Consider the following 108,823-nt stretch of genomic DNA (forward strand, 5'->3'; position numbering starts at 1 on the left):
ACTGATGGTAAAGTGAAAACTTATTAATAATTTTCTGTTATTTTATAATGACATTTGTTTTTATTTGATATTCTTAAAATATTAATATCATTATTATTAATATAACATTTATATTAATAATGATGGTAATAATAATGATGACTACATTTTAAATAAATATGTATTTAAGAAAATTAAAATAATTAATGAAAATTAAAAATTAAAAATAAGATTTGTAAGATATTTTTACTTTTTTATATCAGAGGAATAAAATACAAGAATAAGCATAAAGGATGGTGATTTTTTTTTTTTTTTATGATAAAATGAAAATATGTCAGCTATGTCAGTTTCTTTGTTATTTTATCTATGTAAATGTGTTTTATTTTAATTTAATATGAGTACATTAAAATGTATATTATATATATATATATATATATATATATATATATATATATATATATATATATATATATATATATATATATATATATAAACTTTTAATATCAAACATAAAATATATCTTATTCCCCCCCATTGGCCTCTTCCTCACTCTCTGAAACTCTTGTTTTGTCTCATGGGTGTCATTGTACTTCCTCTTTGAAGCCTAATCCATTTTGTGCCATGTGTGAGAGTCAATAATGCCAATATTCTTAACTGTGTTAATGTTTCTGGTCTTTGTATTCATGGAAAATTGTGTCCACTTAAAGACAGCTCTCTGTAAGCTTTCTTGCAGCAGTTGGAGATGATGTTACATTGTAATTGACCACAAACATAATGGACCCACTTTAGCGATGAAGAAATGTGATCATGCATACACAATTTGCAAATGACTCCAGAAGTTTCCTAGCAAACCACTGAATTGTGTGCATATCAGTAAAGTTTTTGAAGGCGAAATGAAAATTTGAAATTACGGTGCAGATTAAAATCTGGAGTGAGACAAAACCAGACACATGTGAATGGGTTAATATGTGTAAATTAAACCCACTTTTTTCCACTGAAGGAGAGCATGTGTTCCTCTGCATGCCCAAAGAGCTTTCGTTCATTAATATTAACACAATTAACAGGCATATCAACAGTTTACATGGTCTTTAACCAGGAATATATTAAACTTTGTTTTTGTAAATGTATTTTTGACCTATGACCTTTGTAAAACTACTTTTTTTGTTCATGTTGTTTAAAATAATCAGTCATGTGATGGTAGTTTGGATAAAGTTCTGGTCTACCCCCTTTAAAACTAGGTATGTGTCCAAAAACACCAAAAAAATGTAAAACAATATGCATGATTTTTTAATGAACTGAAGGGATAGTTCACCCAAAAATGGAAATGAACAAAAAGGAGATATTAGACAGAATGTTTGCCTCAGTCACCATTCTCTTTCAAAAAGATGCAATGAAAACAATCTCTTTAAGAACATTCATTAATCAACATTTATAGTGTGTAAACAATCAACAGATAATTTGTTTCTATATATGAGAGGGTTTGTTTGTATTAAGTGCATTTCCATATGAAGCTGAAAAGAGATGAGCAGGCTATTAAAGAAATGGAGAGTCGGGGCCCCTGGGAGCCAGATAGAGGGAGAGGCATGCAAATAAAAAGGGGCGGAAAACTAGGGCCATATTTATTTGCTTTTCAGTGCACTATGATAAGAAAAAGACGAGAGCCAACATCCAGCAGATGCAAAATCATCTGGGACACATTGGATTTTCCTGCCTCCTTGACGTTTTTTTGGCCCAAGTAGGATTTTCTTCATCTTGCACTTAGCAGCCAAACAACACACACATCTACAATGGCTCCCAGAATGTTGCTGTATGTCACAGATTTCTTTGGCTATGAAACAACGAAATCAGTGGTGGTGAAGAGCTGGTCTGTTGGGATCATCAACCGCTTCATCCAGCTGCTAATTATCTTGTACTTCATCTGGTAAGAACTCTAAACAGATATATTTGTACTTTAATGTCTAATTTAGGGTAATTGCCTCAATGTTTGGGTTTTAAGATTGTAAGAGATTGTTAAAATAAAATGACAATTAGGTCTAAATGCACTGAAGGGCTTTCACCATCAAAACACCTAAATAAATTAATTAAAAGAAAATAGAGGAGCAAAAATAATAAAAAAATATTATTTTAAAAATTAGCTTAAAAATATTAACACATTTCATTTGTATTGTATTGTTAAATTAATTTGTAGTGTTGGGAATATAAATGTATGAAAATTTATTGAAAATATAAATGTTTTAAACTTAAATATGTATCTATTTATTTAATTAGATTGGGTGTAAGATATTACAGTACATCAATTAATCAATGACACTGATTGAAGAAAGCATGAATTAATAATTAAAAAAATAAATGAATACATTCATTTAAAATGTTCATTAAAATAATTTTTTAAAAAATCAACATTTTATTTGTATTTTGTTCGGTTTTAGAAATATAAATGTATGCAAATTGTGTGGAAATATAAATGTTTTAAACACATTTATTCATTTCTATATTTATTTCTTCCAATTGCGTGAAAGATTGTCCATTGATTAATCAATGACACTGATTGAAGCATGAATTAATGATTAAAATAAATTACTAAATTAATTTAAAATGTTCTTTAAAAATAATTCAAAAAAAATTTCAACATTTAATTTTGTATTTTGTTAAGTTCTAGAAATATAAATGTATGGAAATTGCTTGGAAATATCAATGTTTAAAACATATTTATTTATTTATTTAAATTGGGTGTAAGATTGTACATCAATTAGTCAATAATCCTGACTTAAAGAAAACGTATATATTTAATTTCAGTTTTTTTAAGTTTTGGAAATATAAATGTATGGAACTAGCTTATAAATGTTTTGAAAATAGTAAATGTATTTATTTACTTATTTATAAAATTAGGTTTCAGATGGTACATCAATTAGTCAATAATACTGATTGATAGAAAACATGAATTGATCATTTGAAAATAAATGTATTTAAATGATTTCAAATTGTGAATATTTAAATTAACAATGTGTCTGTATATAATTGATAATAATACTATGAATACTAATATGATTCATTAAACTTTAATGACCTATTATCATTCTAGCCAATCAGTTAAAATGCTTCATGATTCATTAAAAATGAAATATCCTTAAAGCTGAAGGTCTTTGTTCACTAATTTGTGAAGTTTATATGTTCATATGTGCATTTTCAGTTGGGTGTTTCTGCATGAAAAGGCTTATCAGGTTCGAGACACAGGAATTGAGTCTGCAGTCATGACCAAAGTGAAGGGCTTGGGCAGCTATCCCCATGGTGTGATGGATGTGGCAGACTATGTAGCGCCACCACAGGTCAGCAAATTTATATTAAAAAGCTGAAATCTGCACTGAAATCTGAAATTAGATATTTAGCTTTAAGATTTCTCTCTGTAAAGTTTTGGGTGTCTTGTAAATGTGTCCGCGCATTTTCAGGGCTCTTCAGCGTTCTCCATCATCACCAAATTGATTGTCACAGCCAATCAGACGCAAGGACGATGCCCTGAGGTGAGACTCAAACCTAAACCGACTTTCTATACTTTAAATTAAAAATCTTGTTCTATTTATTTTAACACACTCAATCTCTGATCTCGTTCCCTCTGTTAGACTGATGATAAATTCACATGCACAACTGATGTTAACTGCACAAACAAAATTGGCTCCAATTTTGGGAATGGTGGGTGGCTTTCTCTTTCTGGTGTGATGTTACTTTTCTTTCTTTCTCCATCTACTTCTTAAAGGTTGCTTCAGATACTGTATGTCTCTCCTTTTCTCTCCACAGGTATTGTAACAGGCAAATGTTTAATTAATAATTCCTCAAATGAAAATAAGACTAAAGGACATTGTGAAATTCAAGGCTGGTGCCCTGCAGAGGACGATCAAGTTCCTGTGTAAGAAACATACACATGAATGAATGAATGAATGAATGAATGAATGAATGTGCTCCCTTTTATGGAATGTGCCTCTCTTTATTAAAGGAATAGTTCACCCAATACTAAAAAAATCTGTCATTTACTCACTCTCATGTTGCTCTAATCCTGTATAACTTCGTCAGGCAGAATGTTTGCCTCAGTCACGCTTTCATTGCATGGAAGAAAAAAAAGATGCAATGAAAGTGAATGGTGACCGAGGTCTCCTTTTGTGTTCTGCAGAAGAAAGAAAGTCATACATTTTTGCAACAATGTGAAGTGAGTGTATGATGACAGAATTAAAATTTTGGGGTGAACTATGCCTTTTATTGACAATCAACTTCTCACTGTCAGGTCTGTAATGGAGGGTGTGGAGGACTTTACAATCTTCATAAAGAACAGTGTCCGCTTCCCTCTATTTAATGTTACTAAGTGAGTTTCTGACCTCTGCACAAGAATTGTTGTGACTATTTTTATATGATTTTAATTAATAAACAATATATTTACAGAGAAATGTGAAATGGCGGAAGAGTAACTAAAATGATTATTGTCCTGTACTCTTTCTCTTGTCCTGACAGGGGCAATTTCCATTCCTCCATAAACGAGACATACATGAAAAACTGTAGGTATGATCCAAGACACCATCTGTCCTGTCCCATCTTTAAAGTGGGAGATATCCTGAAACACGTTAATCAAAATCTCAGCAAAATTGCCTGGGATGTGAGTCCAACACTCAGCTTTGTCTCTCATCCAACATCCCTGTTTTCATTTGATCAGAGAGATGATTTATATTAATTTGGTGCTCTGTGTCCCCAATATATCCATTGTATCTCTCAAATGACTGGTTCAGGATGGTTAAAGCAAACCAGGGCTAAAAACAAAATGTTTTTCATTTTGGTTCGTTCTGAGCAAAAACTGTATTTTTTCGTTCCGGTTCAAAAGTTCCGCAGCCTCTTTTCCAAATAGTTACCGGTTACAACAAAATAAAACAACGGTTAATAACCGTCTTTAAAAATGACAGTATTCTGCTCTCAGGGGTGGGTGAAATACCAATAGCAGCGTTGCCAGATCTCACAAGAGAAGCAAACAATCTGGTCTGTAAATAAAAACTCAAACTAAGCCAAATATTAGTGATTTATCACAATAGAAATCGTAACAAGCATATAGTTAATCAACAGTTAAGTAACATTTTAATTAAAGATCTGCTTCTGAGTCAAAACCCAGCAGCATCAAATCTGTATCAATGCATCAGTGAAGTCTTGGAAACAACAGAGTATTATCCTTTTTACCTCTAATAATGTTTTCCTTGTACCTGGATTAGCCGTGCACGCGTGTAATTATAAATAGTTGTTAAAAAGGTCTTCATTCACAGGAAACGACAACCACAATGGACAATTAGGCAAAGAAATGTGTGATGCAACAGTTTCCTTCAGGTTCATTTTTTTGGCCAACATGAAGTGATGTAGTTCAAATAACATACCGTGATAAACCCTTTGGACTTTTAACCGGTTATAACCTGTTTCCAGCATACAAGAATAACATTTTCTTTCCTTGAACTGTTTTTAGTCCCTGGAGCAAATGTTAAAATGTAGCGATTGGTATGTTATACTACCAATAGTCTTGTCTGTTGACATAATTTACTCATTGTGTGGGTTTACCAAGATATACTTTGGGGACAAAATTGTCCCCAGAAGTGAGGAAAATCTGATAAAATCTTATTTTGTATAAAATAATGTTTTGGGTGTTTTTTTTATTATTATTTTTAAGGGGCAGGTTGAGTCTGTCTTAATTATTATTCATAAAGAAACAATAGAAGTATATATCAGGGTTGCCAAGTCCACAGTCTTCTTACTGAATCAGGCTACTTTTAAACTTATACCTTGTGTTGTTTTTTTGCACAGCATTTTGGGAGTTTCACGTATTACACAAATTAGATTTGTATGTAAGAATTTTGGACTAAAACAGTTTAACAAAATTGCATTACATAGTACATACTACAAATAAATGGAAATCTGAAAATGCATAACAAATACTCAAACACTTCAAATATTTTGAGTTTTGGTATTGGGTTGGTTTTATTGGTCATTGGTCTGTTTTTCTGCTAGTTTTGATTGTGCTGTCTTTGTCATAAACCTATGTTTATGTGTTTGTCAGGGAGGAGAGATTGGAATTAACATAGTCTGGAAGTGTGATTTTGACTATTCTGTGGAAATGTGCAATCCCAAATACACCTTCACACGCTTGGATACTGTGTTTGAGAAGAGCAAGGCATCCAAAGGATATAACTTCAGGTAGCATACATACATTCTTAAAGGGATAGTTCACCCAAACAAGCAAACAAACAAACAACTTTGATTCTCATCAAATACTCACCCTTATGACATCCCAGATGTTTATGACTTTCTTTCTTCTGTTGAACACAAACAAGGATTTTTATAATAATATTTCAGCTCTGTTGGTCCATACAATACAAGTGAATGGGTACCAACATTTTGAAGCTCCAAATGGACATAAAGGCAGCATAAAAGTAATCATATGACTCCAGTAGTTAAATCCATATCTTCAGAAGTAGGTGAGAAACAGATACATTTTTAAGTCATATTTTACTATAAATCTCCACTTTTACATTCACATTCTTCATGAATAGCACCACCTACTGAGCAGGGAGGAAAATTTATAGTAAAAAAAGGTCTTAAATATTTATCTGTTTCTCACCCACACCTATCATATCGCTTCTGAAGATGTATTTTTTGGTGAACCATTCCTTTATTTCCATTAATTCTGCATTCTGTCTGTTACTGTGTTTTTTATTTGGACTTTTTCAGGTTTGCTAAATACTACCAGTCACCAGATGGGACTGAGTATAGAACGCTTCACAAAGCCTATGCCATCCGCTTTGAAATAATCGTGTCTGGGAATGTGAGTAGAGTGTGTGAGAGAAAGATTGGTGTATGTGTTGCAAAGCAGCTTACACATGCTAACCTCTCTTATCTATTTCTAGGCAGGAAAGTTTAGTGCTGTGCCATTTATGATTAATCTTGTGGCAGCATTCACTTCAGTGGGACTGGTAAGATCATTTCCCACCTACCCACCTATCTATCTACCTACCTACCCGCCAATCTATCATCCACAGTATCTATCTATCTGTAATTTTAATGGTAAAAAACTGGAAAAGTGTTACAGAAATAAATCTATCTATCTATCTATCTATCTATCTATCTATCTATCTATCTATCTATCTATCTATCTATCTATCTATCTATCTATCTATCTATCTATCTATCTATCTATCTATCTATCTACCTACCTACCCACCTATCTATCTATCTATCTATCTATCTATCTATCTATCTATCTATCTATCTATCTATCTATCTATCTATCTATCTATCTATCTATCTACTTACCCACCTATCTATCTATCTATCTATCTATCTATCTATCTATCTATCTATCTATCTATCTATCTATCTATCTATCTATCTACCTACCCACCTATCTATCTATCTATCTATCTATCTATCTATCTATCTATCTATCTATCTATCTATCTATCTATCTATCTATCTATCTATCTACCTACCTACCTACCCACCTATCTATCTATCTATCTATCTATCTATCTATCTATCTATCTATCTATCTATCTATCTATCTATCTATCTATCTATCTATCTATCTATCTACCTACCTACCCACCTATCTATCTATCTATCTATCTATCTATCTATCTATCTATCTATCTATCTATCTATCTATCTATCTATCTATCTACCTACCTACCTACCCACCTATCTATCTATCTATCTATCTATCTATCTATCTATCTATCTATCTATCTATCTATCTATCTATCTACCCACCTATCCATCTATCTATCTATCTATCTATCTATCTATCTATCTATCTATCTATCTATCTATCTATCTATCTATCTATTGTCTATCTATCTATCTATCTATCTATCTATCTATTTATCTATCTATCTATCTATCTATCTATCTATCTATCTATCTATCTATCTATCTATCTATCTATCTATCTACCTACCCACCTATCTATCTATCTACCTGCCCACCTATCTATCTATCTATCTATCTATCTATCTATCTACCTACCCACCTATCTATCTATCTACCTACCCACCTATCTATCTATCTACCTACCCACCTATCTATCTATCTACAGTGAGGAAAATAAGTATTTGATCACCCTGCTATTTTGCAAGTTCTCCCACTTAGAAAACATGGAGGGGTCTAAAATTGTCATCGTAGGTGCATGTCCACTGTGAGAGACATAATCTAAAAAAAAAATCCAGAAATCACAATGTATGATTTTTTAACTATTTATTTGTATGATACAGCTGCAAATAAGTATTTGAACACTTGTCTATCAGCTAGAATTCTGACCCTCAAAGACCTGTTAGTCTGCCTTTAAAATGTCCACCTCCACTCCATTTATTATCCTAAATTAGATGCACCTGTTTGAGGTCATTAGGTGCATAAAGACACCTGTCCACCCCATACAATCAGTAAGAATCCAACTACTAACATGACCAAGACCAAAGAGCTGTCCAAAGACACTAGAGACAAAATTGTACACCTCCACAAGGCTGGAAAGGGCTACGGGGAAATTGCCAAGCAGCTTGGTGAAAAAAGGTCCACTGTTGGAGCAATCATTAGAAAATGGAAGAAGCTAAACATGACTGTCAATCTCCCTCGGACTGGGGCTCCATGCAAGATCTCACCTCGTGGGGTCTCAAATGATCCTAAGAAAGGTGAGAAATCAGCCCAGAACTACACGGGAGGAGCTGGTCAATGACCTGAAAAGAGCTGGGACCACCGTTTCCAAGGTTACTGTTGGTAATACACTAAGACGTCATGGTTTGAAATCATGCATGGCACGGAAGGTTCCCTGCTTAAACCAGCACATGTCAAGGCCCGTCTTAAGTTTGCCAATAACCATTTGGATGATCCAGAGGAGTCATGGGAGAAAGTCATGTGGTCAGATGAGACCAAAATAGAACTTTTTGGTCATAATTCCACTAACCGTGTTTGGAGGAAGAAGAATGATGAGTACCATCCCAAGAACACCATCCCTACTGTGAAGCATGGGGGTGGTAGCATCATGCTTTGGGGGTGTTTTTCTGCACATGGGACAGGGCTGACTGCACTGTATTAAGGAGAGGATGACCGGGGCCATGTATTGCGAGATTTTGGGGAACAACCTCCTTCCCTCAATTAGAGCATTGAAGATGGGTCGAGGCTGGGTCCTCCAACATGACAATGACCGAAGCACACAGCCAGGATAACCAAGGAGTGGCTCTGTAAGAAGCATATCAAGGTTCTGGCGTGGCCTAGCCAGTCTCCAGACCTAAACCCAATAGAGAATCTTTGGAGGGAGCTCAAACTCCGTGTTTCTCAGCGACAGCCCAGAAACCTGACTGATCTAGAGAAGATCTGTGTGGAGGAGTGGGCCAAAATCCCTCCTGCAGTGTGTGCAAACCTGGTGAAAAACTACAGGAAACGTTTGACCTCTGTAAATGCAAACAAAGGCTACTGTACCAAATATTAACATTGATTTTCTCAGGTGTTCAAATACTTATTTGCAGCTGTATCATACAAATAAATAGTTAAAAAATCATACATTGTGATTTCTGGATTTTTTTTTTTAGATTATGTCTCTCACAGTGGACATGCACCTACGATGACAATTTCAGACCCCTCCATGATTTCCAAGTGGGAGAACTTGCAAAATAGCAGGGTGTTCAAATACTTATTTTCCTCACTGTATCTATCTATCTATCTATCTATCTGCACTGTAGTCACGCAAAATCTGTACACAGTAAACATTTTCTGTAATTTTAATGGTAAAAAAACTGGAAATGTGTTACAGAAATTGAAAACTTTAATTGATTAATGAATATTAACTGTAAAATATACAGTAATTTTTTTTAATAAATTTTAAAAGACAATACAGAAGTTTTTACAATAAATTGTTGTAAAAAAGTATGATTTTTCTGTATAATTAATGGTACAAATTTGTATTATGTTTAACAAGAGAGTGCATGCACCTTTTACAGTAAATTAGTGTTAGAATTATAGTAAAATACAATAATTGGGAGTTCCCACAATTCCCTGCATGACCCATTATATTTCATTATATTTTATGGGAATAGTTACGTTTCTTCTTATTTTTAATAGCAGTTACATACATTGGGGTGTTCTGTGTTATACTTTATATAGTTTAGTTAATGTTTATTGTATTATATAAATTTCACATGTTACCCTGATGGTGTTTAGTGTTTTGTTTATTGTAAATTCACAGTGCCATCTTGGTCATTTAAATTAAAACATTTTTAATCTGTTTAATGTACAGGTTATTCTGTAAATTCAAGTTGTTTACAATTTTACTGTATTTTTCTTTTTACATAATTATTCTGGCAACCACAGCTGCCAGTTTGTTTGTTTTTACAATATCTGACTAGCATGTATTTTTACAGGCTACAGTGTTCTGTGACATCATCCTTCTCAACTTCCTTAAAGGGGCGGAACAGTACAAAGCAAAAAAATTTGAAGAGGTGCCGCATGTTTTCTAGTTCTCAAAGTTGATTTGACTCTAGTTTACTCATTTGAGTACATGCAGAGGTAAAGTGTCTGGAATAAAAATTCCTTATCTTTCTCTCTACTACATTGACAGGTATCAGGCGTTGAGACTCAGTCATTCCACAAAAGACTCTACCAGAGCAGCCACAAGTCAATAAAAGTGACGGCAAATAACTCTGATGACTCAGGGACCTTTTGTATTAGACACCAGGAGTGAGGGCCACGAGACATCAACAATTGAAACATCCAAATAATATTTTGTCATATTAATTTCTGAAGGTTTATTTATTTGCAGTTTAGTTGTATAAAATATCTGATTGTTCAGCCATAATCTTTGTGTTTAAAATCTGTCGACACTTAGGGCTGGATTTGTTCATTTAAATAAAGGCACTGTTCAGTCATCTCCAAATCCTGAGAACACACATATATAAACAATATTTCATTAAGAGTTATCTATGTAAATAATAACAAAATTTCAAAATTAACTAAATTATTAATGAACAATAATAAGTAAGTAACTGCCAATGTCATTGTCAATGTAATCATTCTCCAAAATAATTCTTCTTTTAATGTCAAATAAAGAAATACAAGATGGTGACATTTGAGTAGGTCTACTTACTTTCCAAAAGCTAAATGTACACTTTAGTTTACATTTAATGTACTGTGTTTAGTGTCTTTAAAACATGTAAAATGCATTTTTATGGCAAAACGTTTTGTTATTTTTAAAAAATGTTATATGATCACAACCTCACAAACCCCTGAGTTAATTGCCCCCATCCTTTCTTGTATTTCCTTTACTTGTGCTGTCACATGTACGGTTTTGTACCACAAACCTGTTTGCTGATATTGCCATAGGGCCTCCCATTTCAATCAGAGAAATAAATACTGTCATATTTTAAATATGCTGTAATGTGTAATAAGTGAAGTACAAGATGCTCAGAGCAGAGTCACAATGTATGCAGAAAAAAAAGATTTTGCCTTTTAATTATCATACCTTAAAATGTAAAGTTAGAATAACTACCCTGGATTAATCTTGTTGAGATCTTCATCTTTTCAGTCAATGACGTGTTTGAAGATGGTCACCATCATTGTGAATTGCGTGTAACGTGTTAAGGTCCATGCGTGTCTCCTTGACAAACTTAAGTCTAAATATGATAGAGGTATCAGACATTTAACAAGTTGTTATGATTTAAATAAATGTTATGTTATGTTTAAACAAATTTCCCTTTTAAGTTGGCACAACTTAAAATTTGAAGGTTGCACAAATACTTAAATTTTTAAGTCAAAACAACAAGTTTTTTTTTTACAGTGAGACTTTATATGTCAATATCTGTATTTCCATGAGAATATATAGCAGATTATTAGCCAGACAGCGAAGGACACTTCACTGACCACTGCCTGCATCATTCCGGTAACCTTAGGATGGACTTTAAAAGTTACAAATTAATTACTCTTTTTAGAATCATTATCTTTACAATTTAATCACTGTCTTACTAACCTATTAAATAAGACCATTGCTGCACATATTATGTAAATAAACAGTACTGGAATACAATATTTACATTTATGTAATGTATTACTTGCTAGAGGAGGATGGGCTCCCCCATCTGAGACTGGTTCCTCCACCTTCTTCCTAAACACCAGTGTTTTTGCTTGCAACAGTCGCCTATGGTATACTTACTAAGGACATTAGGTCTCTATTTGCAAAAAAGCTACTTTAAAAACTATATGTATTGTGGAAAGTGCTATGTAAATAAAACTGATGAATAAAAATGTTAAAAATGCCATTTTACACAGCTGACAAACTTTCACACACCCACTCAATGGCAATTTTCTTATTAGGCGTAGGAGCTCTGTAGGACAGATACATTTTCAGAATTAAAAGAATAGTTCACCCAAAAACAACAATTTCTCAGCTCTGTTGGTCCATGCAATGCAAGTGAACGGTGGCCAGAACTTTGCAGCTCAAAAAAGCACATAAAGGCAACATAAATGTAATCCATACAACTCCAGTGGTTAAATCCATGTCTTCTGAAGAGATATAATAGGAGTGGGTGAGAATCAGATCAATATTTAAGTCCTATTATTACTATTAAATCACCTCCCTGCCCAGTAGGTGGCGATATGCATGAAGAATGCAAATTGCCAAAACAAATGAAGAGGAATGTGAAAGTAAAAGTGGAAATTTATAATAAAAAAGGACTTAAATATTGATCTGTTTCTCTCCCACACCTAACATCTTGGGGGATGCAGCCACACACAGAAAGGAGTTAAAATGTATATTTTCTTGTCTGTTTGACTTTTAAAGACCCAATCCACTTAGGAAAAGAGGGGCGGGCAGAAGGATCCTCTGGACAATCATCTTCTAAACAATCATCTTCATCCTCAGATATGAAGCTGGGTGGTAAGATGACCACCTCCTCAGCGAATCGAACATGACAAGATTCATCCATTCTCCTCTGAAAGAAAAAAACCCCAATGCCGTTATCGATCTATTTTAATTGTGAACACAACTGAACAGTTGATTCATACTGTATACATAAAATGTGTTAACAATAGATAAGTGAGCTGAAAACAATTGTACATATTAACATATTAAATCACAAACATTATATACATGATTATACACACCATCAAAACAACAGTGTCAATTAATGGTGGACCGATTAGGGTTTTACAATGCCCGATGCTGGTAGCAGGGTGGCTGATATATACAGTATTACTAATAGATATAGCAAATTAATAATGCTAAAAGAGACACAAAAAAATTGTGGGAGTTTATTTATCTTATTTTACAATACACTATACTGTATAATCAAAATACCCAACAACTTCTGTTCCAAGAGGCACGGTTATCAGCCAATATTTATGATCTCAAATATTGATGAATTACAAGCAGTACAGGCCTATATTACAAATACTGTCCTTATACCTATAGTGTCAAAACTTGATGGGATCAATGCTATTTCTGCTAATTCTTCATCTGTAGGAAGCAGTTTAATGAAAATTACAGAATGTTGTATCGGTCAGCGTAAGGAATTTTTATAGTGATACGCAGAAAAGCCGGTAATTGTTTTTAAGTATCTGTTTCTGTGGCCTTGATCACATGACAAGTGCTAAAAATTTGGCACCGCCCAGTGTAAATTTTAATCATAGCACTAAAACAACAACTATCTCCAAACGATAACACTCACTTGTTCTTCTTTATTAACAAACCCACATTATGTTCAGACCCAAAGATTTGTTCTCAGTATCAAAAAAGCCAAATCCCAGAGTTCAGTTGGGAGTATTTTAACCAGATTGTGCATCCAAGTCAAAGTTATGATTCTGCCCAAACATCTTCTTTAAAATCATAAATATCAGCTGATAAAAATTTGATATAAATAATGTATGAGTTACACACAACACATCATACCTTTTTAACCACTGTCTCCGTAGTTTTGTAAGAATCTGAATCTTCAGAGACAGAGTTCTGGAGAGAGGTAAGAGAAGTCGTGGGTGAGATGCTGGAGGTGGAGCGGCAGTGATACTCATCCTCCATGTCTTGGCTTGCTTCTTCAAATGGATTTCTCCTTTTAGCCCAGTGCTCTCTTTTACGACTCAGAGATCCATTTGATTTTATGGAGGAACGGTCCATTGGCTGAGGGATGGAAAGAATGCAATATTGCAAAGGAAAGATGAAGAAATAAGAAACAATGAACAAATGTATTACCATTCAAATAAGAAATCTAATGTTATATTTATCTTGTTATACTTTCACGCAAGTTAAAAAAGCACACATGGTTCCTTGCCAGGAAAAACATATTAATACCAAACTAGAATAAACCGAACTAAAATATAAACCCAATTTGGAATGCCAAATTCCCAATGCGCTCTAAGTCCTCGTGGTGGCCTAGTGACTCGCCTCAATCCAGTGGCGGAGAACGAATCTCAGTTGCCTCCGCATCTGAGACCGTCAATCCACGCATCTTATTACGTGGCATGTTGCGAGTAAACGTGGACACATAGCGCGTGTGGAGGCTTCATGCTATTCCCCATGGCATCCACGCACAACTCACCCCGTGCCCCACGGAGAGCGAGTACCACATTATAGCGACCATGAGAACGTTACCCCATGTGACTCTACCCTCCCTAGCAACAGGGCCAATTTAGTTGCTTAGGAGACCTGGCTGGAGTCATTCAGCACACCATAGATTCGAACTCACGACTCCAGGGGTGGTAGTCATCGTCTTTACTCGCTGAGCTACCCAGTCCCCGAATATACCTATTTTTAAGAAAATGTGAATGATGCTTGACCATGTATTCTGGGTCACTTCACCATTAAAATATATATTTTTATATTTTTATAATTTTTTAATTACCAAAACATACTCAGGAGTAATACCGAGTAATTCATGCAACATTAAATAATTTAAATTACACTTTACAAAACCTTTATGGATAGGTTAAATGATCCATCTACCTGTATGTTACATCTTTATGGGTTACAGCTTTGTCATACTGCAGGTGCTGATTACTAATAACACTATAAATCACTATTGTTTCTTACTGCTTTAATTCTCACCTTAATATATGAGTCCAAACTAGGGATGAAAACTTCTTTCCCACCTTGAGGCTGGTTATGGGTGGTGTCAGATACTTGTGGATGGGAATGACTTTGTTGAATATATATCAACTGCGGAACGCGATGCTCATTTGCCGTTGATTCGTATGAGAGTTCATGAGAAAACTGTGATTGTTCACTTATTTGCTTACTTTTTTGAGACTCATTGAAGCTCAGATTGGTGGTTTGTAACTGGTTTGTAAATAAATCAGAAGTTTGTGATTGATTTGCATTCAGATCGTTAAAATTTGACGAAAGAACACTGATCTTGGACATCTCAGTTTCATTGTTAACATGCATATTGAAGGCCATGTCTTGTGTAAAGCTCTCAGGTAATGACTTTTCTGCTTGAGTCATACTTAAATGGGAATCTATTTTCTTTGTATGAATCCATTTGCCATTCAATTCTTCTTTACATGATTGGTTAATACTTGGTGACTCCTGTGATTGATCCTCATCCTTTGTGGTGCAGTTAACTGTGAGAAACTGAGCCCATTTCGTTCCATTGAAGATCTCTTCCATCAAATTAGAAGTGCCAAAAGATAACAGATTTTCACTGACAGAGAGTATAAAAGAATGGGAAAGGAGGATGGGAAAATAGGAGATTTTTTTCACTTTTAATGTACAGTATAAGGCCAAAGGTATGTGGACACCCAAACACCACACCCATATTAGCATGTTGAGCATTTCATTTCAAAACCATTGTGGTGTCCAAAATATTTTGACCATGTATTGTAAGTACAAATCCAAACATTAGCCAAAGAAAAAAGTCAATGCTAACTTAACCAGCATGTGGCATTAATAGTTACACTCTTTCTTTGAATAACTATCATATTTTCTCATTTTATTTTATTGTTTTAGCACTTACATAATCACTCTGTCTAACATTCTTTGTCACTGAAATAGTTGCAGTTTCACTTTGGAGAGAAAGTGATTACTGTGTTCTCATGGATCACAACTGTGGTATGATGAATATGTCTGATGCATAATTTCTACACAAATTTCTATCGTGCTAATGTCATTGGCTGATGCATTACCTCATGTCGTTGAGTGAACAGAGAGTGGATTCATCCAGTTCTGTGTTTATTGGTTTGTTATGGATATTTGGATTCTCAGAGACTGCTGCAGTTGTGTTGTTCACATCAATAGGCATCGATATTGGAGAGAGATTACTCTGAATAAAAGACATTAAGGACATTTGATTTTATGACAACATGACGGAAACAGATTTTTTTAAGCAAATACTAGATAGAAAGCGAGTGGTGCATTGAAATCCAGCTTGCAAGGTGGTTGCTAGGTGGCAAATCACGCTAGAAAAGATCACTTGGTGTGTCTCAGCTCCCTATGTACAGAATCAGTATATTGTGAACACCAATTCGGCACTGGCAAGGGTGTTGATCCACTGAACATTGGGACACTTATGACTCAATCACCTGTGACATGATAATGAGTTTGTGGATGCTTTAGCGTCCTTGGTGCATCCAAGCTAGATGGCAAAACTCAATGCCACAATGCTAGGATTGTTACCAAAGCGTTACTATGCAGTTACTATGGTGTTCTGATTTTTACACATTGCTACTGTATGTGGTTGCTAGGTCATTTCTAGGTGTTCTGAGCTAGGTGGCAGGTTGAGCTTGCAGAGCTCACTATCACAATGCTAGAGTGGTTGCCAAAGTGTTGCTATGCAGTTGCTATGGTGTTGAGTGTTTTTAGTGCATTGCTATGTAGTTGCTAGGTCATCGAAAGAGCCCACTCCCCAAGTGTCTATGATATGTCAGGTCCCACCTTCAATAAAAACCTCTCTGATTTTTCACCCATTTTATCATTCATCAGTCAAAAAACTCAAGCTTGATCACTTCAAAAAGTAATGGCACACTTCTTTTTAAAAAGCAGCATGGTTTAAGCTCATGTCTGTGGCAAAAACTGTGCAGATGAGTTTCATGCTGAAGTTGAATACTAAGGATTAGAGGGTTTGTTTAACCAAAGTATGAGCAATAGTAATAGTCACATTTGCCTTAGCAACCAAGCAACACTAATTAACAGCACAAAACTGGCTTTAACAGTTGTTATAGTGTATATTGTAAATAACTGCATTAACCAGATATGCACAAAAACTCACTTGTTCTACTTCACTCTGTACTTGTCTTTCTCCATCATCTCTTTGTCTGGTCTCTGTTCTTCCATGTCTCTCTCTCCATCTCTCCTTCACCCTCTGGGCCCATCTTTTAGCATTCCTCCACTTTTTCTTACTTGTCTTTTTTCCTGATTCCTCATGAACTCTGGAGCCTTCACATTTCTCCTTCTCAGTATCCCAACTCCATGTGCCACTTTGACCCTTGACCACTGGTTTATCCAACACTGAAGTAGATGTTGCTAAAGTTGGGGCTAAAAGGTCAGGGGGATTTCGGTAGGGTTCTGTTTTGTATAAAGGTAGCTCACTTGAGTTGAAGACACCCTTGGTCTCCCCTTTCAGAGAAAAGCGTCTGTCTTGCTCTTTGTTGCTGGAGGAAAATTCAAACTGATAATCTGTTGCTTTGGACGAATCCTCCATTGTTTCAGCATAATGCATAACAGGCAAACTACATGTTTGCATATCAGTGTGTGAGCTATTATTAGTTTGAGTGTTTAGCCGTAATTTTTGAAGCATAGACTCCAGCAAGGATTGAGTATCTGAGACAGGGTTCTCCGCCATTGACACTCAAATGTAGAAAGACTATGTTACATTACCTACACACATGCAAACACTTACATATACACTGGCAACACTGACAAAGACTGAATTACATACCAGAGATGCATGCACACATTTAAGCACACTCTTGACATTCAGGTTTCACACGTTCTAGTTATAGGTAGAGTTGCAATCAAAACTGAAACAGATCCATTTTTTGTTTAAGCCTTCACTCAAATCATCATGTCAGTCTATATGAGTATTTATTTCCATCAGAAATCTGAGATCATGTCCTCATAGTACTCCAGTTATCCCTCATTTCCGTAACATTATCATTAATCCTGTATTCCATCTCTCTTGTGAGCTCTCAGTATTGTTTGATCTTTTGTTGATTTCTGAAAACTTGTGGAATGAGTTTTATGAAGAATGGCCCAGAGAAAATGCAGAAAGAGGTGTGTCAAACAGCCAGATGAACAGGTAAGACAAGTGTGTCTGGATGACATCTCTTGCATCTGTCACTCCCTCTCTCCAGCTGCTGCATAGATGAGAACATGTGTCTTAAAATTAACGAGAACTTTATGTCTCAATATTAGTTATTGATTTTCGCTTTTAAAAAGTGCAGTCATTTTTTGTCACCCACACATTTAAAGCAAATAACAAACAGCAGTTCCCTCATGAAAATTCAGCATGGAAAAATTAATTGTAGTAATTGTAGTGTAACTATGGTATTTTGGTAGATGTGTTGTCTTATTAAATAATAAATTAGGGGAGTTGATCTGTCTATGAGGGGATCTACTTTTTCAGTTTCTAAACGCGTTTCAGCAGCTGGTTTTTCTAACAAATACCATAGTAACCATGGTAATGAGGCCCCATCAAAGGTTTTAACTGTGGTTATTGTGTGGTCTGACTACAAATACCATGAATCAGGCTAAGAGTGAGATTATGGCTGTACACCAACTTGAAGACTCAAATATATCTGGAATACAGGTTAAACCTGTATATAAAATTATATATTATAATTAGTCAGATACTTGGGTATTGTAATTAGTAAATCAGATTCTGAGAGACTAACACAAAACTTCTTGAAAAGATTACAAAAAACAAGAAATATTTTTAACTGCTGGCTCCAAAGAAATGTATCTATTCAAGGTCGTGTGTTGATTTCAAAGGCTGAAGGCATCTCCAGAGTTGTATATCCAGCATTATCTCTTTATGTAGATTCTAAAATGTGTGCTGCAGTTGATAAAATCTTATTTAAATTTATTTGGAGAGGTAAGACAGAATATATTAAAAGGAAAACCATAATTAGAAGTGTATCAGAAGGAGGACTAAATGCTTTAGACTTTGACACTATCAATAATATATTTAAAATTAATTGGATCAAACATTGTCTTTGTGATAATAGCCTTCCATGGTTTTTCATTCCCAATTTAATCTTCAAAAATGTGGTGGTCTTAATTTTCTACTTGCTTGTGATTTTAAATGTACTAAACTCCCAATTGAGTTGTCCAACTTTCATAAACAAGCTTTGAATGCATGGAAATTAATTTACAAACACAATTTCTCTCCCCATTCATGTGTTATTTGGAATAATCAATATGTACTATTCAAAAACAAAACCATTTTTTGGAACGATTGGTTTAACAAAGGTTTAATTTTTGTTAAAGATTTGATAAATCAATCAGGTGACCTACTTAATTATAATGAATTTATTAATTATATTGGGACAAATGTATCTTCTAAAGAATACTTTAAACTTATTAGTTGTATCTCCCCGAAAGTACTTTATCTTATAAAAAAGAAAAGATGTATAATCCTGTAACTCCAAGTTTTCTTCCTAGTCTGACTGTTGGGGGCCTTTCTATTAGAGATAAGAAATGTAATAATATATATATCAGAAGAATTTTAACCAAAGAAAAAGTTCTTCACCTAAGGCAATGGTGAAGTGGAAACAGGATTACCACTTTCTGGTTTTAAAAATTTGTGGTCTGATATAAATAAATATGTACTCCCTAATAAAGTTAAAGAAACTCACTTTAAAATAATAAACAGATACTATCCTTGTAATGACTTTATTAGTAAATTTAAAGAAGGGTTTTCACCACTATGCAGTTTCTGTAATGAAGAAAATGAAACAATAATACACTTATTTTTTAGTTGTAATTATACTAATTTATTTTGGTCCCAAGTTTCTTGGTTTCTTTTTGAGTTATTTTATAAATTTGTCACAATAACTGAGGTAATGGTCTTGTTTATGGATTGTAACTCTGATTTATTGGAAATGAATAATATAACTGAAACTTCTCATTTTATTTGGAAAATATCATATACATAAAGCAAAATGTATATCCACTGTACCAAATGTTAGACTATTTTCCACTGATTTGAAGATGTTTTATAACTCTCTAACTTCAATACAAAACAACCGCAAAGCTCTAAAGACATCAAAACTGTTGAAAAGGACACTTAATGTATTAGAAAGATGATTGATATGTGAAATAAGATGCAGAATTGTGATTTTTTTTTTCTTTTTTTTTCTTTTTTTTTTTTTGTTGTTTGTTTCACGGATTCAAATGGCTCTGTATTTCCCTTTAACGTTTTCTCAATAAAGGAAAAAAAAAAAAAAAAGACTACGAATACCACAATAAAACTGATTACAATGCAAGAATAATTGTACATTTGCATGTTTTTTTTTTTTTTTAGTTTTATGATCATTATTTTATTTATTTATTTTACAAATTGTTCTATTAACAATTAATTTCGCATCATGTTCTCTTTAAATTGACACTAGAGAAGCTGTTTTTGGTATTTAAACAGTTTCCATACGCTGCTCATTTGACTACGCGCAACAGCATAGCGCTTCTTCTTCTTTTGACGTTTTATGGAAGTTGGCAAAAAAAAAACCGATATGTGCATTCCCGCCACCTACTGGGCTGGAGTGTGGACCATTGATGAACATGGAGCGCTTTATTATGACGCAAACACTGCCTTCTGATACTTCACATTAGAGCAAAAAAAAAAGACGCGCCATATGTCGGATTCGAAGTAAACAGATGCACACCAACTACATTTTTGAATTATCTGCGTTTAATATGTTCATCGCATTCTAAATATGTGCTTTATTGTATGCAGTTACAGATAACAACTCTTAAAGTCACTGAAAGTTGCTAAAAATCTCTTTACGATCGGTTTGTTGAGTTATAACAGCCAGAAACATGTGGCCGGTGCCTTGATTCGTGATTAAATTAATCAGCAAGAGGCGGGGAATAATTTACGTGCACTTAATCAACAGGAATACTGTGGTAATATAGAATGGATTGTGTTGCGACCGGAGGAAACGTAAAAGGTAAGAACTGACCAAACGTCTCATACCAGAGTTGTTCTTCCGTTCCAACCCGTTAGACACAACAGAATGGAATTGAACGCAGGGTTCTCGAGACGCGTTTTAAACGCAACGCTGATGTCGCGAAAAGCTGTCTGATCTATGTGACCAACCAGTGACAGTTAGTTTAGTCTCTTGAAAGGGACGTTGGACCAACAACTAATCAATAACGTGAAATGCATGAACGCGTCCTGTGTGAATGTCGCCTAATGCGTGCAATGTGTAACGTCTATTGCGCATGACTAAATTAATAGTAACTAATATTTATTACAGTTTTAGCAAGAGCCATACATTCCCTGTCAAGAATCGGAGAGGAGCTGTATTTGGAGCCAATGGAGGATGGGGTATGTATTGTCTATTTTCCATGTGTTTATGCATGACAATGTGTATTGTTGAAACAATGTCACTTACAAGTTTTTGTTTGTTTTTCAGCTGGCTTTGCGTTCAGTCAACTCTTCCCGCTCAGCCTTTGCCTGTTTCCTGTTGTCTCCTCTCTTCTTCCAAAGATATCAGGCTCCATCAGACCAGAGATTTCGCTGCAAAATGCCTATCAAGGTAACATTCCTATTCCCTGTTTCTTTCTTTCTGCCTGCCTGCCTGCCTATTGTATCTACTCGGTCTGTCCATCTGTCTATCTTTCTACTTGTCTGTCTATATCTATTTACTAGTGTTCCTGTCTGTCTGTCTGTCTATATATCTATTTAGTGTATCTGTCTGTCTATATATCTATTTAGTGTATCTGTCTGTCTATATATCTATTTAGTGTATCTGTCTGTCTGTCTGTATCTACCTGTCTATCTATCTGCTTGTCTGTCTGTCTGTCTGTCCAACTGTCTATCCATCTGTCTGTCTACTTGTCCTTCTGCTTTATCTGTCCATCTGTCAATTTTTTTTTCAGTTTATATCCTAAATGCATATGCATATATCATATGCTTCGCAATTTAACGATGAACTATGCTTAAAATAATTTCCTCTTATTGAATTTGCATTGTACAAATCTTTCATTCAGGGCAACAAATTGAACATTGTCGTCACAGAAAACTTTCACACCATAACAATATTCTGTTCAAACTAATACTTCTCACTGTTTTTTTTTTTCTCTCCTTCAGAGTGTTCAGGCAGTGTTCAAGTCCCTGTCCTCTCTGGAGCGTTCGGTCGAGAAATGTCGTGTTCAGCTGAACAATAAGAAGAGTCGGTTGACCATAACTCTGCATTGTAAACATGGTAAAAAAAAGTTCCACTCAAAACAAAATTGTGACACTTTGTTTTCATGACTAGAATATGACATAGCTTTATGTACTCATTAATTGCAATTTATCTCATAACAAACTTTAAACTGTATGTGCATACAATTTAGCAAAAAGGGCTGTATTATACACTGTGTGTAATGATTGTGTTTGTGTTTGTTACAGGGCTCTTGAAAACACACAATTTGTCCTTTCAGGATTGTGAGAGTTTGCAAGCTGTGTTTGATAAAGAGAGCTGTGCGAACGTGCTACGAGCTCAACCCAGGTTTACAGTCGTCTTTTACACCTCAGTATTAAGGCCAACCCTGCTTTCCCTCTCAGAGTCTGATTTTAATCAGTTTCTGTTCTGTTTCACTCTAGGTTAATGGTGGACACAGTTCTGCATTTCCCTCCATCTTTAGAAGAGGTGAATCTGTCAGTGAGCAGTGATCGAGTGTGGCTCAGGAATCATGTGGAAGATGACGCAGGTATCAATGTCAGTCTATGCTTTATTCTGCTACATATACATAAAACAAAATTTAGTCAAATTATGGACTATCCTCTTTCAGATTCATCTCGGGGAATGATGACAGAGCTGTGTTTAAGCTCAGAGGAGTTTGATCACTTTGCTGTTGGCACGCAAACCAGTATCACCTTCTGCCTGAAAGAGCTCAGGGTGAGTACACATAAATTAACATCAAAACTCCCCCAAAAAGGGCTGAAAGACAACACAAACCTCTGTATCAAAACAAAAATCTTGAAATACAATGAACATGTCCCCCCAGGTGAAACAGAATATTATAGGCTGTGAGGTAGATAGATGAGGGTCATTTATTAAGAAGGTAAATAGTTTGTTTTTATTTCATGTTGTCATGTTTTTCTCTCACTGTGTTTTTTCATCAGGGTTTGCTTGTGTTTGCCGAGTCGTCTGGACTTCCAATCTCAATGTGTTTTGATGAGCCAGGCAAGTGAGTGTGTATATATAGTATTCTTTTGAACCAGTTCAGGGTCATTAATGTAATTGTATAAATTTGTTAAAAAATTATGCTATTGAGTTTTTTAACCTGTGTGTTTTGTGTCTGTTTTAAGTCCAGTTATACTGAGTGTGTCTGACAGTGTTCTGGAGGCAAATTTTGTACTCGCTACTCTGTCTGAGGACTCGCATCCTAAGAACCACATCAACGCCAACACAAAACGGTAAAGTTGTATGACTATGGAATATGTGATTTGGTTATAATGAACAGGCCAATACAGAATCTGTGCACAGATTTACGCAGATTTTGGAGAGCAACCATTCACAAATCTCTGCATAGCATGCGCCCCTTACATGTGTTGTTTCTGGCTAACGTTTTGGCTTATTTGATGATGCTTTTAGCAGCCTTTAAGACTGCAGTACTCTCAACTCGGCTTAAAGGGATAATTCACCCAAAAAATTTAAAAAACTCATTTACTCACCATCATATCATCCTAGATTTGTCTGACTTTCTTTTGCTGTACACAAAGATTTTTTAATAATATCTATGTAGGTCTATACAATGCAAGTGAATGGTGACCAGATCTCCGAAAGCTCCCAAAAGGAGATTAAGTCAGCATAACAGTAATCCATGTCTTCTAAAGTGATCCAGTTTGTTTTGTGTGAGAACAGTCCAAAATATACCTCCTTTTTCACTGTACATATTGTCATCACAGTCTCTATTCACAATCATGAGTTCAAGCTTGATTACACTTCCTAGTGATTGACTCATGCGCAGAGAGCTAGATGGCACTATAGGAAATGTAATAAAGCTTGAAGTCATGATTGCCAAGAAAACGTCTGCCAATATGTACAGTGAAAAAGTTTTATTTTGGTCTGTTCTCACCTAAAACCTATTAGATGAGATTTTACCATTCACTTGTATTGTAAAAACCTACAAAGTTGAGATATTCTTCAAAAATCGTATTTTATGTTCAGCAGAAGAAAGAAAGTCATGCACATCTGGGATGGCATGAGGGTGAGTAAATTAGAGAATTTTCATTTTTGGGAGAACTAACCCTTTTAACATATTTTACAATAGATTTCCCCAAGAAAGCAGCACAGAAAATGCTAAAACGTTTGCAGATTCAGTCTGTGCCTGATAATGACCTTTATTTTGTACTTTGATCAATTTATTCCATTAGTCTTGAGACGGAGCAAACACCAGACGACTTCATGTCTGATGACATGGACTCATTTCTCATCGCCATGGAGACCAGTGAACTTCCTGGGCCATCACATGTATCCACCACCCCACCTAGTACCACCAATAACAGAAAGCACCCAGCAAGTGAAGGAGAGGAGGAGGATGAGCAGGAGGAAGCACTTACAAATAGACCTCCTAATAAAAAGGTATATTAATAATTTAAACAAATATTTAATTTTAAATATAAAATACAACCAACAGATCTCACTAATATTTAGAACTTGTTTTTTCTTTCAGTTTTGTTCCCTTTTCTTTGGTTCAGTTCTGCCCACTTCTCAGCTGACCAATCAGACAATACAGAGCCAGGAAGTGCTTGCTAGTGACAGTGATGATGAACATGAAACAGAATAAACAACATCCATCAATCAAACTATTGCCTATGATCAGAAAGAATCATAGTCCTCGTGAGCCTTGTGGAAAGAAACCACATCCAACCCTCAAAGACTCTGAATACACATAAATGTTTCCTCCTGATTTTATTTTTCTATGAAAACAATAATGGTTTTAAACCAAAGCAGTGAATATAACAAGCCATGTAAAATCATTGCACAGAATTCACATTAAAACATCTCACTCCCACTGCTAAATATGTGCATTTGATTTTTGTCTCTGATTTAAAAATAACTGTCAGAAAAAGGGGCAGAATTTCTCCTGTGGCAAAGCGTCTTAGAGTCAGTGTTGTTAGGGGACACGTCATTATCCCAACACTCCATGTTGAGCACCTGGAAGCTCTTCCCGCTCATCTGTGGGTTTTTCCTCTCTTTTTCTGTCTGCTTTTCTCGTTTCTTTCTCTCCTCCCTTTCTTTTCTCTCGCTCTCTCTCTTTCTCCGCCTCCTCTCTTTTGCAGTCAACTTTTCTTCTTTCTCGCTAATGTCTTGAATGAAGATTTTAGGTACAGGGGTTTTATTGGTCTCCCCCCGTAGACGGCTGAAGAGACCCAGACATTTGGGAGCACCTGGCTTTGTTGATGAACCCGTGATGAGCTGAGTGTGTGTCTCTTGTGTGATGTCTTCTTTGGGTGTGTGAGTCTGCTTTGGCACTCTGAAAGTGTCCTCTGAGAGGATTGTGGGATAGGATGACCGTGAGCTGGAAGTCCTGCCGACACGGTGCTGAGTTGGTGGGATATTTGGTATTGAAGGTTTGGATGTTGTTTTCGATTGGGTCTCTAAATCCTGGTTGTTGTCAGGTATTGCACATACACTGTTATGCAGAGAGTTGCCAGATCCATCAGCAGAGTCCACTATGTTGCACTCTGGGTTGCCAGATGCAACAGCAGAATCCACTACAGTGCTCTCATGGTTTCCAGATCGAATTGTAACCTGAGTGCACTCTGGGTTGCCAGATCCAACAAACACTTTGCTGCTTTCTGGGTTGCTAGATTCAGAAGTAGCATGCTCGTCTTTACACTCTGGGTTACCTGATCCAACAACAGAATGTTCTAAATTGCTCTCATGGTTACTAGATCCAATTGCAACCTGAGTGCAATCAACTCCAACATGCACTTCACTGCTTTCTGGGTTTCCAGATAAAGATCCAATTTGCACTTCGTTGTTACTAGATTCAGAAGTTGCATGCACTTTTGTACACTCTGAGTTGCCACATCCATCAGCAGAGTCCATTGCATCACTCTCTGGGTTGTCAGATCCTGTTCCAACATGCACTTGGTGTCTTTTTGGGTTGTGAAATTCAGTTGAAACATCAACTTTTTTACAATCTGGTTTGCCAGATCCATTAGCAGACTCCATTGCATCACTCTCTGGGTTGCCAGATCCAGTTGTAAAATTAATGCACTCTGAGTTGCCAGATTTACAAGTACCATCCTCTCTTTTGTTTTCAAGGTTGTGTGAATCTTTAGAAGTATCCATTTCACAACACTTTATATTTTCAGATTCAGTTGTTTTATTTCTTTCACAGAGTTCTGTGTTAATCTCGCTGGTTTCTATGTTACAACACATAGCAACAGAAGCAGCATTCATGATTATGTCCTCAGAGTTTTTAGATGCCACTGCAAGATCCTCCCAAGTTTCATGGGAGTCAGTCCTACCAGAAGCACCCTCTACACTCTGTTCTGGGTTGCCAGATCTTAATATAACTTCCACTTCTTTGGAATCTATTTGACTGTGTTGTGAGTCACTAGATCTTTCAGTAGCATCCATGTCATTATGCTCTGAGTCGCTGGATTGGGATTGCTGTACAGGATCCGCTAAGGTGAGAGGAGAGACTGATCTGTTTGGATGCTCAATTTCGTGTTCTTCAGATGTTTGCAGTGTCTCTTTGTCACCGATATGATAATCATTGTCTCTTTCCTCTAGCTTTGCCTCCTGTCTTTCTTCTTCCTTTCCTTTCTTTCTCTCCTCTGGGATCTCTCCATCACCAACCACTATATGCTGAAACCCAGCTTCCTCCATACCTACATCAGTATAGTTTTCACCAATGGGTTGTTCTTCATATTGATCTCTGGATGTGTGAGATCTCCGGTCTTCTTGAAAAACTGTTGTCTGTCCTTCTGCCTCTGTGATATTTTCCAGATTTTTTCTATTTTCCTCATCTTGCTGGTTGTCTTCAGGTATTATGACTTTTTGCAAAGTATCTGCTTCTGCTCCATCCCGTTTGAAGCCCCATGACTGTATTTCCTCTTCCTGTTTATCAGTGGTAGTCTGTACGTCCACTACCTGTGCATAATAGTTTGTTTGTTTGCTTTCCTCAGATGACTCTGAAGTTATCCTGATTTCCACGTTATGTTCATCTTGACATGTATGTTTCTCTGTATTCTGCTCATCTTGATTTGTCTGCTCTTTTGTTCTCTGTTCATTTTGATTTGTCTTATTCTCTGTATTCTGATCTTGACATGTCTCTTTTTCAACATTTGGTTCATGATGTTCATGTGTCTGTATGTCCTCTTCCAACACACTCGCAGCAATCCTTTCTTTATCATCATATTTACCTTCTCCTGTTGCTGAAGTGTCGTTGTGTTGGTTTAAAGATACTTCTGTTTCTTCCTTGCAATTACCTGTATCTGTGTGTAAGGTATCCTCATGTTTAACAGAATCTCTCTTTGTCACAATCTGTATATTTGATGCACAGATTCTGTCTTCATGCCCTTCCTCAAAAACATTAGATTCAGTACTGTAAGACACCACCAGCACCTTTGGCTTTTGTGGTGGTATAGTTGTGTGTGTGTTGTGATCTTTCTGTTTGTGTGTATACAGTTCATGTGCTAGCCTGCCTTGCTTTTCCCTCTGCTCTCCAATGACACCACACACACTCTTTCTCCTAATTTCTTCATCATCACTCTCCTCCATCAAACCTTGTGAGACATTTCTTCCTCCTCCATCCCACTCCTCTGTCTCAGTCCGACTACTCCTCTTTCTCAATTTCTTTCGCAAAATAGAGGGAGAGAGAGAGGAATGTGATCTCATCAGAGGAAGAGTCAGGTTCCCTTTCTGTTGTTCCTTCTTTTCATTTTTTCTTAGTTTCTCCTGCCCTCTCTCCCATGCCATCCTATATCCATGACAGCGCCCACGTGGATCAAAAGTCGAGTGTGGTCTTTCTAGTTTCCACTTCTCCATCTCTTTCTCGGTTTGTTTTTGCAGGTCCACCAAGGACAGGGGCACAGAACACACCTGAGGGTGTAACATTGGTTATGTGTCAAGAAATCTTCCAACGCTTATCCAGATTAGTTGAAATACACAAGCACTGATACTACCTCGTGAATAAAGGTGTCAGCCTGAACATTTTGGACACGCTCCTTAACACCTCGCAGTCGCTCCAGAGTTTCCATCTGTCCATCGCACTCTTTTCGTATTCGAGCCTCTCCGAGACAACGCCGCACCAGTGCCACAGCAACTTGGAACAAAACGCGCACACCTGCAATACACACAATGGTTTGTCACTACTAGGTCTTGAACATAGGGCTGGGTCATATGGCAAAAAAATATAATTTTTTTCAAACTTAAGGATGTCACGATTTGATTTTTCAACTTTTAAATGTACTCAACTAAATAGTAATTCCAACATGATTCAAATAACATGTTCTTCATTAGAATGTATTTTTCTAACCAGGTTGCCTTGCATTGTATTGCAAAATACAATGTAGGTATTATTTATTGTCTATCTAGATATCAATATCTAGAAATTATCAAGTTTATCTAGAAAGTACTCATTGTATATAAACAATTTGTATGTATAATCATAAACCGCTGCCGATAGAGTCCAGGCCACACGGCTCCCTCTAGCGGTACATGCTGCGCAGCATTATGAACCGATTTATCATTACAGTTCAACTCGCAAAGTTTGTCAAAATGATCGCTGGCCAAATGTTGGCTATAGATGCATTGCAGAACAAAGCCTATCCAGATGATTTAATAGGAAGCACCTGTAACTGTCATGTAACTAACACTTTATTTGGGGTATTTAAATAAAAGAAAGGCGAAAATTCATCAACATGGACAGATGAGGTCTGATTAAGCAGGTGTATTCATGCATGATGAACAAAGTTAAGCTATATAACATTGTACAATTGTACTGGAAATATTACTGGTGTCTTACACTGATCAGTCACAACATTAAAACCACCTGCCTAAAATTGTGTAGGTCCCCCTCGTGCCACCAAAATAGCATTCTGAGATGGTTATGTGAGTTACCAAAATAGCATTCTGAGATGGTTATGTGAGTTACCAAAATAGCATTCTGAGAGCACTGTAGTGGTTATGTGAGTTACCGTAGACTTTGTCAACCAGTCTGACCATTCTCTGTTGACCTCTCTCATCAACAAGGCATTTCCATCCACAGAACTGTCGCTCACTGGATGTTTTTTGGTTTTGGCACCATTCTGATTAAATTCTACAGACTGGTGTGTGAAAATCCCAGGAGATCAGCAGTTACAGAAATACTCAAACCAGCCCATCTGGCACCAACAATCATCCATGTGATTATCTAATCACCCAATCGTGTGGCAGCAGTGCATAAAATCAGGCATATATGGGTCAGGAGCTTCTGTTAATGTTCACATCAACCATCAGAATAGGGAAAAAGTTAGTTTGGCTTTTTTCTGCCTTTCAGCCTTGGGTGGATTGACAACGCATCTAACTTATCTAACTAATGGTGTAGTTGGAAATATCACAATTACGAGTTTCGAGCACATGAATGACCCAGCGAAGTCATATTTACCAGTTGGAAAACTAAGGGAAGTTGCAGACTTGTGATGTTTGCAGGGCGAGTGCTGTCTTGAAAGATGATTCAAGGTACAACTAATATTTTTTTATGCAAATTAATTAATAATTTTCTAAATACCATGCATTAATAAATCATATAGTATACCATGTAAATGTGCTGCAGGTGTATTTACTTGTGCTTAACCACTGGAACAACGTTCATTGTGTATTAAGTTTGGCTTCTTTCGTATTTTGTTTCTGACTAGAAATACGCCTGTGAATAGGGCATTTCTACAATGGCATCCGGTAACCAAAATCTTTTGCTTTTGCGTGATACTGCATCCAAACGGACAGGTGTCGGTATTAAGTCCAAGACCACTTTCCAATTGAATTTTTATGAAAGTGTACCTTTCTAAATCTTGCAAATACATGTCATACTAACCATAGCAGAAGAAGAGATCCCAGACTCTGAGCAAAGTGTTGAAAGGTAAGTGGCGGCTGTACAGACACATCAACCAATCAGTGGCAAACATGAGTGGCTCCACCCCCTGATTCTGCAGGTGTTTGTGTACAGCTGGACACTGTTTTTTTAATACGCTCGAGAGAACAGCCGCATCAAAAAGAACTCCTTCCTAAAAAGAAAGAAAACCAGAGGAAGTTTGGACCATTTTTTTATTTACATTTTGAAGCTGAAGTGTGCAACTATTTCAGTGTTAAAAATGATTTCTCCTTTCCCAGCTTAATGTGCAGAGACAACTTTTAATAAGCCATTCATAGGTTTATTTCCTCAAAAAAATTTATAAGTTCTGTTTGAGTGTTGGCTGAATCAATTGCAGAACTATGTTTGTTCAATCAGACGGGAGGGATTTCCAGGAAACCTGTTTGAAAACACTGTTTGTTTTTGTAATGTTGTTTGGTGGCGCAGAAATTACACACTTCAGCTTTACCAGTCTTTTCCATGATTATAGTTGAAATGTCTTACCAACAGAGGGCTGTAGTAGCCAGGAAGGTAGAGCTCACTAATCTGCACCAAACACCAGAATGCCTCCTAAAATAGAAAGAAAATATCCAGAATTAGGCTACGTTCAGTATATCATACCATTAACATGCTTTTATTATTTTGGCATTATGTATACTATGTAAAGTATTCACATTTTCTGAATGCACAGTACACTCAGATTACCTACTACAATTGTCAAAATGTTCAGAATCTATACATCCAGAGCATACTGCACAGGGTACTATATCCAACAATGCAATATGCTCCATTTGTACTTTTAATTTCCAGTGTGACAAATTAACAGGAAGAAATACCTACCATAATCATTTTTTTTAATTAATTATTTGATCAGACTGTGAGTTAAGATATTTTTACACATCTGTTCAAAAGTTTGGAATCACTATTAAACTTTTACACTTTTGAAAGCAGTCTGTATATTCAGATATACAGCAGAAGTTTCATCCCCTGCAAACTGTAGCTCTTCCCAAAGATGTTATTGGGTTGCAGGACACTTCTAATGGACCTTACAATCAAACTTTCTAAAGTTCTAAAAATCTTTGTCTGTGTTCAGCAGAATAAAGGAAGTCAAACACATCTGAGTTGGCATGAGGGTGAGTAAATGGTGAGAGAATTTTCATTTTTGGGTGAGCTATCCCTTTAATACTTTAGTACTGCGTACTGTTTCAACATCTTTTTAAACATAACTTTTGCCTAACCATTGACTAACCCTGTGATCAGATGGAATTTAAAGGTTCATAAGTATGTTGTTCAAGCCCCAACCCCAGCCCAAACCCTAACCGTTAAATTTGATTTGTTGATAAGAATGTTGTTACAGGACAAATAAGGTGCTATATCCAGGAGCATACCCTACTACCTAAAATCACAGATACTTTTTGTGGGGATAGTATTCAGCTGTTAAACACGTGTTCTAAAAGATCTAATATATAACTGGGCATACAATAATGACTAGACAGGTACCTCAGCGGGCATGTTCATCAAGAGGACAGCTGCCACTGGGCCCTGTGCCTGACAGTAGCCCTCTTCTGGTCGGTACTGCGTGTATGCTTTCAGAACATGCAGCAAATCCTTCTGACTGTGCATCAGAAAAAGATGAGACAGTCAACTATATATGCGGTTTCGTTACTAACGTATTCTTGAATTATTATGTTACAAAATCTTCTGTTCAATGTCAAATCTCACTGCAAAGCGAGGAGGAAAGACCAAAACAGGATTTCTAAAATAAAGAATAGATTGGGTACCCATGGCCATCTTTGGACTGGAACATCTCATGGAAGGGAAATTGTCTGTCTGTGTCCCTTTTGATGATGTCAGTCCATCCTTGCTGATCCAGAGCTTCAACTAGACGCTAACACAGAGGGGACACGGGACATAATGAAATAATGTTAAAAATGGGTAAAAAAAATAAAATAAAAATGGTGCAATGACCAGTTTTTATTCACTTACTTCGTATAGTTTTGCATTTTTCTCCCTTCTCTCCATAGCACCACAGAGCAGTGGCCAGCACTTAGCCCTGACCGATGCTGGGATACCCTTCTGACATTGACTTTTGACCTAAGACATTAGATATAAGATGAGAGATGAGAAATATTCTCCAATTCTTCCAGATTTACCACAGAGATATTTATACATTAATCTCCTCACATCTAGAATACAAAAAAATGAATACTGAATAATGAATAATGAAGATTTCTTTGATTGGACATCTTTAACAATTACTTCACTCTAAATGCAACAAAGCAATATGCAATTTTATATACAAGTAGACACCTTGTTGCTTTTTTTCTCCATCACTTGCTCCCATTGTTTTATAAGGCCGAGCCACTTCGTCTCTCGATGTCTCACTAACTCAGGACAGGGACCATCACTGTCAAAAACACACACACCGGAAATACCACATTACTGTATTTACTCATATAGGAAAGAAAAATCACAATTGAGAACTCTTTAATATTGTACTTCAATTGTGTTTCCAGATGTCAATGGGATAAAATAGAGACTTTTGCTTAAAGGGATAGTTCACACAAAATTTTAAATTCTCTCTTCATTTAATCACACTCATGCCATTCCAGATGTGTATGACTTTCTTGCTTTTGCTGGACACAAAGATATTTTGAAGAATATTTCATCTGTGTAGGTACTTCTATTATTATTTCTCTAAATACATTTTAGGAGAAAGTCTCCTGAGCTCTGAAAGAACAACTTCTGTGCAATACAATTTTCCTTGCATACTACAGCAGTGTTGAAAATTTGCTTTTACATTAAGGAGCAATATTTGCCCACTGGATTTGATTTTCAGTGGCAGTTTTATCTTTATCAAGCATCTTTTTTTCTAGCAGTTCTTTAGTCATTTATGTCAAATACTAATTTCTTAGATTAATTTGTGCAAATTATATGAATTAATTATACAAATTAAGAATTCAATTGACATCAATTCCTTTATTATGCCAAAAGGCATAATATGTAGGACTATTATAGAACATTAAGAACAATATCAGATGTTATAAACAAAAAAACAAAAAAACAAAAGCATTCATTAAGACGGCATTTTTAACCTACATTTTTAATTTTGGGGTAATTTTTGTCATTTTTGGTGGCATTTTTCCCATACCCTGATTTTTACTGTATTACTGTATTACTTCTACTGTAGTAGGTAGTGCAATGTGACAGTAACTGTCAGTGACATTAATATTTTCTAAGGAAACAGAGAATCACACACCTCTACCCAACTTCCTAACTCACTTTCGTTAAAAGAGCCTCCAGATGAGTGCAATGCATGGGTGTCATAAGAGGCAAACACGCAGAAAACAGGAAACCACACTGTGACAGCACAAATATCACTATGGTAACATGACAGGATGTTGAGACTGAGAAAATGAGAGTCAGAGGTATGGAAGGTAGTAGTGCATAGTTGAGAGTATAGTTATCTGCATTGCTAATTAATGGATCACATAATTGGGTCAAAAATGTCCTTTAAAGATTATTTGACAACACATGATACTTTACTATCAAACACACTGAATTCAGCTGACGCTTACAGGATACAAATAGTGTCACAAACACTGATATCAAGTTCCAAACTAACTCTTGAGCACATGATGTGAATGCATAGACACCAACACTGACCTGTCAGTTTCGCCATTTCCTAGAATGAACCCAAAACGGTTAGTCTCTACGACTGTGACTCCAGACCCAGATATCCCCTCTTCATCCTGGTCCGTCTTATCAGACATCTACATGCATGAAAGAGAAAGCTATCTATAAGCATTTAACATCACATTAAATAACCAAAAACCATTAACATATTTTGAAATGTGATGCAAAGTTCTATTGATTTTTTTCGCAGATTTTGCATGATGGATTCTGTTCTTTATATTTCTGAATGCAGAATATATTAAACACAAAATGCAGGCTAGTGTTTTACATGAGACAATACACTTGCCATAGTTTGAGAAGAATCTAGAATGTATTAAATAGACTTTGAACTGGCCCAAAACATGCATGCAAATATACATTAATCACAGATTTAGTATTATATATTTAGCAGATCAATGGAAACATATCATTAATTGTGAGATAGAGGTAAACAGAGCAAAAGTTACCTTCACACTTCTGCCTAAATGAAAAGTGCAATTGTCCTTTGAGGGGAGGGAAGACAACTGAGAAAATTACTTCCGCTGTAAAGTCAGCTTGTGTGTTTGAGTATGTGTTTGAATAACTGGGGGTTGGAGGAATGGGCTGTGCAGATCCTCATTTATTGTTTATTACTTATTACAGTTAACCAATCATTAGGACGTGAGAGTATGAAACATTTTGGGTAGTTGACATATAGTATTGGCATAGACATGCAGTTGATAGAAAACATGGCATATTGTTTATAATAACATCTATTAATTTAGGCTAAAATTTACATTTATGTGATAGAAAATGCATATATTTTAGATGCTGTAACAGGTCACTATTTATTTTTCACCATTTTTATTTCACTTTTCAGTTACTCACATAGTCCTGCCGTGTGACATGAATTTTGTACATATTATTTCTTATATGAGGTCAAAAAAATGGATGTATAATTATAATATACAAGAACATATACATGCATTTTCTGAATTAAATTAATATTTTATGTTCAGTACAAGTAAAGCTCAATGGACAGCCTTTGTGGCATAACACTGATTACCCCAAAAACATTTTTGACTTCTCACTGCTTTTCTTTAAAAAAAATAATACAAAAATCGAGGTTCCAGTGAGGCACTTACAATGGAAGTGAATGGGGCCAATAAGCAAATGTTAAAATATACCACAAGACATACAAAATATGTATTTATTTATTCTGCACACTGCCCCATTTCACACACATTAATACAAAATTTGTGTTAACATGATTGTAGTGTAATAAAATCACTTTTCTTTGTAAAGTTATAGCCAATTTTACAACTTAGTTGCCATTAAAATGAACCCGTAAAAACACAGTGAAAAAACTCAATTTAAACAACCTTACTGCTCAGATAATATGTGCGTTTTAACAGAATGATTTAATGTGTGCTTTTATAAAAATTATAAGCTTCACAATTCTGCCATTAAACACTCAAAAAATAGGCCCACTCACTTCCATTGTAAGTGCCTTACTGTAACCTTGATTTTTGCTTTTTTAAAGAAAAGGAGAGGCGAGTCAAATCTATTTTTGTGGTAATCAACATTAGGCCACGAATGCTGTCGTTTGAGCTTAACTTGTACTGAACCCGGAATATTAATTTAAGTATAACATGCCACACTGCTTCGATCATAGGCAGATCGATTGGCGGAGGCAGAGCTATTCTGAACGCTATAGGCCTATCGGTGCACACTAATCAAAATAATAACAAACAATAATAGAAGAGAATAAATGCTGTATGTCGACTACAGCCACGAGGTGACGCACTTTTCGCGGGACGCTCTGTGGGTCACATGGTAGGGGCGGAAGCGTTTATGTGACCCATGCTGAATCTCGCGCGGGCGCAGCCATTTGATCTTTCCTCTTTCACTTCACCACCGGTGAGTACGGAAAGACAGCTCGTCTCATCCTTAAACTAATTTTAACAATATATAGTCTTTTCAGCGAAGACGAAACCCATCTGGAAAACTTTATAAATCGCAGAAGTTGTCGTAAGTTAAGCAGGCTATCTTTATTCGCTGTCGTTGTGGAGTTATGAGTGTTCCCACAATGGCATGGCTCTGTCGCAGCGCCATCGTGAGTTGTTGGCTAGCATATGAGCAAACTGGCGCGCGTGGGCCGCGGGAAGACTCTCGCTTTGTTCCAGTCTCCGTGTACCTCGTTTTACTTTCGTGAATTTTCACAGTCTGCTATGTGGCTATTACGCGCGTTTAGGCCCGTTTGAGGCCTTGTGATGGTTTACATCCATTTAGCATGTTAGCACAAACTAGGTTTTTATTTATGGGACTGGTTTTGTTCCAGTCGATTCTAGAAAAGTGTGCACGCGACATAGCGCACAGCCATCATTCTAATAAGCGCATTGTATCATTCCGATGTTGCGAGAATGCTCACTCGTGCCTTACTAGTGTTTTGATGAAGTTAAGGCTTTTTCGGAAGCAGCGGCCTCGTGTGTTCGCGCGCATCCTTTATCTGCACACCTGAGTCATATTTCCCGAACAACATTGTTTGTGATGGTAGAAAATTAGCGTTTTTAAATGGGTTTTATAAACACGGTCTTTATTTAAAAGTAGTGTGTCCTTTTGTGTGATGTGACTAACCGTCCCGCCATCTCTTCCCGCAGAGTGACTGCAGCACAAAGACTCACGCACACATACAGCCATGGCAGAAAACGAGCCACAAGTTCAGTTTAAGGTAAGGATCACTTTCTTTTAAAATGAACAGTTGAGAATAAACTATGTTCTTATGTTGACTTATTTGTTCAAAAAATGTGCCTACTCAATTGTTTAAATGTGAACAAGCCTACATTCCTGTTTGATAACAGTTATAGGGCCATCACTATCTCTTTTTAACTTGGATTTCATAATGTTGAATTCACGTTTTGCAAGGATTCGTTTTAATGCCTAAAGTCAATAGACATCCAAAGTAGACCTATAACAAAGTCCAGGGGCCGGTTTCACCAGCTATAAGTAAGTCACAACTAAATGGACACTAAGGGTGTACTCCTACTGCAATCTGTTCCATGTACGAGCTGGGGATGCTCCAATGCCACTTTTTCTCTTCCGAATCCTTCATCGGAAATGCCGATACAGAGATTGTTTTTTGCATAGTCTGTTTAGAGTATATTTACATTATTGTGTGGAACTAATTGGGTGTGCTCTTTAAAATGTAAAACACAAACCTCTACACATTATTTCAATATAAATGTGTAGCTTAAGAAACACAACTAGTATACTGGATAATGTAGCAGCAAAATTAACAGTTATTATTTATTTTTTTCAAACTTGTATCTGGACTTTAAAGGATTCAGATCTCTCTTTTTTGTAAGATATCAGCTCACTTCATAAAAATATTTTTTGGAACCCATTCAACTTAATATTATAATAGTAATGTATTTCAATCATGCACCTTTAACTTTCAAACCCTCACGCTTTTATTTTGACATTCTGAACTCTCCAGGAAGTCCTTTAGGTGTCTGTTTGTAGGCAAGTTCACAGTTTAATTTGCTTATTATTTAAATTCTGGTAAAATGCACCTCTGGTGCCATTCTAAATGCATATTATAAGTGAACCGAACTATTGAACATCTACATCTGAGATGTTGTTTGAGTAGCGCTCAAATATTGCGCACTGTGTGAAGGCTAAATAGCCGCAAGTGTAGCAGAGCAGCGCCATTCAGAAATGCACTAGAGCTTTGCTTTTTATATATTTACTTATTAAATGCAGCATTTTGTGATTCACAGAGCATAACATGCACAAGTTGTGTGAACTACTTTAACTGTTTTAATGTTCTTTTGTTGTTTTTTGGGTTTGACCGTAACATGACTAGCACACAGTATCGGATTTGGATCGAGCTCGTCAGACCGATACCTGGTCCGTCTAAAAGCTTAAGTATCAGGAGCGGTGCTTCCCTAGTCTGAGCACGTTTGACCCCTTAAGTCTAGTTCGTTTGACTAATGTGATCACAAACTGCGCCTTGGCCCACTTGAAGTGGTGGGCTTGGCCACGGTTCAGTTGGCTCAGGCGCAGTACGCATCTAGTGTGATAGTTAACCTTGACTTGGCACGTAAATCGAAACATGACGTTAATGATGCGACTAGGCAAAGGAATCACTTTGGTCTGCAGCATAGGTTCAGTGTTTACTGGAAATTTGTGCAGACAAGTGTATACTGGAACAACTGGATACAACACACTAGAACTCTTCATGCTTGTGGGTACCAAAGAACCATTGAGCAATGATGTGACAAGCTGAAAAAAAATTGTGGGTTCAGTATCTGAAGGTAAATCGGACAGCTCGTTGGACGAAAAGTATAAATTTCTGTGGTGCGATGCTGTTGACAATTGGGCTGTGTCACCATGCCCCAAAAGACGCAACATAAGCCACAAAGTAATGTTACAATGATGGACTCCATTGTGCTCGGCAAGAGTGCTTTTCCTGTTTTCTTCAAAAACAAAGTCGCATCGTAATGACTCAAGCGTGCTCGGGCCTGGAATGTTCCGAGTTTGCGTTTCTGAGAAGTTTTATACACACCTGGTTCCGATGGAGCTGTTCAGCAATGTTGTCAATTTGTAGGTGTACCTGGAAGAAGGCTAATGGGTTCCCTCTAGATTTTCCTATGGGGTTTTCAAGCGTTTTTTTTTTTTTTTAACAAAGTAAACTGCACTTGACGGTACATGGGCTGTTTGTTCAACAAAAATTCAAAGGTTTTAGGTAAGAAAGTGTTTGTTGTCCACGTATCGTCAAGTGATGTTTACCACTGACCTTATTTTTCTTAAATTGAAAAACCCCATAGAAAAATCCTGAGGGAACCTATGGTGAATTATTTTCCTGGTTTTTGGACTACAACGTGAACCACTCCATTTCTTTTGTTTTTAACTATTCGAGACACTGCTGTATTAAGGGCAAATAGGAGTGGTGGTGGCGTAGTGGCTAAAGCACAGGGCTGTTAATCAGAAGGTCGCAGGTTCTAACCCCATGGCCACCACCATTGTGTCCTTGAGCAAGACACTTAACTCCAGGTTGTTCCGGGGGGATTGTCCCTGTAATAATTGCACTGTAAGTCGCTTTGGATAAAAGCGTCTGCCAAATGCATAAATGTAAATGCAAATATTGTAATTATTTGAGTCTTTGCTGTATTAAGGATGAATATTCTAATTATTTGAGTCTTTGTTTTTACACAATTATGCTTAATATTCCAAAAACGTGTTAAAACACATTCAGCGATTTCGTTTAATGTTGTAAGGTCATTAACGGTTTATGAATAAACTGATCGACATGGGTACATTTTTGCAGATTGCAAGATTTGTGCGTATGTCTCCATGGTTCAACATCAAAAGCAGAGAATAACCATTTCAAGTGCAGTTTAGCTTTTTTTTTTTTTTTTTTTTACTGATTTTTGGGAGATTCTCAAGCATATTGCTGTGCATGTTAACTGGATGATTGTCAAGTCTTAATATACTTATACAAGTTTACTTTTCTGTCCACAGCTGGTCCTGGTAGGAGATGGCGGTACGGGGAAAACCACCTTTGTGAAGAGACATTTGACTGGAGAGTTTGAAAAGAAATATGTTGGTAGGTCTTGATTTTGGAGCCTTGCTTTGAATTGGAGCACTTTTTTGGTGTTGGCACATAGAATGTGTGGCTTTCAAGCAACTGTCACAGCAATAAGTGAGAGAACAGCTTTTAATATCCTTTTCTTTCTTTTTAGCCACACTTGGAGTTGAGGTACATCCCCTGGTCTTCCACACCAACAGAGGCGCCATAAAATATAATGTATGGGACACAGCTGGCCAGGAGAAGTTTGGAGGCCTGAGAGATGGATATTACATCCAGGGTATGCTGGTTTTTCCATTTATACAGTTGTAGGCCTAACTGTGCATCATAATTTCTTGCAGTGTGTTTCTCCCCACTGCAGTAGTTTAAAATAACTTTGCTTCTTTCTCTCTAGCTCAGTGCGCAATAATCATGTTTGATGTAACTTCTCGTGTGACCTATAAAAATGTGCCCAACTGGCATCGTGATTTGGTGCGTGTGTGCGAGAACATTCCCATAGTGCTGTGTGGTAACAAAGTGGACATCAAGGACAGGAAGGTCAAAGCAAAGAGCATTGTGTTCCATCGTAAGAAGAATTTACAGGTACATTTAGATTTTAATTTCCAAAAACATTTGACTTAAATTGGCATTTGAAACACACTTTATGCTCCAGTGTTGTGACTTTCTCTTTCTCAGTACTATGACATCTCTGCTAAGAGTAATTATAACTTTGAGAAGCCCTTCCTGTGGCTTGCACGGAAGCTGATTGGTGATCCAAACCTGGAGTTTGTTGAGATGCCTGCCCTTGCCCCACCTGAAATTGCTATGGACCCAACACTTGCTGCACAGTATGAGCACGACCTGAAAGTAAGTGCATAGTCTTCATGAGCACACAGGCAGAGATTTCTCTCTGCAGACGCGTAATAAGCTCTTTCTCTGCTGCTGCTATTAAATCTGTGCTGATTTTGTTGTTTTTTTTTTTCCACTCTCGCCCAGGTGGCATCAGAAACAGCTCTCCCAGATGAAGATGACGACCTTTAACCTGTTAGCCTCTGACCTCCTTACGTTAATGTCACTGGGGTTTCCTTGTGATAGTTTTTCCCCTACCCCTTTTACTGTATACTCCAACGCAGAATATTTTTATTTTTCAATTTTGGTTTTGTGTTGCGAATTGAGCAAATTTGTGTGGATCATTTCATTGTAGACATGCTAATTGTTACTACCAGACACCCATTCATGCAGACATGCCTACACTTTAACACACTCACTCAAAGGTGTGAGCAGGTTGAGTGTCCCAGTGCTTGCTTCTCTCTGTAAGGCTCTAAGCACTTAGAGAAATTCTTGGAATAAAAACATTCAATATAACAAACCTTGCTTGGCATTTTTCTTCCTTGCAAACACATTGAATAACTTGCTATTATAGAGCCGTATGCTTTAAATTGATTTCAAGCTAACATTGTGGTTGGCAGTCATAAATGATTGTTTAACTGTAAAGTGGTAATCCTGTTAAATATGTGCATTGATTTTAAATGTAATACCTTAAGGCCATGGTGTTAAATGTGCAGTAGGATATACTGTAAGTTTCTTTATGGGTTTGCTCAAAGTTGCAGTCATCCTCAAATATAGTACTTAAAAGCAGTTGTTCTGAAAGGATATAAATGAACTTTTCCAAGATGCATTAGTGAATTGACGTGTAACATTAGAACAGTGTGTTTTTACTTTATCAACACTGGCCAAGACAGAAGTATTAATTGCACTAAACTGAGCCAAGCCTTTTCAATTCATAATTATAATAATATCTGAAAAGGTTTATTTTAAACTAAAACCGATAACTGGTAGTATGGAGGTGTTTTGAAAGCATGACTGCACTTTTGTCAAATTTGCCATGTTTACCATGTCATTCAATCAGAATAAGATGCTTTCTGCCATATTTTTAAGACTGTTAAGTGTTGTAACTTCTGGAAACTACAGTTGCTGTTTTGTTTCCCCTTAATGATAACTCGAAGGAACATAATTTCATATATTAAATGGATCCATCGTTAAAACTGCTGCTCTTTATTTTTTCCCTTTTAATATATATTTTTCTTTTTTTCAAAATGTAGTGTATAACAAAAGATTTTACAAGTATACAACCGTACATTAAAGTGATAGTTAGCTCAAAAATGAACCAAAGCTTTTCTGTTCTGTAGAGAATAAAAAAGGTTTTTGTTAAAACACTTTCTCCCCTATTTGGCATGCCCAATTCCCAATGTGCTTTAAGTCCTTGTGGTGCCGTAGTTACTCTCTTCAATCTGGTTGGCTGTGGACTAATCTCAGTTGCCTCATCTGAGACAGTCAATCTGTCCATATCACGTGACTTGAGCATGTTATGGAGGAGACATAGCGCATGTGGAGGCTACAAGCTATTCTCTGCAGCATCCATGCACAATTCACCCAGAGCGAACCACATTAAAGCGACCTCAAGGAGGTTACACCATGTGACTGCCCTCCCTTGCAACAGGGCCAATTTGGTTGCTTAGGAGACCTGGCTGGAGTCACTCAGTGTTAAAGTATAAATCATCATTTTATTCAATCAACATTGCAATGTTAATTAGTGACATTTGTAGCATATTGAAAAATGTACTCTGAATTGTATTTGTTCAAAGAATAGTTCACTCAAAAATGAAACTTAACACACCTTCATGCCATCCCAGATGTAAATTACTTCTGCATTACACTAACATTTTTTACACAAGACATAAATATTTATCTGTTTCTCACTCACTTAGAATCTACTAGAGTCTTTTGGATTACTTCTACGCTGACTTTACTTTTTGCCACCATTGGTGGGTGAATGGGACACAGTGTAAAGCACTTTGGTAACCTCTAAGGTTAAAAAAGGTGCTATATAAGTGCTGACCATATACCTTTTACCATTCTTAATGTCCTTTTGGAGCTAAACATTTTGGTCACCATTCAGTTACATTGTATGGACCTACAGAGCTGAAATATTCTACTAAAAATCAAAAGCACTTCATTCTTTACCCAAACCTATTAACACCAAATGTTTGATCGTTTAAACCTGTGCCTCCTGTTTTATTGTTTTATTTATTACATTTACGAAAGAACGATGACGTCGTAGAGCAATTTGCAAGTTCTTCTGACTACTCAATTCTCAACTCGCCAGAGGGTAGACAACAGTCATGTATCTCATGTAACATAAATCGGATTCTTTTTAGTCTGGTTTTGGTTAACAAACTTTTCAGAAACATCTGATAGAGAGGGCTTTAGTGTAACACAAAACTCCAGTGTCATTCTGTAAACATTTTGTTCAATAAGTATTAATACTGAAAAAAGTAAGTATAGTATTTAAAAAGTAAGTACTGATATCTATTGAATAGGTGCTTGTATTATTGGAAAAGGTACAAGTGACATGTAATGGTAGTCAGAAGTAGTTGATATCTGAACCATATCCCCATAGAATTATTTGCAAACTTTTTTGCAAACACTTTTTTACTAGTTTGTTACAGCTCATTGTTTATCTGCTTTTCGATGTGTGTAAATGCCGTATATAATGAGAATCCCTGAAATTATCACGTTTATTTTGAGAAAAAATACTTATTTGTCATTTTCAGTTTTGTTCAAAGTGATTAAATCAAGTTTTTTAATAACTGTCCAATAAGTGAAAGGATAGGATTATGGGGTATAAGCCCTCCTATTGCAGGGGATATAAGGTCCCAACAAAACAAATGTGCACACAGTAATTTGTCCTCTTAAAAGTTAAACTCCTAAAGTCATGAATTGTAATTTTGCAATAAATGTAGGAAATCATGATCTTTCGCATTAAAATGAAGATTCCAGTCATGTCTGTAACCTTATGAAAGCTGTTTTATTCTACATGGAGAGGCTCCCCACATGGGGGCGGCCATGTTAGAATCTAGGGCGACCATACGTCCTCTTTTTCGGACCTTAAAAAAGCATCCGGCCGGGATTTCTACATTTGCGAAAATGTCCGGAATTCGGCTTTAGTTGCATTATGATGTGCATCTGGTCTAATACTTCGTTTTGTGTGCACGCATATTTGCATTGCTTAAACTCCTCTTCGTAAGTCCCGCCTTCTCGCACACCAATTGGTCGATTATAAGAGGCTTGCAGCAACTATTGGCTAAATTCCTTCCTGTCAATCTCTCCGCGAATATTGTTGAACTGGTGTGTTCGGCATCAAACAGTTGCTTGACAGTAGCAGCAAATGACAGCAGAGTGGAAACAATGCCCAAACGAAAGTGCAAATTTACATGCTTTCGTCCAAGTTGAGATCCGTGGGAAGCAGAATTAATAAAGCTGGCACTTATGTGTCAGTTGCTATTAAAGGTGCAAGTGATTTTGAAGCACATGTTGGCTGTGTCTCGTTTCGAAGGTAGGACGTGTCCTTTGAAGGCTGTAGTATACCGAGCGTCCTCCTTTATATAGTTAAAACAACACAGAAACGGAACTTTACATGGTTGCTATGACAGCACACCACTCTTTAACAAGCGCGAGCGCTTTTAGTGAGAAGGGAACAAAGTCTCTTTGGAAGGGAGTGTATGAAGTAAAATTTAGGAGCGTTATAATGACATAAAAATAGATTTTACAGGTGGACTTTTAGTCTAATAATTTATTTTATTTATATGTTAATATAATTACACATATTTTATACTCTGCATACTACCATCTACTGAGGTATTTCAACTTGGGAATTAACATTAGTTGCATTTGAACATATTTACGGGCAAATTGGTGGCATTTTATTTAGACATTTCTGTTGAAGCAAAGAATTGTGGGCTGTGAGTGCCTACAAAGCATACAGCCATCATTGTGACATACATTTTTTTGTTTCGCCAATTTTTCTGCTTCAGTTGTTGTGGTGTTGATTCACATTGTTTCTAGATTATTGTGCATAGTGATCAGATGCATTTTATATAATTGAAAAAAGTTTAATTGGCCAAAAAAATTATTTTATCACAAAACCCCAGATTTCACTGTTTTTTTTATCCTGGCACAAAATTACCAGCTAACATAATTTCACTCATTATATTAGCAGAACCTGTGAAAGTGTGAACGAGTACTAGTCAGGTGAAATCACTCTTATCATTCTGATTAGATTATAAGAGCAAATGATTGCTATAAAAGGACGGAAGAAATGCTTCCAATCATTGTGTTCTTGTTAGCAATTGTTACCGCTAAAGAAAGACGTGCAGCCATCATCGCTTTGCATCACAATGGCCTCACATGCAAGGAAATTGCGGCAAAGAATATTGCACCTGAAAGAACCATTTACCGGATCATCAAGAACTTCAAGGTGAGAGGTTCAACTGCAGTAAAGAAGGCTTCAGGACATCCCAGAGTGTCCAGCAAGCACCAGGACAGTCTCCTCCTGAGGAGTCAGCTATGGAATCGTGTCACCACCAGTGCAGAGTTTGCTCAATGTTGGCAGCAGGATGGTGTGAGTGCATGTGCACGCACAGTGAGGCGAAGACTTTTGGACAATGGCCTGGTGTCAAGAAGGGCAGCAAAGAAGCCACTTCTCTCCAAGAAAAACATCAAGGACATACTGAAATTCTGCAGGAAGTACAAGGATTGGACAGCAGAAGACTGGTGCAAAGATATTTTCTCTGATGAAGCCCCCTTCCGACTGTTTTGGACATCTGGAAAATCGATAGTCCAGCGATGAATAGGTGAACGCTACCATGAGTCCTGTGTCGTGCCAACAGTGAAGCATCCATGTGTGGGGGATGCTTTTCATCCAAGGGAGTGGGCTCTCTCACAATTCTGCCCCAAAACACTGCCATGATTAATGAAAGGTATCAAAACATCCTGCAAGAGCAACTTCTCCCAATGATCCAGGAACAATTTGGTGATGATCCGTGCATTTTCCAGCATGATGGAGCAAGAGTGATAATAAAGTGGCTCTGAGATCATTACATTTAAATTTTGGATCAGTGGCCAGGCAACTCCCCATATCTTAATCCCATAGAGAACCTGTAGTCAATCCTCAAAAGACGAGTGGACAAGCAGAAGCCCACAAATTGTGATCAAAAAGTCAAGAATGGATCGCCATCAGTCAGGATTTTGCCCAGAAGCTGATATCCAGCATGCCAGAGCGAATTGCAGAGTCAAAACTGTAAATATTGACTCTTTGCATAAATTGAGTGGTTTTGCCAATAAAAGCCTTTAAAACTTATGAAATGCTTATCATTGTTTTCCAGTATACCATAGAAATGTGAAAAAATAATCTACAAATACTGAAGCAGCAAACTTTACAAAACACAAAATTTATGTCACTGCCAATATTTGGCCACAGCTGTACACCTCATGCATCCTCCAAATTCCTGTGAAAGAAGGTCGAATTCTGAGTGTTCTTCTCGCTTTTATGAAACAAGACTGCCTCGATGACGTATGCGGCTGACAAATGTGAACTCCGGAGGATTGAAGGGTCAACAAAAGGAGAAAGTTCATCAGGTAAATTCGGACTACTTTTTGTGACCAGGTAAAATTGTTATCACATTGCTTCATTTTCCATTGCCATTCAAAATAATAATAATAGTAAATGAAGGTACACTCGTGGCTTCAAAAATTTTATTTTACTACATGGATATTCAAAAAAATGTTGGAAATATTAATTTATTTAGATATATTGATGTTGTGCTAATAGAGTGTCTTTCACTGTATTGAAATTTGCATTCACAGTAACACTATTTTGAACCCTAACACTTTCACTCATTGATTAAAATAATCATGGCTAACTGTGAAAACTAAATTTCTACTATGGCATCCGAAACTGAAATCTATTGATTTTAAATGATGTTGCATCCAAGCCGCTATGTGTCAGTGTAAGTCCAAGATGATAAAAAAGACAAAAGTTACAGAGTGCACCTTTTAGTGGGGCGAATAGATTTCATAGGAAAATGGTTAACCCTTTTCTGAAGTGGTTATTCTGAATAAGCATTGTCTTAATTTGTTACTGAAAAAGCATCTTGCTGTCTCAAACGTATTTGCTTCAGTTGACAAATTTTGCCCTTTAACAAATGTCCCAATATTTACACGATATCACTATAACCTGCCCTATTTTATAAAAAAAAATAATTATATATATATATATATATATAAATAAAGGTGATGTGAGTACCTTTTGTCTTGTGTCATCTTGGACTTACACTCACACCTAGCAGCTTGGATGCAGCATCATTTAAAATCAATAGATTTCAGTTTCAGATGCCATTGTAGAAATGTAGTTTTCACAGTTTGCCATGATTACTTTAATCAATGAGTGAAAGTGTCAAATAACAGGGCGGTTACTGAGATTAAGCATGTAGTCCGAATAGGCTGGTCATGTGATTCTAAAATGTGCGGACCCTCTCCATGAAGAATAAAACAGCTTTTATAAGGTTACTGATATGACTGGAGTCTTCATTTTAATGTGATTGGTCGTGATTTCCTACATATACTGTAAAATTACAATTCATGTCTTTCAGAGTTAAACTTTTTTAATGAGGAAAAATTACTGACTGCACCTTTAATCTTTGTGATTAACTTTGTGAACAGAAAAAAAGCACATTTTACTAAAGGTGTGCCTTTAGCCCTTGAGGAGATAGCTACATGTTATTACTGTAATAATTAATATTTATCTGCAAATAGAATTTTAACTAGTGGATGCAATTAATACAAGTACATTTTGTTATTAATAAATTCAAATGAATAAAATGTCACACTCTAGGGGTCTGTACCAAGCAGTTCTACAATACAGGGCGTACAGGTACAGGGCATACAGGGCGTGACCGTGGGCAGTTCAGTGCAATAGGATTTGTTGCATAGGTGAGTGAGTGAGAGAGAGAGAGAGAGAGAGAGAGAGAGAGAGAGAGAGAGAGAGCAGCTCTTTTCAGACTGATTATAAACAGGAAAGAGAGGGAGAGGGAGGAAGACAGATTAAACAGACTGAACACAACTGTTGTTTTAATCCTCTGAGCGGATAGATTTAGAGGAGAAAAAACTACTGGTTCGATGAAGAGCAGCCATATTGCATGGACCATTCTGGGAATATCAGGTCTCATTCGAGGAGGAATACGCGGATCTCAGAGTTCAAGAGAACGCATCCAGACTTCAGGACTACCGTCTTGACGATAATTTTACAGAGGAATTCATTATTCAACTAGAGTTTTTTTTTTTTTTCATATTCATTATTTATTTATTTTATTGTTGGATAGTGCCAACGAACATATTTAAAGATGAAGGACCGATTGGAACAACTAAAGGCGGTAAGTGTCGGGTTATAGTTCTTGTTTTGTAAAAGCAGAAGGGGCCGTTCACACCGAACGTGTTTTAAATAGTTTTTCGGCGTTTTTTATATGCCGTGTTAAGTTAAAAAAAATAACTTCAAAATTGTTAGAAACGTGTCTCGAGACCCCGCTGGGTCTTGATATTTATTTGTTTAATTTCAGGTCTGAAATTTACGTGTGTTATTCCCATTCAAAAGTGACATCCAGGCTTCTGAGATTCGAAGTGTGTGTGAATGATATTACATAATAGAGTCTGTCTAAGAAAACCTCCATTTCGCATTCAACAGTGCAGAATAATGCTCAGCATGACCAGAATCACACATATAACTTTTACACCAAACACTTCTGCTCACAAATATAAGAGTTACACCCCGTATAATGATAGCATACTTGTAAAGTTAAAATAGCAAATTTCTGTTAATGAATATCCAGCAGTACTATAATAGATATGGTATCACCTCTTGAGGAGTGAATAGGGGAAAGTACTCAGTGTAAAGCAGCTGATGTGGTCACCTGACTCGGGAGGGGTGTGTGTGTGTGGGGGGGGGTGGTGCTGATCTTCATCTTACATCATGGGACAACATACATGCTAACGACTCAGATGCTTATTATTACAGAGTAGACTGAAGTAGAAAAAATTTCTGTTGCTACACTAACAAAAAGTACCATGGTTACCAGAGAATTATCTGAAGTTCCTTGGTATACAAATTACTTAGTTTTAATATAATAGATTAAAGGAATATTCTGAGTTCAATACAAGTTAAGATCAATCGACAGTATTTGTGACATAATATTAATTACCACAAATATACATTTAGACTCTTCCCTACTTTTCTTGAAAAAAAAAAAACAACAACAACAACAAAAAGCGTTGTTCTGGGTTACAGTGAGGCACTTTCAATGAAACTGAATGGGGCCAAACTGTAAAGGTTAAAATACTGAAGACATAAACGTTATGTGTGGTAACATGATTTTAGTGTGATTCAATCAATTACTAACCTTTTCTGTGTAAAGGTACTGTATATTCAATTGTAAAACTTTGTTCACATAATGCCGAAAACCCTGTAATGCTGGTTAACAATGATTTAAACAACTTAGCAACTCAAATAATACACACAACTTTTAACAGAAGAATAAATGTAAGTGCTTTTAAATCTTTACACTTCTGCCTTTAAACCATTGAAAAATTGGCCCAATTTACTTACATTGTAAGTGTCTCACTGTAACCCAGATTCTAGGGTGTTCTGGGTGGTTGCTAGGGCATTGCTAGGTGGTTACTGGCCCAAGTCAAATGAGCCTACCCCCAATACTCTATTATATTCTGATCCCTAAATATGGCTCAGGTCTCTCCTTATGTTTGTAAATCTATGGGATTCTTTCATCCCTATTTAATTTTGTGGCAGGAGAAAAATCATATTATTCATTGTGCAGCACAAATGAGGTTAGGACTTTGTTCATATCCCTAAGCATAAGCAATAGGAATAGTGATGCCTGCCTCTGTAAACACCATTAATAACAGTTGCCAGGGACATGTCTGCATGTGACCTTCTTCAGTGTAGGAAATCCTGTTAAGAGAAATACATCTTCCATACCAACCCCTCAATAAATGATTTATAAATGATCTCTCTGTCTCCTCTATGATGTTTAACTTGGTGTGGCTGCTGTTCAACACTTCTTTGTGTGTATACAGTAAGAGTATTATAGGGTAAGTGCACATACATGCACACCCACTCAGAGTGGTGCTCTTCTTGGAGAGCTAAAGGAACTGTGGGACAGGAACAGCTGAGAGGGAAATCTGTGTGAGTGTGAGAAAAAATAAATAATTCCAGTAACTCTATGTGAGTGACAAAAAAAATAAGCTTTCTGGGAACTCCCGCTAGAAATATTTGCCATTGCAACCACCACATAGTTACTAAATTATGGTAACAACAAAGTTGCTTGTGTCTAACCCGGTATTACCCATCTCAGGTTTCTATTATTTTTTTTTATTAAGGGTCCATATTAAATAAATTAAAGATACTGTAAGCAATTTTAGCCATTATACTTCCACTACATTGAGCAGTTGAATTAGCCACACCCCCTCTTTCTAAAATTATGCACTCCAAAGATACGAAATTGGGGGGGGGGGGTTACTAGGGCTGGGAATTGTCACAGACTTCCCAATTCAATATTACAACTTAGTTGCTGATTCAATATATATTGTGATTCCATTTCAATCTGGTGTTATATTTAGCTGTGTTAACCCCCCTTTTTGTTTTGAAAGAAATGTGTATTGAAGAAAAGTTGTGTCTAACATGACAATTCTTTCACTCTGTAATAAAAGGTAGAGATGTGGAAAACTACCAATTTTCACAATTGATTAGTCGATGTGTTGTCTGACCTAGGGATGTTAATGATTAATTGGAAATTGATTAATTGTCATTAATAATTTGATCGATTAAGCTTATCGATCTTCGATTAATTAATTTCAGGACAAATGTGTTCAATTATGACAGAAGACATTGATAAGGCTGTCTATACAGTTACCAGCTGCTAGAGGGCGCTGGGGGCTGCATGTCATGTCTTCTCAGGTTCTCCTCAAGAGTCGCCCAGATCAGAGACGAAGTGGGCTCAATGTAAACAGTGTTGTAGAATTTCTCCATAAATGAACATTTGTTTTCTACACACGCCATTTTAGTGTGTTAAAGTACAACATAACAACAAGCAAGGTTGATCTCCTAGTTTCATCCCAAAATACAATTACATCAGCGATCGTCAGGAAAGCACATTCAGCTGACATCTCACCATCACCGGAGAAGGGATATGTTATGTACTGTGTTTACACAGTGTGTTATTATTTCACTTAATTTCCATAAAAAAAATATCCAAAAGTCTGAAATATTCCTCGATCCACAATGTGAAGCTTTTTTTTGGTGGTGGTGGTGGGGGGGGTTACCCATTTACTCTAAATTTTTCCCACTGTCCCTCACATTCCCAATGTGCTCTAAGTCTACATTCCCACCAGAAGTCTGCGGTCAGCTAAGGAACGTCGCCTTGTCGTACCAAAACAAAGAGGCATCAAAACACATTCCCGGACTTTCAGTTTCATCCGTAAAGCTGACTCACTCTCTAGCTTCAAAAAACAGCTAAAAACACATCTTTTCCAAAAGCACTTAACCAGTCACTAATATTTTTTTACAAAATTATTTACAATTCTTGTTGCACTTAAATCTGTTTTGTACACTATTCTGATGATAGTGAAACTTTGTAGTATGGCACTTTTCGTACCACTGTCCCTTAAGACGATTCGCTTATGTTTTCCTCTTTTGTAAGTCGCTTTGGATCTACGTCTACCTAATGAATAAATGTAAGTCCTCGTGGTGGCGTACTCACCTCAAACCAGGTGGCTGAGGACGAACCTCAGCTGCCTCCGCATCTGAGCCCATCAAACCGCACATCTTATCACGTGGCTTGTTGAAATATAGCACGTGTGGTGGCTTCATGACATCCACCGCGGCATCCACACACAACTCACCACACACCCCGCCGAGAGCGAACCACATTATAGCGAACATGAGGAGGTTACCCCATGTGACTCTATCCTCCCTAGCAACCAGGCCAATTTGGTTTCTCACGAGACCCGGCTGTCACTCAACATGCCCTGGGATTCGAACCAGCGAACCCCTGGTGGTAGCAGCCTCTTTACCACTGAGCTACCCTGTTTAACTGTAATTAATTAACATTTCTTAAGTTTATTAATTTATATTATATATAAAAAGTAGGCTACAAGCACGTATTATTGGGTGTCCTCCATGTGTTTTGCGATATAAACTGTAACGATTAATTGATTGTTAATTTCTGTGACGATCGATTATAAAAATGTCTGAAAATTGACATCCATAGTCTGAGCTATTAGACGACTGAAAGGAACCCAGCAAAAAAAAAAAATCCTTTTCTTATTTTATATTATTGTTTTGCTTTCCTGTAAAAATATTAAAACATAAGATATTAAGTCTGGATTTTAGTGTAATCTGTCAAAATTAGGTGAACTTTATGCTTAAAAACAAATCTGCTAATGTGGTAAGAAAAATACAAAAATCTTCCCTTTGAATAAAGTTTATTTTTCTTAATTGAAGTTTTTTCTTGTTTTAAGCCTTCCTAAATTCCAGTCAAGTCAAGTGGTTTTTATGGTTGTTCAACCATATACAGTTAGTACAGTACACAGTAAAACGAGACAACGTTCCTCAAGGACCATGGCGGTACATAAAACAAGATTGGACAAACACAGATCCACATGAGACTTGTAAGCCCGTTTATTGGTCCAATGACGGTCTCCAATAATACGGGTGAAGGTCTCTGCGCGTTACTGTCTTTCTTGTACGCAACACAACAAGATTAAATGAAATACATTTTCTCTTATGTATTACCTCGTTTATTCATCTGACTCCATAAATGAAAAAGGTTTTTAATGATATCTGAGGATCATTAAAAGTGAGCGAATGTTTGATTATTGCTTTAACTCTTTGATTATACTTTACCCATTTAGATTAAGAAACTATGTCGCTTTGAGGTCCTCGCGTGTTTTCTCTACACCGCGGGTCTCACGATCACAAGCGGCCAGTATTGGATCATCAAACAGAGGTAATTGCTATATACCTGAGATCGGTTACGTTCACGTATACACAATCAAAAATACTTCAGTATAGCCCCATGGAATTGCATACACTTGAATGTAACTTAACGTTTTCTTCAGTAGAGGTCACGGCCACTATTACAGATGTAAGTTGACCAACATAACTTCTCTTATAATAGCTTTGGATTGGCCATGCGTGGTTTCCCATGTACACTTATCTGGAGAAACATCAAATTAAAACAGAGGTAAGACACACCCGGATTTAGATTGGTCAAGCAGCGTTTGCTGTTCTAAACGGAAATTCCCTTTTTGTTTTTGCAAACCAAGTACACTTGAATCGATGGCAAATATTAGTCGTCACTAATCTGACGCAGACTTGCGGTAACATACGAATCGTTTAATCTGTTTGGGAAAACACAATGTCAGAGTCAGTCAGAATAAAATCAAATGTGGACAATTTATTGATCAGGTAACATAATCAATTCATCAATTCCAATTAGACATTGATAAGTCAAAGTTAGACATTTTATCAAAACATAAGACATTCGAATTGCTATGACCTGAAATAAATTACAAACAGTAAACTGTTTGGGATCGTCTGATTACAGAGAGCCCTGAGCAATGTGTCGCCTTTCCTTAAATACCCAAACCATGGACAAAGGGGATTTTGGGAGTGGTTAGGTTTGGAAGTCCTGGGGACATACTTCATTAACATACAGGCAGGGATGGGACAGACCTACAGAATTATACAGCATTTGGCAAAGACCTTTGAAACTTGTGATTGATTAGGTCCTTTGATGTTTACAAAGAATATACCTAATCTGCATACAGCATGTGGTCCCTGTGGGAGATTTGAGAGGGACATGTCTCAAATAGAGTGCAGGATTTTGTTAAGTTCTCAAATCTTAATGGAGATTTGGTTTTTCTGAAAAGGGAATGAGACCACCTTACCAGTCGCACTACGACCTCTTGAATGATATCAAACATGTATGAACAGAAAACCTCTTATTACAGAAAAGGATGTCATTCTAAATTGCCCTTAGGTGAGATAGAGGTCAAAATGGGATTTGCGTTGTATGGTCCTTAGCAAGTAAGGAGTGTTATCTTGGGTGGAGATGTTCATCTGTGTGAGAGTTTTATGACGTTGGTTCTCGCAGAGTTCTTTGACTTTTACAACCTCTTGATGTCAGCCTTACAGACTACACAGACTAAATAACATGCCTATATAAAGTACATGTGCAAACGTGTGCAAAAAGTTCGGGACAGTACAATAAATTACTAAAAATTAACAGGACAATAAGCACAGTGAGAGACACAGTAGTACACAGTAGTGCAAAAAGATGACAGTTTCTAAAAATGCCAAATGTAAACATAACATACTATGAGATAGTGTTCTATGCACATAGCAGTTATTGAGGTAGCAGCCAGGTATAAAGTCACAATAATTAAAGTGCAACCCAGGACACGTGTGTGTGTGTGTGTGTGTGTGTGTGTGTGTGTCAGTCCAGTCTCTGAGTATTGAGGAGTCTGATGGATTAGGGGAAGAAGCTTTTACACATTCTGGCCGTGAGGGCCCGAATGCTTCGGTATCTCTTGTCAGACGGCAGGAGGGTGAAGAGTTTGTGTGAGGGGTGTGTGAGGTCATCCACAATGCTGGTTGCTTTGCGGATGTAATATTTTTTGTAAATGTCTTTGATGGATGGAAGAGAGACCCTGATGATCTTCTCAGCAGTCCTCACTATCCTCTGCAGGGCTTTGCGTTCCAAAACGGTGCAAGTCCCAAACCAGGCAGTGATGCAGCTGCTCAGGATGCTCTCAATAGTCCCTTTATAGATTGTAATGAGGATGAGGGGTGGGAGATGTGCTTTCCTCAGCCTTTGAAGAAAGTAGAGATGCTGCTGGGCTTTCTTGGTAATAGAGCTGGTGTTGAGGGACTAGGTGAGGTTCTCCGCCAGGTGAACATCATGGATTTGGGGCACTTGATGATCTCCACAGAGGAGCCGTCGATGTTCAGTGGAGAGCGGTCACTCTGTGCTCTCCTAAAGTCAACAACAATCTCTTTTGTTTTGTCCACATTCAGAGACAGGTTGTTGGCTCTACACCATTCAGTTAGCCGCTGCACCTCCTCTCTGTATGCTGTATGCTGACCACGGTCGTGTCATCGACGAACTTAATGTTATGATTTGAGTTGTGCATTGCTGCACAGACGTGAATCAGGAGAGTGAACAGCAGTGGACTGAGTACACAGCCCTGGGGGGCCCAGTGCTCAGTGTGGTGGTGGTGGAGATGCTGTTCCCGAACTGGACTGACTGAGGTCTCCCAGTCAGGAAGTCCAGGATCCTGTTGCAGAGGGAGGTGTCCAGGCCCAGCAGGTTCAGTTTTCCAATCAGGTGCTGAGGAATTATTGTGTCGAATGCTAAGCTTAAGTCTATGAACAGCATTCGAACGTATGAGTCCTTTTTATCTAGGTGGGTGAGGGCCAGATGGAGGGTGGTGGCGATGATGTCGTCTGTTGAATGGTTTGGATGATACGCGAACTGCAGTGGGTCTATTGAGGGGGGCAGCTGGGTCTTAATGTGCCTCATGTGAGTGTGACGGGACAGTAGTCGTTGAGGCAGGACACTGAAGACTTCTTTGGCATGGGGACGATAGTGGTGGCCTTGAAGCACGTTGGAACGACGGCGCTGCTCAGAGTGATGTTGAAGATGTTGGTAAGAACATCTGCCAGCTGGTCTGCACATCTTCTGAGCACTCTGCCAGGAAGGTTGTCTGGTCCAGCAGCCTTCCTTGGGTTGACTCACATCAGCCGTGGTAAGCACCACTTATATAGTTGTTCTTACTACAGTAAAACTGGTAACTGTGGCCACCATTGTCATGGTGGTTGTGTGTTTGTGCAAATGTGGAGTTCTAGTGCAGTGTGTGTGTGAGTGAAAGAACCACAAGTTTGATGACTCTTGGTAAATCGTCACTGGTGTCATAAAATAAACAAGAAAGTTTCAATCAGACTTCAACGCTTGTTTCTCCTGACTTGAACTTGAATCATAAAGTTATCACTCGCAAAGCTCTGCTTTAGCGTTTAAATGTTTGATTGCTATTATGTCAAATTGCCACCATTTTACAGTAAAGCTATTATTGAAAGAGAAAACAGCCCACTGGTCTCCACATGCTACTCATAAAACATCACAAGACAAACCTCTGTGTGTTCTTGCCATATATTCATGCTGTGCAAGCCAGGTTGGCATTTGTTACCTTTCTAACGAAACACCTCAGATAGCTCCAATTTACAGGACCATACATATAAGATAGGCCTCATGTGACAGTCTGCAAATACAACATCGTTCACTATTTACAACAGTTTCATGCATGGGTCCAGTCGGACAGCAAAATGACCAAGGGGGACTCCCCCAGTCAGACAAAGAGGGAACCTATTGTGGATGTACATCATGCCAGGACTTCCCCGGCCAGGCAAAGAGGGAGGAGTGTGACGAGGAGGAGGGCGGGGCCGGGCCGTGACTACGCATGCCGGCCCCCAATTGGGCTGAGGAGAGGGTTAAGTGCAGCGGAACGCAGCAGACCGGGAGAGAGCCACATGCAGCTGCCATGTGTGTTTGTGTTGTGTGTCTTTTTGTTTAAATTAAATATTATTTTGACTGTTCAGCCGGTTCATGCCTCCTCCTATCCCATCCTTAACCTTGTTACAAAAAGTAATTACAAATCTTATTTAAGTAGTCAGTATTAGGGCTGATTGATTAATCCAAATAATTATCAAACCACAAGGGCTGCGATTTAATTACATATAAAAATAGTCTGCACCCACTGATATAGTATTTCTAGCAACTCAGTCCACTGGCAGCCATCTTTCCAGTCTATTTCCAGTCATGAAAGTGCAGCTCTTATCTACTTAAATGTGGTAATCTTCAAAAAGTTGGGTCAAAATTATTATCAAAGAACATATTTCAAATCAGCAGTATAATGTGTAATCACTGGAATCATAAATCCTTTTCTTTTTTTAATTCAGATTACACTTTAAAAAAACAAAATTTAAAAATATATATAGATATAGCTAAAGCGTATGTGCATTCTCAAGTTGATCGGCAGGCAGTGTCTGTATCTAAAAGTGTCTGTATCTAAACAACATTCCTGGCAGAGTGCTCAGAGGATGTGCAGACCAGCTAGCAGATGTTCTTACCGACATCTTCAACATTTCTCTGAGCAGCACCGTCGTTCCAACGTGCTTCAAGGCCACCACCATCATCCCCATGCCAAAGTCTTCAGTGTCCTGCCTCAACGACTACCGTCCCGTCGCACTTACACCCATCATCATGAAGTGCTTCGAGAGGCTCGTCGTGAGGCACATTAAGACCCAGCTGCCCCCCTCACTAGACCCACTGCAGTTTGCGTATCGTCCAAACCGTTCAACGGACGATGCCATCGCCACAACCCTCCATCTGGCCCTCACCCACCTAGACAATAAGGACTCATACGTTCGAATGCTGTTCATAGATTTCAGCTCAGCATTCAACACAATCATTCCCCAGCACCTGATTGGAAAGCTGAACCTACTGGGCCTGGACACCTCCCTCTGCAACTGGATCCTGGACTTCCTGACTGGGATCTCCACCACCACCACACTGAGCACTGGGGCCCCCCAGGGCTGTGTGCTCAGTCCACTGCTGTTCACTCTGCTGACTCACGACTGTGCAGCAATGCACAGCTCGAACCACATCATCAAGTTCGCCGATGACACGACCGTGGTGGGTCTCATCAGCAAGAACGACGAGTCAGCATACAGAGAGGAGGTGCAGCGGCTGACGGACTGGTGTAGAGCCAACAACCTTTCCCTGAATGTCGACAAAACAAAAGAGATTGTTGTTTACTTTAGGAGAGCACAAGGTGAACACACTCCGCTGAACATCGACGGCTCCTCTGTGGAGATCGTCACCTGGTGTTCACCTGGTGGAGAACCTCACCTGGTCCCTCAACACCAGCTCTATCACCAAGAAAGCCCAGCAGCGTATCTACTTTCTTCGAAGGCTGAGGAAAGCACATTTCCCACCCCCCATCCTCACTACATTCTGTAGAGGGACTATTGAGAGCATCCTGAGCAGCTGCATCACTGCCTGGTTTGGGATTGCACCGTTTCGGACCGCAAAGCCCTGCAGAGGATAGTGAGGACAGCTGAGAAGATCATTGGGGTCTCTCTTCCCTCCATCAAAGACATTTACAAAAAACTGTATCCGCAAAGCAACCAGCATTGTGGACGACCCCACACACCCCTCACACAAACTCTTTATCCTCCTGCCGTCTGGCAAGAGGTACCGAAGCATTCGGGCCCTCACGGCCAGACTGTGTAACAGCTTCTTCCCCCAAGCCATCAGACTCCTCAATACTCAGAGACTAGTTTGACACACACACACACGTGTCCTGAGTTGCACTTTAATTACTGTCACTTTATAACTGTCTGCTACCTAAATAACTGCTATGTGCATAGAACACTATCTTATAGTATGTTATGTTTACGTTTTTAGAAACTGTCATCTTTTTGCACTACTGTGTACTGGTCGGCGCTGCACTGTCTCTCACTGTGCCTATTGTCCTGTTCATTGTCAGAAATTTGTAGTAATGTCCCGTACTTTTTGCACATGTTTGCACGTGCACTTTATATAGGTATATATATATATAGGTATTTTATTTCGTTGTGTAGTCTCACGTGGTCCTATGTTGGTCCTTTGTTGTTTTTATGTAGCACCATGGTCCTGGAGGAACGTTGTCTCGTTTTGCTGTGTACTGTACTAAACTGTATATGGTTGAAACAACAATAAAAACCACTTGACTTGACTTGACTTGACTTGAAAAGGTGATTGGCTCTTTTACCTATAAGGCGGGACCTCCTTTCTACACCTGTTGACCATTGGGCGTTCCAATTTTCCTCATTCATTTTAATAGAAGTGACCCATTTTTTTGAATGCAAATGATTATATCACAGTTAAAATCGCAATATGTTTCAAAATTAGCAAAATTAGTTTTTTTTTGTTCAAATCGTTCAGCCCTATTAAATATACTATATACATTAATGACATCATAGCCCCTGTTTGTTGCTCTTCAGGGTTTCTAATTTTATCTGTTCTACAAATGTTTTCATCTGTGTTATATTGTCTAAATAATTTCTGATATAGAGCATGCCTTACTTCGTGTGTTGCAGACATGTGATCATGATGATGATGATGTCGAAATCGCTGTAGACAACCCTGCTTTCATGGATGAATTCTTCGCCCAGGCACGCCCTTTAATATATTACATTGTGTTAGTGTAAATACATTTTTGCTTTGAATGAGTGCGAGTCATTGTGTGTGTGTGCATTTTCGAGTGACCTTGTTTATTTTTTTCATTTTTTTTTTCAGATTGAAGACATCAGGAGCAGTATTGATAAGATTGATGAGAATGTGGCCGAAGTGAAGAAACTTTACTCAGTTATTCTGTCTGCCCCAACATCAGACCAGAGTAAGATTTGTTTACCTTTATGCCCTCCAGGACTGTTTGAACCAGTGAACTCGTGATATAGCTATTTAGGCCTTGTTTTATGCTACTTGTAGGTAATTTAGTCTTTCTAAAATCTTATGAATAGTTTACAAAGAAATTTAATGCCAGTAAATGTTTATGTTATAAAGGTTACATCATTAATAACAAATAACTATGGATTTAAAAATGAGCATTGACATTGGGACACGTTGAGATGCTTTCGAGAGGAAACGTGACCAAAGGCTCGCACAAAGGGGGAACACATAAAACAAAGGCAAGCCAATTCTACCATGGTCCTGTCAGGTAGAACCTAAACCTGACAAGGTGATCGGACAGTGACAATAAAAACATTCTGTAAGTTTCAGAACTCAAAACTTCCCACTCAAAAAGAGCAAAAAGAGCATTTTTTAAAACCAAGCTGCCAAAGCGACTTGTTCTCTACTGCCTCCACATTTGTGATGTCACATTGTGGTAGGCATTTGCATCTGAACACCTCAGCACGTCAACGCCTACTTTACCATTAATCACATCCATAGCCCACCCAGTAGCAGTGAGATGGCACAGAGAAAGCAGGCCAGTCAAGAGCAGAGAGCCAATCATAACAGTGGGCGTGCTCTGTCAATTCTTAAAGGAAAAGCAGCAACAACAAAAAAAGAGCGTTTCTGACAGAGGATCAGAATGATGGTGGACAATGATCATGTTTTAATAAATATGACTGTTTGTGCAAAATACTAATATTATAAGTGAACCTCAAGCAACATAAAAAAAATAAAGCATGTCATGACTCCTTTAACCTCCATGTCATGGTCAAAAAACTCCTCAAAAGTGGGTGCCGGTTCTGTTTTTGGAAGGTCTGGTTTTTGGCACTGAGTGCCAACTTTTCATGATTATGTCCTAAAATATATATATATATATATATATATATATATATATATGTATATATATATATATATATACATATGTTTACTTAATAAAATAGGTTGTGAATGCCATTTCATGTTGACTTTAACACTTACAAAATAGTGCTATTCTAAACTCTTATCCACTATTATACATTTCCTTAGTTTCTGTTTCTTCTTTGTTTACAGAAACACAGGATGATTTGGAGGCACTAACTAACGAAATCAAGAAAATGGCCAACAATGCTCGTAACAAACTGAAGAGTAAGTATCCCTACACATAAACTTGGCTGCTTTGTGGTTTTCTCAATAGTTCAATACAATTTTACACAAAGAACTTGTTATTGCTGTTCAAATACTGCTGCCCCATAATGGTGTGATTTATATGCCATATCCACCTTTATTAAAGCAATGTTTACATTGTGTGTTTGTAGCCATTGAAAGAAATCTTGAGACTGAAGAAATGGAAAGAGTATCGGCTGACATGAGAATACGCAAATCACAAGTGAGTCAATGTCCTGCTTGTCACTTACATGCGCACACACTTTAATGCTCTATTAACTTTGCCCTCATGTTTTCCTGTGCCAGCATGCTATTCTTTCCAGGAAGTTTGTTGATGTGATGACCAAATACAGTGAAGCTCAGGTGGACTTCAGAGAGAAGAGCAAAGGTCGCATTCAGAGACAATTAGAGATCAGTAAGTGTCTCATAAATATACTCACCCGCACACATGTTTCAGCTGCTAAACACCGGTGCGGTTTGTTTTTCACTACAGGATTAACAGTAAATTCAGCCTCCCACCAGGATTGGGTGAAATTCAGAATTTAAGTATTGGCTCTTGAAATTCATAAGTTGCAATGTGAATGGAATTGGCCAGGCCCATTCAAAAGGTGAATTTACTGAATTATAATTAAAGGAAATTCAACAGTCACAACAGAGTGATTAGTTAAAGAGTAACTAATTTTATTAGTCCAACACAACCGTGTGTGATGTATAAATCACAAATAGACCACACATAATAAATATACATAATACATTTTTGACTAATTTGCTTTATTTATTCCCTGATATGTACACACTAATTAGCTCCTTTTGTGGTAAATTAGAGCATTCTGTGAAATAAGGTGTTAATTTTTTTATATATAAAGATGTATTTAATCTATTAAAACCTAAATGTATTAAATGTTGAAGTAAACATATTCAATATAATGAAATATACATTTAAATAAAATTTTATTTATCCTTTATTTAACCAGGAAGATTCCATTGAGATACATGATCTCTTCTTCCAGGAAGTCCTGGTCAAGATAGTGGCTCACATACATAGTTACAATAAAAGCAATAACCGTACAATAATAAAACACATTCCACACGACAACAACAACAATAACAACAAAAAAGAAAAAGAGAGAAATTACAACAAGCAAGTACATGTTTCTTTAAAATTGAAATATACAAGTTTTTTTAAATTAGTTAAATTAGGTAGAGATTTTAAGCTAAGGACATCATGCATTTTATTCCAGATCCATGGGGCAAAATAAGCAAACTAGGTTTTTCCAATTACCGTACGTACTCTCTGCACTAATAAATGTAATTTTCCGCTGATCTTGTGTTATGGCTGTGATGATTGTAAGTTAACAAGATACAAAAATATACTTTGGCAATTTACTTAATAATGCCTTAACAACAAAGATGAGCATATGTGTTTTCCTTCTATGGTAGAGTGATGACCATCCCAATGAAGCATATAGTGTACAATTATAGGTATAAGAATTGGCATCTGTTATAAAACGAATCGAGGCATGATAAACAGAATCAATTTACGTAATAAAGTCTGGCTTGCATGCGTATATATAATATCACCATAGTCTCGAATAGGCATTATTGTACTTTGTACAATTCTTTTACTAGCTATATAAGGTAGACATCTTTTCTGATGAAAAACAAATCCTAATTTTGGTCTGATTTTCGTTAATATTTTATCTATATTAAAATATAAATAAAAAACTAAATTGGCATTTAAAGCATTGATTATTAATATCCTTGTTGTTATTCATATATGTAATTTACATCATTGAAAAATATATAGTTATTATTAATATTATATTTCCTGTAATACACTGTATGTTGGATATATTATTAAAAATGACATTTACAGCTGTTACACCTATATTAATTTCTTGAAATTTTATTCCATTTTAATTCAAATTCAAACTACAATTCAACATCCTTTTTGCTAGCTAAGCTCAGTAATTTAATTAGAATTTAAAAGGTATTTTTAACTCATTTCTGAATGGTGCACAACTCAGACAATGTGCAGTGTAAAACTTATTTCTTTCTCAGGCTTGGGGTTGAAGCATGTAAAACTGTCGCTGTGCTTCTTCCCATTCCTTTGTTGGGATTTTTCCCCTTTTCTCCCAGTTTGGAATGCCCAATACCAATTGTGCTTTTAAGTCCTCGTTGTCGCGTAGTGATTCGTAGGCATCCACGCTCAACTCACCACGTGCCCCACTGAGAACAAACCACATTATAGCGACCACAAGGAGGTTACCCCATGTGACTCTACCCTCCCTAGCAACCAGGCCAATTTATTTGCTTAGGAGACCTGGCTGGAGTCACTCAGCACGCCCTGGGATTCGAACTAGCGAACTCCAGGGGTAGCCAGCGTCTTTACCACTGAGCTACTCTGTCTTTGACTCAAGTTTTGTTCTGCTTCTCACTCTAGCTGGTAAAGCCACAACTGATGAAGAGCTGGAGGAGATGCTGGAGGGGGGGAATGCTGCCGTTTTCACAGCAGGGGTAATGTGTGTGTGTGAGTGTGTGTGTGTGGCCACAGTATCCTATACCAGACATGGGAACTCAAGTTTGAGATTCACTTACCTTGACCCAATATTTGACTTCAGACTTGACTGAGATTTGAGAAGTCAGTAGACCTAGAGGGGGAAATACTTTCTCAGTACATCACTGTTCGGATGTCGGTTCAGTTGCTCAAAAGCTTCAAAGCCGTGTTAATAAAGATATTCATGACTGGACAAGTAGAGCATACGTCATGTTATCTATGGCCAGTCAATTGTCAAAAACAATAGCAAAAATATTTTTTTTCATGAGTTAATCCATTAGGTATCATGAACTAACAACGCACAATATATATTTCTTACATCATTTATTAATCTTGGTTTATGTTCATCTCTAAATATACTGTTGATCATTGTTATTTAAGGTTAGTTTATAATACATTACCTATTGTTAAAACATACAACTTTTAATGTAAAAACTTATTAGTATATCATGTAAAATTTTACATTAATCATGATTAATAAGTGCTTTAAAGTGATAGTTCACCCAAAAATGAAAATTCTCTCATACCGGTAATTTATTCACCCTCATGCCGTCAGATGTGTTTGCCTTTCTTTCTTCTGCTGAACACAAATTAAAAATTTTAGAAGAATATCTCAGCTCTGTGGGTCCAAACAATGCAAGTAAATGGGTACCAAACGTTTGAAGCTCCAAAATCACATAAACATAAAGGCAGCATAAAAGCAATCCATATGACTTCAGTGGTTTAATCCATATCTTCAGAAGAGGTATGATAGGTGTGGGTGAGAAACAGATCAATATTTAAGTTCAGAAATTTGGGACCCATTTACTTGCATTGTGAGGCTCTACAGAGCTGAGATATTCTTCTAAAAATCTTTGTTTATGTTCATCAGAAGAATTAAAGTCATACATATCTGGGATGGCATGAGGGTAAGTAAATGATGAGAGTATTTTAATTTTGGGTGAACTATCCCTTTAAATGTTCTGTTCATTGTTAGTTATTAAAAATGTAGTTAACTAATGTTAACAACAAGGAAATCCCTATAAATTATACTTCCTTGATCTTTTGTAATAGCATAAAAGTGTTTACTATGTTTTAGAACTGCAAACTTCCTTCTTAGTCCATAAAGGCCATCTGTTGAATCTGATCTGACCCCCTGATCATTTCAGTCAAACCTCAACAGTTTGTGCAGCACATTACAGCATGGATTGTTTTTACAAAGATAGAAAGATAATAATATAGAAATTAGGACCCCCTTTAAAGTATATGCAATGAATTGTCCTGAGACAAGGCTTGTAAAACTAACATGCAACTGATGTTAGACTTGGGATGTGAGACTTGACATGGACTAATAACAAAGTACTTGACGTAACTTAGACTCCACCTCAGGGACTTGTGAAGTTCCTAAATCTTAGCTGAATATGAAAGAAGCATCCTGAATATTTGTAGAAATAAAAACAAAATGCTGTTTTTTGTTGTAGATTGTGGATTCAGGGATCTCTAAACAAGCATTGAGTGAGATTGAAGCTCGTCACAAAGACATTGTGCGTCTGGAGAGCAGCATAAAGGAACTGCATGACATGTTTCAGGACATCGCAATGTTGGTGGAGAGCCAGGTACACTCCACCTTCTGTCACACTCATCTGTTTGTCCATCATTTACTCCATCCTTTAATTCACCAGAAGGTCCATCAATGTTTTCATGCTGTCAGTGTTTTCTAACCTGTCCCCCTCATTGTCTTTCTGCCTTCTCTCTTCTCTCTACCTCTCTTTTTCTTTGGCCCATAGCCCACTTTCCTCTTTTCCTCTTTGTTCAAACTCATTCTTGGAAATCCCTTGGTTCCTAAACAATATGCGAGTGGTCGGAGTGGCTTCCTATCAGGCCCTACTTTCCACATGTGAGTGCTCTGTAACTTTACCTTTTTGTTTTCCCTTTGTTTTCATCCCCTTCTCTACCTCATTATTCTTTCATTAATTTGCATTATTTGGTCACAAACTACACCCACTCCATCTCCAGGATTTACCTAGAAGAAATGAAAGTTAATAACTCTGTTCCAAAACCTAGCAAGCTGCATACCTATGCAACATTTTAAGCATCATTAGGAATTATTTTAAGGACGCTCCCAAAGCATAGGTTGTTCGAAACTAAATTATGCAACAAAGTTGTGGTCTAAATCTAAGGTAACAGTACATGTATGCTTCACAGAAAAGTTATCCCAGGTGACTTCACTCAAGTAAATATTTTCTTTCAAAATTGTGTGCAGAGTCAAATGAAATGTTGTTGATAAATGTAATAGTACAATAGTATATTTAATACTCAGTACAGAAAATAGTCCCATCTAATAAAAAATAATTCACTATTGCACCCATTATCTGAGTGTGCTATGTCTTTTTTTGTGCTTATTAGAGAGTATCTAATAGCTTAGCAACATGCTAACATCAGACGTTGTTGGTACTGTTAGCACTAGTTCAGTCTCTTGTGCGCTTCCTGTTTGGAGTATTATTTATGCGACACTTGTGAGTAACCATTAACAGAGGCTAAGTTCAGTTAGGATGGCTCCTTAGAAGGTAGTTGCCTAAGTAGACAGCAGTGAGGCAGCTTATTAGGTTTTCAGAACAGAGCTAAAAAGTTCACATCATCTGATAAATAATTCTACATGAATTATTACACTAGTACATTATTGACCAATCCACTATTACTTTGCTTATTGCTTGCTATGGAGAAAAACTGAGAGGTAAGATTGAGGTATTTCTTTATTAAATTCCCTTTTATGCAAGTGTGTTTAGTAGATGATGTCCAAGGGTGTATACTTTTAATCTTTTAAGTGTCTGTTTATTGTTTTTGCCCATTAAACTTGTATGTTTGTTTGTTTTAGGGGAACATGGTTGATAACATTGAGTTGAATGTGGGCAAAGCAGTTGATCACATTGAAGTAGCAAAGGCTGAAACAAAGAAAGCAGCCAAGTACCAGAGCAAAGCCCGGAAGGTATGGACATCACAAGCTATTCAGTCTGAAATCACAATAACAGTGTCTCTGGCTTCTGTTCTTTCTTTTCTTTTCCTTTGTTGTCTTTCACTACCTGCCACTCTCTCTCTATCTCTCTTTCTTTTACCCGCTCTCTTCCTCTCTATTCAACCATGCTTCACCCAAAACCCATTTTTAGGGTGGTATGATTGAAAGGATTGAGAACAACATGGACCAATCTGTGGGTTTTGTGGAGCGGGCGGTAGCTGACACTAAAAAGGCTGCTAAATATCAGCAAGAAGCTCGGCGTGTGAGTTCATGATTAATATCAGGCCATGCCCATTTGCACAAACCCCTTCCTACAGCCTCTCCTTTTACTGTCCAAACCTGATGAAGTTACACATATTCACATGCATATGCACAAACAAACCTAGACATTATTACTAATCCTAATACGCCCTTAAAGGGATGGTCCACCCAAATATGAAAATTCTCTCATTTACTTTCATGCCATCCCAGATGTGTATGACTTTGTCTTCTGTTCTGCTGAACACAAACGAAGATTTTCAGAAGAATATCTCAGCTGTGTAGATCCTTTCAATGTAACTTTGAAGCTTCAAAAATCACAAAGGCAGCATAAAAGCAACCTTTATAACTTCTAAATATGTGGATTAAACCACTGAAGTCACATGGATTACTTTTATGCTGCTTTTTGTAGCTTGAAAGCTTGAGAGCCCTTTGCCTCCAATAATACACATAGTAGAGAAAGGACAGGATTTGAACCACTGTTGCCACATGATCACCGCAACTGTGCCAGAGCATGTGCTCCAACCATTTGGCCAGGGCCAATACTTAGTGCATGTTATTCCCAAATTGAAATTTAGATACATAAATTACTTTAATGAACATAATGATGTGCCAGAGAGAGACAAAGAGACCCAAGAGCAGAGGAACAGTTCAAAAGGATTTATTAACAAGTGATAAATCTAACTGTGCTAGTGAAGACTGGAGATCTCGGCAACAGCTGCAGTTGAGGGAAGGAGTTTTGGGGACGAGTGCACACCGTAGCCGCACAATAAGCAGATAAGCGAAGTGCGTCTGTAGACAAGTGTGCATTGCAGAAGCAGATTTGTAGGAATCTTCCGTAGAAGCATAGTAAGGTGCAGAGAACAACACCCAGCAGATTGGCAGGCAATCACTTTCATGACATCCGTGCAGCGAAGAGGAAACCTCCATTGAAGATTTGTGAGCACAAGCGTACAGCAAGCTAGAAGTTAAGCGTACAGCAAGCTAGAAGTTAAGCGTACAGCAAGCTAGAAGTTAACGCACACTCCCGGCAAGCAGGCAGAGACGGGCAACCAAACAGATACACAAGACAGGCCCAAATAGGCATAGAGTTAGTTACATTGCTTTACATCAAACAACAATAAAGCAAGGATACTGAGAACACGAAGGGTTTAAGTAGGGAGTGAATTAGAGGAGAACCATGTGTTGCTAGCATGCTAATTAGTGGCATCATCAGCGTTCCCCTGGAAACAATCAGTGCTCCCATGGAAACACAGATCATGCATGCCAGATTCGCCTGCGAGACATGAGGGAGAGATAATAACAAAACACACAGAATAAACCGTGAAACTCACCATAGCGTGACAGATAGTGCCATGGTAGAGCACAAGATTTTCTTTCTTTCTTTCTTTTCAAATATTCAGCACTACTTTTCTAGACAAAGTAAATTTACTCTAGAAATGCAATGTCATGTCTAGGTTTGAAAGATGGAGAATTTTCATCCAATATACTTTCTTTTACAATGCTTGTGCCTCGAATGCTTGACTGAATCATTTTATATCTGAGCAGGATATTTGTTTGTTAATAGAATGTTGAAATTGATGCTAACAACTGTCTATGTGTGTTTCTCTACAGAAAATAATTATTATAGTGTCTGTGGCTTTGGTGTTTTTGGCAATTATTGCTTTGATAGTGGGTTTATCTGTAGGTTAAGGAGTCTCTGGTGAGTACATTTCAGAGAAAAGTCTATAAGGTTCGGGAACTTGGTGACATTTTGGTGGCTGGGCTTTTTGTTTAGCTCATGTCATTTCAAACCTGTTTTATTTTCTTCCATGGAACACAAAAGAAGATATTAAGCAGGATGTCTAAGCTACTTTTTCATATATTGAAATTAAACAATGACTAGTGGCTAAGGACCATATACAGTAGACCCATAAAACGAACATGATAATTCATGCGACTCATGTACAACAATGTACAACTTCTAAAGCCATTGGATAGATTTGTGTGAAAAATTGTCCAAAACTTAAGTCACTATTAAATGTAAATTGGAAGAAAACAAACCATACAGTTTTAGAAAAGCATGGTGGTGAGTGGATGATGATGGAACTTTCCTTTTTGAGTGAGATTTCCTTTAAATCCTTGATATTTTATTAATGAATGATGTTTTTTTTTTTATCTCTTATAGAAGATGATTATACTGGGTGTGATTGGTGTCATTGTACTCGTCATCATCATCATTATCATCATCACACAGGTTGTATAATAACCTCTCCATCAGCACTCCATCTCCTCTGTGGCTACACACAAAAACTCAATTATTACGATTTATCATCTTCCCCTGTCTTCGGCATTCTCTGTCTTTTTCCTTGGAGTCAAGAAGACAACAAATGCTCCACCCCCTTCATCTGTGGCCCTTCCCCTCATCAGCATAAACCAATGGGAAACCACTCTCTTGGAACCTTAGTGATGGTCAAGGAAACAGATACTGATTTTTTGTAAGGATGTAACGGATTAAGGAACTTGTGCTACATGCCACGAAGGGCATTTAAATTAATCTTTTTAAACTGACAATTTCATGAGCACAGAATAAGGGATTTTTTTGTTTTACCAATGAAGACTTGCAAAGGGAATGATAACCTGCATTTCATGCCTTAATGTTTTTATTACACTCTATGTTCTTAAGACACATGGAAACATCTACAGGATGAGCTACTGAACTGTTTTTGATCAAAAGAGATTAGAGTCAATGATGATTTAAGCTTTTATTCTGGGACCCTGTGAAATGGACTGAATGGAGTAAGTGAAGCATGGATGGGTCATTCAGAATGGAAGCCCACATCTGAGACTGATTTCTGAGTAATGATGGATGTATGTTTTTCTTTTTTTTAATGTGATAAACCAGTGTATGTAAAAAAAACTTTTAGCAAATTACTTAATTAAATGTTATATTTATTAAGTATGTTGTAAATGTAAGAGAAATGGATGGATGGATGGATGGATGGTCATTATTAGCAATGGTGCCATTTGTGCTAGAATCTTTCAGAATGTTTTTATTGATCACTTAATTTATATTAGGGCCTTAAACAGCGTAGACTTTGGAGACCACTATAGAGGAAGCACCAGATTGGTTGTCAATTAATATGGGGTTTTCAATTGCCATTTTTAAACCATTGCCACTAATCCTAAATATGTGGTTACAGCCTTACGCAGTACCAACAGTACTTTGTAGTTTCTTACCCTAAAGCACTACATTATTTCAACCCCATAACAGTGCGCTCATACATTGAATTTGTCAACTGACCACGTTTTGGTAGTATCACTCAGTTTCGGCATGCCACGCAATAAATCACATACTGCAATTGAAAAAATATACAATAACGACCCATTGCAAAATATGCTTTTTAATGCCTGTAAAAAATCGACCACTCAAGACTGTAAGAGAAACTTAACTTTATTTGAACTATGTGGTCAAACAAATCATGTCACTCCTTTAAATATGATATCAGAAAGGGAAATTTCACAGCATGACTGGGTTAAACAGTGAGACAAAGACACATTTATCTAAATACATAGACAGTGAAAGCATGATATTTAAATTGCAATAAAAGAAAAATTATGTTAGAATTGTAGAATTGAATCATTTTTTTATTCTACTGTATATAACTCATTGAAATGTAATGGTGATGACAGTGGAAATGCACACTGCAAGATAGATAAAACAGAGTTTACAGCAGATTATTTTAAGGATACTGTAAAAATATAGTAATTTTGAATGGATACTGAACTGTTGATTATCCTCATAAATATATCAGTAGTACGTCATGAAGACACATAAAACAAATGGCACTGTTTTGTTTTTTAAAAATTAATCATGGATGGATGTGTTGGATCCATGAAGGGCAGAATCGTCTTTCATGGATGACATAAAATTATTTATACTGTACAGCCAGCGACTATTTAATGGGAAGGTAGTCCAAGAAAGATCAAACTGAAGATCATGTGTATGACTATACATTATAGATGTTCATGATCTCAGCATTAGGGAAAAGTAACTCATCTCATCCTTGTTAATAGGAATCTGTAGAAGGTCCCTATTGAAAGGCAGAACAAACATTTAATTTAGAGATGGACCATGTACAGGTTCTGATGGAGTAGAGGAGGCTGATACATCTTTTCATTGAATCACCTGACCACCAGCTAAATGAGGGCACTGTGTGTGACTCTAAATGATAGCATGTCTCATTTATATTTTCAGATAATAGACTACAATGAACAAGTCAGGAAATGTGTGCATTTATATAGCCTACATCAATTAGAGTAATAAGAAATAAAACCTCTATATCTGTGAAACGATCACATATTATCTAGTTAGTGAAGAAGAATAACAAGTAATTAATTGCTTATGCTTTTAATTGGCATACATTACTGTCATGTATTATCCTGTCGTGTTTCACCTTGCTCATTAGTTTTCACTTTTGTCCTTTATTTAACTCCATAGTCTCCTTGTTAGCGTTCGTGTTCACTGTCATTGTTCTCACCTGTGTCTTGTTTGTAATCATCCTGCCTTGTGTGTATATAACCCTGCACGTTCCTCCATTACCTGGTCATTTGTTGAATGTTGTCAAGCCTGATCTGTGGTTTCCTGCCTGAGTTCTTAGTTTATGTTTGTTTCCCCATCGAGGGTTTTTCCTTTGTGTTTGTTTAATAAATAAAGAAGCCTGCATTTAGATCCTCTCTCCTCACTGCCTCATTCCTAACAGAACGATCAACCAACAATGGATCTAGCAGGGTTCCTCACGGAGCTGACACAGGCGGACCTGTCTGTCCGGGAGTTCTCACACTTCTTCACCAGTGTGGCCAGTTACACCGGCTGGGATGACCACACTTTAAAGTTGGCGTACTGGTTCGGTGTACCCAAACACCGATGGTGGGAACTTCCGGAGACTGCACCTGGCGGGAGTACGTGGGACTCATCATGGAGGAGTTCGCTGCCGGGGAACCACCTCTCCAGATCCCAGCTCCCGCCTCTGGGCTTTCCTCGCCAACCACGGTGCGTGAGCCAACAACCACGGTGCGTGAGCCAACCCCCACGCCTGCCGTGGTCAATGAACCAGCGCTGCTAACTTCACCCGCCCGGAGGAGGAGGAGAAGAAAGGCCTCTGCTCTCCAGCCTCCGCTAACCACGGCCAACCAGCCAGCGCCTGTGGCCTCCGATGTCAGTGAGCCAGCGCCTGTGGCCTCGACCGTCCAAGAGCCAGTACCTCCCGAGCTTCCCAGAGCTCTGCCTCCTGAGCTCCGCCTACCGAGCTTTCCAGAGCTCTGCCCCAGAGACTCTGCCCCCCTGAGCCTCCCTTGGCTCCGCCTCTCGAGCCTTCCAGGGCTTCGCTTCTGGAGCGTCCTACGCCGCCACCTCCCTCGGCGCCACCTCCAGAACCTTCCAGACCTCCGCCTCTAGAGCCTCCTACGGCGCCACCTCCATCGGCTCCTTCTCTAGAGCCTCCTACAGTGCCACCTCCATCGGCTCCGCTTCCAGGTCTCCGCCTCTAGAGCCTCCTACAGCGCCTACTTCCACGCCTCCGCCTGCAACGGCTCCACCTCCCACGGTTCGGCCTCCTGAACCTGTCCCCGTCCTAGGGCCACCTCCCAGGCTTCCTGTCCTGTGGTCGCCTCCCAGGCCTCCTGAACCTGTCCCCATCCTGTGGCCGCCCCCCGTGCCTCCTTGGACTGCCTGTCTGCCCCCCGTGCCTCCTTGGACTGCCTGTCTGCCCCCCGTGCCTCCTTGGACTGCCTGTCTGCCCCCCGTGCCTCCTTGGACTGCCTGTCTGCCCCCCGTGCCTCCTTGGATGGCCTGTCTGCTCTGTGCCCCCTTGGACTGCCTGTCTTGTGCCACTTTGGTCTGTCTGTTTGCCCCTTGTGCTCCCTTGGTCTGTCTGTTTGCCCCTTGTCCCCTCTTTGGCCTGCCCCCCCCCTTCACTCCTTGGACTAATATATATATTTTTTTTTTGAGGAGCGTCTGGAAGCCGCTCCTTTTGAGGGGGGGGTTATGTCACGATTCCCTTGTTGTCTGCCCTGGGTCTCACTTGTCTTTGTCAGGAACTACACTTCCCATGATCCTCGGCCCTCATCACTGCCAGCCCTGTGTCATGTCTCCAGTGTATATAACCCTGTTTGTTCTCCATTCCCTTGTCGATCGTCGATGTTTTTGGATGCTTGTTTCCGTGCCCTTTGTTTATCCTGTCTGTTAAACCTTCGTATGTTTTTCCGTGTTTGTTTCTTTCAATAAAGAACCTGCAACTAGATCCTCGTCTGCCTTCCAGCTCATCATAACAATTACCTACATATTGATACTATGGGATGTCATTTTATAAATAACATTAATATTAATTGACTGAAGGAACTGCAAATAGAATGTGGGTGCTATAATCATTTTATTCTATGATCTTTTTTGAAAAAAAAAATGATTTATTAGAAGGGCTAAATATATAAAGCCCTGTGTTCACAGTGAATAGTGTGGGAGACTTTTCCAATGTGTTCTGCTTTAAAACAATATTATAGTATTAAAACCTTCCCATTAAAAGTTAAAGCACAATGTGCACAGTTTCTTCACTTTTGAATGCAAATCTTCAGTGTGAGACTGGAAATGCAGGAGTAAAGAAGATTTGTGATTTAAAGATTGCAGTTTACTGTAATATTGTTTTAAAAGTATAATATTGTGCGTGATCTGAACTTTAAAAGGGCACGCATGCACTGACAGCTTCTGAAACATACTAACATCTACCTGAAATAAACTAACTCTGGAACATAACCTACTCTGAAGATTTTTTCACATTTAGAGTGATGCAAAAGACCATTTGAATGGTCTGAATTGAGCAGTCTGGACTGTTCTGGTGGGTTGAAACCATCTCCCATTGTGGTTTGAATCAGATTCATAAAAATCTGATTTCATGTGTTTTTTTTTCATAAACTCATCTGGATACAATTTGGATATGCAAAAAATCAGATTTTTAGTGGCAGTCTGAACAAAGCCTAGGCTGGTCGCTTGACATTGTCAGTTTGCTCGTTCCTGTTGCGTGTCCTCAACCTGGCAACCCGTGTGAGCTTTGAGTCTGGGGAGGAGGGGGCGGGGAGACAACTCTCTCCAATATTTTGAATTTGGTCTTTAGTACCCATTTGAAATGCTTGATGACAATGTTACATATTGCTCCATCAATCTATCTTATACTTACACAGGTGAAGGTAAAAAGATTGTCAAACTGAGCAGGCTTGTAATCTGTATATATTTCTTAAAAAGCAGAATTATGTTATCTGTAATAACTAGCAGTTATGCATGTATTGTTAGTCAGTGACCAACGTTATAGTAGCAAAAATGTAGAATCTGTATTCTTGACCACAGCCGACGGTGAGTCCTCTCTCAGCCTTAAACACAGATACACATACACACAGCCCTTAAACCCAGACTTTTCCTTTGTTTTATTCCTCTGTCCCCCTTTTGTCAGTTTAAAGGAGTTATGCATTAGATGTGCTGCATGAGAAACTAATAACAAGACATATTAAAATAAAAGGATTGTTGGTCCACTAAAGATTACATTTACTTGCATGTATTTCTGTCTCTTTCCCATGTGCCATCTCTAACTTTTTCCTGCTCTCTCTTTTTATTTATATTACTACTCTTTCCATCATTCACTCTTTCTCTATGTAGAAGAAAATGATGATCATGCTTTGCTGTGCAATTCTGGGGATTGTTGTCTTTTCTTACCTTTACAGCTTCTTTTCCTAATGGTAAGTGTTGAAGTGAAATATCTAGTATTTACATTAAACTTTGTTTTTAAATCATGATATTAAAGCTGAAGTATGTCATTTCTGTGCCACTAACACCACCAAACGGAATTGTAAAAATAAACTTTGTTTTCAAAACAGCTTTCTGGTTAGAGAGCAACAGTGACCGCCTAATTTTTCAGCTGTTTGCGATCAGGAACTATTTTTCCCCAAATCATGGGAAAAATGAATGGGATTTTTACTTCGGGAACCAGACTGTTACACTCTATACGATGGGATAACCCCGCCCCAACTCACGCCATTGGTTGAGGAATGTTGTTGGGGCGGGTCTAAGCGGGTCACTTAAAACAAACAAAGCAATTTTCATAGCAAACAGAGAGAGTGTTTACAGTTTTTGAGAAAATTAACAAATGAATGGCTTAATTATAGTTGTCTCTGCATATTAAAGGAACAGTTCACCCAAAAAGTCTTCCTCATGCCATCCCAGATGTGTATGACTTTCATCTGCAGAACACAAACAATGATTTTTCGAAGAATATTTCAGCTCTGTAGGTCCATACAATGCAAGTGAATTAAAATCAAAACTTTGAAGCTCCAAAAAGAACATAAACACATAATTAAAATGTAATCCACAAGATTCCATTGGTTTAATCCATGTTTTCAGAAGTGATATGATAAGTGTGGGCGAGAAACAAATCAATATTTAAGTCCTTTATTACTATACATCTCCACTTTCACATTCTTTCACATTTTGAAAGTGAAAGTGGAGATTTATTGTAATAAAAGGACTTAATATTGATCTGTTTCACACCCACACTTATCATATCGCTTCTGAAAACATAGATTAAGCCACTGGAGTTATATAGATTATTTTATGCTGCATTTATGTGATTTTGGAGTTTCAAATTTTTTGGTTACCATTCACTTGCATTGTGAGGATATTCTTCGTAAAATCTTTGTTTGTGTTCTGCAGAATAAAGAAAGTCGTACACATCTGGGATGGCATGAGGGTGAGTAAATGATGAGACAATTTAAATTTTTGGGTGAACTATCCCTTTAAACTGGGATAAAAGGAAGGGTTCCCATAGTCATGGAAAATTATGCAATTTTAAGTTTTTGATTTCCACAGCTGGAAAATTAATGAGAATGTGTAAAATCGTAAAAGCAAATATTAAGTTTTTTCATTTTGTTTCTCTCAAATATTTAATTGACTAGATATTGCCCTTTGCAAACTGCTTGTGTAGAGTTAAAATGAACCCAGCAATGAATATATGTTAATTACTGTTTTAAAACAGTAATTAATATGTTAATTACTGTTTTAGTCATTATAAATGATGATGGAGTGGTCATGAAAAAGTCATGTAAATGCATCAGTAAAAAGTGTATGGACCCTGCAAATATTTTGGTGTGCTCTGATTTCTTATCTCCAGTGTTCACTTCTTTCAGGCTGAAATGACCTCAAGACCACGACTCAGCCATTGTCTTTCCCGCCTTCTTATTTGGTTCCATGTTTAAAAGCGTTACATGAATGATTTATTGTTGTGTAGTGTGCTTCAATCAGTCAGACCCCACAGACGCCCTTCTACACGAACGTATCTGAAGACCAGCGCCCCCTACCGCACACCCGCAGCTGCACATCAGCACATGTGTGGCGTTTATTTCTCAAACTGCTATCTAAAATTTTGGACAATTATTAAAAAGAGGAGTCAAGACCCATGTCCTTTTTTTTTTTCTTTATTTTGTGATAGTGTTACTCATAGACGTATTTCTATATCACTCTTATTTCTAATAAGTGATATTATGTAATAAAAAAATATTGTTTGGTTTTATGTTTTGGTGTTGATGTTTATATGTAAGCAGCGTTTTAATTATAGTAAATTGCATATCGTTTTAAAAAGGAATGTTTGACGTGTAGTTTGTGTGGCTTCGTTATTTTTCGTGTGTTTATGTATTAAAATCAGACATTAAAATCAGAAAACTTGTTTTTTATTTTTCCATTAGTTATGTAACTCGCTACATTGCGCATATTGACAATAGGTTACGTCTTTTAAAGGATTTACATTCTGTTTTAATTTAATTATGTTTGACGTGGATTTAATCCCGAGAACCAACCAATCAGATGGCATCGTTGGATGCGTTTTGAATGGTGGCAGGTGGCTTTTGATTTGCTTATATTTTACATGACAATGCCTATCGACCGCATTATAAATTACAGCTCTATAGTTCATTTTCTTGCGAATTGCGGTTGGTTTATTAATGAGCCTCGTCAAAAGCAGCCAATCATTCTTTCCTTTTAGTTAATTTATGACCAATAATAAGTTTATATTTCAATACAAATATTCTTGTCAATAATAGGCTGTTATGATGACCATTTTTTCACTCCACAGCCAATAAACTGCCCGTTAAAAGCAACAATCCGAACATGTATTGGCTCTACTGATATATATAGATCAGTGATTGGCTCCCGTATCAAAATGAACGAACAAGAGGCGTGGACGATCGAAAATCCCCTTTTGAGCGGCTTCATTGTGACCCAATCGCCGTCTGTCTAATTTGCATTTCCGCTCACTTCTTCAGTTTTTGGGCGTGTCTAAGAATTAGACAGTGGTGTGTGTGTCATGACAATCTGAAAATGGCGGATGAAAGCGGATTGATTTAACTTTATCATATAAAAATAAGAATATCATGTAAGGAGCGACACCACTGCAAAGGATGAATTTTCAGCTCAACGGGGATTTTTAAGTCAAATTCCACACTGCGACGTGACACTATCAGAAGAGAGCGAAAGTTGAAGCTTAGGTATTGTTTAAAGGTATTTTTGTTTTGTTTCTAGCAGGCTAACGGGCTAGCGCGGGTTGTCAATTGAAATGCTAGTGGATTAGCCGGTTAGCCTCCACTGTCAGGGGTTGATTCTGGTACTTTAAACCCACTGACTGCATTTTATTAACTGAACAGATACAATTGACTCTTGTGTTTCATCTAAACCTAAATGTGAAAATAAATGCGTTTATTTGATCGGTTCCCACGCCCAAAGCAGCACAGCGTTTACTCAGGCTAGCAGCATTACACGAAAGGGGCTTCTGCAATAAATGTCACTTATCTGTTAGTTACACGCCCCCTTAGTGTTTATTTACTTTATCGGTAGCTAACGTTTATCAGGCAGAAAAATATTCGACTGTTTGGCATTTAAAATGTGTTTCAGATTTATAGTTCTAGGAATGGGAAGTTGGTAGCATTTACTCTGTTGTCTGTTTTCATCTTAGTGATTGTTATAATGACTTTGTTCTAAAGCCACGTCAGTTGCTTACCTAGACAGCAATTTTGGTTTCCATGGGCTTAATGGAACCCTCATGTGATGGCCAAAGTTGCTGTTTGGGTAGGCAGCTCACTTGGTGTTGAGACACAGCCTAATTAATCAGTGATTTTACACCTTGATTTAAATCTTTGTACTTTTATTATGTATCAGGTTTGTTTTAGTCTCATTGGCTACATTTGTCTGTTTGGAGGAAATAAATAAAAACGTCCCTGTATTTTTATTGTATAACTTATTTGATCACATTATGAAACTTTAAATGCAAACTTATAAAGTTGCTCTCAAGAGCTGGTGGTCATTTAGTAATCTCCCTGTCAAATCAAGCTAGTTTCAGCTTCAAGAAGGTGGCACAGATGATTAATTTGTGCCATTATACTCTGCACCTGATGCCAATTATCACTGGTATCTGCAAGAACCATTACTGATGTATGCCTTCGTTTTTAGAGCATGGAAGAGGGGAGTTCCCGTTACAGCAAACGCCTGGTGAGTTTCAGTTTTTTCCAATAGGTATTTGTAAACCAAACGTGTGGAAGAATCATTTAATTGATTAGTACTAGTTTTAGTGGAGCTGTAATATCGCCACACTGTCAGCAGTCAGCGCTCAAGGCATGGCGTCACACCACAGCGGTTTGTTGATGTTACTGTGAACACACTTTTAGGAAGAGTCTCTCAACTCAATCTTTTTCTCATGTATTTGGACATCGTTATAAGATTGTCTGTGCCACAGCAGCTGTAAAAATAAGTTGATGCTTCATATTTACTTTAAATGGGTATTCACCCTTAATATAATTTGTATGTTACCTTAAAGGGATATTTCACCCTAAAATGTACATTCTCTGATAATTTGCTCACCCTCATGCCATCCCAGATGTGTATGACTTTCTTTTATCTGCTGAACACAAATGAAGATTTTTAAAAGAATATCTCAGCTCTCTAGGTCCATACAATGCAAGTGACTAGTGACCAGTACTTTGAAGGTCCAAAAAGCACATAAAGGCAGCATAAAAGTAATCATTAGACTCCAGTTGGTTAATCTGTAGCTGCAGAAATGATATGATGGGTATTGTGAGAAACATATTTAAGTCTTTTTTTTTTTTTTTTTACTAAAAAGTCTCCCAGTAGGTGGCGAATATGTACAAAGAATGTGAAAGTGGAGACTTATAGTAAAAAATAATACTTAAATATTGATTGTTTCTCACCAACACGCATCATATCGCTTCTGAAGCTATGGATTTAACCACTGGAGTGGTATGGATTACTTTTATGCTGCCTTTGTGCTTTTTGGACCTTCAAAGTTCTGACCACCATCTGCATTGTAGATGCTATAATAATAATAAAAAAAATCTTAATTTGTTTTCAGCAGAAGAAAGACATTCATACGCATCTGGGATTGCATAAAAGTATACTGAGAATTTTTATTTTGGGTTGAACAATCCCTTTAACACCTGATCTAGCTTATATAATATAATTAATGCTGTGGTTGTCTCTATATACTGTAACGTGTTGATCTAGTCAAAGTAGATATAGCCTAGGTTGCCATTTATATAAATGGTAGGCTTCTTTTCATACTCAAATACAGCACAAATGGCATTTGGTTTTCTATTCTGCTGTAGTTATTGTTTGTATAGTCTCCTATTTGCTCAACCTGTCCTGTGCTTACAGCGTACCGGCACACGGCGACGTTACCAGGATGATGGCATTTCGGATGATGAGATCGAGGGAAAGAGGTCTTTTGATCTTGATGAGAAACTCCAAAGTGATCGATACAGCTCAGATTTGGTCAAAATTATGGATGGAGAAGGTTTGTGTGAAACCTGCTGTTCAATTCCGGCACTGACTTATTATTAACTTATTAATAACTGAATTATTGGCATTTTCTTATATTTGTCAGCCATAGGACTCCCATGCTAAGTTTTTGATCCTCACAGGGCTTCTTCCCTATCCTAACTAAATTTATTGGGAGTTTTTCTAAGCCAGGGTCAGCTACTGTCACTTTGGCGTGCTCAGTGTGGGTGGCAAAACACTGTTTTCTGTAAAGTTGCTTGGAAGCTATTTGCATTGTGAAAAGCACTATAGAAAAATCTGACTTTACTTAATTGACCTAATTGGAGATGCAAATTAACTGTGTATGGTGTTCATTGCAGACTTCACCTTGGAGTACATCCAACGGGAGGGACTCCGGGATCCCATTATCTTTAAGAAAGCAGACGGGCTTGGCATTACGTATGGCTCATTTCATCATGCCATTTCAAACTGCTGTTTTTTTGTCAGACTTTATTTACGTTATCTCTGTGTCCTATAGGATGCCTGCCTCAAACTTTAGTGTCAGTGATGTGAAATTGTTTGTGGGTAAGAAGAAATATTTTAGTTCTTCTATCTCATGCTTTGTACATTGCTGCCTATTCTCAGTTTAATTATCTGTGATGGCTACTAATATTCCCCTCCATTGCTCTTATAGGCAGTCGTAGAATGATTGACGTGATGGATGTGACTACTCAAAAAGGCATCGAGATGTCAATGGAACAGTGGAGAAGATACTACGAGACACCTGCATCGGAGAGGGAGAAGCTGTATAATGTCATTAGCCTTGAGTTCAGCCACACAAAACTAGAGCCTCTAGTCAAGAGACCTGCCTCGGTACATACAAACACATACACAAGCCTTTGTGTTTTTGCAAAGGAGAGTTTATTTATGTTTTGGTTTACGTTTGTATTAGGTTGACATGATTGACTGGGTAGACAACATGTGGCCAAGGCATCTAAAAGAGAGACAGAGAGACTCCACCAATGCCATCATTGATATGAAATACCCTAAAGTACAGAAGTGAGTTGTTTTTTTTTCTTTTTTCAATACACTATGCACATTTAATTGCAATTAAAGGGGTCACAACATATTCTTTTTTTTTTTATCATTATGAATCTAATTTTCAGAGTTTGCACCTAACGCACATCTAACACATTGCATCTGAATACACTGAGCAGCCACAACATTAAAACCACCTGCCTAATGTTATGTAGATCCCCCTTGTGCCACCAAAACAGCACCAACCCGCATCTCAGAATAGCATTAATCATCTCAGAATAGCATTCTGAGATGATATTCTTCTCACCACAATTGTACAGAGTGACTTTGTCAGTTCACACCAGTCAGGCCATTTTCTGTTGACCTCTCTCATCAACAAGGCATTTCCATCTGCAGAACTGCCCCTCACTGGATGTTTTTGGCACCATTCTGAGTAAATTCTTGAGACCCTTGTGCATGAATATCCCAGGAGATCAGCAGTTACAGAAATACTCAATCCAGCCCATCTGGCACCAGCCCTTCTGGCACCGGCACCATGCGATTATCTAATCAGCCAATCGTGTGGCAGCAGTGCATGATAATGTTCACATCAACCATCAGAATTGGGAAAAAATGTGATCTCAGTGATTTGGAGCGTGGCATGATTGTTGGTGCCAGACGGGCTGGTTTGAGTATTTCTGTAACTGCTGATCTGGGATTTTCACGCACAACAGTCTCTAGAATTTACTCAGAATTGTGCCAAAAACCTCCAGTGAGTGGCAGATCTGTGGACAGAAATGCCTTGTTGATAAGAGAGGTCAACAGAGAATGGCCAGACTGGTTAGAACTGCCGAAGTCTACAGTAACTCAGATAACTGCTCTGTACAATTGTTGTGAGAAGAATATAATCTCAAAATGCTATTCTGAGATGAGAATTGGCGTTGTTTTGGCGGCATGTGGAGGACCTACACAATATTAGGCAGGTGGATTTAATGTTGTGGCAGATCGGTGTATATTGAATTGTTCACTGTTCATAGCAGCCCCATAAAATATCAAACAGTCATGACATTTGAAATATTCATGAATGAAACGGCACATTTTTCAGTACAGTTTTGTGATCGGGTCCAATAGTGTTTTTAACTTCCCCATCCTTCAATAACAGTTTCTTTGCAAAGCTTGAATCATATTATGACTGGTTCACAAGCAATCCATGCTGATATGATCTAAAAAAAAACACAATCTTTGCTGAAATATACACACTCGTACAATATCATCCTGCACTGATGCACAGTGCATAAAAACGATCAAAGACGTCCAACTAGTGCATGTTTGCATACACCAACAATTTAAAATACTGAAAACGAACTGGTATCCTTTTCAGAGTTGTAACTTGACACTGCATCTTTTATAAGTGGCATAAGATGCATAACAATGGTCAAAGATGTCTGTCTACTGCAATTTTATATACAAAAAATGGTCCAGATGGGGTCCACTTTGGTGTTCTGGAATAGTAATTAGGCCACACTAGGCCTATCTGTCATGCTCTATTTACAAACTGAGCGCCAGGTGGCAGAGCCAAGGGTGCAATGATGCAAAGTAGTTGATGTTGCAGTAGAGGCAGTCATGAATGAATTATTCCCCTAGTGATGTAGGGAAGTCACGGAAGTAGAGAACAAGGTGTTTTTGCAGCTTGGTTTCAATAAATGCTTTTATTGCATTGAGGAATGCATTATGATGTCTGAAATGTACAGAATATTTTTAAAGTACAATGACTTCTGATGTGTAAAAATATCAAGGAACATTTGATTCTGCATGACATGGCCCCTTTAAACATAAATTAGCTTTTTTTGTTTGTATAAAAGCGAGGGCAATATAAGCTTGGCCAATCAAGGTTGTTAATACGAGTCTTGTGTGTTTTGCAGGTATTGTCTGATGAGTGTCGAGGGATGTTTTACAGATTTCCACATAGACTTTGGTGGCACATCAGTCTGGTATCACATCCTCAGGGGGGGAAAGGTGAGTTCTTACTTAAAGGTACAGAACAATGTGTTTTTTTGACTATGTAGTGTGAGGCTTTGTTTGAAATGGGATACTATCTTACTACCTACTTCATTCTGTTTTTAGTTGTCCATGAAACGGAATGCATTATGCAACAAAAACGTTTCAAACCGTGGTAGGCTGCAAATATAGACACATTTATGATTTCTTATATCTTTAAACTTCAGATCAGCATTTTAATTTTCATGATCTTTCACTCCCTGAACTATAATGGCTGTACTGTTTAGGATCAGCCTCCCTCTCAAATCCTGTTGTCATTGGTAATTGAGCGATTAAAAAAATGTGCTGAGCCTTTGTACTGCTGTCTCCCTTTGGTATTTGATAATTACCCGTACTTATTCTGAATATTCTCAGGTGTTCTGGCTGATCCCGCCCACACCTCACAACCTGGAGCTCTATGAGAACTGGGTGTTGTCAGGGAAACAGGGTGACATCTTTCTTGGTGATAAAGCCACCGCGTGCCAACGAATTGAACTGAAAGATGGTTACACGTTCATGATCCCCTCAGGTATGCACATGTATATCATTAGTAATGATGCCCTTTTTAGTATTCAAATCAAATGGGTTTTGTACTGAGGAGACCAATCTAAAGAGGAAAGTAATTTGTCATAATGTGTGTATACATCAATATGGTTTGAGTAGCCATGCTATATTGTGAAAATAGTCACAGTTGAAGTCTGGTGTTAGGAATGATGCACAGCCAGCTCTTCAACCGTGACTATTCCAATATAGCACAGGCTTTAGTGCCTTATTGCTTTAACTACATAACTGTAATTACATAAAAAATATTAAGGACACAATTTTTCATTCAAGCATCATTTTATTAAACATTTCTGAAGTGGCATCCTTCTGCTGGAAGATGTACTACCTGACATGTCTGATTAATAGTTTAAAATTTTTACATCACTTGCCTTTTTATGCTTGCATTTTTATTATAAAAACACTTCTTTCTTGTTGATCTAGACATAGTATTAATACACATTGCTGTAGTGTATGAAATTGGTACATTGTCTAGTTTTCTAACATCAAAGAGATGTGTCTGTGTGTAGGGTGGATCCATGCCGTGTACACTCCAAAGGATACTCTAGTGTTTGGGGGTAATTTTCTGCACAGCTTTAACATTCCCATGCAGCTCAACATTTACAACATTGAGGAACGTACACGGGTGAGAGCACTCATACATGCATATTCTTGAATTTTCACAGCTTTCCATTTGTTAACTGTTTTAAAAAAATGTTTTTTATCGTTTATCTGTGAAGGTCCCTGCTAAGTTCCGCTACCCTTTCTACTTTGATATGTGCTGGTATGTGTTGGAGCGTTACCTGTACTGTCTGACCAACACTTCTCACCTCACACCTGAGTTCCAGAAGCACTCACTGGGCATCGGTTAGTGCACACGAACAATGAACCAGTTTACATGCTGTTAAGAACTGTTTATTCCAAGGTTTTTGGAGGAAGTGGCGTTCTGAAACGTCATGTAAATGCATTTTCCTTGTGCTGCTTAAGGGATTAGGCGAATACGGTTTAACACGCCTAGAAATCTCCTGGAGAACATAGCTGATGTGGCCATGTGAATGCATAAGTAGTGTCCTTTCGAGTTTTTGAAGTGCGCATGTGCGTGGAACAGACCGGATAACTTACTTCATAGGGTGTAGCCCTACATCATGTCAATTGTATTATTTATATCGGACAATGGCCATCCTGTTCTTTAGATATCTGCATCAGCCTTTGAAAAATCCATATCGGTTGACCACTAACCGCAATTACATCATTCTGTTTTATTGTTCACAGGGCTGAAGGAGGAGGATGTGATGAAACGGGAAGGATTTAATGGTTATGCTAGCAATGGAGTGGAAGAGGACAACAAAGAGGTGAAGGATGAGGCTGAGGAAGAGGCAGCACACATCCCGCTTGCCCGTCCAGGGGTGAAAGTTCACTTGACACCCTTTGAGTTGGAGGGACTTTGGGCATTAGTGTTAAAGTTGGAGGAGCTGCCAGCTCACAAGAAATGTGTTCCAGCCGGCATCAGAAATGCTCCAGCACTGCTCAGTGATTTAAGGGTACAAAAATAGAAATATAGTTACATTTCTATATTACATACAGTAGACTATAACAATATATTATATTACTTTGTTTACACAAGCTTATTGTATTCATTTTTTGTTATTAATCACTTGTATTCCAGTTGTTATGGAATGGGAATGCAATTAGTAAAATTGACTTGTCATTTACGTTAGTCAACAAATATTATTTGTGCTTGCCAAAGCAAGCATCGCTATTGTTCATACTAAGGGTGGGTTGCACCAACAAGGAATAATCTAAAACTTGGATTTAATCCAGGTTTGTCTGATAATTCTGTTGCACCAAATTTGAAAACTTTTTTGAAAATAATCAGTTACATTTAGACCATTGTTTTATTTCTGATTTATATTTCAAAGTAAATGTATGCTAACTTTAATCCTGTTGCTCCATTCCTTCAAACACTGTATAAAATCTCAGTTAGGGACTAAATTTAAAAACTCAGCTGAGGTGGTTAAAAAAAAAAAAGCAGAACTACAATTAAAGGAATAGTTCACCCAAAAATGATTATTCTTAATAATATCTCTTAATATTTACTTACCTGATGTCATCCCAGATGTGTATGACTCTTTCTTCAGGAGAACAAAAATGTATCTATTGTAAGGACCTGACAGAGCTCTTATCTTCAAAAATACTTCATGTTTTGTTGAAGAAAGACACATCAGAGATGGCATCAGAGTAAGTGAATAATGAGAGAATTTTCATTTTTGGGTGAACCATTCCTTTAAACATCAATGATTGGGTAGGCGAACAGTGGATGTGCCTTCAGCCCTCTGAGGAATGTTTATTATATTAATTATATATTATTGGCTGAAAGCTCGGGCGTGATGTGTGCTTTCAAATATGGGGTTCAAGTACGATGGCTCATCTTAGTAGTGGTACGATTTACCGCTTCCCCATCCTGTAGATGAGGGAACACCTTTGTACATGTACTGCACAGGACAGAGACAGGTCTCTTTAATATTATCTGTATGGATGCACCGATGAATTGGCTGCCAATATTTATTTATTGACAAATATAACCATTGTCATATCGGTAATAAGCATTTTTCGTCTAAATTTGCCACTTCTAAGAACGTAATATTTAATTTGTATCCTTGTTCTCATGCTAATGCAGAAAGAATTGCACAAAAAAATAAACGTGACTGTTGGACAAGTAGCACATAGCTAAAGGCAACATGATGAGGGAAACCATTCAACACGCTTTGAAACCAGCAGACTTTGAATTCGGAGACATCGGTATGATATCACATTTCGTGGCTGAAGGAGAGAAGTGCAATTACTTTAAGTGATTGGAATTGTGGTTTTCTCCTGAAAAGAATCCTTTATCCAGGGAGAGCTGTTTTGACTTAGGCCAGTAAACAACCATCCCGAACAATATAGCAACATGTTAAACACACTGCACGCCATAGCAACATGGTGGGACGTTTTGCACAGGCAAGCACAAATAAAATTGCATTTGTACTTTTATCGCATTAGTGCATTTTGTTAGAAGAAATAGTTTACTTGTAGTCTGGTTTTAATGGAAAAAGGATGTTATTCGAAACATACACCATCAGTCAGTAATATGTCAGTGCTAATGTTCTCATTCTTTCTATCTGCCCCAACAGAAGTTGCTAGAGGAACATTCCAACGATGACCCCAAATTGTCTTACACTGGAAAACCAATTGTCAAATGGCCTAAAAGGGTAAGCACACATGTTCTGTGACATCATCATTACCAGCATTGATATTTAACAAGTAAACACTCGTGTACTTCTCTCTGAAGCCCTCATGGTATCAGCCACCACCTCCTTCCCCGTCTCTGCTGTACCGCCCCCGCACTCCCGGTTCAGCCTCCATTTTGCCACCGGTCCCTCGGCCTGTGAAGCCTTCTTCCTCCATCTCAGCTCTGAGACGCAGGCGTGTGCGCTGCAAACGCTGCGAGGCCTGTCTGCGTACAGAGTGCGGCGACTGCAACTACTGTAGGGACATGAGGAAGTTTGGAGGACCAGGCAGGCTAAAGAAGAGCTGTGTTCTCCGTCAGTGTCTTGCAGTAAGTGTCTTCAACTGTGTGTGTGTGTGTGTGTGTGTGTGTGTGTGTGTGTGTGTGTGTGTTTATGTTTTGTACACAATGTATCTAACTGTCATGTTCTGTCCCTAGCCTGCGCTACCTCTAACTGCAGTATGTGCCATATGCACGGGAGGCTATCAGGACTCTGAAGAATATGAGACCTTCCAAACGCTTATGGAATGCTCCGAATGTGCTCAGATCACTCATCCAAAATGTATAAAGGTACATGTATATGTTTATCCACCAATGGATTTAGCTGTTATAGTACTGTTATTAATGCCTTGTTTATATATTGTAGGTTCCAGGTGAAGGTGTTATCAATAAAGACCTTCCTAGTTGTTGGGAGTGTCCAAAATGTGTCCAGGGCAAGAAAACTGAGGTATCCACACTTTTTACCCTACAGTCCATTTTAAGACAACATGAAATACATTTTGACCATATTGTATTCTTATTTTTAAACATTTTATTCATAACTTTTCATCAGAATGAGTACTTTCAAATGACTTTTCTTTTGGTGTAACAGGGACATTATTAGCCAGTAATATTGTAGCGTACTTATTGTGATCCAGTCCAATTAAGTTGGTTCTGATGACTAAAAATTAGATTTTTGTTTTTGCTTTTTCCTAAAGTCTTCCTGTAGTAGTGAGGAGGAGATGGAGAGCAAAGTGTCCAACGGCAGTCTCTCCTCTGGTATTCCAGCTAAGCGAGCACACAGAGAGGGGATTGGAGTGGGGGGCTTGCGTATGCGGCGCAGAGGTCGGCCACCCCTTTCCCCCCGTTCCCCGCTTCTGACCCGCCGACGCCAGCCACCCCCTTCCCAGAAACTCCTGCTGCAACACCAGCAGAACAGGAAGAGAGCAGGAGCACTGGAGTTACAGCTCAGGAAAAGGGTAAATCATCTGACTGACTGGTTTTATGTAATTTCTGGAAGTCAAGGTTGGTAATAGAACAGTATATATCAGCCTGGCTGAAATTTGGCCGTTTTGAGATTATCGGCCTAGTTATGTCCGATTAGCTGATAAACCAAATGGTCAGTCTGCCTAGTGTCAGTTTTTAAAATCTTTTGAAAGCCTTGTCAATAGATCACGCATTTTCTTTTTTTTTTCCTAAGTATTTTTTGGGTGGGACATTCAATAAATATTGTAAAATTATTATTATTTTTTTTTTTTCTCCCATTTTGTTTACATCTAATTCACCATTATTATATTTTATTTTAGGTATTACCATTACACATTCGTCACCCTACATCGCTAATTAAAAATCCCTTATCAGTGGTCCAGTAATCAGGGTGCACATGTTAATCTGTCTGCCAGGGAACAAAGTTGAAGTTCCCAGGCTGTTACAGGGAGTGATTCTGAAAAATAATTTTTTACAAGTTGCATGATATAAAATTTTTAAAAGATATTCAAGAGCTAATTAGACTTGCATTGGAGAAAGTAAACTAAGAGTCACTTGCTTAGTGGCTGTAAACCAGATATCCTTGAGTTGTACATTCTACTTCGTTCTCAGAGTTGTCTCCGTTTGTATATATACCCACCCATAAAAATCATGTAAAGCAAAATGATAATTCTTTCAACATTACACACCCTCATGCCTTTCCAGACTTGTATGACTTCTGCAGAACACAGAGAATGATTGATCACAAAGGTAGCATAAATGCTATTGTGTAATCCTTGTCTTCTGAAGCGATATGATGGCTTTGGGTAAGAAACAAACCCAAAATACAGTCTTTATTCACTAGAAATCTTCACTTTTGCCCAGCTCTTCTAATGCGCATTCACGAGAGAAGCTTGTTGACGCGTCTCACACAGTGTTGCTAGGTTCGTGGGTTTTGCAGATTTTTTTTTTTTTTTTATCGATTCATTTTTTAAATGTTCAGTGGTCACCAAAAGGTTGATAGTAAATTCTAGAAAATGGCAATGCAACATCATAATGATGTTAATACTGGAAGTGATTAACTATCAAACGCATACAGCATCCATGCAGCTCTTTCCAATTGGACCGGATGTCAAGATTTATAGGAGATACATTTTATAAAATTTAATAAGGAATACAATTTTAGTCCATTTCTTACCCCATTTTGATTTGGAATATACCAGTTGAGTTGGATACATTACCCTATGCTGCCTTTATGTACTTTTTGGAGCTTGAAATTTTTGGACTCCATTGACTTGCATTGTATGAGAAAAAAAAAACACCTCATAGATTCTTCAAAATATTTTAGTTTGTGCTCAGCAGATGAAAGTCATACGGTTTTGGAACTGAATGAGGGTGAGTACATGAGAGAATCTTTGCCAGAATAAGCTTCAGAGTGGAACTGAGTTTATGCTAATAGTTTTGTAATGTTGCAGGGCTGATTTACTTTTGTTTTCTGTTGTAGATAAAATTGGAGAGGAACAAAATCATCCAGTCGGTGAGTGATTTCAGCCTGTAACATCTGCTTCCCTCATCTCAGTGCTTCTGTAACCATGCTCACCTGCTGCTTTCGCCTGTGTCTTTGCTTCTGTCTTTGTCTGTTTCTGTTTCTCAGACCCGTTCGTCTGTCACTTTTTCTTCAAAGCTTCTGCGCTCTGGTCTGGAGAGACGAAGCATGCTCCGAGCAGAGCCCAGCAGGAGCATCTCTCGCAGCAGAGGGTCATCCTCCTGTCGAGGAAGAGGAGTACGACTCCGAGGTGGTGGGAGAGGAGGAGGTCTAAGAGAAAGGATGGAGACTGAGGTAGAAAGGGATGATTCCATTGAACAAGAACAGGAGGAGAGGAAGGAGAATGGACAGTGTGATGGTAAAGAGAACCGTCCGCAGAGACGAGGTGGAAAAGCAGGGGAAGAGGAGAACGGTGATGGCCAAGAAAATGGGGAGAGTGAGGGCAGCAGTGAGGTTGGAGACCCGACTCAGTCGGACACTTCTGTGGTACTAAACAATGATGTCAGAGCCCAGGGGTCATGTGTCACCGTGACTTTACAGCCGTCAAGGGGTAGGCGCGACCCTAGTGCCATTGTACCTAAATTGGAAGCCAACTTGTCCTCTAGAAGCCCTCCGCAAAACCACAAATCTCTGCTGCGTCCCCCACTGCGAAACGGTACCCCTCACACAGACAGTCCTTATCCAAATGCAGAGAGATCACACTTGAACAAGTCACAAATGCTGACTAGGAGTACTTCCAAACACTCAGACATGGTGCAAACTAGATCTAAATTAAAAGATTCCCCTCGTCGCCTAACTCAAGAAAGAATTGGGAAAAAGACTCGATCGGAGAGCAAGAAATCCTCAAAGTTCTGCCCCAGTTCCACCTTGCATACCTCACCCGAACAGAACAGAGGGAACGAGCCAGGCTGGGAGAGAGAGGTGTGGGTGTCTGTGTTCCGCTACTTGACTCGTTCAGAGCTATGCGTTTGCATGGCGGTTTGCAGGAGCTGGTTCAAATGGTGAGTGCACGATTACCACACATTTGCTAGTTCCTTGGCTACATCTTACTCTGGCTCTGATCTGAAACCTATTAAAGGAATATTCTGGGTTCAGAACAAGTTAACCTCAATGGACCGCATTTGTGGCATAATCTTTATTACCACATAAATGAATTTGGACAATATATTATGGGATTGTCTTCACCACATAAATACATAGGATGCTACCTTAGTCATGTACCTAGATGTCGTAAAGTGCTGTCTATGGATGCAGCACACTAGGTTTTGGAATGTAGAATGTGTTTTTATTCTAGTTTGCTGGTGTTTTAGGGGCTGTGACAAGCGTTTATGGACACGGATCAGTTTGAGCCGATGTAGTTCAATAAGTCCACAGGCCCTCACGGGCATCATCAAGCGGCAGCCTGTCACACTGGACCTTTCCTGGGCCAAAATCTCCAAGAACCAGCTCAGCTGGCTCATCAACAGACTACCAGGTTTGTATTCTCACATTATCACTATTTTGGTTTTAATACAAAGTACAATACATGATATTTATCACTGGTGGCTCTTTGATAGGGCTTAAAGATCTGGTGCTATCGGGGTGTAATTGGGCATCTGTGTCAGCACTGAGCTCTCCTAGCTGTCCTTTACTGCGGTCTTTAGACCTGCGCTGGGCTGATGGTGTCAAAGACCCACAAATCAGGGAGCTCCTAAATCCACCAGGTAATGTGCAAGTAGTCATAAACTGTGTCTTGTAGTGCTTCTCTAAACTGTTCTGAACTTTGATTATACATCTATATTTTTTGGTATATATGTAACCTGTGTCTATAGGCAGTGATAACCGTTCCCAGCTAAAGAACATGCAGTGTCTGTGGCTGTGTGGACTGGAGGTAACTGAAGCCACACTGAGGCTGATCATAAGACACATGCCTCTACTCACACGCCTAGAGCTTTCACATTGTCCAATCACTGATGGTGCTCTAAACCTCCTCAGTGCTGTGGGCTCCTCCACACGCAACACACTCGCACACCTCAACTTGGCAGGTAAGCAAAAACGCCCAACTGGGTAAGACAATGTGTGACTTGATCATTTAGAGTCGCATTGACCTAAAATTGAGATTTTTGCACTACAGTAAAAAAAGAAGGCCTCAGCTTTCTAATTATATAATTGTTATGTTTCTATACTTTCTAAATATAATAATTTAAAGGATGGGTGTCTTAAAACCTTGTTTTTTGAGAAAATGGCCTCCTAAAGAGTCCAAGCAATCTAAAAAGTAAAATAAAATAATAATGTTCTGAACATTTTCAGAACATTTTCTGTTCTGGTATCACAATTCAATAAATTCCCAATGGATACAATCATTACAGTTACAACAGTAACATTTTGCATTACTGTAGTAAAATCAGTTGTGAATGCCATCTTAATTGACTTAACTTGTATTGAACCCGGAATATTAATTTAACCTCAACCTACAGCATTTGTGGCATAATTTTTTATTATTTTTTGTGGCCAACAAGTTTATTTGATCAAATTTCCATGTACTCTACTGCAACTCAGTGCTTTCCTGCGTTGTGCTGGGAAAGTTCCTTTTGATAATGTAGCTTGTTTAGGATTTAAAGGAATGATTTACCCCAAAATGTAAATTGTCATATTAACCATATGACTTTCGTCATAGAATTTTTATTGTTGCAAATGGCATTTTTACATTTTATACCACCCAACCCCAACAGAAAAACAGGGTGTGTGTGTGTACACGCATACATACACCTCCACTCAATCCATGTCTAAGGTTTGTAAATCATTAAAAAATCTAATAAATTGTTACCACTTTTCAATGAGAGATTCCCCTCTACCTCTATGTACTTGCATTTTTAAAGTTTTAAAAAAAAGTAAAAGTGTTAGTTACAGTGAGGCATTTACAATGGAAGTGAATGGGGCCAATTTCTGGAGGGTTTAAAGGCAGAAATGTGAAGCTTATAATTTTGTAAAAAGTTTAGACATTATTCATGGCAAAGATGTTGTAAAATTGGCTATAACTTTACACAGAAATGGTTCGTAAACAATTTTCACACTAAAATCATGTTAACACTCATTGTTTACTACTTTTAAAAACATTTCAACTTTTACGGATTGCCCCATTCACTTCCATTGTAAGTGCCTCACTGTAACTAACACTTTTACCTTTTTTTTAATCAATATTATGCCACAAATAATTTGTATTGAAGCTGGAATATTCCTTTAAACACATACATGTTCTTGCTTGTATTTTGTACTTGAATCTTTATAAAAATACCTTATTCCTAAAATTCTTTCCCTGTTTTATGTCTTCAGGTTGCAGTCGCCTTACAGACAAATGTTTGTTGTATTTGCGGCGTTTCTCCTGTCTTTCCATACTGGACCTCCGCGGCTGCAAAGGAGTCTCGCGGCAGGCATGCGAAAGCTTTATCTCTGAGCTGTCTGCCAATGCCCTCTACTGCCTATCAGATGACAAACTCATCCAGAGGATATCCTAAAAATTCACCCTTCTCAGGGAGAGAGAAAGACTTTGTGAATATTAGTGCGACGTGTGTCAGAGAGAGAATGCAGAGTCAATATTTGTGTGACGGGTTCTGTCTGTAGGGAGGTTCTCTGTTTGACAGAGAACCAAGATTCATGTATAGAAGCTTAGGAAGGAGGAGCTCAAAGCATCCAGGGTGGGACTTGTGTATAAATGGGTCTGGGTGAGGAGTATCCTTCATTTATTTTTTTTTTGTAGGTAACTATTTCCCTTTTATGAACACACAAATACACTGCAATTGGCAATCAGATCAGTTCTCAGGCCTGTAATGCCATGGGCTCTTCTATTATGAGATCAACAGGTGCTATTCCTCTACAGATGTTTTCTACTTCAAATCTGCCTTTTAAAAACCTTGCCCTCTCTGTGCTTCTACTCTGGTCCAATCCTGCCATCTAGTCATTCATTTATCCTCAGTAGTGTGGGGGCATTGCATTTGGATTACACTTCACTCATCCCCTTACCTTAAACATTACTTTACAAGAGGAATACCTTCTTTTTGTTTTTGATTCCTCTCCCTCAATATCTGAAGAGTATAGATATATATAAATATATAAACACTCTTGTGTAAATGTATTCCTCTCCTGTAGTACGCCAGATAAAAAAAAGATCTGTAGCATTATAATTATTTTCAGAACCTTTTTCACTTTTGTTTTGTGTTTTTTTCCAAGAAAATAAAGAAAAACAATCATACAACTCTGAGCTTGAGTTCATTTAAATTGTGTTCTCTTGATTTATCTAGGCTTGTGAAGATGTTAAAATTTGCAGTTTCATAGCCATTTAATTGGATTTTCATAGACTAGATACAAATTAATTTGCGATATGACTTTCCAGACCAAGCTGCACTGGGTTAAGTATTATCGGTAGCTACCTAATCTACAGAAAAGTAATTTGACTTTTAACATAATCATATTGGATTTGGGTGTATAAGGCTGTTTTAGTAGCTTTTCCTTGAGCGAAGAAACGTATCCAACTACTGACAAGAACAAAGCATTTTCCCTCTTTCCTATGTAGTGTAATATGTGATTGTATAGCATAATGTGCCGTTAGTCTGTCATAACGAGTTTATATTACAATAATGACGGGTTATTATTACTGTACATTATCCTGCTTCAGAATGGCAATGAAGTATTGATTGAGTTTAAATTATGTGAGAAGAAATGAAACTGTGGAGTGATACAAGAGACTGGGCTAATGGTAAATTGTACAGTTTAGCTGTCATTATGCAAACATATTAAACCATAGAATGCCATTACTGACCAATCAGCATAAAGTATTCCAGAGAAATGTGTAATTATTCAGAAATATCTGATTTTATATTCAGTTAGCCGTGATCTGGTCCAATCTTGTACAAAAAGCTGTCTGATCTCAGATGAGTTAATGAATTCAGCACATGATGTCTGATCTCAGATGAGTATATAAATTCAGCACATGATGTCTGATCTCAGATGAGTTTATAAATTCAGCACATGATGATGTCTCAGATGAGTATATAAATTCAGCACATGATGTCTGATCTCAGATGAGTTTATAAATTCAGCACATGATGATGTCTGATCTCAGATGAGTTTATAAATTCAGCACATGATGATGTCTGATCTCAGATGAGTTTATAAATTCAGCACATGATGTTTGATCTCAGATGAGTTTATAAATTCAGCACATGATGATGTCTGATCTCAGATGAGTTTATAAATTCAGCACATGATGATGTCTGATCTCAGATGAGTTTATAAATTCAGCACATGATGATGTCTGATCTCAGATGAGTTTATAAATTCAGCACATGATGATGTCTGATCTCAGATGAGTTTATAAATTCAGCACATGATGATGTCTGATCTCAGATGAGTTTATAAATTCAGCACATGATGATGTCTGATCTCAGATGAGTTTATAAATTCAGCACATGATGATGTCTGATCTCAGATGAGCTTATAAATTCAGCACATGATAATGTCCCAGATGAGTTTGTAAATTCAGCACATGATGATGTCAGTGTGATCTTATATGAGTTTATACATTCAGGACATGATGCTGTCTGATCTCGGATGTATTTATTATTCCATCTCTTAATGCTGCCTGATCTCGGATGAGTTTATACATTCAGCCACCATACAGAAGGCGCATGAGGAGGGTATCATCAGCACAGTCAAGTCTGAATCCGATGCATTTTTTTTACATGGACATGGATGGGAATTAGGCCTCTGCTTGCTTTCTGCGCTTGGATTTCTACATTTCCATCATCATTTAATTACAGTCCGATTCGAATATTATGACAAGAAGTAATTTTCTCTCTCAGAGGCTGATTTTTGTTGTGACAACATCATGTGTCTCCGGCAGCAGCAGTAGCCTGAATTGATGAGTATGCTGGGATGGAAGCTATCTGCTAACCCAGGGATGCTTTGCAGCAAATAATCCTCTAACTCGTCCATGATCTCGATTTTAACTAATTTTATAGAACACCGTTGAATTTTTAACGATCAATCTGCAATCAGTTTAGACTTACAAGAGAAAATAAATAAAAACAGATATATTGACTTAGCTTTGCTAGCTAAGTAGCTGTTTGACAGTGTATATTCAGCAAACAGAGGGATTTACAGCAAAATAACACACGAATCAGGCCGGTAAATTGTGTAAATGGGACATCTGGAGTCCTGAGGGAATGATTTCACTGAGAAGATTAAACGACACATTTCGACCGCTGCATTTAAAAGCAAATGAAATGAACGGTCCATAAATAAACGATCGTGAATCCGATTGTTTAGATGCAGAGGTGGCCACTGCCCAACATACATTACCTAAAACATAATTATATGACCAAAAATAATCCTTAACCGCATAAAACAAAGTATAATAATAACTAAACACTTAAATCCAACATCATTGCAATGGATAAAGAGGCGTTTCCGTTACATTTTCTGGTGTGGAACAACCAGTATCTAGAACTGGACCGAGAGCTTCAGAACCAGCAGGTAAATTGAGCATTTTAAAGTGTTAATTCATCTTAATTGGTGTGCTATATTCCTACATAAAGCTGAGTTTGTACGTTTTAATGTGTGTATTATAGTATGACATAGAGCGGCTGGATCCGCGCGGTCGCACGCCGCTCGAGCTGTCAGTGTGTCTCGGGCACCTGGAGTCCACGCGCGTCTTGCTGAAACACAACACCAATCCAACACACTGCAACACCCAAGGATGGACAGGTGCAAGATTGTATTATTTAAAAGTGTTCTTTCACTACAGCCAATGACGTCGCTGGACATAATTTCCATACACACTCTACTGATTGTTGAAGTTTAGATAAGGGGTTTGGGTATGGACATTATATTAATAAGTATGTCCTTAACGCCTCGTGCACGGAACTCGTGCTTACTTCCGCATTACTCATCCGGGAATTTGCATGTGATGAAGTTTATGCGACCAACATCATGCGAGACCATACAAAATAGCCAACTCATAACTTATGTAGGAATGTTCATGAGATCGGGTTGTATATACTTATTTTCCGGTCAAAATGATTCACGTCAGGGTGTCAGTGCCGTTTTGAACTCCACATGAAAAGCGCTTGCAGACAAAAAAGTTGTCTGCAAGCACTGCGTTTTGGTGATAGTTGAGACTTGACATGCTACTAAGGTAATTAAAATGTGACTTACATAGGATAAAAAAAACATAATTTCAATCACAAGTCACACCTGGGCTTGTTTTGTACATCAAAAAGCGTTAAGAGGTCGTTTCACAATCAATTTATCACTGCCAGGGAAGCACTGGTGTGTGTGTGTGTGTGTGTGTGTGTGTTGTGTGCATCTGACTCGAGACACATTACAAAGATTCTGCCCTTCCAACAAGTGTTTATGCTGGTTTATGCTGTAGTAACGGTAAATGCGTTCATCACGATTAAGAAAACAATGCGTTAAACGTTTTAAATCAATCGCATACGTTAACGCATTCATTCTGACAGCTCTAATTGTATCACTAAAAAAGTTACGTAATTCAGCTTTAAGGTGTGAAGAAGGTACAGTTGGCATACCTTTGAGGCTACTACTGCCCCAGTGACAAGCTGTTGTAGCTCTAAAGTACAATTTTTGCAACAAAAACAAATCTGACAGTGTAGGAATCAACAATTCCTCTAACATGTAAAGTTCTTTCAACATGTGCATCTTTAATATATCATGCGGATGCATGCAGGTGATGATGACTGTATTTAATTATGTGTACAGTTTTGCAGGAGGCTGTGAGCACTGGAGATCCTGAGCTGGTGCAGCTGATCCTTCAATACAGAGATTTTAGAAGAGCTACAGATAGATTGTCTGGCATTCCTGAGCTACTGAGCAAACTGAGACAGGTGATCAAGATACACACATTGCTTGACAGCATGCACTTCAATGAAGTCATCATTGATCCATATGGCAACAAAGTATGCATTTTATATTCAGTGGGTAGATCAAAAAAGTTCTTATATACCTGGAGAGAGATATGCATTAGCATTCCCCAAATTACATCTCAATGGCATTTGCTCAGCTGCCACATGCAGCACTGTAAGTGTATGATCTGGATGCTGTCATCTTTGCTTCATGGGTACTCAGAGAGCATTTGTGGCATATTGTTGATTAACACAAAAATTATTTTCTTTAATAAAAGTAGAAGCAAAAATCAAGGTTACAGTGAGGCACTACATCGCAAATGAATGGGGCCAGTTTTTGGAGGGTTAATAGGCAGAAATGTGAAGGTTATAATTTTATAAAAACACTTAAATTACAAACGTATGTATTATTTGAGCGATGAAGTTATTTAAATCATCGTTTTTCGCATAAAACTACTGTTCTAGGCGGATTAAAGGGTCTACACATTACGTCGTCATGGCAACAAAGTCGTAAAATTGGCTGTAACTTTACATGGATCACACTAAAATCATGTTGACACTACTGTTTACATCATGTGGCTATACTTTTAAAACAATGAGCATGTCAAAATATATATTTTTTGGTAATCAACATTATACCACAAATGCTGTCGATTGAGCTTTACATGTATTGAACCCAGTAAACATATTTTATATAATAATTTTTTATGTGTGATACATACGCTTCTTGAGAAAATTATATTTTGTCGGAATACTAGTCAATAGAGAAACTGGTGTAATTACAGCAATTACCAGTAGGGGCTAACTGTCGAAGCTAATCAGCCAAATTTGGACACTCTTGGATAGATCCATAAACCTCTCATGAACTCAAGAGAAAACATTTATTATGATAATCACCATCTTCCCACCCTAACACACTATTTACTTTTGAAATGTATTCATAAAGCATTTTAATATGTCTGGTTTTGCAGGCACGTGATTTCTATGTGGAGATGAAATGGGAATTTACAAGCTGGGGTAAGTTCTGGATCTACATTGATCGGTAAGAGCCAGAAATGCTTTTCAATGTTACTGTAAATCACAGCTGTCTGTCAAACCTTGACAACATTAATTGTACTTTAACAATTTCAGCACCACAGGCATGGACAGCTCATGCAGTCAGTTGCTTCTGACAATCATTTGTCTTTCTCTCTCCTTTGCTCAGTGCCTCTAGTGTCGAAGGTTTGTCCAAGTGATGTGTATCGTGTATGGAAAAGTGGTTCGTGTTTGAGGGTTGACACCACTTTACTGGGTTTTGAGCACATGACCTGGCTTAAGGGACGCCGCAGCTACATCTTTAAAGGTGGAGGTGAGTCTGTAGCCCACACACAAGTTGGATCTACTGATGAAACACTTTCATATATGTAATGGTGTAAACTCTAATTGTGTATCATGTAGAGAGTGGAGCCATGGTGATGGAGGTGGACCATGACAAGCAGGTGGTGTATACGGAACCGCTGTCTCTGTCCCCACGTGACACTCCATCCCTTCTGGCCGCAATGCTGCCCTCACAGGAGAACACGGCTCAGAGGCTCACCTCTCCTATAGTGTCCACTCATCTAAACACACGCAACATTGCCTTTGAGAGGTACAGACACATACAAGACCTCAATTCAATCTGTATTGCCTTTCAGAAGGATACATTATGTAAAACCTATTGCCTCACATTGGTTCATTTACTGCATGCAATACAGACAGGCCCACAAAATAAGACTTTCTCAGAGATGTATTAATTACTCTACAAGTCTGTATGGATCTACACATTAACTTCATGTTAATTACTGCAGAAATAAGTCTGGGATATGGGGATGGCGCTCAGAGAAGACAGAGTTTGTCAGTGGATATGAAGCAAAGGTGAGTCTGCTGCCATTTAAATGTCTTTTTCCCTAGAGTAAGACTAGTCCCGCAAGTCATGACTGAGGTCATAGTCAAATTATTTATATTTTTGTTGTTGCTGCTAACTTGTTCAACATCTTGCCACCCAAGCTTTTATAAGCACATTTGGTAACAATTTACAATAAAGTTGTATTTGTTAACAATAGCAAACTACTATTTATTAACATGAACTAACAATTAGCAATACTTTTACAGCACTTATTATTATTGCTTAATGTTAATTTCAACAGACATGAATTATTATTTTTTTTAATTCAAAGTTGTAAATATTAGCATTAGTTAATGCACTATGAACTAACAATGAACAGTTGTATTTAATAAATTAACATTAACCAAGATTAATACATCTACAAAATATTGTAAAGAAAATATTGCTAATTTTTAGTTCATGCTACCTAATGCATTAATGAAGAGAACCTTAATTAATCATTACTAGCAAATTAAGAGATGAAAACTGATTTTATCTAGCTTTTAAACTTTTTATCACCATTATTACTAGTACCAAAGCATTTCTGGCCTGGAGATCTCTTGCATAAAAGGTTTCTGTTAAAACACTCAAAGTATAAATAGGCATTTTATTCAATATATATTGCAATGTTTATTAGTGAGATTGTAGCATATTGAATGTATGCTGAATGGTTGTATTGGTTCTTTATTCAAAGAATAGTTCACCCATAAATGCTAATTCTCTCGTCAATTACTCCCCCCTCATGCCATCCCAGATGTGTTTGACTTTCTTTCTTCTGCAGAACACAAAGATTTTTAGAAGAATATCTCAGCAGTAAATGGTGTGAACAAAACTTTGAAGCTCCAAAAAGCACATAAAAGCATGAAAGTAATCAAAAGTCTTCTGAAGCAATCCAGTTGGTGAGAATAGACAAAAATATAACTCCTTTTTTACTGTACATCTTGGCCATTGGCTCATGATTTCAAGCTTGATTACAATTCCTAGTGTTTGATGCATGATGGCGCTACGAAGTGTAATCAAGCTTGAAATCATAATCCCCAAGGAGACCACTTTTTATATATTTTTATATATTGGACTGTTCTCACCCAAAACCAACTGGATAGCTTCAGAAGACATGGATTTAACCACTGGAGTCTGAATGGATTACTTTTATGCTTTATGTGCTTTTTTGACTTGTATTGCAAGGATCTACACAGCTGAGATATTCTTCTAAAAATCTTTGTATGTGTCCTGCCTAAGAAAGAAAAGTCACATACATCTGGGATTGCATGAGGGTGATTAAATGGTGAGAGAATCTTAATTTTTGGGTGAACTATTCCTTTAATGTAATTTGTGTCTGTAGGTTTACAGTGCCAGTAATGTGGAGTTAGTGACACGTTCTCGGACAGAACACCTCTCTGATCAAGACAAGTCTAGGAGTAAAGGTACTCAAACATACAGACAGCAAAATGTGCAGAGATACTGTCTATGCTGAGATTAATTTTAAGTACAAATAACAAGCTATTTGAAATTATATGTAGCCAGTGTTGGGTGTAATTCAGTTTCAAAGTAATTAGTTACTGTAATCTAATTACATTTTTGGCAAAAAATGTGTGTAATGTTTTACATTTTAAATTCTTGTAATCAGATTAGTTACTGACGTTTTTAAATTAATTAAATTACTTTTAAATACATTATAGAGTTATGCTTATGCTTTCTAATATGCTATTTATGTAGAATTTAGGAATTTTAGGAATTAAGAGAGAAATGTGAGGTGCTGCGTTTATGAATTGTGTGTAACAATGAACAAGAAAGAAATATAGACATTGTTTTGAATTTTTTTAGAAAGTAACTTAAAAGTAATTAGTTATGTGATTACTTCCACAATGAAGAATTTAGTAAAGTAATCTAATTACAATGTTAGACAAATCATTTGTAATTTGTAGTGTTGTGTAATTTTAAGTAATTTACCCAACACTTCTTGTAGCGTATATACTGTAATAACATTTTGGATGCACTTTTTCATTGTAATTTCTACATGCTCCTGTCCTCTGCATTTTCAGGAACAAGAACTCCTCTTCAGTCTTTCCTCGGTATTGCTGAGCAGCACATCTCTAGTACTGGAGTGAGTAAAATCAGATATCTTGCTTACTACTAGAAGGTCTGGCTTGACTTTTAGTAGAGTCAGTGTTCCCATTATTATTGAAACCTTAGAAAATCAAGAAATCTTGCAATAATTTTTTTTTTAATTATTATTATTCACTTTTAACAGTTTAAAAAATACAACCAAATGCAGCTTGTTTTTCATTAAAATACTCTTATATATCTCACTTAAAGCAAAGCTCTTTTTAAGATAAGTTAGTTCACTTGGCGGCAATCTTTGGAACACTCCCAGACAACTATTTTTATGGCTACAAGTGGCATAAAAGTACAGCTCCTATCTACTTGAATGGGGAAAGACCGAAATCTCTAAAACAGTTGGTCGAGATTATGATACAATAACTTATTTTAAAGGTGCACTCAGTAATATAAGATGCTTTCACTTTTGAAGATGTTTTCATTGATTAAAATAATCATGGCTGATGTGAACACTACATTTCTACAATAGTATCTTAAACTGAAAACTATTGATTATAAATTGTAAGTCCAAGATGACACAAAGACAAAGGTTACTGAGTGCACCTTTTAAATCAGCAGTTAAATCTGAAAACTATGGTATCATAAATATCTCAGATCATGCTTAAAGCTGGTCCAGCTAATACCTATATGTGTTCTCGAGTTGACTGACAGTCAATGTCTGTAAGGTGATTGGTTCTTTTACCTGTAAGCAGGACTTCCTTTTCTACATCTTCCAAATTGGGCATTCCAACAGTCTTTGTTTAAAATAAACACTGTGCTTACTACAGAATTGGTTTGTGATTGTATTGGAATGGTATTGATATTAACACTAATTATTACTTTGTTTATTGTGTTTGTAGAGTCAGGTGTCTCAGTGTGCTAGTCCCCATAATCCAACGGCGATCACAGCAGAGGAGTACTTTGATGCAGAGTTCAATCTGAATGGCAGAGACATTGGGCGGCCCATTGAGCTTTCCAGCAAAGTACAAAAGTAATATCAATATTGCAGACCCAAAGTGCCTTGACTTGAACACTCTTTGTCCAGGAAGAGCCCAGAATATGTGTAGCTATTTTCTTTAATTCTCTCTACCTCTGTTTAATTTTAGATTTAAGGCCACGCTATGGTTAAGTGAAGCACACCCTCTCTCTTTGGCTGAGCAGGTGACGCCCATCATTGACCTCATGGCCATATCTAACGCCCACTTTGCCAAGCTGCGTGACTTCATCACTCTACGCCTACCGCCTGGCTTTCCTGTAAAGATAGGTGAAAAGAAATTACACATTAAAGTGATAGTTGGACCAGAAATTGAAATTCTGACATTTACTCGACATCATGTTTTAAAAAACTTTCTTGCCACCATGGAACACAAGGGGGAGAAGAATGTTAGCTTCAGTCAACTTTCTCTTTCATTATATGGAAAAAGATGCAATGAAAGTGAATGGTGACTGAGGTGTTCCATTGAGGAAAGTCATACTGGTTTGGAACAACACAAGTTTGAGTAAATTATGACTCTTAATAATAATTTCATCATCTTATATGGTAAATGGTCTGCACTTATATAGTGCCTTTTTAAACTTAGCACTTCAAAGGGCTTTTCACTGCTTCTCATTCACACATTCACACACCAATGACGGCAGAGTTGCCATGCAAGGCTCTAGACTGCCATTGGGAGCAACTTGGGGTTCAGTGTCTGCCCAAGGACACTTCGGCATGTGGAGTTGTGTGGGCCGGGAATCGAACCACCAACTCTGCGATTAGTGGACAACACGATCTAACACCTGAGCCACAGCCGCCCCCTATCTTAACACTTTTGTCCTTTTAATTTCATAATCTGTCCTTTTGTACTTCCTTAGAAATTCCTCTGTTCCATGTGTTGAATGCTTGTGTAACATTCAGCAATCTTTGTGGATGTGACGAACCAGTCAGTTCCGTTACTGTACTATCGCCACAAGAAACCACAGAAGCTGGTATGGACTCCTCTTGTTTACCTTTAAAGTACTGATCACTGCAACTGTGCCAGTCATTTACTCTCATCCCACTGCTCTCAGGTCAGACACCTCCCCCCCTGCAGTGTGAAGTGGACCCTTCTGTGTTTGAACCTCCACCAGAATACACCACACTTGGCCCAGGCCGCAGCGAGCCAATGAGAGATGAGGATGATAATTTACTTCAGTTCGCCATACAACAAAGCTTGCTGGATGCAGGAACGGAGAGTGACCAGGTAATGGCCCTCACTAAAATCCTTTGAATATGGTTTACACACCAGAGCCCCTCAACTAACTCTTCGATTGACTGGTTGTAGTTCAGCTACCCTAGTTTGTGTAAACATGAACCAGCACAGCTTAGGCTCTGATAAATTTGTCTTAAATAGCTATATATACAGTATATATTTATGCAAATTGAAAGATTTACTACAGCAATTGATACAGCAGTTTGTGCACATTAACCCAGTGTGGCAGGGCAGAGGGCGGGGCTGGGTCGTGATCCTACACACCCGGTCCTGTATTAGGCTAATTAATCCATGAGGGATAAAGGTCGACTGCAGACAACATAAACACACACATGACGGACATGTCCGTAAATGATCTCTCTCTCCCGATAAATTCACTCCCTGTCCTCTAAAGCCCGTATTAGACTTCGGTTGTCGGCGTTGCTGATTGCTATGCGCACAGTATGCATAATGCAAATTTCCTCATCGGCAGTCTGCTTGGACTGTCTGCGCATGGTCCATATTTTCAGCCGTTGACTGCACTTAAAGATTATCACAAAGCAGTCATAGTGTGCATGCGTAAAGAGTATACTTTGAAATGCAAAGTGGTCAAACGGGTGCGATACGATCAGGAAAGCAGAAAATAAAAGTATTCCGGGCCTTATAGGGATAGGTCACCCTCAAAAATGAAAATTCTCTCCTCATATATGTGACTTTCTTTCTTCTGCAGACAACAAACTCAACTTTGTTGGTCCATACAATGCAAATGAATGGTGACCAGACCTTTCAAGCTCCAAAAATCACATAAAGGATACATGAAAGTAATCCATATGACTCCAGTGGTTAAATCTATGTATTCAGAAGAGATAAGTTAAGTGTGGGTGAGAAACAGATCAAAAGTTATGTATTATTTTACTATAAATTCTCCTCTCTGCTCAGTTGGTGGCGATATGCACGAAGAATACGAATCACCAAAAACAAAAGAAGAAGAATGTGAAAGTGAAAGTGGAGATTGATCATAAAACAATGACTTGAAAATGTATCTGTTTCTCACCCACAGTTGTCACATCGCTTCTGAAGATATGGATTTAACCACTAGTGTCGTATGGATTACTTTTATGCTGCCTTTGTGCTTTTAGAGCTTTAAAGTTCTGGCCACCATTCACTTACATTATAAGTACCTACAGAGCTGAAATATTCTTCTAAAAATCTTTGTTTGTGTTCAGCAGAAGAAAGAAAGTCTGGAATAGCATATGGGTGAGTAAATGATGAGATAATTTTCATTTTTGGGTGAACTATCCCTTTAAGGGACTCTTTACAAAATACATATAGGACAGGCAAGGGATGTATTTTCTCACTGAATTAGAGTTGTATAGGGACTGATGATAGAGGAAGGAAAATCTGGCCCTCAAAAATAGTAGTTGCAGAGCCCTGTTTTACATCAATCTACTGCCACCATAAAGTCATATAATTAACTCTTGAATCATTTATTCAAACTCTTTTTTTTTTTTTTCCTCCCTGTTCTGTTACTCCTCTATAACAGCCAGAATTGCAATATGGTATTACATAATCAATACTAAAATATTAGCAGAAATAAGCTTTGCTTCATTTCCTCCACTGTTTTCCCACTCACCCTTTCTCTTTCTTTCCTGTCCCTCTCTGTAGGTGACCATATGGGAGGCACTCACTAACACTCGTCCAGTTTCTGAACCTCCGCTTTATGATGACTCTCAGCTTGAGAGGTGTGTGTGAGTGTGTGGGCATCAACAACAGTGTGTACATTGAGTTTAGCATGGCTGATTATGTGCAGTGTTGTGCATATTTGATGGTTATGACATTTTATTAGTCATTTTCTATGTCTCTCTGTGTCTGATAGGGCGATTCAGGAATCTCTGTCTTTGTCACTGGCCGGAGGAGAGAGTGGAGAGTCAGATACAGGCCAACCATTATACTCACTTGACTCCAGCCTCAACTCGCCTCCGTGTTATAGCTCACTGGCTGAGCCTCGAGTGCCAGGAGCGTTCGCTGTGGCCAGCAGTTTTGATGAACAGATACGCATCGCGATGGAGCTTTCATGCATAGAACAAGAGGCGATAGATAGGTACGAATTAAAAAGGAGCAGAAATGAAAGAATGAGAAGACATAAAATTCAAAACCTAAATGGCCTTCTTAGACAGCATTTTAAGGCATCATAGACAAATAGTATGCAGTAAATACTAAGACAGTGTAGGGTTGCCATTAATATGGGATGTGATTTGTCATGAGTTTTAGTAATTTAGTACATATTTTGTATTTAATTTATATATTGTATAAGTTGTATAAAATAAATGTAAAATGTATAGGGGGGATGTCAAACTGGAGTCAGTTATCATGTCTCTCATATGCTACACATAAATAGCACTATTTGTGTGCCTTATAGACTTGCTGCGTGTGCAGATATTTCAAATCAATCATTTTTTAAGTTTCATGACATTTAGGATGCTGCCTTGGAAGATAGCTGCCTATGTAGACAGTGAGGTAGCTCTCTATGTTTGAATGTGTTTCCTTATTTGTATCAGCTAATAACATTTCTCTATACCCTAAAGGAAGATGAGGGAAGAGGATGAAGAGCTGGAGAGGATACTGCAGCTGTCACTCACAGAGAAGTAACAGTAGCGATGCCATATTTGGGTTTAAAGGGATAAATTATTGTTATTTTTTTTCCTGCAGTGTTAAATTATTCTTCTTTTTAATTCATTGCTCTATTTCTTTTCAAAATAATAAAGATGGGATAGAAAGAGAGATAGGAGAGTGTGTGTGCCAAGACAGAAGCAATTCATGAGAAAAGAGAAGCAGAATTTGAAACAAAGAGCATGGCATGAAAATGTGAATGATATTCTCTCAGTTGTACTGTCTTTTGAGTGATAAAAGGTCTTCAGAAATGTAACTTCATTGTATAATGATACCGATGAAAATGTGAATATAAATTATGAATATTGATAACTAATGATGCGTAAAGGGAAAGTACGGAATATATTATTGCAAAAACAATGTTTACTTATGGTGGATGATAATAACATGAAAGTACAAGTATTAAATGTTGCTCAAACACTTTCGAAACAATGATTGTTTGTTTTATGATTTTTTTTGTGTGTGCATGAGAAAGGGTCTACCAGGATCTACAGAGGGTAAATAAATATAATATAATAAATTAAAATGTATATAAAGGTTGCTTTCCTTGCAGAAATGTGGTCACTGTGACGGTCAGGTAGTTAAGAGAAAGGTTTGATCTAGGTAGAATTAACCATGGTTTACTATAGTAATATTGTAGTAACTTTGTTTTTTTGCAGAAGCCATAGTTTTAAAGCAATTAGCCATGGTATTACTACAGTTATATGGTGATAATATGGTAACCATGGTTACTTTGATTTGACCACAAAATGTCATAGTACATTTTTGTTAGGGTGATGGTTATGGGTAGGGGTTGGTGTAGGGTGTCTGTGGGACTCTAAATAAACACAATAAACATGCTGCAGTGATGCCCCTATGCTGTATGTTAGTATATAATTAGGGATGTAAATAGTGTCTGCCATTATTTGCATCAGGGCGCAAATAGCATCTTGCACTAATTGCACTTAGTGCAAATAGCCTATGCCAAACTTGAATGCAGTTGTATTGCAATCCAATGTTTTGTCCTTTGGTATGCTACTGTTATTTTTATATAGGAAAATGTAAGCTGAATATCTAATTAATGGTGCTTGCTAAGGCAAAAGTAATCTCATTTTGCAATTTTGCCTGGTAGATGTTAAAATAGCTGGAAAAAAGTTTCATAACCTTTAATTGAAGGAGGGACCTTAGCCATATGTAGAGACAGGGTTGGGAGGGTTACTTATAAAATGTATTCCACTACAGATTACAGAATACATGCTGTAAAATGTAATTTGTAATGTATTCCGTTAGAATTCTCAAGATTACTTCAACACTGGTAGATATTTTCACTCGTTTTGACTATAAAATCTGCCAGTACAGTAAGACCAAATAAAATACATGTTAAAATACATTCTCTGAAAGAAACATACATTTCTCATGCAGTGTTGCTTCTTTAAGGATTGTAAGATATTTACAGAAAAACTTAATGTAATATCAAAGGTCTAACTAGAGAAAAACAATTATGATCTAATGTGGATTTGGTTTAAAAAAAAGAAAAAGATGATCTTTTCTGTTAACAGGTGCATGTAAAATGGCTAGAAATAGCATTTTAGCTTAGCATAAAGCTAAGTGCTGCTCCAAACTTCAAACTTACTTCTCTGTCTGCTCGTATGAATGTAACACATCATAAGAAAGTGTTTCACCGCTGTTCAAACGCTCTTTGGATCACATTATTTATATGGATAAATGTTTTCCAACTTAATAAATATTAAATGGACCAAATGAAAATAAAATGCAAAGTAATCTCTTCAGTAATCAAAATATTTTTTGAATGGAACAATTCTGATTACCAACTATTTAAACTGTAACTGTAGTGGAATACCGTACAGTTGCTAATATTTTGTTATTTTAAGGACATAATCCCATTACATGTATTTCGTTGCTCCACAAATCTGTCTAGGGACCAGAATATGATAGATGTGGGTGAGAAACAGATCAATATTTAAGTAATACATTTTTTTATCAATTGCAACTTCTTGTTTTGTTTATGGCAGTTTGCATTCTTCGTGGAAATTTATAGTAAAAAAAAAAGAACTTAAATATTGATCTGTTTCTCACCCACAACTATCATAGCTTCTGACGATATAGATTTAACCACTGGATTACCTTTATGCTGCCTTTATGTGCTTTTTGGACCTTTAAAGTTCTGGCCACCATTCACTTACATTGTGAGGACCTACAGAGCTGAAATCCAAATAGAAGAGAGTAATACACATCTGGGATGGCATGAAGGGGAGTAAATGATGAGAGAATTTTCATTTTTGAGTGAACTAATCCTTTAAACCATTCACACACACACATTATATATATATATATATATATATATATATATATACACACATATATATACACACTCACCTAAAGGATTATTAGGAACACCTGTTCAATTTCTCATTAATGCAATTATCTAATCAACCAATCACATGGCAGTTGCTTCAACGCATTTAGGGGTGTGGTCCTGGTCAAGACAATCTCCTGAACTCCAAACTGAATGTCAGAATGGGAAAGAAAGGTGATTTAAGCAATTTTGAGCATGGCATGGTTGTTGGTGCCAGACAGGCTGGTCTGAGTATTTCACAATCTGCTCAGTTACTGGGATTTTCACGCACAACCATTTCTAGGGTTTACAAAGAATGGTGTGAAAAGGGAAAAACATCCAGTATGCGGCAGTCCTGTGGGCGAAAATGCCTTGTTGATGCTAGAGGTCAGAGGAGAATGGGCCGACTGATTCAAGATGATAGAAGAGCAACTTTGCCTGAAATAACCACTCGTTACAACCGAGGTATGCAGCAAAGCATTTGTGAAGCCACAACACGCACAACCTTGAGGCGGATGGGCTACAACAGCAGAAGACCCCACCGGGTACCACTCATCTCCACTACAAATAGGAAAAAGAGGCTACAATTTGCAAGAGCTCACCAAATTGGACAGTTGAATACTGGAAAAATGTTGCCTGGTCTGATGAGTCTCGATTTCTGTTGAGACATTCAGATGGTAGAGTCAGAATTTGGCATAAACAGAATGAGAACATGGATCCATCATGCCTTGTTACCACTGTGCAGGCTGGTGGTGGTGGTGTAATGGTGTGGGGATGTTTTCTTGGCACACTTTAGGCCCCTTAGTGCCAATTGGGCATCGCTTAAATGCCACGGCCTACCTGAGCATTGTTTCTGACCATGTCCATCCCTTTATGGCCACCATGTACCCATCCTCTGATGGCTACTTCCAGCAGGATAATGCACCATGTCACAAAGCTCGAATCATTTCAAATTGGTTTCTTGTTCATGACAATGAGTTCACTGTACTAAAATGGCCCCCACAGTCACCAGATCTCAACCCAATAGAGCATCTTTGGGATGTGGTGGAACGGGAGCTTCGTGCCCTGGATGTGCATCCCACAAATCTCCATCAACTGCAAGATGCTATCCTATCAATATGGGCCAACATTTCTAAAGAATGCTTTCAGCACCTTGTTGAATCAATGCCACGTAGAATTAAGGCAGTTCTGAAGGCAAAAGGGGGTCAAACACAGTATTAGTATGGTGTTCCTAATAATCCTTTAGGTGAGTGTATATTTATATATTGTCTGTGAATGAAATAAAATGTTTAATTATATATAGAAATATATCCAATATTAAAATTTATCATGTCATGCTGGATACTAAAATATGACATGAATGCGTTTATCTGATTTC

General features: G+C 37.7%; 8 protein-coding genes across 18 annotated transcripts; 6 read left to right on the forward strand and 2 right to left on the reverse strand.

Annotated features, from left to right (window-relative positions):
* The first annotated feature begins 1,651 nt into the window (after positions 1 to 1,651).
* Positions 1,652 to 10,745, forward strand: p2rx3a (purinergic receptor P2X, ligand-gated ion channel, 3a). Of its 2 annotated transcripts, none has more exons than XR_007972602.1 (12): positions 1,652 to 1,900; positions 3,170 to 3,305; positions 3,426 to 3,497; positions 3,597 to 3,666; positions 3,772 to 3,880; positions 4,253 to 4,330; positions 4,477 to 4,618; positions 6,053 to 6,189; positions 6,724 to 6,817; positions 6,900 to 6,965; positions 9,573 to 9,661; positions 10,401 to 10,443. XR_007972602.1 is itself a non-coding variant. In XM_052150134.1 (12 exons), the coding sequence occupies exons 1-12, from the start codon at positions 1,767 to 1,769 to the stop codon at positions 10,718 to 10,720; spliced, it is 1,239 nt and encodes a 412-aa protein (XP_052006094.1). In that variant the 5' UTR covers positions 1,652 to 1,766; the 3' UTR covers positions 10,721 to 10,745. The 2 variants fall into 2 exon arrangements, 1 of the variants encoding a protein (XP_052006094.1); XM_052150134.1 differs by lacking the exon at positions 9,573 to 9,661 and adding an exon at positions 10,598 to 10,745 and having other exon boundaries at positions 10,401 to 10,478.
* A 2,014-nt stretch (positions 10,746 to 12,759) lies between these two features.
* On the reverse strand, positions 12,760 to 18,161 carry LOC127660062 (uncharacterized). 2 transcript variants are annotated; one of them, XM_052150128.1, is made up of 6 exons: positions 17,895 to 18,161; positions 17,226 to 17,607; positions 16,144 to 16,280; positions 15,068 to 15,662; positions 13,919 to 14,143; positions 12,760 to 12,962 (listed from the first exon to the last, which is right to left on the reverse strand). In XM_052150128.1, exons 1-6 carry the CDS (start codon positions 17,930 to 17,932, stop codon positions 12,774 to 12,776), a joined length of 1,566 nt encoding a protein of 521 aa, XP_052006088.1. In that variant the 5' UTR covers positions 17,933 to 18,161; the 3' UTR covers positions 12,760 to 12,773. The 2 variants fall into 2 exon arrangements, with proteins under 2 accessions (XP_052006088.1, XP_052006087.1); XM_052150127.1 differs by having other exon boundaries at positions 17,226 to 18,161.
* Positions 18,162 to 20,729: 2,568 nt separating this feature from the next.
* Positions 20,730 to 25,190, forward strand: rad9a (RAD9 checkpoint clamp component A). Its single transcript, XM_052150383.1, has 11 exons — positions 20,730 to 21,123; positions 21,433 to 21,503; positions 21,592 to 21,714; positions 22,269 to 22,383; positions 22,572 to 22,671; positions 22,767 to 22,873; positions 22,955 to 23,061; positions 23,289 to 23,353; positions 23,475 to 23,582; positions 24,543 to 24,750; positions 24,842 to 25,190. The coding sequence occupies exons 1-11, from the start codon at positions 21,090 to 21,092 to the stop codon at positions 24,953 to 24,955; spliced, it is 1,152 nt and encodes a 383-aa protein (XP_052006343.1). The 5' UTR covers positions 20,730 to 21,089; the 3' UTR covers positions 24,956 to 25,190.
* A 19-nt stretch (positions 25,191 to 25,209) lies between these two features.
* Positions 25,210 to 34,420, reverse strand: tbc1d10c (TBC1 domain family, member 10C). Its single transcript, XM_052150381.1, has 10 exons — positions 34,378 to 34,420; positions 33,902 to 34,008; positions 32,546 to 32,642; positions 32,222 to 32,329; positions 32,017 to 32,123; positions 31,736 to 31,850; positions 30,740 to 30,805; positions 30,200 to 30,389; positions 28,311 to 28,471; positions 25,210 to 28,227 (listed from the first exon to the last, which is right to left on the reverse strand). The coding sequence occupies exons 2-10, from the start codon at positions 34,006 to 34,008 to the stop codon at positions 25,219 to 25,221; spliced, it is 3,960 nt and encodes a 1,319-aa protein (XP_052006341.1). The 5' UTR covers positions 34,378 to 34,420; the 3' UTR covers positions 25,210 to 25,218.
* A 1,300-nt stretch (positions 34,421 to 35,720) lies between these two features.
* On the forward strand, positions 35,721 to 40,844 carry LOC127659886 (GTP-binding nuclear protein Ran). 2 transcript variants are annotated; one of them, XM_052149844.1, is made up of 7 exons: positions 35,721 to 35,809; positions 36,550 to 36,620; positions 39,413 to 39,497; positions 39,634 to 39,759; positions 39,874 to 40,061; positions 40,155 to 40,325; positions 40,455 to 40,843. In XM_052149844.1, the coding sequence occupies exons 2-7, from the start codon at positions 36,588 to 36,590 to the stop codon at positions 40,497 to 40,499; spliced, it is 648 nt and encodes a 215-aa protein (XP_052005804.1). In that variant the 5' UTR covers positions 35,721 to 35,809; positions 36,550 to 36,587; the 3' UTR covers positions 40,500 to 40,843. The 2 variants fall into 2 exon arrangements, with proteins under 2 accessions (XP_052005804.1, XP_052005805.1); XM_052149845.1 differs by lacking the exon at positions 35,721 to 35,809 and having other exon boundaries at positions 36,544 to 36,620; positions 40,455 to 40,844.
* Positions 40,845 to 47,371: 6,527 nt separating this feature from the next.
* On the forward strand, positions 47,372 to 75,481 carry LOC127660102 (syntaxin-3-like). Of its 5 annotated transcripts, XM_052150180.1 has the most exons (12): positions 47,372 to 47,728; positions 58,564 to 58,638; positions 58,763 to 58,862; positions 59,969 to 60,043; positions 60,214 to 60,284; positions 60,368 to 60,476; positions 62,505 to 62,578; positions 64,079 to 64,213; positions 65,473 to 65,583; positions 65,762 to 65,872; positions 73,550 to 73,629; positions 75,073 to 75,481. In XM_052150180.1, exons 1-11 carry the CDS (start codon positions 47,699 to 47,701, stop codon positions 73,625 to 73,627), a joined length of 969 nt encoding a protein of 322 aa, XP_052006140.1. In that variant the 5' UTR covers positions 47,372 to 47,698; the 3' UTR covers positions 73,628 to 73,629; positions 75,073 to 75,481. The 5 variants fall into 5 exon arrangements, with proteins under 5 accessions (XP_052006140.1, XP_052006142.1, XP_052006141.1 ...); XM_052150182.1 differs by lacking the exon at positions 65,473 to 65,583; XM_052150181.1 differs by lacking the exons at positions 65,762 to 65,872; positions 75,073 to 75,481 and having other exon boundaries at positions 68,036 to 73,679.
* A 770-nt stretch (positions 75,482 to 76,251) lies between these two features.
* Positions 76,252 to 92,551, forward strand: LOC127660096 (lysine-specific demethylase 2A-like). Of its 3 annotated transcripts, none has more exons than XM_052150168.1 (23): positions 76,252 to 76,438; positions 77,384 to 77,422; positions 78,602 to 78,740; positions 79,084 to 79,162; positions 79,242 to 79,288; positions 79,398 to 79,576; positions 79,656 to 79,762; positions 81,643 to 81,736; positions 82,133 to 82,286; positions 82,828 to 82,943; positions 83,038 to 83,164; positions 83,570 to 83,838; positions 85,468 to 85,545; positions 85,626 to 85,892; positions 86,001 to 86,132; positions 86,209 to 86,289; positions 86,540 to 86,800; positions 88,291 to 88,323; positions 88,441 to 89,333; positions 89,643 to 89,806; positions 89,889 to 90,035; positions 90,144 to 90,356; positions 91,645 to 92,551. In XM_052150168.1, exons 2-23 carry the CDS (start codon positions 77,387 to 77,389, stop codon positions 91,824 to 91,826), a joined length of 3,798 nt encoding a protein of 1,265 aa, XP_052006128.1. In that variant the 5' UTR covers positions 76,252 to 76,438; positions 77,384 to 77,386; the 3' UTR covers positions 91,827 to 92,551. The 3 variants fall into 3 exon arrangements, with proteins under 3 accessions (XP_052006128.1, XP_052006130.1, XP_052006129.1); XM_052150170.1 differs by having other exon boundaries at positions 88,471 to 89,333; XM_052150169.1 differs by having other exon boundaries at positions 76,252 to 76,425.
* Positions 92,552 to 93,989: 1,438 nt separating this feature from the next.
* LOC127660097 (ankyrin repeat domain-containing protein 13D-like) lies at positions 93,990 to 105,582 on the forward strand. Of its 2 annotated transcripts, XM_052150171.1 has the most exons (16): positions 93,990 to 94,842; positions 94,938 to 95,073; positions 96,088 to 96,212; positions 97,202 to 97,247; positions 97,435 to 97,578; positions 97,668 to 97,857; positions 98,057 to 98,123; positions 99,476 to 99,557; positions 100,176 to 100,237; positions 101,091 to 101,221; positions 101,337 to 101,494; positions 102,085 to 102,198; positions 102,280 to 102,452; positions 104,106 to 104,182; positions 104,317 to 104,541; positions 105,026 to 105,582. In XM_052150171.1, exons 1-16 carry the CDS (start codon positions 94,759 to 94,761, stop codon positions 105,087 to 105,089), a joined length of 1,878 nt encoding a protein of 625 aa, XP_052006131.1. In that variant the 5' UTR covers positions 93,990 to 94,758; the 3' UTR covers positions 105,090 to 105,582. The 2 variants fall into 2 exon arrangements, with proteins under 2 accessions (XP_052006131.1, XP_052006132.1); XM_052150172.1 differs by lacking the exons at positions 104,106 to 104,182; positions 105,026 to 105,582 and having other exon boundaries at positions 104,317 to 104,535.
* Positions 105,583 to 108,823: the final 3,241 nt, after the last annotated feature.

This window comes from Xyrauchen texanus, chromosome 19 (assembly GCF_025860055.1).
Source record: "Xyrauchen texanus isolate HMW12.3.18 chromosome 19, RBS_HiC_50CHRs, whole genome shotgun sequence".
In the NCBI taxonomy this organism is placed as follows: Eukaryota; Metazoa; Chordata; class Actinopteri; order Cypriniformes; family Catostomidae; genus Xyrauchen; species Xyrauchen texanus.

Coding starts and splice junctions, on each gene's coding strand:
- tbc1d10c (XM_052150381.1), bottom strand. CDS start 34,008: ATGTCTGATAAGACGGACCAGGATGAAGAGGGGATATCTGGGTCTGGA. Junction 32,124..32,221: donor AAAATGCAAAACTATACGAA/GTAAGTGAATAA, acceptor CCTCTGTGTTAG/CGTCTAGTTGAAGCTCTGGA. Junction 31,851..32,016: donor CAGTCCAAAGATGGCCATGG/GTACCCAATCTA, acceptor TCTGATGCACAG/TCAGAAGGATTTGCTGCATG.
- LOC127660097 (XM_052150171.1), top strand. CDS start 94,759: ATGGATAAAGAGGCGTTTCCGTTACATTTTCTGGTGTGGAACAACCAG. Junction 94,843..94,937: donor GAGAGCTTCAGAACCAGCAG/GTAAATTGAGCA, acceptor TGTGTATTATAG/TATGACATAGAGCGGCTGGA. Junction 104,542..105,025: donor GAACAAGAGGCGATAGATAG/GTACGAATTAAA, acceptor TATACCCTAAAG/GAAGATGAGGGAAGAGGATG.
- LOC127660062 (XM_052150127.1), bottom strand. CDS start 17,798: ATGGCGGAGAACCCTGTCTCAGATACTCAATCCTTGCTGGAGTCTATG. Junction 15,663..16,143: donor TGTTCACTCAACGACATGAG/GTAATGCATCAG, acceptor ACTCTCTGTCAG/TGAAAATCTGTTATCTTTTG. Junction 14,144..15,067: donor GTTTGGACTCATATATTAAG/GTGAGAATTAAA, acceptor TCCATCCCTCAG/CCAATGGACCGTTCCTCCAT.
- LOC127660102 (XM_052150180.1), top strand. CDS start 47,699: ATGAAGGACCGATTGGAACAACTAAAGGCG. Junction 47,729..58,563: donor GATTGGAACAACTAAAGGCG/GTAAGTGTCGGG, acceptor CGTGTGTTGCAG/ACATGTGATCATGATGATGA. Junction 60,477..62,504: donor TCAGAGACAATTAGAGATCA/GTAAGTGTCTCA, acceptor TTCTCACTCTAG/CTGGTAAAGCCACAACTGAT.
- LOC127659886 (XM_052149844.1), top strand. CDS start 36,588: ATGGCAGAAAACGAGCCACAAGTTCAGTTTAAG. Junction 39,498..39,633: donor GTTTGAAAAGAAATATGTTG/GTAGGTCTTGAT, acceptor CTTTCTTTTTAG/CCACACTTGGAGTTGAGGTA. Junction 40,062..40,154: donor ATCGTAAGAAGAATTTACAG/GTACATTTAGAT, acceptor TCTCTTTCTCAG/TACTATGACATCTCTGCTAA.
- LOC127660096 (XM_052150168.1), top strand. CDS start 77,387: ATGGAAGAGGGGAGTTCCCGTTACAGCAAACGCCTG. Junction 83,165..83,569: donor GAAGCACTCACTGGGCATCG/GTTAGTGCACAC, acceptor TATTGTTCACAG/GGCTGAAGGAGGAGGATGTG. Junction 86,801..88,290: donor AGTTACAGCTCAGGAAAAGG/GTAAATCATCTG, acceptor TTTCTGTTGTAG/ATAAAATTGGAGAGGAACAA.
- p2rx3a (XM_052150134.1), top strand. CDS start 1,767: ATGGCTCCCAGAATGTTGCTGTATGTCACAGATTTCTTTGGCTATGAA. Junction 4,619..6,052: donor TCAGCAAAATTGCCTGGGAT/GTGAGTCCAACA, acceptor TGTGTTTGTCAG/GGAGGAGAGATTGGAATTAA. Junction 6,818..6,899: donor AAATAATCGTGTCTGGGAAT/GTGAGTAGAGTG, acceptor ATCTATTTCTAG/GCAGGAAAGTTTAGTGCTGT.
- rad9a (XM_052150383.1), top strand. CDS start 21,090: ATGGATTGTGTTGCGACCGGAGGAAACGTAAAAG. Junction 21,504..21,591: donor TGGAGCCAATGGAGGATGGG/GTATGTATTGTC, acceptor TTTGTTTTTCAG/CTGGCTTTGCGTTCAGTCAA. Junction 23,583..24,542: donor ATCAACGCCAACACAAAACG/GTAAAGTTGTAT, acceptor TTATTCCATTAG/TCTTGAGACGGAGCAAACAC.